This window comes from Cyclopterus lumpus, chromosome 24 (assembly GCF_009769545.1).
Source record: "Cyclopterus lumpus isolate fCycLum1 chromosome 24, fCycLum1.pri, whole genome shotgun sequence".
Lineage (NCBI taxonomy): Eukaryota > Metazoa > Chordata > Actinopteri > Perciformes > Cyclopteridae > Cyclopterus > Cyclopterus lumpus.
In genome coordinates, this window is record NC_046989.1 from 7,746,225 (window position 1) to 7,868,120 (window position 121,896).

Sequence of the window (121,896 nt, forward strand, 5' to 3'; positions counted from 1 at the left end):
AGCCCTTTAAAGCACAGTAAACAGACCTGGTTAAATCGCCTTCAGTGAGCTCTGCTGCTACTGCTGTTGCTTGTGAATTACTACTGTCCACTTCAGTTTACTTGTGCAGTTGGAAGCACTTTATGTTAAACTCCCCATCTATCTCCCTATCTCTCTCTATATATATATATATATATATATATATATATATATATATATATATATATATCCACTATATATCTATCTATATATATCTGGGGGGTCTGCCTGTGTCTGTGTTTTGCAGCGCTCCCTTGTGAATGACTGGATACCGACTGGTCCTTGATTAGCCCCTCCCATCTCAGCAATCTCTCGCCGTCATTGGCTGCTCTCAGGACAGCCTTCCTGAAACCGGCCAATGGCAGCAGCTCCATATGCGCCGAGCCACTCCCTCCTGCTCTTAAAGAGCCCCCGTGACTTCAATGGAGACTCAATCCCCTCACTGACTTGCTCAGACTGAGTGCGCTCTCGCCACTGCTGCTCTCCATCCATCTGTGTCCGTCTCTTATTCTCTCTTTCTCTATCCATCACTCCCCTGATCTTTACTCTTTCTCCTCTTCTGGACTCTTACTTCCCGTTTCCTCTCTTCATCCGCACTTCAGGTTGTCCTCCTCTTCCTGTATCAACACCACTCTCCGTCTCTCCACGCGTCCTCCCGAGCCTCCTGAGTGTGCAGCACCTGTGCAGACTGGAGTTTGTCGGGCCGAGGCAGAAGGTTTTTTTTTTTTTTAAATATATTTTGTGTGTGTGTGAGAGAGAGTTGAACAGGGGAGGGAGGGGAGGCAACACCCAGGAACACCTGACCAACAACATTTCATCAAGATATGTGGAGATTTAGGAACTGATCTCCTCCTCCAGCCCCCCCCCCCCCCCTCCTCCTCCAGCTGTTTGTTTATCAGTTTTTTTTTTGTTGCAACACCTGGAATGCTTAACGTGGACTGATGGATGTTTCCGAACTGTGCATCCCTGACCCTCTCTGCTACCACAACCAGTAGGTGCATCTTTTCCTCTCTATCTGTCATCTTCACACTTGTTTCCAAAATAGGCGAGAACTTTTATTTATTTTTATTTTTTCAACGATCACAAGGAAAAATATGTGTGTAAACCGTTTGTGAAATTAATCTCGTGCATAAAGTTAAGCCATTTTTTTAAAAATATTTTTAAACCTAGTGAGTTCCTCGCGTTATCTCAGCCCCCCCTCCCCCCACCGTGTACGGGACAGCAGAGCTCAGTGTGAGTGAGGCTGCGGTAGCGCAGCCCGCGGGGAGTCCAGGTCGGACGGTCTAGCTCTGCATCGGGATCCGGGGTTTAACCTCAGCAACAGACGAAGATTCATGCGGACGATATAACCTCTGGCAGCAGCTATTGTCCAGCGGTGTCCCATAAGACAACTGGGACTGTATGGTGTTGCCCAGTGTGTGTGTGTGTGTGTGTGTGTGTTGGGTGGGTGAGAGTGTGTGTTCTTGAGAGGAGAGTATACGAAAACTCGCCTGCTCATGTTTTGTTAAAGCTTTGATCAATTTGTATGTGGTTGGAGATTTGTTGCACTTTGCTATATGATAAAAAAGCACATCATAACCAACGTGTGCAGTTAATGTAAAAATAATAAGGCTCTAAATAAGATTAAAGTGTCATTTTGCATTCGGTTCCACGTGCAGGAATGAAGCAGCTTGTTTTAGTTTTAGTATAGTCAAAGAAAGTCTCACATATGTCAAATGGAGCACCTGCCTTTTGTATTTCATAACTCTTCTTGCCCGAAAGAAGCTCTTCTCTCCACCAACTATGACAGAGACCTTTTACTGGGATCCTCTTATGTTTAAGCTGTAGATGGGATTGCAAAGGTTTGACCCGCTTAGCACTTTCGACAGGACTATGATTATGAATATTTGCAAACTCTGCACTATAATTCCCAATGTTAATCAACAACTCATTAAAGTGAAATCACATCAGCCTGTGTTTTGGTTAGCGAGGGAAATTAGAAAACATTGTTGCATTCAAAAGTAACAGATTTTATAAGAGGTGTTGGGGGAAATGACTTTAAAGTGGATGATTTTAAACACACATTTGCAGTAATCTCGTGCCCCATTAAAATGTGCATCTCGTTGATTTTTACATTCATTTTTATGTTGTATTTTAGATATGCACTGGCACCCAAAAATGGCACTCAAGTAGAAAATAAAGTGTGAGATTGACAACATTGACAATGCAAATTGTTTCAACGGTGATGCACATATAATGTACATTATATGAAGCACATACATTTAATTTAATTACTATACAATCAAAATGATGACACTAATTCCTCAGCAGGCAGATATAAAATGCATGTGAGGGTAATGTTTAACCACCATTGTTTTGCGAATGTGTCATTTGTTTTGATAGCTCACATAAAAGTAACAGATCCGGGTTTCTTTTCTTGTTAATGTGTTTAAATATATCGGTTACATGTATTGTCTTGACATTCAATATTGTAATTCTTGTGCAGATTGCGGCGCACTTGAAAAAAAAGAAAGAAAACACACACAACCCCTGAGCTCTTATTTTTCGCACAATCATCAATTTCCAGAATCTATAAAACTGCATGTAGTAAACTTCCATTCAATTAAAACTATTATTAATTGTTTCCTTCTTGTGAAAGCATTTTAAATTGAATTTTTAAATTACAAAAAGACAAACGACACAATGTGATGCTGAAACCTAAAGTGACCCCCAGGTCTGTGTGTGTGCTTGTGTGTGTGTGTGTGTGTGTGTGTGTGTGTGCTTGTGTGTGTGTGTGTGTGTGTGTGTGCTTGTGTGCTTGTGTGTGTATGTCTGACTTTATGTGTGTGTACATTTGCATGTTTACACTTCATTTATGGACCCGCACAAATATATGTGTGGTTGGGCGCATCAGCAGATAGTCACGCATGTGCATGTGAACATGTTTGTGACTGTATGCAGCTCTCAACTTGCCCCCCCCCCCTGAAAACTGGACTGTTGGGTCACATTGGAGATCGACATCTCCCTTTGACTAATGTTGCATGTTCTGAGGGAGTTAGTTTAACTTGCTCTGTTGACTATAGTTTATTTAGGGAAAGAAAACCTTGATGGTGCTTTCAAATCAAACAGCCATCTATTTATTAACTATGAACTGTTGGTAACTTACAGTTTATAGTAACAAAAGCTTCATTGTAACAGCAGCTATGCAATATGTAATAACAGTAAATTATCCTTAAATCTGTCTTTACCTTTAAGCATTGTTAACCACACTGCATGTAATTGTAGTTGCTTCTGTATTTGCACACAGTAAATCTGTGCTTTTGGTGTCACATAAAGCTATGCTTAGTAAGGTCTGGCTGCAGGGCATGCTATTAATAATCACTTGAGGACTGACGACCAACCTTCTGGCCAGAGGTGAGAGGCCCCAAGACTGATGTGTCCAACTGTCCCACAACGTCTCTGTTGGTAGAAAACTTACCTCCTGAGCAAACTGTTATAGCGTGCAGTTATCATATTATATAAATATTTAATGAATCTATATACACATATTTAGCTGTATAGATACTAAGTACTTTTTTTCAGAGATGTTTTGTGCCACAGTGTCTCCTCTAAAACAAAAGAAAAACAATTGCTAATTTTCTTTTTGTACATAAATGTAAATACGCTCAAATGAACCAACTGGGTTGCTTCTTTATCTTCAATGTTCTGTCTGGCCTTCAGATAAAATCACATGTAAATATACTAAAATGTTTCAGTGTGGGGAATTTATAATTTCAACTTTATAAAATATGCACATGAGGTCCGCTTTGTTGTTTCTTGAACCAAGTTTTTAGAGAATTTGTGTGCAACCAAAATCCAAATAACATGCAGCTTTACAGTAAGCGTGGATTAAAGAACACAAACTGGACCAGAGTCCTTTAAACTTTGTCATCTATTTTTAAAAATCTGCGAGTGACTCTACACTTTTTCAGACAGATGAGAGAGATTAAATGTTTTTCTTTTCATAGACACTTGATATAATTAAATATCTTCATTAGGAAATAAAAGAATACAAAAATGTCCTATGTTTTTATGTTTTAAAAAGTAATTTTTGATGTTAAAACGGTCGGCCACATTATGTCCCTGCATCATTTACACTTCAAGAAAATTGTTGTTTATAATCAGTTTGCTCCAATACATTTTAATCCATTTCACTCTCGTTCTACCTGCTGTTTACATACGTCGGTGCCCTTCACAAACAAACCAACAGGAATAGGCACAAGCGGTCAAATGTATGCACACACACACACACACACACATACACACACACGTGCGTGCATATACATGTACAGATGAGACCAAAGAATCACACACTGACCTGGGATCTAATTTTAGCGGTGCCATATCATGGAAACACCTGACTGTGTCTGTTAAGAGAAACGCATCTTATTATGCGTTGAGTCTGTATTTATTACACGAGTTATACACATGGCCGTATTCTGTTTGTAACGTAACGTTTCCATGAGTCAGTGTCATTAATATAAAAAAATTAAATAAATAGATCATGTTTTGTCTTGTCTACATTCTCAACATGACCGCATAATTCCCCTTCATAAGGAAGAGATTTGAAAGTTGATATTTAATGTACAATAAACCTTTTATTTTTTTCAGTTTTTCTGAACAAATGAGAGGCACAGTCAACATAAAATTATTTTTGATATGTAGTATCGGTAAAAGTTTTGCTTAATTAAATAACAGCAGTATGTATGTATTATGTTTATTATGTATATATTTTTAATTGGAAACTGTATGATATAAAACTCAAATTGAACACATTGAAATGTCAGGTGATGGTATTTTCCAAGTGTGGAAACAGATACTGTATTTATGAGATCATATCTGATATGTTACCTATAAATGTGGGTCTTATTTCTGCTTATGTTCTTCAAAAGCATGCTAGAAATATTAAATACAATTGTAAGTCTTGGTAACATTACTGTTAATGTAGTTCTGTTTCTTGTGAGGGCCAGTGTCTTACGTTCTGCTTCATCACTCCAGTGAGTGGACACATGTGGCTGCTTCCAACACGCCTTCAGCACTGCATGGAAACGGCCATCGCTGCACTTTATGTAACACGGTCGCAGTTGTTTTATTGTACTTAAAATTACAACAACAAAAAAACATTTTGCAGTTTGACAGTTGGCTTCCCAGCTGATTCTACTGGTCCCATCAGCCAGCAGAGTCTACTGACGGTGGGATGGAGCAGGTGATGGGACAGTTTGAGGTTGTGTAATGATACTTCTCTTTTACCGCCAGCTTTTGAGTTTTCATGAAGACGGGTGACGCAAAAAAATGACAAAGGACAAAAAACAATTCAAAAATATTCAGCCTGAAGTGTTTATTAATGACGATGGCTGCTGCATACGAGGGAACAGCCCAGCTCCGCGTGACGGCACGAGTGGAGAAATAACTTCATTACGTGTCATGACCCCCTCTTGATATCGGGGTATAGATGTATCCTTTTAGGAACCTGTCAAGGACTCTGAATGCATCAGGATGTAGATGGAGGCTTCTTTTCTCTTTTTTTGTTGTTGCCACTATTCAATCAAAACACGACGTGGCTTTCATCTGAACAGGCTGTATGTGAACAGCAGAAAGGACTCCCTAGAATGAGTTTGTTTTATTGATCAAATGAAATTAACACACACACACACACACATAGGAAGAAGAAGCAGTGCAACTAATCATAGAGTGTGGGCCAGCCAGCATGTTTAATTTAATGGGCCTCATTGTAGCTTCTCGAGGTCTCACATTGTGAACTTAATTCCTCTTCACCACGTTAATTTGCATTGTGTCAATTGACCGGAGCGCTTACTGTATCAGCTCGAGTCTCACTTGAAATTCAGCCCATGGCCTAATACCATTAGGCAAATGCAAAGTTGTGTCATTTACACATTTGGAAAAAAAAGAGAGAGAGAGAGACAGACAGAGAGAGAGAGAGAGAGAAAAGCCAATTTGCAGCGGACAAGACTTGCTTGTGATTATCAGTGGATGTTATTACTGGGGAGAAGCAGACGTTTGAAGGTTATGTTACTGGGCAGTAATTGAAATGCAAAATAACATTAGGATCGATGGCCATCTCTGTTTATTTATGAAATCAATATCGTAACTGTCCCTCATGAGTCCCCGTCTGATTCCCAATGACGGCTTAAGTCTCTGCTCGTTTATTCTTTCCCCCCCCCTTCCCCCCCCCCATAGCCTCCTTCTTCTGTCTCTCTTTAAAAGGCAGTTAGGGGTGTGTTTGACTTTGCAGGGAGAGCAATTTCCTGGAGGTGGTGGACGTGTATGTAGATGGGGGTTGATACTCCAGGTAAGGAGACATCATCCATGTGGGAAATCTGTGCAATCTCTCTTCGTGGCAGTGACATTGAAGAGGCCATATGCTGGAAGTTCTGTGTACGAGAGTGTGTGTGTGTGTGTGTGTGTGTGTGTGTGTGTGTGTGTGTGTGTGTGTGTGTACAACTTACTAACTTGCTCAGGAGTGGTAACTTTGAAGTAAAGATTATGTGAGAAAGTAAACATGTTGTTCAGCCGTAAAGACAAGACAAACATCTCCATCTTTCAGTACACACATTTTTTTCGGTCAATAGGTCCACGTACTTATTTTTCATAGTTTCAACCATATCCCATGGTTGTCTTCAGTGTGTTGAGAATAATTACCGCGGAAAATTGCTAAAGTCCTTTGCAATTAGAGCATAAAACACAAACCGGAGCTTTTAATGTATTCATGCTGAAACAAATTAATTGGCAAGGTTTTTGATAATTTCAGAATGTTTTGATTATTGCAAACATCAACTGGCTTCAGCGTCTCAATTTTTAATATTTGGTGGTAACATTATTATTAAATTGAACATTTCTCAGTTTTGAACTGTTGGTTGGACAAAAAAAGACATGAAGACGTCACCTTGGTCTCCAAGAACTTGTGATGGACAATATTCAGTATTTTTCTAGCTGGCATACCAATCAATAATGAAAATAATCTTGCAGGCCTAAACTTTATTTTTCCTGTCTTGCAGCTAGTTGAAACATTTAATGCACAAAATACTTAAACATAAATATCTGAAACAGATATTGAAGACACAACCTACCCAGAAGAGGCAAGAAGAATATGAATTAGATCAGGTACACATTTTAAAAAAGAGTCCAAAATTGCCAGGTTTTATGCAACAATTCAGACTTGATTAGTAATAACCAGAACTTTCTAGTTTATGGCTGAGAGGCTGTGATTTAGACGTGTCCAATCTGAAGCTGCACGGTTTGAGCCGACAGCTAAAGACGATGAAGACATGCACCCGCGTAACGGATTTTAATAAACACGGCTGTTTCTATTATCACAAATAACCTTAAAAATGTGCTTCAAAAAAATATACTTTGACTAACGCCGGTTCCCCCGTAAACTGACTACATTATTCGCAGCGGCGCATAAATGCATTTAAATTTCCGAACGCACACATATTTTGATGACCTTCATTTGTGCCGACGCTGTGTCCCGCGCATGCTGTTGTTGCTACTTAACACTGGGGCGACACACGCTACCCCATTTTCCCACTGGCGTGACCATTCATTTCCTTGGACTAGCGGTGTAATCTATGTGTCAGGCAGGAAGGGGCACTCAGTTTAAAGCTGATAGAGTTTGCCCCAAACAGGGACAGCCTATCATAGAAAGATTAATGAACTAATTTCATGCATGGCTCCTTGCCTCTGTCCTTCTACGCTTCCATGTTTGACTGTGTGTTCAGCGCCATGATTTACGTTGTGTTCCTTGCTACGAGCTCAACCCCACGCTCCACAATAATATTTCCCCTCAGTGGGAAAATACATAGTAAAATATGGAGAGTCGGATTTTTTTAACCCTTCATTCGTCGAGGTCATTCAATCGCTTTGAATATGCTTCTTCTTTCTTTTTCTTTTTTAACTGCTGGTAAATAAATAAAAAAATATTCTGCAGAAATCCGGAAGGCTGGGAAACATGATTCATAGTTTAGAGAAGAGGTGGATAGAGTCAGGATTTATGTGGGGAAGCAGGGGATCTGCAACACTGCCACACATGAGGAGGCATGCCAAAATACACACACATGCACACATTAACATTTGAGATTTTAAGCTGCTCTGGTGGGACATTTTCACACCCGTCTCACCTCGCCTCCAGAATGAGAATAAAAACAAAAACAACTGGTCACTGAGCATGTACGGCCTTATGGACAGCCGCTCTAGTCATTGCACTGTAGCGTATGTCTCTTTCTTTCCGTGTGGTGGACACACTGAAACCGGTGTCTGTGCTGCTCCGAGGCGTCCATTGTGGGACCGTCTGGGCCTCAAAGAACAGCAGCGCAGAGAAGGCAGGTGACCTTCACGTCCGTCTGATGAGTCTTGCTTGTCTGCTTGGTTTGTACCATTTTTCTGCACGGCGGAGCAAACATTACCCCATTAGATATTAGGTGCAATGCGTTTGAGTGTGTGTGTGTGTGTGTGTGTGCGTGTGCATGTGCGTGTGTGTATGCGCACGCCACAAAGGGAGTGGGGCGGGTTGAGTAGAGTCAGGCTGCGCTTAGAAACTCTGTCTCTTTTTTTTATAATAAGCAGAAGAAACCAAAGTATGAGACTATGAAGCTATTTCTGTCTGCGCGGATTGGTGGTTCGTGCCATTATTTCATTTCGACAGATTTGAAAGGACCCATTAGAAATTTCCATTAAACCTAACAAAAAACATCTCCCCAGCGTTACTGTGTGCTAAGTGGGGAGTGAACTACTTTTTACATATGCCACAATGTACTATTCCGTAGGGAAACCCCCCCCCACCCCCCCCCCCCCCCTCGATGTGGCTGCGATGATGTATTAACTGTTGCCACGCCGCTTTCTCCAATTCCCTCCGAGGGGAGAAAATATTCCTTCAAATCGAGTATCGGTGCATGCTGATTGCTGCTGAGATTTAACGTGAGCACTGTGGATCTTTTGTAAACCACACTCGGCTCAGAATGAAGACTAACATTATGTATGGCTCCATCTCTCACTATGTTAACAGTCCTGACTGATTAAAAATGCATAAGGAATGTCTGGGACCCGTAAGAGGAGGGTTTATTTTTTTCATGCCTCATCTGGAACAGGAAGGAAGCAGAGGATCAATAGATCTGATCTCGGCCCAGGGGTAGAGGCTATCTCCTCCTCCTCCCTCCAGCCGTTAGCAGTTAAAGGAGAGGTTTCATGTTGTCGGGGCCGGATGACTTCATGGCTTTATATAAACACTTATGCACAGAGGGAAAATACTTTACCAACCACAATACCAAATTTGAAAAACGAGGCAGCCGCTTGGCAGCAAATGGGCAACAAGTTCAGAGGAATCTGGTCAGCATCAGCTTCCTGTTAGTTTCTGACATTCTTAACATGGCTTTCCACGGTTCTCACCCATTATTTACAACTCGCAAGCATGTCGGTCTCAAGTTAAGATCAGCAGCAACTCTGACAGACAGAGCCAGCGGTCCTAACGCGGATCCAGGCCTCATTTCATGCTCCTGTAATTACACAGAGGAAAGTATTATGCAACAATGTAGTAGGCCTTTTGTTGGACGATAAATATGTTGTCCCAGAAATAACTGTGATAAACAATATTATTACCATTTTAAGACATTATTATAATAGCATAATAATGCAAGTGGACCCTTTCAAATAACAATACACTTTTAACTCTTCGGAACAAAATCTTAATGGGTCCTAAATAAATTAAATAAAACCACACGACCACTGGATCAAATGGACTTGACGCATGAAAACGCAACGGGCAAAACAGGGATCAGCAGAAACGATCGAGGTCATGTCCATATATTGAACGATAAGTCTGCAACGTAATTGTCGTGACAAAAAAGTACATCACTTCTTACATAAAACTTTCCACGGCTAATAAAGAACCGTGTCCTCTTTAAAAGCTCGACAAATAGAATCTGCCATGAAAAGCGTAAAATACAACTCAAGTTGTGTGTATGTATATATATATATATATATATATATATATATAATACATGCAGCAATGCAAGAATTCCTCCAGGAACCTTTTTGTTTCTGATCGTCTGATCATATTTGGTAATTATGCTGCAACCGAAGCGCTTTCCTTTTGTCCATAAGTCTGCTTTGTGTAACATTTTATGTAACAAATGTTGTAATGAAATGTGGGACCAGGGAACTTAATCCCAGGTCAGTGCCTCTTCCTCAGCCTCTCCAACCTCTCACTTAAGTCCACCGTAACCCGGCACCACCCTTTGGCAAACTAACCGGGACTATTGATCGGGTCATGTATTACCCATGATCCTCCATATGCTGAGTGTAACACCTCTCTCTGTCCATTAACGGCCTCCTGAAGTTTCATTCATTCATTTACCGTTGGCAGCCGACCAATTGTGGGCATTGTTTGCAAGATGTATGGGGCATCTGTTGACGTGGTCGTTAGTTACCATTTCGCCTGAGAGAAATAAGCCGCTGTAGTATATCACTTGGCATTCCAGCACATAAATGGTTGTGCGTGTAACACAATCTATCATCAAACTCAGACGGAGCGGCGCGCTCCATCACAGCTGATGAATCTCTCGCAGAATGATCAGCAGATGATGGAAGAAAAGCAACGCTCTGTGCATCTTGTCAAACTTGTTAATGCTGGTAATTTCACTGATTCTGCAGTTTTCTGATGTATATTTACATTACATTACATGTCATTTAGCTGACGCTTTTATCCATAGCGACTTACAATAAGTGCATTAAACCATGAGTCCAAACTCAGAACAACAAGAATCAAGCAAGTACAATTTCTTCAATAAAGTTAAACTACAAAGTGCTATCAGTAAGAGCCATTTAAGTGCTACCAAAGTGCTACTACGGCGCTACCTTCCCTATTCAAGGTATTTACTTCCATGTCAGGTTATTTGTGTCTCAGTCTAAATAAATCAGTGCTGATTTGCACGTGAGGTAAACAGGCTTCCCTTTCCGTATCGCTGATGTTGTTTGAAAGCCCTGTTCATACTGTTTTTTTTTTACTTTAATTGAAAGATTAGCTGATCCATGGTGAGTGAAGAAAATAAGGGAATTTCTCTTGACTGAGTCCTTACAAAATTATTATAAGATTTTCAGCAGAGAAAGTTGTTTCTATTCAATTCCTGATTTGGCACAAGTGCCCCACAGTTTTCAACCATGTTTTCTGTGAATTCTGAATTCCCTCCACTGACCTCGGCTCTCCCCTTTTGTGTGTTCGTCCAGGTTGCTAACCAGAATGCCCGCTGAGGACCGACACCTATCCTCCAGCTGTGGTTCCTACGTCAAAACCGAGCCTTCCAGTCCATCCTCCTCGCTAGTAGACACCGGCAGTCACCACAGTCCCAGCGGCAACTCTGACGCCAGCGGCCATTACATTAACGGCGGCAGCAGACACTCGCACGCCTTGGACTCCCCGCCAATGTTCAACCCGGGCATGCTCGGAGGTGGCGCCGCCTGCCTACGCCGCTACGAGGAGTGCTCCGGCGTCGTGGCGGACGACTCGCCAATCAAATGCGAGTACATGCTCAATGCCATCCCCAAGAGGCTGTGCCTGGTGTGCGGTGACATTGCCTCAGGGTACCACTATGGGGTGGCGTCCTGTGAGGCCTGCAAAGCCTTTTTCAAGAGGACGATACAAGGTATTTATCACTTCTTCTCACCAGCTTCATCTCCAATGCCTGCATGCTCCCAGTTAAACCTGAGAATAATCATATTTTATGTAATTTCCCAGGTGGTTGAATATGCTGCAAAGAAAGTGTTTCGCCCTTTAACCCAGATGTACTACACCACCTGTGTGCTGTTTTTTCACGATGATTCAAAATACATTTTATTAGCTTTACCATGACAATTAGGACTGCCAGGAAAACATATTGACGTGTTCCTCAGTGCTGCTCTCCAACCGTCTGCTCTTATGGGACTAATACGAGGTCGTGATTACGAGCGTCTACAGCCGGCATTAGGCCCAGACTGTAAATCTGCTCTGGGTTGTGATTTATTTTTATGCGTTTGCATGTGAATCGTACATTTGGCATTGACTCTGCCATGTGTGGGAGCTGGTCCAGAATAATCTCTAATGTGCTGCAGAATTTAGAATTGTATCTGCAGGATTTGTTGTCTGTAGACATGGAGCTGGGCAGCAGGTTAGTGAGGCCTTGGCCACATCGAGGAGGTAAATGTCATTGACGAACCCTTTTCTGAATGACCGAGGCAATACGGAACAGTTTAACATCTTCTGCAATGCTCTTTTTATTAGTATTTGGCAAAAACCATAATAGTGCATGAAACTGCCAAACACCACCAGTTAAGGAATGAAGTTGATTTATAAACGTAGCTTACGTTACGTGGTTTTACACATTTAGCCAAACACATTTTACAGCTGTTAATATAATATAATAGTGACTTAATTAGCAGTGATAATGTTAAAAGGCTTTTTACCCAGGCTGCACAGCTGATGCCACTCTTTTGTAGAAACATAAATAAATGTCAGGGATCACAACCACGATGTGTGATCGGCCGTATGACGTACAAAATAAGCAATCGCTCATAAAAGACAACAGAAATATTCTTTACTAGATAGACGCTTATGAAAGTTTGACAAATGGACAGCATAAAACAATAACTCCAAAAGTATTTTAAAGCCACTCGCTGTCTTCTGGCTGATTTAAGCGACCTGATAACATGTTGCAGAATTAACATAAGAAGGATGCTGCAAACACAAACCCGTTGTAGGCTGTTCGAGGTGGGACGAACCTAAGAGTGCCATTCATACGTATTTATACTGTTTCAACCTACCTTTTATAAAACATTTGAGCTTTATCTGGTCATTTAAAGTCTGCATGTGTCTCAGTCTGACCAGCAACAAAGTGAAGGACTCTAAATAGTGTTTGTGCGTGACTTTGTGTTGTCTTGCAACGATCCCCCTCTTCTTCTTCTTCTTCCTCTCGCTCTCCTTCGTGGAGGACAGACCCATAATGAACCTAATCTGTCCGTCATTCGTCCTGAGCCACGGGAGTTTCAGTCAATAACAATCAGTGTTGGGTAACTGTAATTAAGAAGCAGGCATTTCATCGGGAGAAAGTCGAGAGAGGAGTTGTTGTTCTTTGCCCCCGGGCCCCTCCAGCCCACACCCAGGGGGGAGGAGATGGGGGCCCAATTAGAAGCTCAGGCACGTGTTAGCGGAGCAATAACAGAGGAAGGGGAGAGGGGAGCGCGATGCTGAGGAGTCCTCCAAATAAAATGCAGAGGGACAAGGGACAGGGGACGTGGTCACTCACTGAAAGGAGAAGCCACTTTAATGGAATGGTAATCAGGAAGGGGGGTCCCGGCCTCGGTAGAGGAGGAGGACAAGGAGAGGTCCAGCTTGAGTGGAGATGAGTGCGTGGATAATAGCATGGCATAATAATATATCAAAATTTAGAGGGAAAATAAGAGAGGTTAAGGAAGGATATTAGAGTGGCTGAAATGTCCTTTGAGAAATAAAGGTGGACGGACACAAGACCTGATTAACTAAGAGGGTATGCCGACAGTGAGCTTTTAGAGGTAGTCAATTCAAGACTATTGTGCAACCCTAATGCAACCCAACCCCCGTCCGCTCACATACACACATCATCATGGGCACACACAAAGGTTACCATTCAGGTACACAATGTTTCCATTAATAATGGACTTTGTCCATTCCATTGTGGAAGATTTTTACACAAACGGCAGACATTAGATAGTTCACCATATTTTATATCCGTAGTGATTTGGGACACATCCTTAATGTTGATATGTTGATGAACACTACTAAATAATAAAAATGAAGAATGAAGAAATTATTTTTTTATTTATGATTCTCTCTGTAAATTGATTTCCGTTAGTTGTGGCAAAATTCAACATATACAACATGTACAATGTTTTACTGTTATTGCAGTGGATTAAATTCATTTTGTCTAATATACAATAAATACTTTACCATCTTTGGAATACATGTGCCAATCAGCAGTCAAACTGCGACTATGAAGCGACGTTGCCAATAAAACTAATGGGAAATGTTTTTTGCATTGCATTGTGGGCCATTAGTGTACATCAACGGTAGCCTAAAAAGAGCGAGCGTTCTTTTACTTTTTTGTGTCCTTAATTTACATTTTGTCACTCGTTCATTTTGCTGAGAAAACACATTCACACCATGTTAAGAATCAGTTTGAATTGTGATATATGTTAACTGCACAAACTGTACAATATGATAATTAGTATTGAGTACATGTTGTATAAAATGAGTTTGTAGAATAGATAAGATAATCAGCATGTGTCGCTACACATGAGCATCGCACTCTACTGTATTCAGTGTAAAAGACTTTAACCCACCCTGAAACCAGCAGCAGCCTCTGCCAACATCCTGGCAGGGTGCCCCGTCCCCTCACTGTGCATGTGACCCCGCTGGCACCATCGATGCCAGGGATCCTGACAAATGTTGGCACCTTTTCTTTGACCAACAGCGGTGTGTGTGTGTGTGTGTGTGTGTGTGAGTGTTGTGGGGGAGGGCAGCTCTGGCAGTCCTGCTACAGATAACACCTGGTTTGCTGTTTTTAGGTACCATTAATACATCTCTGGACTTCGGGGGCATTTTTTAAACACTCAATCAAGGGATTTGGATTCTTGGGAAAGAGAATTTATCATTGGATTCTTGGGGTCACGTCCACTTTTTAATGATCCCGGAAAAGAAAACGTTAACCGGAACCTGGTGAGAAAAAACAGGCAGCGGTTACACGGCAGCAGATTCAATATGTCTGCTTTTCTGGCTTTTTTTGGACGCAAGTGATTATATTGCATAGGAAATATTTCCATAGTGAGCCAACAAATGTCAAGACGGACCTGAATAATACATCGAGCTTTGCCACTTGATATGGGATCCTTAGATTGGCGAGTCTTAACAGCCAGTCGGGCTCTTTACCGGGAAGCATTATGCAGAGCGCTCGGCTGTGCGTCCATCTCCTAGCCCTTGTGTTGTTGAGGGAGGGCAGCTTTCCCATCATGCTTTGGGTGAAGAAGGATGGGCTGTAAGGGGTCGTGGTGAGCGTTGCGGAGAGGATGCTCTGCATTAATGAAGCTAATTTATCTGAGAATCAAAATGGGGGTGGGACTCCGGGGCGGGGAGGTGCTTTTTACATGTCCCATCAAAATGCCACTAAACCCGCCTCCCCTTCAGGAGCGGCACACAGGGTCACCTTGGGACAGGTGTGTGTGTGTGTGTGTGTGTGTGTGTGTGTGTGTGGTTCTTCTTTGCTACCCAATAATTCTAAAACTCATCCTAATAGCTTATGTGCACATTCTGTGCTCACAAAATTGATGACTAAATTACCGACACCATGTTTTTGTAATCTTCTGCAGGGAATATTGAGTACAGCTGTCCGGCCACCAATGAATGTGAGATCACCAAAAGGAGACGCAAGTCGTGCCAGGCCTGCCGCTTCATGAAATGTCTTAAAGTCGGCATGTTGAAAGAAGGTGAGTACTGATTTTATTTCCTGGACATTTCTTTTGTGCGTGCGTGTTTTTTTCTTCTTATTCCTCTTCAAATATGATTTAAGAGATGATTTTAAGTCTGACACATAATTGACTGATGCGGTTATATGCAACAGATAACTGTTACGACGTTTAGGCCAAATTTATTGATTCTTCCGTCATATCAATCAAACAAGCATTTTGAACAATTCACCGTGAGCGCGGGATCCATTATTTAAAATATTGCTCATTGGTCTCAACAATTCAAGAAAATAACGATAAAAGTAGTATCAAAAAAGCAAAAGTATATTAAATATTACAAAGAAATATTACTCCCATTATTACGAATTTTGTGTTTTACTATACTTGCCTATAGATACTTTTTAAAATGTTATGATCAACCTAAAACAATTGTGTTTTTCAGCTCATGAAGAGCTGACAAAAAAAAATAAAAAATACATACTGGCTGGGGTCATACTGTTGATTGGAATCAAGAAATCAAATGTAAAAAATATTGAACATAAGCAGTTGTCTCGTGCCGGGGAATCTAACATTGTCCAACAAGCTCACTGGGGGCTGGAAGGAGGGTCAAAGATCAGATATTAAAGATGGCTGTGGTCTCCGGGAGACACCAGTGATATCACCCACGAGCCTCTCCGTCCGTTAAACAGACGGGTGGAAAAAGAGTTGGATGTTCTTACCAAGTCGGACTGAGAAGTGTAACAGTACTCTTGAAAAGCACAGGCCGTTCCCAAAAGACTTCCCTCTCCCCCGGGCTCTGGGTGTCTCTCGCCCTCAACCTCCCTCTCTCCCTCTCTGTCTGTCTGTGTCCCTTCCCCTCGCTCGCTTGGACTGTATTGATCCGCTAAATGCTTTCCGAACATCCCACCTCACTTCCTGCATGTGTTGTTTCTCCTCCATAGAGAGACCTCTGGGAGTACAGAGGGGAAATCTAGCCAATGGATTTTTCTCTCTCTTTTTGTGTTTAGAAAATATATTCCACACTGATGCATATCATCGAGCTCTTTGTTATGCTTTTGTTGAGAATATTAAAATAATTAAAAACTTTAACTTTTTTGGAAAGATTTCTATTCATTTAGAGTTAGACCAAGCAACAATAGAAGGTCCCAGTCTGATGGACGGCCAGCTGTAAACCCTACGGCAACCATTGTTATGCTAGTCATGTTTTCACTAGCAAAAATTGGTGTTATATTTTGTTATATTTTGTTTTGTTGTTTGTAACCTCACAGAAAGAACAGCAGTAATGTGTTGTATGCAAAGATGGGTAATATCACTGTTACAAAGCAACTTTAATATTTGGACATTTTATGAATACAAAGACGTTTAATGCATAAATGATTTGATGCAGAAGTCTTTATCGTAGCAGTATAACTCTTAAACAAGCAACGAATAATTATGTGTTATTTGTTGAATTCCAATTAATTTAATTTAATTGTATTTCTTTCCTTGAGTTTTAGTTACTGTCTGTCTTTGGTTATATGAGACTCAAACGTGCTTTGATGTCAAAATGATTTTCCGTTGAATTATATTGATTTTGCCTTTAATGCTGTTGTTTAGCAACCTCATTTGTAAAAAAATATATATAATTAGGTATGTAAAAGATATGCATATTTATTCATGCTTTATTTTAGTATACCTTTTCTGTTTTCGTTGAATTTGTTTTCTTCCCATAAGTCCGTAGTGGGATTCTACTTCGCCTGCATGTGTTTGATATCTATTCTCTTTTTCTCTGTCTGACCTTTCCTTTTATAAAAATCAGCAAATAAAACATAGATGTAAAAGGGAAAGGTAAATGCAGGTAGTCTGAAAACAACAGGAAGTAACTTATTATAGTTTGATTGTCAGCAGCTGCAGCTTGAGAAGTGATTAAGGTACTTCAAAACTCTTAGCGCCCCCCAATCGCTGCAATTAACATCAAAATGTCATAACTCAGTTGAATCTGAACACACTGATTACACATATAACTATATGTAACCATATTACATATATATTTTGAAATTCAATGTTGGTACAGTTGAGACATCTTAACCGAGAAAAAACTCTCATAAATATGCATAAAAATCTTAAAGAACGAAAAGACGCTCTTGATAAAGAACTTCTGCCTTGAGGGACCGATTTGGTCTGAAGGGGGGCCACAGATCCAGACTTTGAAAACTCTTCCTCTAGATCCACCAAACTAACGCTGAGGTTATAGTTTAGTTGACAAATGATAGTCTGTGTTTTTCAAGCTTTTTCAATTCGACATTAAGCATTAAACCATTAAATATATCCCAGTTTGAAGGCTGATTTAACCCGGTTGAGTTTTGGACTTCAGCCCTCTGCCATCGACACTGATAGTGTGATATATATCTCCCAATATGAAAAGTATTTTCTTAAGAATGTGTTAATAGACTGGATTTAGACCCACAACAGTCGTAAATGTCCTAGAATACACCATGGCCACACAGCGTTGTTGTGTTCTGCCAGCGCCAAACACTCATAATAGAAGTCAGCAGCAGCGAACTCCAATCTGTGGCTGTAACACAAGCTTGTATGTCAGGCTCCCGGTTCACTTCCACTCATACAGCTTCACCACGAACTGACGTAGCCGTGTCTGTTCATGGCAGAATGAAGGGTCATCCATTGTGCTGCCATCAAAACACTATTTATAAATGCGTCCACTCTTGATGTCTTCATCCCGGCCCAAATATCTCACGCCGGGGCTTTGACTCTCGGCCAGAAAAAACAAAGTTGCTTCAGAAATAAAAGCTGAAACTATTAGCGCATGCTTAGAGGGAAAAACGGTGGGGTGTTGTCTGTGACGGGTCGAGCTAAGCCGTTGATGTGGGCAGTCAGTGTGTGTGTGTGTGTGTGTGTGTGTGTGTGTGTGTGTGTGAGAGAGAAAACGAGAGGGGGAATCTGTAGCCTCCACCGCCTGCTGTTCCTGAGACGCGGCATCACAGCCACCACGGCAAGCGGCACAGTCGGTGATTCTCTGAAAGTGATGGCATTCAATTAAAAGGAAAAATGACATTTAATCGTGGCATAGTGCCGTGCCGTGGCCTCTAACAGACGTGGGGGGGCTTTGATCGTGGAATCAGTCGGGGACAGCGGCTTGCCCTACTTCATGTAATGAGATCACCATGTAACAAGTGGCCAAGGGCTGGTCATGGAAAAGGAATAATCACATAGTGTAATATGAATGCAGGCGTCATGTGAGAAGGAAACTTACCACCACATGTTTCATTGTAAAGCTCTTTTTATATTTTAAGATCTTCCATTCTACAGCTATTCGCATACACATATTGACTAAAATACAAAAAATGTTTGAGTTATTTCCTTGTGAATGCTTTGTGGCTCATATTACAGAATTCCCCTGCTCGCAACATCCCAAAGTTTCCCTTGTTTCAGTGCAGCAGTATATCTAAAGAAATGCTTCGCTCTGCAGAAGATGTTGAGAGAACTTATGCGATCAGTCGTTCTAAAAGTGTCTAATATTTCCACCAGGACCCTCTAAGCTCCGCTCTAAGCATGCCATCTTGAATTATAAAGTGCCAGCTGCTACAGTTACAGACCAACACCATTGGTGGGCAGGGGGAGCCCCTCCTCCCCGTAACACCTGCCGCTAATCAGCCGACTTCAGCTCTCAAGCTCGGTTTGGTGGCTTCAGGTGCGCTTTGAGTCCAATGTCGGCCCAAACAACTCAACACACTTGAGCAACGACCAGGGGAAGCAAAAATCGAGTCGGTAAATTAAAGTGACAGACGTTATCTCCGCTTGATGGTCTCGAGTGTTTTCCGCGTGGGTGGACATGATGCCAGTTTGGATTTGAGAGAGCAATTTTTTTTTGCGAAACGAGAAATGCATTTCACGTCTCGTATATATGAGAGCAAAAATCTCTCGGAAAAAATATAGTTGATTGCGGGCTCCTTTCCAGATCCGGCTTTACTGCTGCGCCTCAGCAGAGCGCCTGGATGAGCCGGGTGGAAGGTAACCTCCGTTTGAGAAAACCAGCCTCGCTCACTGACCCCTTAAATGTCCAGCTGAGACTGATGAAAGGTCACACGTCCAATGGAAAAATTCTCACATAATTACAACCCGCGGAAGGTATGGTGTCAGTCAGTACTGCCAGGAGTCAGTACCCGCAGCTAATAGCAGCGCTAATGACCCAATAGCATTACTGTATGCTGTTAAATGATGCAAGAATTGTCTGGACTGAATTTGTGTATATTCTGCTGAAGATGGAATTTTCGGTATTTGTTATCTGTATTTTTATTTATTTTTTCGTTTTCAACATAATCAGCGAAGTTCTTTTATCAAATAATCACGTTGGCGTGTTTAAAAAAGATGTCCTATTGAAAAAGAGGTGTACGACCCCTGAAGGCCGAATGAGTTTCTGTCGTGAATGATTATGTTTACAATTTCAATAAGAGACACTTCAGCCCGTCCTCTTCTGAAGTCGGTTTTAGGGTTAGCTTCGTGTTTCTGGGGTGTATTCTCTGCTTGTGTGGATTTTCTGACGCCGCTGTAATGTGGTGAATAAATACAAGCTGCCAGGCTATTTTGGCAACCCACACCGCTGTCTCGCCCTCGCCCGACCACAGATAGGGATCAGCAGTCTTTCCTTAGCGAACGTGGCTACCGGGATAACGTTACAGCCTTATTTTCCTCCAGCCACATACACAAAAGATTAGTAGAGCCATATCCAATATCACAGACAGTCAGGTCCCTTTCCAATCAATAGGCTTAAATCAGAAACCAATCTATACACGAAGATTACATCATCAAAATAAAGATATTGCAAAGGTATATACTGTATGGGGGGGGGCCATTGATGTCAATACATTTGAACAACATACGTTAAAAAACAGATTCAATTTTGCATTTATTTCTCTCGGAAGTTAAACTGTAAAGACAGAATGCCCCCTTTTGCCACTTGATTTTTTTTTTTCTTGTACCGCAAGCTTGTCGATCTAAGAACACATGTCGGGGACTTGTTTGCTTTTTAGGGTGTCAGAGTAGCTGGCAGACTGCAGCTGAGTGTCAGCGCCCACCCATGGGCTCCACTCCGGCCTGTCCTCGCTGCCTGGCAGGTGATAGATCAGACACGGAGGCTAACACGTGTTCCTCTGAAGAAGGGGATTTAGCGAAGTGCTGACCTCCGCTACTCATAGACCACACATTCAAGTACGAAATGTATATCACCCCACTGACAAGGGACATGGGAATCGGACCTTGAGGTCCATGTTTCCAGCGAGCACCCCTTCTCTCGCTATTTATTTTTCTCTTTGTCCACTCCAACATACAACAAATTTGTGCGAACACCCGCACACCGGGGATCCCGAATCGACCCGGACATCATTTGTGGTCAGCGCGGCTCTGTAATGCTCAGTAATACCCTTTGCGACATGCCGGCTCAGATTTATGAAAAGTGTAAAACATGATAAAGAGAGCCGTGCCAGTGTGTGCGGTTATGGGGGAACAACTCCTGCTTTGTCTTGTCAGCCCATTGGGCGTTAGAGCAGGTGGGACGCCATCCTGATACACCACCCCCACTCCCCCTCCCCCTCCCCCTCCCCTCGTCCCAGAACCCATTTTCCTCTGCCCTCCCTCTCCTTCGACAATCAAACAAAAGCTGTCCGATGTCTTTAGCTCTTTGCAGGATCGCGGGCTCGGCCCTCAGAAGTAGCGCTGGAAGGGCAAGGTCCCTGCGCCTTGTACAGGGTGAGCGACGGTGGAGGAGGGGGGCGCACGCTGCATCCCTCTGATTTTTCCCAGCTAAAATAGGGACCTCCTAATCTCCCTTTGGCAGCGTTAACCAGCCAGCCAATTCTGACACATTCTCTAGAAAGAAGCGCCTCTGACAGGTGAGCGGCTGAAAATAGTTGCGTGAGATACATACACACACGCGAGCACATGGTCATATAGTAACGTATAGTACACAGGCTTGACACACACTGTATGAGCCACACGCTGACATCATTGTGTGATGAAATCTGTTTCGCTGCAGAACGTCTTCTGCATAGTACGAATGAATAATAATAATAATGCATTTAATTTATATAGCGCTTTTCGTGATACTCAAAGACACTTTACATAACATATTTATAACAATCTTTTGTTTGGCACTCTTTTTATTATTTTATTATTATTTATTTGTCATTATTTGATGCATTATTTATTAATCACTCTTCTTACAACTTAGTTTATGTTTAATCTGTTCTGTATTGTTCAACTTATTATTATTTTTTCATACATTGAGGTACCAGAAGTCAAGCCATTCATTTATGTAGAAATGTCACATGCTATAATTTAAACAAAAACGTACACATGGTGTGTATGTCTTTGTGTAGTTTAAGTATCTTTAATCTTGATACAACAACCAAAACAATTATGACAAGTCCAAGCAGTTCCAACACTTTAGTGACTTTATGTTTGCTGTTTGTATGGAAATTAATTATACTTAAACTCCTGGCTACAAACCTGGCTGTATGCTTTTCAATTATTATTATTTAATTTTTTTATATGAATACAGAAGGAGGATTGGCAACTACGTTGTTAAAAAAAGAACAGGGATCCAAATAAATCATAAATGATAAACACATTAAAAGAATGAACTAAATCCACATGACACGTACGCACACACAGCGGCCGCCACATAAAGGAAAACACTTCAATCGGGAATGTGCTTTAAGGTTGCGCAAGTCAATAAAAATATTGAATGTGAAAGTGGAAGCCTGGGTCAGGTGGCCGTAAAGATTGTTCCTATGCAAACATGCCTCGTCGTCTTTCCACACAAATGTACACACACACACACACACACGCACACACACACAAACACGCTGAGCGAGGATGGAATGTCAACCAGTATCTTTGGGCCTCAGGTCGTCTCTTATGTTATGAGCCCACGGTCCTGTACTCTATGATCTTACTGAGCTCTCAACATTCAGCACTTCTACCACCTCCCCGTTCCCTGTAGCCTCACCCCTGCATTCATACTTTGGCTGCCACATTTTTTGAAAGGCCAGCAACAGTAAAAAAAAAATGTTTTTAAAAACTGATCTGGATGCTTTCAAGATGATATGTTGCCCCCATGTCTCACACTACAGAGACAGAATCTCTGGTTGTCTTGGAGCATGGAGGCTACTGTGGGTTTGGGTCTGAAGGGTGGAATGTGGCGCCGACGATGACACAACCACCCTCCTCCCCGGCCCTCGACAAGGGGCCTCATCCAGCTGTCTAGTTGTGGTCAGATTCTCAGTACTGTGCCGTATCACATGGGGAGGAGATAATCCCGCACTGGTTGGATCAGGCGCTGGCTGGGACAGGCATAGCTGTCAGGAAGGGAGATGTACACCCGATGCCGAAACGGCACAGAGAGAAAAAGAGACTAGACGGAAGGGAAAGTGAGAGAAAGACAAACAATACGAAAACCGATACGTTCCAAAAGCAGCAGCTTGTTCTTCCCCTCGGCTCTCCCGTTCTTCAACGTTGTCTCACCCTCTCTTTTTTCTTCTTCTTCTCCCTTTCCGTCACCGTCTCTGCCCTCCCGCCTCGGGTCTCTGGCGTTTGCAGCGCCACTTTAAGCCGTAAACTGAAACTGGTTAGCGCTGAGCTCTTACTTCTTGTCAGCGTCTATTAATTATGGGCCAGTTGGATGTTCCAGTTCAAACAGCCCCCGCCGATTTTGGAATTCTAACTCCGGCTGTTTGGTCACTTGTCGCTTGTCGCAGCAACATGACCCTGCAGCCTGCAGAGAGGAAAACTCTGTCTGTCTGTGTGTGTGTGTGTGTGTGCGTGTGTGTTTGTGTGTGTGTGTGTGTGCGTGCGTGTGTGTTTGTGTGTGAAGAAGAGATAAAAGGGACAAAAGCAGCAACAATCTGCGGTCACTCAGTCTGACACGTCTCTAGTTCATGAATTTAAGGTCTACACCTGCTTAATACGTTTCTGCATCACACAAGCGTATTGTTGTAAACGCCTCTACTCACTGCATATCCCTTTATTAAGCCTATCTGTGTCATTAGATAGAGAGAAGCTATCGGATTGATTTAATATCTGGAGTACATGCTTCCTGAAGCACAGTTTATATATTTTAATTTACCTTAACCAAGAGTAATGGTGGAAACAACTACTATAGCTCCATCCGCCGCAAACCCAGTTCCTAGCTGCCTAACCGACTAATTAAAACCACATCCACATGTGTTCAAAGAACAAGAAGTCTATTTGCAAGCCTTATTGATTACTTTAAGGCGTACAAATGGAAAGCTGTGTTAGGAGAGGGGCTCTCGATTTAGCTTCAATCTGCCAGGCATAAAATGATCTCACTGTGTTTGCTGGGAAGAATGAGCTCCCTCTGGGCACGGTGGGTAATTAGGTTAGTGGATAGTCGGTGTCAGGAAATTGAAAGACCATCCTAATCGGATTCTTTTGTTTCCAGAGGAATCAAAGGAATTTATACAAGTCACCGGGAAATCTCACACGACTCAATTCCGCTTGACCATGTAAAGTGTGTTTGCTCTCCCTCGATGCACAAACAACTTTTAATACGAGGGTGTAAATCCAGCACATCAGGTGCATCTGATGTGTCCTCTGAGGTGGCTTCCAAGATAATCCCAGATATGTCCTTTTGTATACTAACTAGGTACTTACACTCTCCCCTCTGCAACATTGAACTATTTCACTTTAAAGGGAAAAAAAAACAGTATGCATTATTACATTGGAATACAATGTATGCATTCATAATTAGTTATACAGGAGTAGATTACTACACTATTTAAAAGGCCTCCTCAACATGCTTAGTATTCCAGTCAGCAACATACCCTAAAACTAGAAACACATTTCTGGGCACAGCTTTGTATGATACTTTGGAAGTAGTCCTCAGTTTCATATTGAATGTAAAGATAATAAAAACACACAAATCCTTATTTCAAGCGTCACATACACACACAGGTACACACAAGAAATCTGATCCCTGCATCCTCAGCATTTAGGAGCAGTGGGCTGCTGTGAGGAGCGATCCTTAAGATGACTCTGCAAAATATCTGCAAACAGTCTTTTATCAATGGAAGTAGTTGGAGCTAAAGTAAATGGTGTAACGTTTTTTTCCGTCATTTATACGTGTATGTGTTGTGTTTTGTTTGCAGGCGTGCGTCTGGACAGGGTGAGAGGGGGGAGACAGAAGTACAAGCGGAGGCTGGACGCAGAGAACAGCGCCTACCTCGGCCTCGGCATCCCCCCTCCAGCCAAAAAGCCACGTGAGTTCTTTTTGTCTTTTTCTATCTCTCACAGCTGATTGTTGCAGATTTGTGTGGCGGCTCAACAATAAAGAAAGGCTTTTCCTTTCATATCGAAGCGATTCCACAACTTTGGGGCGTTTCTAGAAAGGTCAGCAATTAGAAATGTATTCATTTTAGAATACATTTTTTTGTAGATGGATTTTTAATGTCACAGGAAAAAGAAAATACTATTATCAGATTCATCACCGGGCCAACCGCTACTTTTGTGAATGAGCACTGTGTATTATGACTTGCTAGCCAAACACTATGTGGATGTATTATTTATTAATCGATGTATTCATTGTCATTTCTGTGCCACAGTATAATCCAGCCAACATAATTTAATTTTCTTTAATTTTCTGTATACGCTGTGGCCTAAAATTGTCTCATAACATGTCCTATTCTCTCTCTCTCTCTCTCTCTCTCTCTCGCTCTCTCGCTCTCTCCATTTCTGCAGTGACGAAGATCGTTTCCCATCTGTTGGTGGTGGAGCCAGAGAAGATCTATGCCATGCCTGACCCCACCATGCCCGACGGAGACATCAAGGCCCTGACCACGCTGTGCGACTTGGCCGACCGCGAACTGGTGGTCATCATCGGCTGGGCCAAACATATCCCAGGTAGAGAGACACGACTGCTAATGAATGACTGTGTTGTCCGGGATGTTGTTTTCAGATCATATTTATCTCTCTTGATTTAATCATTTCAAGCACTTATAAGATTCTTATCAAATCAATCGATGAAAACTAAATAGAAAAATTGTGTTCTTGTATTACCAATTGATAGATAAATAAATGTTTGCCAAGAAATAGAACTAGGATTAGCTGACCAGTAGTACAAGTCCAATGTGGTAATTAGTGAGATTGTATTGATCAAAGGGGAATTCATACATTATATGTTGTTGGCAAAGTAAGAAAGTAAACCCACATGTGTACTTTAATGTGCTGGAACGATACAGGATAATATTACTGAGTCACCGACTGTTTCACACACATAAACATCCCCACACACACACACACACACACACACACACACACACCGGCACACACAGGATAATTAACATCTGCTACTCATCTACACCTAAGGGAGAAGCTAGTCCCATATTCTAAAATCTAATCAATAAAGAGCAGCTGAAACCTGTGATTTGACTGGGTAGGGTGGGAGAGTCCGGGGGGGATCCGCCCCTGTGTCAATGTATTCCATTTCAATCCCAGACTTAAAGAAGGCAATCCTCTTACTTACTTAAGGAGACTACACAGTAAAATTGATTTATTTAGGGAAATACTGATGGATTTCCCCAGTCCTTGTTGACAAATACCTAAATAATACTTTGTATGCAAAATGTTCTTAGATGTTCTTTTTATCTCTCTCAGTTGAAACAGACACTTTGGGCTCCAGGTTGTTTAAAGGGAGCGCAGGTTGCACTCAAATTAGATACAACTCATTGATCCAATCAACTATGTACAAAATTGCGCATGTTGCCAATTCAAAAATTTTTAATGCAATGTAGCGCTGCAAGCAAGTTTCCTTATCAATTAACTGCAAATTGTTTTCTCAATTAATAGATTAAATGCACATTAGAATTTCCCAGAGCACAAGATAACGTCTTCCTTTGCTTGTTTTATACCACCAAGAGCATAAAACCCAAATATATTCAATTTATACTGAAAATCCTCGCAATAAACAAATCTGGAACCAAAGAGCTGAAACGATTATTCAAAATAAAATAAACTATAATGCAATGTCACGTAGTGAATGAATCTATTCTCAAAAACCAGACCACTAAATATAACAACTTGAGATTTTTTTTCCGACCTGTGGATTTATCACTCATTCCCCAGCTGGCACGACACTAATCAGCTCCTTAGCTCTCTGCTCTGTCCACGGTTAGCCCTAATCACTGATTCGTCATCAGATTTATGTTGAATGAATGCAGTCTGGAGGGTTGAAGATGGGCTCTGGGTGAGAGGATTGACTCTACGAAGACACAGGGGAGCTGCGTGGTCTGAGATCTGGCTTTGGAGGGTCGCTGGTGTCCGAAGCCAGGGAAGATCTCCCTGACCTCTTTTTCATCAAACATCTTGTTTTTTGACAACTTAAAAGAAATATATATAATTCAGGTTTATTTTTCAGACTGTAATCCACAATGTAAGTCTTCATTGTATTCATACAGTAGCAGAAAGGTGGAGAAATTAATTCAACCGTCATATTATATTATCTGTGTATAACTATTGATCTCGTATGCTATGTAGATCTAAATCCAGACCTGACAGAGTTATTTAAGGGGTTTGCGACACTCTGGGGACGTTTTACCCGGGGCCACCGGGTCAGGGTGTCACCAAGTAACGATTAAGACAAAAGGGGTCCCTACAGTTTAACAGTCCACTCCCACCATTACACTCATAGCCCACTGCGCAAATGGCCTTAACGATGAGGTAATAAGAGTCATTACTGCAAATCGCTCCATTAATGTAAAAGTCTTTCAACATCCAGATGTGGAGACCCGAGAGGAAAACATGTAAAAGAAAACATAATTCAGCATTGCATGTTGTCATTTTAAAGAGAATTATTTGTTGGGCTCACGGCAACTCACTTTATTATGCACAAGTAAATATTGACACCAAATATAAATTAGAAGCTTCAGAAAAGAATCCCACATAAAACCAAAACAAACTCTTGGGAGTTGTGGGTTTCCCCTGCGTTTTCGAAGCAGAAGCCCAAGTTCAACATGTTTTGAAAGGAAAAGGCTGTAACTCATCACCAGGCTGCCAGTGGCTGGATGTTACACAAATGGAAACAGAACCGCAGCACGGTTGCCCGGGAGGTCAGGGGTGGCCACTCATTTGTGCAGCTGTTAACACACACACTTACCCACACACACACACCATCTCAGACGTTTAAGTGCACACAACATGGATAGATTTATATTCCAGGCAACAGCGTTCAGCGCCCTCTGGTATTTAATGTTCAGTCAGTTCCGCATCGCTTTCTTCTTCTTTACTCTCTTTCACTCTGCCACTCACACACACAGACTCTGACTACTATCATATCTTTCACACACACTCTCTGGCTTCCTTGTTCTCTAGTTCCCCAGGCTCTCCCCCTCCTACTCCTCCAGCTCACATAGGGCCCTCTAGTCTCATTATTACCTCTGTCTTTTTATTAGGCCCATTAGGGCTCTTAGGAGGCCTGTAATGATACTAAATGAATAGAGAGTGAACTGCTGTCTCTTTTAGACCTAGCTCTCAATGACAGCTTCAAGCTTCACTGCCAACCACTCAGTCTCTTCATTGCACTGAATAGGGATTCAATTACTTATCTGATCTGTACCACTACTGTACTGTTGGAGAGCCAGAGCACTCTTCCTTTCTGCAAACAATCACTAACATGCCATGGTATGTATGTATGAGTGATGCCTTTATGGAAATAGGCACATGGTATACTGTTAAATCATATGATACAGTGGTTCAGTTATGCCCTGTAACATTTCAGGGCGTTACATGCTAAACACTTTGGTTAAGGTCAAATGTTTACTCAACGGGGATTAAAATATTTCCCTTCATGTACACAAGAGCTATGCGTGCCTAAACATAATGATAATAAGAATATTTTAAATAAGAATAATCATCATAAAACACGTATCTATAATGCTATAAATTACCATTGTAATAATGATAATGCATCCATATTAATTATTATAACATAACGTTTCTTTTCAAATGTATTTGCTGTTGCAAATTACGTTTGTAAAAACCGCATGTCAAGTCTTCAATAACCACAAAATTGAGCTAAAAACCAAACCACAGTACACAAACTCTGGCTAGTGTGTACTTGTTAATGCAAGACAGCTATATATGCTAATGGTTTGGAACCAATTTTTGGGTTATTCAGTTATTCAGACAGCTAATCTAAGCTAGTTTGGGCTAACTAGCCTAGCTCAGCAGAGTGTCTGCCATCTCAGCGTCTTTCTCTACTGAATTCATACAATTTGGTGTGTCTACGTTGCCTTTAATCCACATAATTAAATGTATTAAACTGTAGATTGTTTTTTTTTATTTCGCTTTCCATCCAAAGGCAGAGTGCAGTATCTGCATTTTTAGGTATCCTGTGTATAGTCTAGTTTGCCTGTAAACTTTAAAATGTTTTTCCTTCATTTCTCTTTTACTGCTCTTTGCCTTTGTCGGGCAGCATAGTAGATGATACTTCACATAGTGCAGTGGAAGCCTGTGGTACCTTTGTCTCTTTTTTTGTCATCACAAGGGGAAAAAACTGCAGAGATGAAAGTGTCGACGTTCCCTAGTTTGCTCAATATTGTGTCATGTTTGGTCAAACGGCAGCAAATCAGTCGGGTGAAATATTGATATTTCATCAGGGGGAATCACCCTCCACAGCGACACTTAACTCAGCCACCTCCGGGCGACACACCTGAAGCTCCGGGGCGACCCCAGGGGAGCCAGGAAGTCACTCCATCGCTTCAGTAAATTGAGTGGAAAGAAAAAAACACACACGGGCTGGGATGATAAAGAAAAGGAGGAGACAGCTTGATAGCTTGATATTTTACAAAATGCATAAAGAAGTGTAGGAAAAAAAAGCTGAGTAAAATAGAGGGTGCCACAAAGGATGGTATAAAAAACGACTCATGAGTGCTCTTTTCAGTGGAGGTTTGATTCGTTAAACACTGACTTTTTATCTGAATCATTGCTCTATTTTTCTTCGTCACTTTGTCCACACATGTAATATGTTTTAGTCATTGGTCCGCCCTCATTATTCTGAATACACCTGATGGGAATAAAGCCATTAATGTTCTTGTCTTTTGGGGATGGAGAGTACCTTCCTGAATCCCTGATGCAGTGTCTCTACATTCAGTGATCCCGTAGTCCCCCCCCCCCCCCCCCCCCCCTCCTCTTGCTAAACGTGTACCGGATGTCCTCCATCAACTGTCTGAGGCTTGGATCGATTCCCCTTTCGCATTTGGTGGACTGATTACAATCTACTAATCAATGACACCCCCAGCACTCTTTTCTCTCTCTGTCCCTCTCTCTGCCCGTCGTTTCTCTATTTGCTTGATAAGAACCATCGGGAGGACCTCTTTTAAGTCAACCTGCCCCATTTCCCTCCATACAACCTCAGACTTAAGTAAGCAGCGGGGTGGGTTCAAGCCCCTGGGTCAATACCCCCAATCACCTTCCTATTAACTATAGAGGAGTGAAAGGTATTGTGTCACTTGTGGTCCTTTCAGATATCTGTCTGTTTGATGTGGCGGGTGTGAATGTTAGGAGAAGAGACTTGATGGGTCGACCTCGAGATCCCGGATGGATTTTTACCTCGAGTGCATACGGTTGAACACAAGAGACAAACGGATCAAGAAGGTGTCTATCAGGTGGAATATCTTTCTACTTTGTCTCACCTTTCTGGGTGGAAAATCTTTCACTTCACAAAACCGTTATGTTACTCTGTAATAATAATAACGCAGTTTATTATAGAGAAGTCCTGCAATTAAAAGTCTATGACTGACATAACTTCATGTTATAAAGCGCACACTCGAGATGCAAATCAATGTGGACCTAAAACCAAACACAACTCTTCTTAAATACACTGTGCTTTATTCCCCAAATGTTGTCTGCCATCTTTGCTTCGTCAGGGTGGTATTTGAGGTTACTTTCTATGAAGGTCATCAATTAGTCATGTGACTTTACAAGATAAATTATCACAAATGGAGTTATAGGTAACGTTACAACCAATACATCCTTCAAGGCAACTGAGCAAACTCTGCGCGGTAACATGCAGTGTGACGCTTAAGAAGCCGAGTAATTTGAAGTTACGATTTATTTAATTTTTGTAATTATAAAAAAAATTCTACATATATCTTTTAGCAAAATACGCTATTCTGTTACTCTAAAATGGATAAATACAAGTTAAATCGTCATCCGTGCTTTAACTGAAATGTGTTTTCTTAAGATTTCTTGTTTTTTGAGAACAATTGTAATCCCCTAAACTCCTTGTTTAATCCTTTCTTGCTTAAAGTGCCTTATTATATACCCAGATTGCCTTTATTTGCCTTGTATGTGAAAATATACACTACTAACTACTACTAATATGTTAACTTCATATAAAGAAACAACCCTGATTAAGGCATTATAGCCAAATGATGTTTGAGATCAGAATCTATATCGGAGAAGAGTATTTATTATTTGATGGATAACTTCATATTATGACAGATGCTGACATAAACCAGAGATAATGATCAAGTGACAGAGGCCGCTTATTTTTTCCAGCCCATTCATTTGAATCCATTTAAAAATCCAGAATTCATGTTTTTTTTGTTTTGAAGAAGAATTAATTTCGTCTTCTCCTCCTCTGTACCATGACGTGAATAAGAAATGGTTTGGGTTTAAGACTGGATTTGTCCTCACTACGCGGTGTCTCATGTGCTTATGTGGTGGCTTGCAGAGAGCTCTCAGTCGACGGCTGACGGTTGAAGCACCCTTGGCTCATGTTTCAAAGGCCTCCATACTTGACTGATTTATATTCTTCCCTTAAGCCACCGCATACAGTCATCGGCCTCTGTTTCAAGTTGGACTTCCCCGAGGATTATATCGGGTTGTATACACAGCCCATAAAACATCCTGAGGACCCAGATGTCACAGTGCAGTGAGGTTAATGGGTTTATCTCGTGATTCGTCATGTAGTTAAACAGTGTGAGCGCAGCAAATACCAAGAAAAAGAAAAAGAAAATCTCTCCAAAAAAAAGAACACATTTTCTTTTCAACCCCTGCAGGTTTTTCCACCCTCTCGCTGGCGGACCAGATGAGTCTGCTGCAGAGCGCCTGGATGGAGATCCTGGTGCTGAGCATCGTGTTCCGCTCGCTGCCCTGCGAGGACGAGATCGTCTACGCGGAGGACTACGTGGTGGACGAGGAGCAGGCGAGGATCTCGGGCCTGCTGGACCTGCACGTCGCCATCCTGCCGCTGGTCCGACGCTACAAGAAGCTGCGCATGGAGAAGGAGGAGTTTGTCACGCTCAAAGCCATCGCCCTCGCCAACTCAGGTACAGAGGATGTGTCTCGTGAGATAATGGTCTCATGCACTGGAGCCAAACATTGTTCAAACACACTGAACTGTATCTTACATCGTAGTGGAGACACCAACGTTTCCAAATATACCAAATATTTCAGGATGAATTTCGGGGAAAAATCTGGGACAGACATCGAGAATACTGTTATTTGATGGAGTCTTGATTTAAATTTAAATTTAAAGTCAGTGAAAACCTGGAATATGATGAATATGAGATTTTTCAACACGTGAACATTTAAAAAATATATTATAAAAAATATTTCAGAGCTTACTCTTTCAAACAAAGTGTTTACATTAATTACTTTGTGTTTAGGTTACTTGACTTTTGGTTAAAAGGTCTGCAGCCAGTTTGCCCAAACATCCTTTATTTTGGTGTCACGCGCTTGGCAGGAAGGGATATCTCTATATTAAATCTTAAATAAATCTAGATAGTTGGCATTCAATTAAAGCAAACAAAAAAATAAAAGAAATAATGGCAAGTGATTGTCTATATCTGGCGAACCGATCACTTCCATGCTGAAGGATTCCTGATAAGAGGGGACAAAAAGGTCAGGAGCACGGTTGTTTAATTCAACACTCTGTGTGTGTGAGAGTGTGTGTGTGCATCTATATTTTAACTGTGTGCACATACGTGTGTATGTGTGTGTGTGCGTGTGTGTGTGTGTGTGTGTGTGTGTGTGTGTGTGTGGGGAAGAGACTGTCACATTGCGCTCTCATTCTCTCCATCTCCATAACAGCGGCTGCCAGCGCGCCACAGCCGAGGGAGATATATTTAGCATTTCATTAGGAAAACAGGGGCTGTCAATAAAATGTGTTAAGTGGAGTGGAATGAGCGTTGGGGAGCGACGGGCCTCGTTTGTTCCAATGTGAAGACGCTGCGCCCGTATCGACAGTTTGCTTTTCATGAGGCCCGGCTGTCCCCCACTAATCAATGCCTGTTAGGAGTCTTTTCTCCTGCCTGACTGAAAAATGAAAAATGCTGAGCCCAGAGCTTTAGTCTTCTGATGACAAACTCTCCATGGGAGATTGGAGAGAGGGGAGGGTAAATGGGAAGGGGAGAGCCGGAGGGAAAGGGTGTGGGGGGGTGTGTGTGGGGGGGGGGGGGGGTTGATGGAAAGACAGGGATGTAAAGGTAAGGGAGAAGTGTGAGAGAGGAAGGCAGGGGTTGAGAGGGGAGGCTCAGGGAGGGCGAAAGGGCAGCTTCGGCTCGTTTGAACACAGTCTCGGAGCGCTTCGGCTCCAGGGGTCCTGTGGGTGTGACAGCTGTGGAAATTCATGGCCATTGATTTTGTAATTAGCGGAGTATCGATGGGATTGAAGCCAGGCTGCTGACGGATTACATGGAAATTGTTTCTTCAAAGTTAGTTTTGCATTCCGCCCCTAACAGCCTTCAACACACACACACACACACACACACACACACACACACACACACACTTATGAAAACGCTCTCCCTGAGCATTTACACACACTGACACACATTTAAAAAAACATGTTCTTTTGACTCCCCCCCCCCCCCCCCCCCCCCTCTCTGCTTCACACTCACACACATATGCTCACACAGCCAAACGAGGATCAGATCGGTATTAACATGAAGGTTTCAAACGAAGAGAGCTGGAACACATGTGCGGTCCACATAGCCTAGTTAATTTCCCAAGATAGAAACGCAATTTACACAGAAGGCGACTGGTAAAAGAGACTTAATCAGTCAGTTAGGAACATAATTAGCCTTGTACTTTCCTTTTTTTCCTGCCTCATTTACATGTTTATGCACGGTCTTACTTCACTCCACAACTTTCATGACACATTGCGGAGCTGTTTTAATTCACTCGCACTCTTCAATCAGCGGCCACGTTTGGATTAATGTCAGCAATACACCGTTTTTAAGGGTGAGACGAGTCGCTCTCATTCTGTTAGATATAACGAGATGAATCGTTTCGATTCAATTAAAATACTGAATTGACTTCACATTGTGTTGTGCACAATTGTATCAATCAGTTCATGAATTGTGGATATGATACACAGACAGATTAGACCCGACACTGTTGGTCTGTGCCGTGAAAGCGGCTGAAAGCAAACCACTGCTTGTCCATTAAAACGCTCTCTGTCAGCGTGTCCTTTGGAGGACAAGCCTGATTTTTTTCCCCCTGACTTGTAGACTTATACATCGAGAGCAGTTTTTAATAAGTCTCAACTGGTTTTATTTTAGAGCCTATACATAAGGGGGCCAACTGCTCTTTCTTATGGAAATGAAGGCCATCTGCCGCCATCATTCAGCTGAACGATATCCCAGTAATGCAGCCATCTGAATTCATTAGCAGGGGGATGGATGTATGTGGTCCATGATACCAGAAGAAATGAATCTTTTTCCTGTCCCACCGTATATTTATACAGACCTACCTACTGTGCCTCTCCCTTTCTCTCCCTAGAGCCTCGGCCACGCATAGGCATTTATTTAAGGAGCGTCATTAACTACTACCAAGAGAAAACCTCTCTCCAAAATTGAATGTTTGCAAAGACTGAATTTAAAGGCAGCCGATGCTGCTGCAAAACACCACCTTGTTGTTGTAGATCTTTTGTCATACTGGAGAGCCAATAGAAAATGTTTGCTTTCATTCAATACATTTGTCATTTAATATGAAGCTTTAACTGAAGGATAATATAAATATTTTTCCTTCTTCCTTCCATCCCTCCCCACCACCCTTCTTGCTTCAGACTCCATGCATATAGAGAACATCGAGGCTGTCCAAAGGCTGCAGGATTCTCTCCACGAGGCTCTGCAGGACTTTGAGGGACCCCAGCACCCAGAGGACCCTCGACGGGCAGGCAAGTTGCTAATGACCCTGCCTCTGCTCCGTCAGACCGCCACCAAGGCCGTCCAGCACTTCTACGGCATCAAAATGCAGGGCAAAGTCCCCATGCACAAACTATTCCTCGAGATGTTGGAGGCCAAGGCTTGACACCTGGGCCAGATGTTTGACAGACAGCTGCATCACTCAATGGGAGGAGAGGGACAGCCCATAAAAAAATAAAAGGTGGTGTGCCAATTGACAGTGAAAGGATGAAGCTTGGACTACTGAGTCATTTTAACACTTGTAAATGGTTATAAACATAAAAGAAAAGGGGACTTGAAATGGTTTTAAAAAGGGTGAATATCAACCTGATTGACATGGGATCATGATGATGTATATAAAGATGTTGTGTACAGAAATCAGGCAACCAAGGTCTTGTTATAACCAGAGACCCATTGCTCTATATCACCTGAAGCTTCTGTGAATTTGTTTCTTATCTTATTTTCATCTCAAAATGGAGGTGTGTTAATATAAATGTCCTGAAAGAACTGTACGGCCACGTAGCCACGATATGTGCTTTTGTTTGTTTCTTTCGTATTTTCTAATCTCAGTTGTTAAAGCAATAGTCTCTAACTGGTCTGCATATAATATGTGTACTGTATATTGTGTGAAATTGCACTGGGCGGGTAGGGGGGAGAATTGTTCGACATATTCTTATATTCGTCATCAAAGAAAGCGACCAGGAGGTCTGTGAGATTCTCGATTTCCTCGTAATATATTTACCTCGTAGTAGCTTCATCGACTCAGCGGTTGTAGTCAACTTGGTGCTGACAGAAGGACACTGGTTGGCTGGGGATCATAGTTCACAAAGAGTTTGCACTAAGCATCTATGAAAAACGTGGCAATAATGGGTATTGTATTAAGTCTCAGACAGTGTTTTTTTTCTTTTATTATAGACACAAAACTCACTCATCACTTCTCTCTGTTTTTGGTGTTACACACAAATATGGGCAACTTAGTTAAAAAAAAAAAGAAGGTTTATTTCATTTAAATACATATACAACAACAGCAACATCTATGCAATTGAATGCAATCTAAAATCGCTCTGTAATGCAACCTGATAGCCCTGCAATAAATACTACTTTGTGAAGTTTATAATGTTCAGTTTGTGTCACGCAGCTGCTGATTCAACAGTTTGTGATGGCGCGGTGTTAGATTGCAATATATTGTACAGGTTTTGCTTTTTCTCGCATCCATCCCTCTTCGTTTAGGTCGTATGTTCAAACAAGTGTCACTATAGTCATAGCGATAGCTCCGCAGCTAATCACAATAGTCTTTTGTTAGTTTTTGGTCAAAGTCTTGTGTTATTCCAACATCTGCATGCTAGTCTCATGCATCTAATCTAATAATCTGATACACGTTAAATATAGAGAGTAAACTTTGAAATATAACTCTAAGAGAACATTTTACATTGTGCTTTCCAAATAACAAAGCGTAATTTCTCCCCCTTTTATGACTTTTCCAACTTTTAAACTTTTATTGTTGTGATCTATTAGGGTGGCAAATTCAAATAAAAGAAACGTTCCCTTTGTCTCATTGATCAGTACAAATCTGAAATGGCAGACTTTTACCAGATTGCTGCAGGTTTAAATGTTAGTGTGCAAAAATATAATGACACTTGTGTTTCTGAGCTTAACTTGATTTCCTCTCTGATTTGAACCTCGACAATAATGACAGAATATCTCAAACCACAGATTACGGCTCACTGATGTTCTGTATCCTTGACAATTATTTTGCTAATCTTTAACGCCGGTGCTAATCATTCAGACGGGCACTGTTTACAAAACACTGATGCAAACTAAGGTAATAAATCTGTATATTACAGAAATTATAGACTTCTTTTTAATGCAAACTTTATCAGTTGTAAACTTATTTTAAGAAAGCAATCAGAATAATGTGATAGAACTATAAATATGGTATCATACGATCAAAATAATACAATAATCAGCTGCTCTTCGGATTTTAATGAGGCAAATATTGTCATTTCTGAACACTCTCACGCAGCAGTGTCTTCAGAGGGTTTTAAAGTGCCCAACAAGAAGAAAACACAAAGCCAAGCGACCAGTAACTACTGATGTAGGCCAGTTTATACACTTAAAAAGATCCCCACAGGAACGGACGCTATTGATTCACTGTAATGTAATGCATAGATAATTATACCCCAATACAGTAGAGAATACAATTCCCATGATGCACTTCCCCAACTGTGTAACCAGCTGATCCGTCCCCAATTGAAGTGAGGGGCCGCTGTACAGTAGCAAACCAAAGCGTTGTGTCTTCAAATACTTAAAATTGAAAAACTGATAATACTGCTTTTTGAGCCAGCCTGTGAACACGGATGTTATTTACAGGAGAATATTAATGGTTGTACTTTTACTCTGCTAATCATCCAGCTGTGCGTCCTTTCATTTTGAGCATCCTCCAATCTTACGATGATAGTGATAACAGCTAAACATCTTCTTTTTTTTTGTTCTCTCAATATATGCATTGATTAAAGCTCAGTCTCTTTGTCAGTATGAGACGCTGCGTTAAGTCTCGCCCCTGAAGTCTCACTGAGAGATGAAACTATCATAAAAACAGTCGTGTTTTTCATATTACCGTGGTTATAGCAGAGTCCTTCAAGCTCTCCAAACCTTCTCTCTTCTTCCTCACGTACCTCCTCTCTGCACTTGGAAGAGCGGTGCCAGATAATTGTTTCCCAACTTTCCCGTCTTCCCAAATTAATATAAGAAAATAAAAGAGAAATGCTTCATTTATTTTCAGAGTTCTAAAACGGTTTTACTACATCCAATTAATTCTAATTGTCTCCTAAGCTGAAATTCTCAATAGAAATGGAGCAATTAAATTTCTGCTTTGGCTCTACCTTGGGGACGAGAGACGTTTTATTTCGGTTGACGGTGGGGAGGGATTGTCTAAACCTTTACAAAGGCGATTTCATGCGTGTCTGTAATAGTTTCATAACAGAGCGATCACTGGGCTATGCAAGCCAAATATGGCCACCTATGTTCCTTGTGTTGTGGAGCATCAGACTGACATTTAGCTGTGCTTTGTTAACAACGTGGACATACTGTAAAGTGCTGTACGCCGCAAATGTATTGTGCATATTTCATCATACTATACTCTAGCTGCTGTGCATTGATCTTACTGTGATCGTTTGTTTAATCTGCCTGTATGATTAATTGTTCATGGTGGATCAGCAACTTGAACACACATTTGGAGCCCACCTTAATAGCTGTATAATATAAATCACTGTATTGAGTCATGTGAGTCTGTTATGTTTGGTGGGATATTCTCTTTTTCTTTTCTGTGTCCCTCAAGGCTGAAACACACACCCTGTGTTATCATAGATTTTGGCCATCAGCACAGCGGGATGTATAGCGAGTGAAGTAGTCTAGACCCTATACCTCAATTCATATTTTGAAAATTACACTGGGTTTGGAAACGGGCCATGGGTTTCCTCGTGGGAATCGGTGGCACAGAAATAAAGTGACATCACTGACTGGGTATTAAAAAAAATGAAGATGAACCTGCTGCAATTGGGGATCACATTCCTCGGAGGAGAAAGCTGCTTATTCGCTGTTCCATTTGTGGAGTTATCTTATCTCCATGCACTCTGAGATGACGAGATTTACATAAAACATGGAGGAACCTCCCCGGCCGCTCTGGTCCGCGGTGTATAAAGGACCCTGCTAGGTGTGTGTACCGTAGACATGTGATTACCCGAGAGGTTTACTCCCCTCAAAAGCAATATGTTAGCAATTGTGATATATGAATCAAGTTAAAAGGGAGCTTTGGTTAATTTTAATTATAAACGTACCGTACGCTTGGAAGAGGACGGGGTAGCTATGCATACTCAGTCCAGGGGAGACAAAAGGGCAAAATATGTGAAATATTGGGATGAAGAAGCAAAACGCCAACAACAGCTGGATTTCACTGTAGTATTGTGTGGCATTTTCTTGTGTTTTGTTTGTTGTGTTCATCGCCTGATGTACTCATGTGTAAATATATGCTTTTTTTGGAGTGAGTCAGATCTAACAATGCACTGAATGTACAGTGACAATAAAATCACATAATTTATGTAATCACTGCAAATTATTTCTTTAAATAACCATGAACATGGTAAGGGATCAATCTTCAAAAATGTTTAATTTGTCCCATATTTGCAGACATGCTTCACTTATTATATCAATTACAAGGTCCTTTATGGCTACAAAAAACACACACTGCTGTTTATTATACATGAACGTGGCAATGTTTGGACCACAGTGGTCTTTGTCAGATGTTCACCCTCAGTCATTGTGGGTTTTTTCCTTTAGCTTAATGAACTTTGTTTTTATTATCGCAGACATACATGAAATTTGCCCTCTGCATTTAACCCGTCCTAAACGTTAGGAGCAGCGGGCTGCTGTGAAGCAACAGGGGAGCAACATGGGGTTCAGTGTCTCGCTCAAGGACACTTGAACATGCAGACGGGAGGAGTCGGGGATCGAACCACCAACCTTGTGATTAAAGCCCCCCCGCTCTAGTCCTGTGCCTCTTGATGATTGCCCCCATGGATTCCCTCCACAACACTGTATCCTTGAGTTTATGCTGCGGTTTGAGCATCAGTATGATAAACTCTTTGATCAACATGTGAGGACACGGAATAAAACAACTGGTTTTAGCTTTTGCCCTCGATGGACTGGCGGCCTGTCCAGGGTGTCCCCTGCCTTCGCCCTATGTCAGCTGGGATAGGCTCCAGCGCCCCCGCGACCCTAATGAGGATAAGCGGTATTGAAAATGGATGGATGGTTTTAGCTTTTAACACGCAGATGAAAATGCAGGTTAGAATGTTTTCGCCCAGCAATGTTATAAAATATGTGTTTTATTGGAATTCGCCCCTAACATAAAGAAAAATATCGAGTGTTTTGACATTTCAGCAGATGAAAGAAGAGAAAGTCTGCAGTTAGACACACTCACCTCCAAAAAAACAGTTTTCAGGTTAGCTTTAAAATTATGAAAGGTTTAATAAACCTTCAAAGGTCTTGTCTTTCCCATTGAACATAAGTAATTCAATTCAAAGCAAAACTGTCTATTTGATGGATACCAAATATCGAATATTAAAAACTTCCCTTCGCTGGTATTGCAGTAGAGCCTTGGCGTACAGTCAAACAGTGCCGAGCATGACCGATCATGGATGTATGCGTCTGTCTGTGTGCACTTGTACGTTGAGCAAGGCGGTGCCTTGGGGTGTAGCGGCATCCTCCCGTCAGTTGGTTAGCTGTCTACACAGTGTCCCGTTTGACCTTGTGTTGGCTACAACGCTGGCTGAATGCACATCTGACACACTCCCTTCCTTTGTGGTGCAATCCTGTGGAAGTCATTTCATTTACTGGGCTTTCAACTTCAGCCAATATGGGGGATGGGGGACTAAGTCTGTGTTTAATCAGCCTGCCACAAACCATTCCCTTAAACAAAATCAACTGTGATGTCCAGCGAAAAGATCTCTCAACAGAAGATTGAATTAAACAAATAAATGGGCTTGTCACTTTTTCATTTTTTATTTATTCTCTTGGCACGGCTACGCCCGCCACTCCATGTTATTGCTATAAATAACCAATGTATTAACTTGTGGATTGTTCTGCACGGTACGCCAGCAACCCCAGGATGTTAGTGTGGTGGATGTTTAGGTGACCCCCACTGGCACTTAAGGATTGCTGAGAAATAACTGAAGAAAGAAGAAGAAATAAAAATGCAAGGGGAATAAAAAAACACTTAATCACTTGTCTCGTGAACTTCTCATCGTTGCAGCTCTTTGCTCGTAGGATTGCAGGTTATTTTGTTCTCTTTTTTCAGTCCTGCCGGAGGAATCAGGGCACGGTCCACTGTCCTCAGAGTGACTTTCCATCTTGTCAACCATGTTTTATTCTCCTTAAATCGTCACCAGTCGTCCGGCCCGCCTGCGCTTAAGAAGGGGCATTGACACTGTCACACTGCGGTCTGTTAATCAGGCAACCTTGTCGGCTTCCTCTTTCAGGAAATCTATGATCACACTGTTAGTGCAACCTTCACCACTGCCGTACACTCGCAATCCTTTCTTTTGCCCCACGTGAGGATTATACAGCGGAGAGTCCACTGAGAATATGGCTGTAAAGTGTCAGTCATGGTTACCCAGAGAGGTGTTGTCTTCGACAATGTAACCAGGTGAAAGTGAGTGAAGGAGATAGGAAACCATCAATATGCTCCCTGTGTAAATTGAAGAAGGTCATGATTTATGGCTCCCGGCTACAGCGTACATACATGCTGAATCTACTCTTCTTTTCTTTTTTTCTCTCTCACTCTGTCGCCTGGCTCAAGGACAGGTAAGGGTGCCTTTCTCCGCAGCTCATCCCCGCCGCCACCATGAAGTCTGTGGCTCTTTTGTGACGGACAGCCCTTAGAAAAGCCAGTGTTCTTCAAAATGAATTGAGCGCCATCTATAGGCAGCCACAGTACCTCTGGTGTCCAGAAAGAAGCAGCTAAGCATCACCATCGTGCACATATTCTACCTGTGATACACGTGCCTCTTTGGGTTGTTCATCACCTCATCAGTCACGTCTGTCTTTCACTCTCCTTTCACTCGGGGACGGAGAGGGGGACAGCTGTGGGTTTTCTGAGGCCTCGCAACAGCTGCAAACCCCGCATGGCATTGCATCTGTTCAAGTCTCGCAGCGTTATGGCTTGTATCTCAAACTAAAGCAAGTTACATTATAGTTCATAGAGGGGTTCTTTCTGGCATCACCCTATTAACCAGTGAGCAGATGGAAATTATATGGTGGGGTGTTAGGCCTCAAAATGGACTTGCAAGCAGCTTGCTGTCTCAAGCACGCAGCTTAAAATGGGACAATTTAAATAGGGTCACATGAGAGAAATCAGGACTTGGTTGTAAATTCATTCGAGGCGGCACAATGAATACCATCAAGTCTTCTCTGAATCTTAAAGTTTATTATTTATTGGCATGATTTATTATGTCTGGGCGCCTCTGACGTTGTTACTTTGCCTTTGGAGGGAGCCAGACGTAACAAATGGAGCTCTCATTAGCATTTGACCTCCACATTGTGCTTTGTTTACCTGCCTCTCTTCACCTCTATATCTCCTCAGAAGAAAAAAAAAAATCAGGGCTTTCACAGAAGGCTGTGAGTGTGACACAGTTTTGTTACTGGGCGGTAAGAGGTAAGTACCACATTTGCATTGCAAGATTTCTCAAACAATTTGAGCATGCAGAAACAAGGGGGTGGATGGTGGGGGGGGGGGGGGGGGGGGTGCTCTGCTCCTCTGGGACGTAGCCACTCCCAGACGCTGTCGCCGAAGCTCTGGAGCCCTGACAGCTGATGAAATCCCCGGGGATGATCGAAAGAAGTATGAACTAAAGTTACAGTAAAGAGTCACGGGCACATCCAGTTGTGTATGGATAGGAAGTTTTCCCCCACTAATTGCTTTTGGTAAGAAATCTCATGAATGAAGTCTACAGTGTAAAATAGGTTTTAGTCGTGTGTATGTTCATGCTTTTCTTTACCTCTGGCAGTGGCGATCACATAGTACGATTGCAGAGCCATTAGAAAAAACACACAAAGTAGTTCACACTTTTTTATTTTTTTTATTGCATAAATGGCATTTGAGTTAATGGAACTATTTGTCATTTCTGATGTTTATTCATACAGAACAACCTTACCAGAATTTTTTTTTTTTTTAAACACTTGATATGAGCTACAATATCAAATAAAAATAAAAAAATAAATGTAGCTGAAAAACTTTCTCTATGAAAGATAAAGAAAAACATAATTACAATTGTAATTATATGCTCTGTGCAATATTAACATTTCCACGTTTCATGGGTAAGCAGGTCATGCATACAGTACGTGTATAGAAAATCATAGGACAACAAGTAATGCCAAACCTCCACAAAAATACACACTCACACACACTCTCACACACACACACACACACACATGATATCACCAGACCGCGGGGTGTGGCAGGTAGCCGTGTGTGTGCTGTAGTTAATTGCGCAACGAGAAACTGTTCTCTAATTTATTTCTCGGCTGTCCATACAAGAGTGATCATGAAAACCCATTCATTTCACAGAACACAATTTTCATATTTAATGAGCATGACTCCAATACAATTACAGTAATTAGTCAAATCTCACTCATGGCCAATGGAGCTCGCCACCATTATTAGTGGATCTTATTAATGATGTTGCACATGTGGCGCTCATAGGGTAATTGAGGCATGTGTGGGTATGGGAACAGGGGGTACTGGGGATTGGAAAGCAGTGGTGGTGGCAGTCGGTTTTCTGTCTCTAACGGGACTTTTGTTACATGGAGGTCTGCTTGATATTACTTTGACATGTTTTAACATGGTGGCAGGCAGTGCTATTGATTGACAACAACTGTAGTTTTGCTTATATCCTTAACTAACTTGAACTCTACATTAAATACATCTACTGATCTATTAGGTTGTTGTTTCATCAGCTAACCAGAAAGTTTCTATTTTACAAGCGGCTTTAAATAATTGCACTCAGTTCACAGCATCGCCACCGTGCACCGGACCCAGGAGGATCACAACAAGGAAGAGAAAAGGGGAGACGCTGGAAGGAGAAGCCCATTTACTGTAGAGTGATGATACTGCAGTGTCTGACATTTTGGAGGTTTTCACCAGCTTCTCTTTTCAGTCTGACCCTTATTAAACCTATAGAGCGGTGTGTCCGTATCTGCAACCAGAGTATGCGCAGGAAGTGGCACATCTCACCCCCCCCCAGAATTCACTGTGTGCACCTTTTTTCTTGTATTGTTAGTGCAGCTGTGATGACAATATGTTATTAATGTGGACTTTGTGACACTATATAGTAGAAATGTGTTGATGACATTTTGCTGACATCTTCAGAGAGGTAAACATACAACACTTTATAAACACATCGTTGTAAAAGTTACAATCTTGTGTTGTTTCATGGCTTTGAGCCAGTTACAGTAAGGGTTGATTGTTTGATGTTTATAAAGAAGCAATAATTTTAATCAAAGAAAAGTGACTTTATGGCCTCTTATCCAATTAAGGTCAGTGTCACCGCTAAGTTAATGAGTGTGACGCCGTAACAGAAAAACCTCAATTAACACAACATAATTAGCGGAACATGGTGGAATTAGACAGCAGCGAAGACAGTGCTCTGGTCTTTTTTTATAATTAAACACAGGGAAAAGACAACAATTAATCCAGATCTTAAAACCCCAGTCTCATTTAAGCCAGAGAGGACATGCATTGTTTTTGGGAAAGCTCCTGAGACGAAGCTGCTGTTGTGTGAAGTTTGAATTACAGTTCAAAGACAAGAGCTGAAAGAGAGGGAGGTCATGATAACAATGTGACAGATTCATGGAGGCCAGATGACTCTCACACAGCGACTTAGCAGGAGGTGCCATGTTTGTTATAGAGAACTAAATGACATCCTTTAAAAATTTCACAGCACTATTTCTGCCTTTGGTGCTCAAGAGAAAACATAAGGACTTGGCTCTTGTGAGTTTACTGGGAACACATTTCCAGCACAGATTAGTATTCAATATGGTGGCCTATTGCTGCCACCGTGACAATAAGCAAACACAAAAACTCTATTCTTAAAATCTATTCTTGTTTAGCAAAAAAAAAAAGACCCGTTGCGTTGTGTTGTCAATTTCAGAACCAATAGTCTATCAGTCTATAAGCCTCTGGGGGCAAGGGGTTATATTTCTGGGGTTCTGGAGTAGCCGGTGGATATCCCGGCCAAGACTTCCTTTTCCGTGCGCTGATCATTGTTTGCAGTGTCATTAGGAACCTGAGATGCCAGACTGGAGTTTGAGTAGCGAGATGACGTCTACGACCGCATAACTTCATCATCATGGTCAGATGATAGTTGTTGGGCCTTTGCTCTCCACACAGACTGTTTATCTGCAGTCAACCAAAGCCTGCTCTAACGGGATTGGTCAATATTACTCTACAAATGGAAACCAGAACGCATTTGCCTGCATATGAATGCAGAATCTGTTTACAGAGATTAGTATGTTTTGGTGAGGAGAATAACTTATCGCCTTCTCGGTTTACGAGCAAATACCTGCAAAACTCTAATCAGCCTGAGCTATCATTGTGTTTAGTACTAATCAGCTAATGTTAACACATTAAACTGATGTTGGAAAAGGTGACCATGGTAAACCCACTGTGACAAAGTTGGTGCATTTAGCAGCTTAAGAGAGCGATAATTCCCTCAGCAGTTGGTAGCGACCAAAATCAGAGCGAAAAGGGAGTTAAATATCGTCCTTATATTCGCCAAGTGGCAAGACACACAAGTGCAATACAATGTTGTTGCATATCGTCATATCAGCTTCATGAGGTGATAATATGTCAGTGTTATGATAGCTTGTTGCGCTGCCCTCAAGAGGTAAAAGAATATCAATTATTACAGGTTTACATAATAAGAAAAAAGGTGGAAATGACTTCTGCCAACACAGCCTTGCTCAGGACTCAGCATCAGCGCTAACAGTGATGGGTTATTGGGATGCATATCAGTCTGAACTAACCGATTATTCTCACCGCAGCATACTGGAGGCCAGGCCTTATTAGTGGTGTGCTAATGTGACATTAATTGCTTTTACTTTTTCACTCCATTAAGAGGCTGCTATCTGTTTCAGGAGCGTGGCCAGATGGTTTATCGGCTCTGTGCTCTGGCAGCGGTGTTGCTAATGGACTGGAGCGCGGAGCAGTAAAATAACGACAGCAACAGGCGACCACAAGAAATGGCCATAAATGAATGGCGAGTGTGGAGGTAGAGAGAACCTGTGAACGGTGAACAACTGATTAGGAAACTGTCAAATATTGACCTGACGAAAGGAATTTGGAGGGTAAAAATGAAACCTTTGACCTCAAATGCATCAAGTGTGTTTGTTTAGAGTATTTTTAAGCTTTTGTTGAAGATCAGTGACAAGTCTTCATTCAAAATATTGGCAGCCATTGACTATATGCTGAAAATAAGGCCGCTGCATTGAGCAGTAAAGCCAAGAGCAGGGTCAAATGCTAAATAAGAAGAAACTGGCACGAGAGACACCCAGGGGAATCCCCCTCCTCTGTGTCCTTATTCTCCTCCTTCTCCGTCCTTACTCTTCCTTCCACCACCCCTCCACCTCTCCCTACCTTGATGCCAAACCTCCATGACCTAGGCCAAGATCAATAGCACAGTTTAAAGAGGATGGACTGTGTAAACAGAGACGATAGATCCTGCCGATGAGGATGGCTTGACCACTGATGGCCTCTGACTGGTGCGGTAGCATTTGATCAAGTCGAACATTGATGGCTGTCAATACATCTGGCAACAGAGATGTTTGGACCCTGTCAGCGGGACATCAGGATAGTGAAATGTATAGGGGTTTGGTCCAAAGATGAGTGGTCAGTCGAGGATGAGCGAGGCCATTAGGGATCTGGAGTTGCAGGCAGGTATTGGCAAATGGGCATCCAATAACAGCATCCTGTGGGTGTCCAGTGTGCAGATTCACCTTGTCCAGTTCAGAGTGGCTAAACAACACGTGCATTCTGTTAATACACGTATTCATTTTAAGAAGAGTTAACATTAAACACAACTGTTGCACCAATTTGATTGATTTATCAATTAGTTGATCAACAGAAAATTGGTGAAAATAAGTTTATTTGGTCCTTCATGTCAAGGCCAACGTAGCAGAAAAGTGTCCAATCCAGTTTAGATGCAGATTATTGGTTTCAATGGGTGGATAAATTAGTATCACGGAGTTGTTAAGTGATTGCAAACACTTTTTAATGTATGACCATTATAAGAAATCAGTCTGAAATGTGTGCCCACGGTTCATGGAGATTAAATTAGCTGCATCCATTTTCCACAATAATGTTATGTATAGGCTGTCGGGTTGGAATTTCCCAAATAAAACCTGGATGGCATGCATTTTCAAAAGTGATCATCATCATGATCTTCAAAAGTTATTATAAATAAAACATTTGACTGCATCTTTGAAGAGTTTCTTCTCCATAGATCAGGCGTCAGCTTTTTTTGTGCAATATTCCTCTTTGCAGCAGTTTTAATGTGTAAGATTGTTGATATTTACAGATTCTAAATTAGATTTCATAACAGTGTCCAGGCCCTGTGAGGCAAATAGCCTTTAAATCTCTAGGTGCACGTGTAACTGGCATGCAGAGGTGCAAAACTTGACTTTCAAATGGAAACATTTTGGAAGTTCGCAACTAGCTTTTTGTTTAAGGACTGTCACCCAGGAGAGGGTGCAGCAGAACATTTAGTGTGCATTCGATGCATATTCAAAAGTTGTAATTCATTTCTGCAAATATGAGTTATACATTACCTTACGCCTGTACAAAATCCTAAAGTATTCTAATATTTGCTTCTGCAGTCTAGTTCAATATTTAAAAAAATCTCCCAACAAGTTATGAATGTGAACGTCTTTGTAAAAACCTTGCACCTACATTACCCACAATGCAATATTAGTAGCTGCCAATGCTACTAAATTGCAGTCTTTAATGTGTGAAAGTGATGGAGTTCCCCTTTTGTTTCACTGGTAAGAATTCCCTTCATATGAAGGAATAGGCTGAATATAATAATAACGTACTTGTGTAAAAGGAATGCTGACACAATAAGCTGATTGAATGGGTTAGGTCCAGGTGTAATCCATTCCTGCAGCATAACTATGAGCAAGATGTATATGTTTTTTAAAAGGTGGAAACCAACCTATTTTACACGTTTGTATCGACCACATGAGCAGATATCATCTCGCCATCTAAATATTTCTGAAGTGAAAACAAAAACATTACTCACCTACATTTACACGTGCATATCAAACCTTATACTTTGTAAATGCAGAGTGTGCTAGTCATCATTCTGCTTATCTCACATGTGTGACAGCTCACATTTGAGTGTATAAACCGGCCCATTACCGCCTCTGTAAGTTATATGCAACAACACAATCTGTTGAACCTGGAGCCAGCCAGCTGCTCATATTAATCAAACAGCCCACTTCCCTTTAGGACACAGAGAAAATAGTCATAAATGCTCTTATCTGCCTTTCTAATAGTGTGGATGTTACAATCAGATTCATTGTGGCATTAACTATTACGTTTCATCTTTATCATAACGAACAATCACTCCTTTCTCATGAGCATCGTTTATAACTGCCGGACAGCTTGTTTTGCGTAATGAAATTCAAAGCAGTCTATCGGCGTGAGGGATCTCGGGCTCCGGGTTACTTATATTTACATATATTTATATGGATTTTGTTTTTCCACAACAGGCATGATGAATCTATGGCTGTGGTCCCACTGGGACATGTGGCTCCCTGCAGAACTGGTCTGTGGTCAGGCAACTTCCAGTTTTACTGTAGTCTGGAGAGCTTTGGTTTCTTTTTGGAGTCTCTTTATCATTTCAACATGCTGTACTGACAAATAAAGACTCAATCTTTTCTTTACAGTAATGCGAGGTCGACATTATTGCACCAATTTATTGTCAAAATATAGGAATATGTTAGTATATATTAGTTTTATTCATAATTTACTGAAAGAAAATGATATGAATGATATCAACAGCAAACTTCTATCGCATAATTCACAAATATTTCAGTCAACGGGGAAATTATACAACAGCTGTATAGTCAGATGTCAGTAGACAGTCAATCAGGTATGTTTGCATGCTGTAAAAGACATCGCAGCATTCTTCACAATTAAATGTGAGAGATTTTCAGTCCTCTGCTTTGTGTACTCCCCCTTAATTTGAAGCACTTTGATTAATCAATTAATATTCCTTTCTCAAGGTCTTTTTATAAACCTCATCATTAATAAAGGCAGACATTCAATTAGCAGCCTAATCTTGATTGCCAATTCTGTCATAACAGTCTCCCTTTCTATGCTTTTTTCCCCTTCTGGTTTGTTATAGTTGGGAGTATCGTGGTGTGGGTAGGAAGAATTAACTAATTTCATTAATCTAATTGTCATCGCTTTCAACCATCCCACTAATAAGTACAAATTAATATGATTAATCAATCTGATGACATAAACTCATTCAATTACAGTTTTTCAAAGGCAAGTGGGTGTGTTGGGGTGATAGGGAGGAGCGGCGAGTGAAGGGAGGTGGGCCGCTGAGCAGCTTGCTCTGTGAGGAGCCCGGCCCACAAAATTGAAGTTAAGTCAGGCAATTAGTCATTCTGAATGATAAATACATGGTGAATTGTGGTGGGCAGATAACTGCAAGTCTTTCATTTAGTGAAATTTGGTACCAAGTAGAAAAACCACAAGACCATATGCACCACAGATTATTGACTGTTTTAGTATTTGGGGACAGATTATGTCCATCTTCTTTTACCCCAAATTTATTTATAGCAGAAATGTCTAACTCTATTTACAATACACAGCTAACAACAGAGCAACTTTAACGAGATTACGCTTTCACATTTTCACAAGCTGCATAATATACATTAAACTGTAAGAAATATTATAGCTGTAAACAGTGTTGTTATTCTGCATGTTAAGGTTTACTTGTCTCTGATAGTTAATTGTGCTGAATGCAGTGTATTATACTGTATTGTTTTACTTGTATTACAGGTAGTAATTTAAGTTAAGTACTAATGTCCACTTCAGATATGGATGATATTGTATATGACATATTATAATCTGATATTGTGATATCATATAATACTTTTTTTCCTCAATATTCCGATCAATAAACATGTAAAGCATTTGTGCTCTTTGCAACATTTCTGTGTTCAAATGCAACTAGAGAAATTAATAGATACCACAGCATAATCACTATGGAAAATATTGTCATGAAGCCCAAACCTGCGTTTAATGTAATCAGCCTTTTTCACAGCCCACATTTTGTCATTTTACTAAAGATGTTGCTTATAACAATAACAATAACAATGGCTCTGCTCCATTCAAGTGTCCCAGTAAGCTTCGACACTGACAGTGAGCCTGCATGCACAAGACCACGACCCTGAGAGTGAAATCAGCCATCATCATTATTGTCATATTTAGTAAAGCCATGTGCTTTTTTTCTTTTTGATTGTGACTCGTCTATTATAAAGAGGTTTGTTGGCTATCGTCCAAGCAACAATGTTGCTCATAGAAAAACAAACATACATTTAAATATAAAATCTTTAATGAAAATCGGATAAAACATGCATACCCAGCGTTTTCAAGGTCATTCATAGATGGTTTTCTCTTTGTGTTCCTCACCGTAGTTGTTCTAATTCATATCTCATAACTAAGATTCAAATAGTATGAACAGCTAACGAGAAGCGGCTGCTTGGATTTGATTTGTATTTTTCAGATCTCCTGTGCTGCGAGGAAGATGTGCTGGCGCAGCAGTTTGGGGTGATGCCCTTTAATGCGCTCTATCTTATCAGGCAAGCATCACCCCTATTCAAACCACTGTCTGATTGAACAGTGTGGTGTTGTTTGGGTCTTACATTGGGAAGAGTTTATAGAAGCACTGTCTCTAATTTGTGAAGTGGGGTATTATAGAGGAGACAATTAGACCGGAGTTCGATTGGCGTATAGAGGCTTGGATGCTGACAGTCAAGAGAAGGCTTTCAAATGTCATACCAATTAATCTATCCAGCCATCAAACAATATTCTGGAAACAAAGTCAGGGGGGGCGATCAATCCGCATCACTTTTCTCCTCACCGGGTTATGGGAAAATTGATTTGTCAAACAAAGCATTTTGGAAGCAGTGCATGGACTTGTTTGGGATCCATTAGCTTCCATTGAGCATTTTGTTTAACATAGGATTTTCATCACAGAGAAAATGCAGTGTCCTCAATACTGTGAGCTACACCTTTACGATTTCTGATTTCTTTGTTCTTTGCTTAGAAAGCCTCAGAAAGTGCTGATGAAGATTAAAAAGGGCCAACTTCTAATGCATTAAAAAAACGCTTAACATGGTATTGTTATTAATACAATACACAAATGACCAGTACAACAATCCGTCCCCTCCCTTATAAAAAGCACAAGGCATTAGTCCCCAGTATGATATTATTGTATAGGCCACCCTGGGCTATCCTGCCATCCTATACAGCGTGGCTGTCCTAAGCTGTATCATGAATTCCCTGCACAGTGTATTGTTCTAAGACAGAACTGTATCACATTGTGCCCGTCATGCTGTTTTAGAGGGGAGAGAGCTTCCTCTATGGGATTTCTCCCAGTCCCATCCCTTGATAATGTATCTCTCCCTAAAGGCTAGGCCTCCGTGACCTTGTCTTATTCATCGAGGGCGTCTTAAGCGAAAGAACTGAATCCTGAATGGGCCATTTCCCCTCTTTTAACACCCCTTTAATGTCATCAGTGAAATATGAAGTCATTAGGCGATATTAAAACACTGCTGACAAACTAATTAACGGGAGACATTAAACAGGACGGGCTTGATTAATCCGCTTTAACGATTCTTTTTAAGTGGTTCTGGTCAAAATTAATACAGATTTACTGGTGATCTTAAGAAAAAAATACTCTTATGTGTATTAGACCTCAAGGGCAACCTAAAGTCACTGGTCTTTTACCCCCCACTGGTCTCCCTCCCACCCCTTATTGTTGCTAAACACAGTCTGAACTCACACAGTTGGTCTTTGACAACAAACTACTGAAGACTGTAGAGACACGCATGCTGTAGGCCTAATCCTTAAAGATTTTTTCTGGCTACATTTAATTTATTGTTTCATAAAGGATATATTGTACGCTAAGTAGTTGCATATAGTTGCGTTGTTAACTTAAATCATGGTATGATAATTCAATGAGGCACCTGACACATTTGCATTGACATGAAATATTTTAAGAGCTGAACATTTGTTGGAATGGATCATTTTAATTGTAATATCAATTCTTTGGGTATGACGCAAAGACCTTTACTGAGTTATATTTAATTAATTAATTTGTTTTGTTTTGTTTTTTACAGACAAAGGTTCGTAGTTGAGTAGACATGTCTTAGTAAATGTCTCCCTCTTGTGGTAAAAGTACAGACCCGGGGTCAGCTGCTCAGAATCATATATTTTCAGTCGCAGCCTTGAAACCTCAAGAGAGCATTAAAGTAGGCTACTTAGGAATTACCTGTGAACATGTTTTGACATACAGTATATGTATGTAATAACAATCATTATAACAATGTAATACACCAATAATATCAATAAAACTAGTATTAACTAATAGTTAATATGTAATAGTATTATTGTTACTAGTATTATTGTTATGATTAATATATATCCTATTCTTTAAGATAAAATGCATTTCTAAATAAGGCATTTTCATCGCCACCGGAAGTGGTCACCGGATGACTTGTGATGCGTTTCCGTCAGCATTGAGCTCGTCGAGCTGTAGCATCGACCACACGTTCAACGATATCGCCGTCTCGAAACGTTTTGGTAGCTCATTTTCACAACACTAGTTCTCGTTATACATTCATGGGCTAGACGTGCACATTTAATTATCCAACGGATAACAGTTTGCTGCTACGGAGTTGGTGTTTATGCTCTTTGCTTCATGCGATCTGTACAGTCGGGACATGAACATGTAACGTTAGCTGTCTGTTACATACGAGGTAGGTTAACGTTAGCTTCTAGCTACTCGGGCCCGGCTGTATGTGAGCACAAAGGCCGTGGACACCGCCTCCCTTTTTAACTATGTATCCTTCCTGGGGTAATTACGGGGCATCCCAGTCACAAAACTTTGGAGGGGCCGGAGCCCACAGGCCGCCCAGTGGCGGCCAGGCACCTGGGTTCGGCGGCTTCGACGCCCCTTCGGGCGGCTCGATGTTCTCCAGTCTCCAGGAGCAGCACCGACAGCAGATGCAGCAGCTGCAGATGCTGCACCAGAAGCAGCTCCAGTCCGTGTTACACCACGGGAATAGTGCGAATGCGTACGGGGGCGGACAGTCGGGTGGATATCAAGGATCAACGTGGCATTCAGACGGAGCAGGACATCCAGACAGCGGTGCTGGTTCTCAGTCGTACTTTCAAAAAGACGAGACTCCTACCCAGTCGGCAAGAGGTCCATCTGCTCCTCAGCAGGGTCACTCACAGCCTCCTCCCCCTCCAACTCAACCGCACCCCAACGACCCCCAACCTGTTCCTCCTCCGGAGCCACCGTCATCCAAACCACCAGAGAACATCGGTGCTCTCAAATCCCAAGAGGCCAACAAGCAAGATGCATCCAAGGCAGAGGAAGACAAGTCCTTACCTTTGCAGGTATTGTATCCGTTTGTGCTCTGGGTAGTCAGGTGTTATATATATTTAATACATAAATATTGATTGGATTTAGTTTAGGTCTTTCTCAAGAAAAGACTAACAGCAGATGGTTTCAAAATCAAAGAGCCGATGAGAATATATTTAGTATATATAGTATATAGTGCTTAACTAAATGAAGACTTTGAAAGAATGGGGGGCGTGCTTGGATTCCACAAGACGTCTGTCGAATGTGGTCAATATGAAATTAGGGTACAGCTGTATAATGTGAAATGTCAAGTACGTGCACAAAAACAAAGTCATATTTTTTTGTTATGTTATCAGAAAAGTTATTTATGAGCTGGTAAAATAACATGTTTATCACTGGCATGTTTAAGTTATGCTTCAAGGATTCAGGGTTTAATTTACAATACATATGAAGCCACTGTTTGTTGCAGGTCATTAACATAACATGTGTAATTGTAATCTTATTATTGTGTCAAATTAAACTAGAAATGGGCAGGTGATTATAGGGAAAGCAAGATTTTCTCAAACACTTGCATTGTGAAAGTGAGGACAACATTCCTTGTGCGCTTTGTCTGATAGAAGTCCTTGTTATTGTTTCACACAGGAGCAACAGCAACGATGGTATAAACAACATCTTCAAAATCTACAAAAGTTGAAGCAAGAGAAAGCCAAACTTAGTCAGAAAGAGGGTGATGGTCCTTTGCCACCACCACCCTCTGGCCCAGCGGTTCCTTTGCCTCCATCAGAACAACAAAAAGGCGCACCTCCCCCACCCCCTCCAAAAGAGGAGCCCCCAGCACCACCTCCACCACCTGACGAGACAACAGTAAGCATTACTACTATGTTACAGAGGTTTGAATGTAAGAATTCAGTCTTTTCTTGGGGAGTACTACTGCATAGGCAAAATAAGTTGTATAAAGTATTTTGAGACTACAGAGGGAGCTGTGCAAAATCTGCTCTGTTGCCTCAAGTGATGTCACTTGATGGGGGTTGACGAAGTATCGGCCTGGCATAGACGTACGCATTTGCCGACTATAGCTGCTCCCGTGAGCGAGCATAGCTGTCTCAAAGGCGGCAGATACTGCTGACGTTGCATTAAACATCGCCATCCTCTACGTCGAAGTTGCAAAAACAGTGTTTCCGCTGGTAACGTCCCTTGTTCCTTCTTTCTCTCTCTCTCTCTCTCTCTCTCTTCCCCTTTCTCTGAAAGGCATTTAAACAACGTTTTATGTTCAACTTTGCGTTCTTCTCCATTGTAACACAGAATAGTTGTGCTGTGAATGTATATCTGTTCCGAATATTGGTTATTGTTCTCCTTGGTTAAAGAAAATATATGTTGAAGATATTAGTCAACCCCTATCAAATGAATCGCGTTGCTTGAGGCTGAAAACAACAAGTTTAAAAATTGAAAAACATGCAGGCTTGTGACAAATATTCTGTATTGGGCTGCGGTTCTTGTGATGAGTGATTTGTAATTAAAAAATATCATCAGATGTGTTCACTGTTTAAACTACAACAACCGGTTAACCCTGTCGTGTGATTAGTTGAGCTAGTTGTGGACTACGGGTGACTTGTTTTCATTAAACAGTTGTGACTATAATGTTTTCTGTAATACTCTAAACTAAATGGTGCTACAGATAATTATTGTAAAACTGTAAAGAACAATAGATCATTCTCATATTTTATATTCCATTATAGATAATTAACCCACATTTCTGTGTATTTTATGTGTGAAATTCATAGAAGCATATTCATTGTAATTGTCCTATATGCACAGTGTCCGTTACAGAGGTGAAAATAATCCACTTGCATACATATATGTTCACTCTACAATTTAGCTATTTACATTAAACGTTTGTAATATGTTATCAGTTAGTACAACCTACCCCCAGTCATGTAAAAAATATTGTTGAGTTTCAAAGATGTGGTTTGCTCTAATCTTGTTTATGTTTTAAAGCCTGATGTCCCACAAGACCCAGAGGAGGCTGCCCGCTACAGCAGTTACAGGCTGCAGCAGCGCAGTGGCAAAAGGTGCAGCAACAGAGAGCAGGCTTACAATACCAGGCTCTCATGCAACAACACGAAAAGCTTCAGCAGATCCTGGAAAAATACCAACAGCTAATTCAGCAACCTACAAATCTTCAGGTAGGTAAAGGGGAGTTTCTTTGACAGCTACTCTCTGGCTGGTTATGTTCCCTGTCCTTAGGTGATCGATATATACAATGAAAGGTGAAAAGCAACCATAATATGTTTAGTGGAACAGCGGGCAGTAGAGTATGTTTGAGCTGAAACTACTCTGATCTGCAACACCAGCAGCAGCTTGGAGGCCAATATGTTTTTATTTTCGCATGCCACTTCTCATGTGATTTCTTTGTTCTGCATGTACTTGTATGATAATTAGCCAAATAAACCTTTTTTTGCAGACAATGTCTGCTGAATGCAGCTGAGGCACTATGAAATGCAACAGCAGCAGTTCACCCCTTTGTTTCCAAGACTGGGATCACTCTTTCGTCCTGTGGTATGAGGCAGTTCAAGACCTATCCCCACAAAGACCAATTGCAGGACTATGAGCGTCAATGGAAGCAAGTGGCAGGAGCAGATGAATGCCACCAATGCCCACCTTCAAGAAAGGGTGGCCACTCTCACTGCCATGGTACCATTAGCCTCAAGCCAGTATAATAGTGGTATGATGGGACAATTTGGCCAGTACCCTGGACAAGACATGCAGCAGCAGCCAGCAAAGCCAGCTATGCAGCATTCCCCACTTGGTGTTGGACCCAACGTTCAAGGTCCACGGCCCGCTGGCTTTGGGACACATTCGGAATCACCTGCTGGACCCCCTTTGAGAGGAGCGGCCCCTGCTAGCATAGGAGTCAGACCCCAAGGTCCCCCCACCAGTCAGCTACCAAGCATCAACAGCGTCGGAGGTCCACGGTCAGTAGGCTGTTCATGTACTATGATTGGGATTTTATTTAAAGTTACTACAAGGAACATTTTAAATTGGTTATCAATACCTCAACATAACCTACACAATTCAGCAAGAATATTGGCTATGTCTATATAGTTATTCTTTATACAAATAAAGAATTAGAGGTTTCCGTAAGGGTATCTAGGGCATGGAAACGCTACAGCCTTTTAGTACCTTAATCAAATTAAAATAAAAAAGTTTAAATTTAAGAGTGTTTCATAAAATCAGTTCAGTATTTTGAATTATATGACCTCATGTTTACAATTCATGTTTTATATTGATAGCCTATCACTGGAATACTAAAATAAATCTTTATTATTAATAATAGTATTCATAATTATGTTTTTGGTTTCTTTTTTTTACAATTTCTGTAGTCATGTTGGTCCCAGCGGAAGCAACCCTAGATTTGACCAGCCACAGCAGCGCTTCGATGGTCCTCCAAGATTTGACCAGCCACAGCAGCGCTTCGATGGTCCTCCAAGATTTGAACAGCCACAGCAGCGCTTCGATGGTCCTCCAAGGTTCGACAAACCACAGCAGCGTTTCGATGGTCCCCCAAGGTTCGACAAACCACAGCAGCGCTTCGATGGTCCCCCGAGGTTTGACCAACCACAACAGCGCTTTGCCGGTCCCCAAAGGTTCGACAAACCACAGCAGCGCTTTGAGGCCCCCCCTCGATTTGACCAACCGAGGCAGCGCTTTGATGGTCCCCCTCGATTTGACCAACCAAGGCAGCGCTTTGATGGTCCCCCTCGATTTGACCATCCAAGGCAGCGCTTTGATGGTCCTCCCAGATTTGACCAACCTCGATTTGGACAGCAGCCTAGATTTGAGCAGGCCCAAGGCTCTCTGGCCCCCCACCTCTTTTGAACGTCCAGTTGTACCTCAGCAAAAACAGCAGCAATGTACCCAAGCTAAGGCCCAAACAGCTACTAACAACCAGCCAGTATGGATTGCAAGACTTCTGGAAAGTCGACTGGGCCACAGTCAGAAAAAGAAAAAGTTGAATCAAAACCAGCTAATAAGGCCAATGCTGATGATTTGACAGATGACAGTTTGCTTGCAACAGAGGGCTTTTTTGTCCAAAATGACCCCATTCCTCAGACATTACAAACAAACTCAAACCCTGAGAAATCAGATGACAATAATGCTTCAAACAATGACCACAAAATAAAACCTGGAAGTAGTAACCTTTCTGTAACTGCTCCTTCTAATGTGGCTTCAAAAAGTACTGCTATACAAAATCCACTTAAACCAGATGGGCCAATGACAAACAATAAACCCCCACTTGTTCCAAAGCCCCCTGGAATCCAACAGGAGCCGCAAGCTTCTGGCCATATGCAGTCAAGACCAGATCCTCCAAGGCTTTCCCCAGGGAGGGGACGTGGTCAGCCCCCAGTACCTGTCCAAGTGCATGGACGAGGACGTGGGCAGAGAGGCCCTGGAGAGTTCAGGGGACCGAACACTGTACCACTTGGGGATAATATGGGAGAAACGTCTTATGACTACATGCCATCTGAAGAGAATGTGGAGGTACCTGAAGAGCAAGAAGAATATCACTGGCAAGATCCTTCATACGGGCAGTGTGATGGTGAGGAATTGGAGGAGCCCCTTGAAGAAATGTGGATGTCAGGCGGACATCACTTCTCAACAGATGAAGAGTATTATGAAGAGCAAATAGGAGGACTCCACATGGGCAGAGGAGGCCCAACTATGGGCAGAGGAGGGCCTCATATGGGCAGAGGAGGCCCGTCTATGGGCAGAGGAGGCCCGTCTATGGGCAGAGGGGGACCGCCAATGGGCAGAGGGGGACCGCCGATGGGCAGAGGGGGACCGCCGATGGGCAGAGGGGGACCGCCGATGGGGAGAGGGGGACCGCCAATGGGGAGAGGGGGACCGCCAATGGGGAGAGGGGGACCATCCATGGGGAGAGGGGGACCATCCATGGGAAGAGGAGGACCAATGGACAGGCACTGGGAAGAACCTGAGTCAGCAGAGTACTCAGAGGAAGGGGATCCTTACTGGGGAGAAATGAGACCTCCAATGAGAGGCATGCGACCCCCGTTTCCACCTGGCCGGGGTCGTCCCCCACGTGGTCATCCTGGCTTTATGCACCAAGGACGAGGGCGCCCACCTCACCCAACACATGGGCCAATGGATCATGAACCATTAGGCCATAGAATGGAAATTGATGATACTGAAATGGATTCAATGCACCATGGACATGATCCTCAAAGCCATCCGATGCATTCTGACGTAGGTAGAGGCAGACGTCATGGGCCAACACCTCACGAAAGGATGGATCCTATGGAAGACCCATTGTACAATGAAGGCATTGAGTTAGGGTGGCAACAGCCACATGGCAGAGGCCCTCCTATGCCTCCGCATGAGATGATCGATTCAGGAGGAATGAGGAGGAGACCTATGGGTCGAGGAATGGCAGGAAGAGGCATGTGGCGGCCAGGTGCAACACATGAGGAATATGAAGAGCGACATAAAGAGGGTTTTGTGGAGGATTACGGTCATGGGGAACATGGTTATCAATGGCGGCCACCACAGAACTATCCTTCCAATGACTATGGGCATGAATCCAAGTACCATGAGTCGGAATGGGATGGAGACCGTGCTCCTCCTGAGAGGGACTATCCCCCTCGCATGCCACCTCCAGAGCCTTACAGAGATGGCCATTGGCCAGAGGAAAGAGAAAGAGGGAAGCCATATCCATATGGTGAACATGATAGGGGAAGAGGAGAAGTTAGAATTCGTGAGTATGGGGCTGAGCCACCGTACCGGCAGGAAGAAACATCATACCCACCAGCCACAGCGCCTTCAGAATGGGATAGGCCTTCAAGGCTTCCTCCACCAACTGAGAGAGGGTATCCTGCTGACTATGAGGATCGCAGAGGTCGTTATGAAGAGCACAGGGAAGAACCTCATTTGGATTTACGTCCACCTTCATCTCCTGCTTCAGCTGTCACAAACTTGCCAGAGAGCTCAGTTGATCCGGCGTCACAAGGAACAAGTGGAGCAAATGTACTTGCTCTCTCCCAACGTCAGCATGAGATCATCTTGAAAGCTGCTCAGGAGCTTAAACTTATTAGGTAATTTCTTGACTTTCATCATTGATTAATACATCATTATGTTCGGTTCACAGATTCTGACTTATCTATAGTGGAATCTAGCCATGCAGAGTGCAGTGTTGTAATGAATTGCTCAGGTGTGGAAATATCCACCTATAGAAATAGAATAGGAGTAGAACTGACGTTCCCATTTAAATTAACATAGTAATATGGTAAGAGCTACGTCCATTTTTATGTATACCGTTGCCATTGCTACGGTTGTAGCAGCCTAAATTATATATAAACTGAATTGATTTATGTAAGTCTTGGACTCATGGAGGTGAGGTTTTACGGAAACAACTTAAACCTGCTGTGGAGTAGTATATAGAGAGACAGAGTAAATTAGTAAAAGTTAACAACTTGATGCTTCATCTCCATACTCTTGTCAGTGTTCAACTTCTTTTCTGTAACTGGTGTAGCATTAAAGTATGGTGGAATTTCAAAGCTATATGGCTAAATAGCTGGTTAGCGTGCTAATTCCACCATGCTTAAATGTTACACTGGTTATAGAAAATGAGCTGAACAATGGACTGGTGCCCAGTGGCCTCTGCCTCACCAGCTATTCTTCCTGGCAAGATGCAACAACACTGTACGTCGCTGGGATGTGTATTGTCACCATAAACACAAACAACAATTGATCAAACAGATTTCTCTTTATCCCCCCCCTGAGATTTCTGCCACCACACGAAAACCGTGAAGGTGAATGGAATACTATTTGTGGTGCTCAAATCATTCATAGATGTTAACATGCTTGGCCAGCCGGGCTTTGCACACCGTGACTGAAGCAGAAGGCTGTTTTATTTTAGTTGCAGCTTTGCCATTTTGCTAGCATATTACCTCCTTTACGGCCAAATGGATTTTGGGAAACTATTTGGTGAACTTAACTTCCATTCTTTTGGGTCTACAGGGAGTTGCAGGAGGGCAAGACACCTGGTACTGAACCTCAGCCTGTATCAACTGACATCCTGTCTGAGCTTCCTGCTGGTCTTCTTGGTTTGGAGATCCCACCAGACGTCAGGAATGTTCTCAAGGTAATATTTACTAACATTATTTAAGCCCAATTAAATATAGTGCATTGCTGTAAGAACGGCAAAATTGCTGGTTATGTTAGAGGACAACACGGAGACTTTTACACATTTAATTCTTTCATACATTTTCACAAATTAATTTGTTAAAATTTATATTTTTTATTTGCATTTTGTATGTAAATATTTATCAATATATAACATTTGTCATCTTTAGGGCATGACTGCAGCAGCACAGACATCTGTAACTAAACCTGTTTCTTGGGATACAAAGCCTGCTGCCACAGATTACCAGACATCTCTCTCCAAACCTTCGATGATTCCAAAGACTGTGGATTATGGGCATGGGCACGGTATGTGCAGCAGAGATGGACGTATTTGATCATTTTAACAGATAGCACAGGTTACGTTTCAGGACCTTGTTGGTGACATTAACGCTTGATGTTTCAGAGCCTGGAGCCACTGTTGAGCGGATCGCTTATGGTGAGAGAATTGTGTTGAGGCCTGACCCAGTACTATTAGACAGGGGCTATGAAAAAGGTGAGTCTCAGTACTTTTAAAGCTTAGCTTTGTCTTCTCAAACAGAACTTGCTTTTGCAATTTTCTAACTATTGTTCATTGAACTATTTCATTGTCCTAGAACCTCTTGGTCCCAGAGATCCTTACAGTCGAGACCCATATTTTGATAGACGATCGGACCCTTATATGGATCGTCGCGACTACAGCCGAGAGCGGGAATCATATAGAGAAAAGCTGCCATCTGAATATGAAAGAGACCGATATGAGAGGGAGCGATATCCCCCACGAGAGAGAGATGACAGGTATGCTGTTTCCTCAGTAGCTCTGACACCCTTTTTTCCTAACTGGGGAAGCAGGCTGCTTCCGTACATATGTAATGTTGTTTTCTATTTGTCTGTTTTTGATTCAAGCACACAGTCCATGATTGAAGAAAGGTACAATATCACATTGTGTCAATACATTGTGATCAGTCGTCAGTGTGTGCGCGTTTGAATCAAAGAACTGTGTCGACAAAGCAAATCTTGACAATGCTCCTCCTCCTCTGTGTAGATCTCCACTGGCGCCTCCTCCACGATCGGCATACAGGGAGAGAGAGCGGGATCTTCGAGACCGGGAGAGAAGTGACAGTCGTGATCGAGAAGAACATTACGGAAGGCCGGGCTATGACAGACCTCCATACGAGCGCACCGGGCTCGATCGCAGTGGGCCTGAGCGTTACGGCCATGGCTCCTCACCTTACGGTATGTTCAATCCCACATCTGTTTACAGACGTGTACTCGCACACCTAAGCTGTGTTTGGTAGACTTTAACTTCACACTTAAATCACAAGTTCATTTTCTAATTACTTAAAGTAAATCTACAACAGGATAAAAAATAATGCCATTTAGAGAAATGTTTGAATCGCAATGAATATCATACAGTAGAAAGAAGAAGTTATCCAGAAGACAGAGGACCTCCGACTGCACCGCCCCTCCCACCTCCACCTCAGCCACCCCCACGAGTCGAGAGGAAGCCGGAAATCAAGAATATTGACGATATCCTCAAACCACCTGGCAGATCATCTCGCCCTGAAAGGGTACTTATTACTGCTGCGATGTTTCTTAATGTAACAATATCACATTTTCAGTTGTATAATATTAAGTGCTGATGTATGTGATACATTTTCACAGATTGTCATCATAATGAGAGGGCTTCCAGGAAGCGGAAAAAGTCATGTTGCAAAGCTCATACGGGTGAGTGGCGTCTTACCAGCAAATCATAGTGTAATTATAATGTAATGTGATTGAACGTCAAAAACAACAATACTTGTAGTTTATATATCATTTTCTGATTTAACAAATATTATTACCTTTGGAATAAATCAAAATCGAAACATAAAAATGTTTTAATCTTGTTGGCGTTATCAAGGATAAGGAAGTCGATTGTGGCGGTGCACCTCCAAGAGTTCTTGTTTTGGACGATTATTTCATGACAGAGGTTGAGAAAGTACAAAAAGATCCAGACACGGGGAGAAGGGTCAAGAACAAGGTGAGTCTGACATGCAACAACAACAAAGTCAGCCGTAACTGGCAGATGTATTCCAATTATTGAACGTTATCAACGATGTAATGCAATACAAAAATCTGTCTTGCAGATTCTTGAGTACGAGTATGAGCCAGAGATGGAAGATACTTACCGGAACAGCATGCTTAAAACATTTAAGAAAACTCTGGATGACGGCTTTTTCCCCTTCATCATTTTAGACACTATTAATGATAGGGTTAAACATTTTGATCAGTTCTGGAGCGCAGCCAAAACGAAAGGCTTTGAGGTGAGTTGTGTACAGAATGTCTTTTTCATCCAATTTAACCAATCGGCCCTGTGCTAAAGAGGTTTTTTTTTCTTTCTTATTTAAGGTGTATCTGGCTGAAATCACTGCAGACACTCAGACATGTTCAAAGAGAAATGTCCATGGGCGCACTCTTAAGGATATATTGAAGGTCTGTAATATCTAATTACTGTCTCAGATACATTTAGTAGAAATGTAAAAGCTCATGCATGTCCAATGCACTTCTTAATGGAGCATTCTGTACACAGATGTCCAACAACTGGGAGTCTTCACCACGTCATATGGTGCGCTTGGATGTCCGGTCCCTGCTTCAGGATGCTGCTATAGAAGAGGTGAGGTCTTCAAGACTTAATGGTTCTTATAATATTATAGTGTTTCTTTTAGTAACGGAGCTGAACAAATATGTGCTTGTGTTATCAGGTTGAAATGGAAGACTTCAACCCTGATGACGAGCCCAAGGAGCTGAAGAGGGAGGAGGAAGAAGAGGGTGATCTGGTAGGACATGAAAAGCTTACATTTACAGTCACATAGCTTCAAGAATCATTTCCACTTATTTGTATTCCCATCTTAGATCATAAGGAGTATCCAGGAATTTCATTTATTACGTAGTAAATATCAGATTCACGAGGAAGACCAGAGCAGAACAGAGAAATTATAAAAATAAGAAATATAAGGAAGTGAGATAGAGACTGTTAAAATACGGTAGTAATCTGTCCTAAAATTAATTGATAGTCCATTAACAAAAGGGGCAGTTTCAAAGCTTCCTAGTTTAGTAGATTTTGTTGTTGAAAAGTTTAATTTTCATCTACACATTTAAATTCCCATTCTTGTTAAAGTACCACCATCACGCAAAGTGTTCCAAAACTTTATCCTCTATCATTGCGGATGAATCTGGACCATTCTGCTGAGTTTGGATTTTCATTTAAAGAAAGACAAAACTTTTTTTTCAAAAGACATACATTTAATTTGAATCCAAAAAATCAAGGAGAAGAAATAAAACGCGTCTATTAAATCATGTGTGAAACATACTGATCGGTAATAGATTAAGTTTGATAAATAAAAATGTCCTAGAATTTCCAAATTCTAGGATTTTAAAGAACAAAATGAATTCTATTTGCAACATTAATAATAAAAAATAAAGAAAAGGTAAATATTGCCTTTGACATAAAGGAAAATGTTTACAGATGCATTTATAATAAGACAGTGTTTTGGGGCTTGAATTTTAAACATTTTCCAAGCAAATAATATGATTATGTAACCAACTTAATGCTGTTGTACAACTACTCTGGTTAAAAAGTTCAAAAGAATCAAAATGATGGACTTTCTAATATTAAGTTTCAGTGAAAGATTTTCTTCAGTTGTGTCGACATTTTTGATGAAATCTTTAAAGCTGAACAAATTTAAAGGTTTCCTATGATACACCTTCAGGGGGATTGTCTCCAGATGGAGTTTAACAAGCTTGGGACCAAACTTGGGGGGTGGGGGGTGGCTGCGGGGCAAAAGTGAATTAATTTGTGACCATTAAAATTATTTTATTAGGAAGAAAAAAGATCTGCAGAAACAATATGTAACTGGCCTCGATGGCACAATTGCCTAATAATCGCCGAACAACAAATCTGCTTCACCTTGAAGTAGCTATTATCAATTATATAGTAACAATGTATGAAATGTCAATGGAAAATTATGTGAAAGGAGTCTCTTGTCATGATCAAACAAATCTGCAGTTCCCCATCAGTTTATGGCAAGTTTCAGCTCATGTTAAGCCGTCCGACCTGCAGCGTCACTGTTGTTCACTCACTGCTCTCGTAACTACCTTCTCAGCAGCAAACATCACACACAAGCTGGTGAACATAGTGGATAATATAGCAGCTAAAGAGACATATCATTTGTATTCAGGAGTTGGTAGAGACAAAGAACTAGAAGAAATATGAAAAACAAGAGATTCGTCCCATTAAGGTTCAAACTGCCATGAGGCCCCATCTGTTCGTATGGTACGGTAGCAAGAAAATGCTCTATTGAGAGATTGCTTTGGAGGCCATTCTTGCTTGAAAATCATTTACTCAAGCTCTGCCCTGACTTTATTAATATGCTTTATTATTTACAAGCCAAAAAAAACACTTTCTTTAAACATGACCAGATTTCACAAGTTGACTTTTACAGGACTGTAGTTTGTGTAAACACAATCTTTATAAAAGTCCACTGTGAATTTTTATACATCATTTGTTGTATAACAAAGTCTAGGTCATGTCAATGAACGCAACAAAGTTTAAAACGTCTGATGTTTTAGAGACATGGTCGGTTAATTGTTGGTTGTTAATTGAAATATGATACTATGATAATGATTTAACTGTGAACATCTTTCATCTATCAAATTTAAGGATGACAATGTTTTTTTTGCACAAAAGTCAAAATAGTGATGAAATCTTTGAAGATATATGCATTAAACTCCAGGGGTGAAATATATTGTTTCCAGGGCCTATGAATTAAAATGTAAAGCTGCTGTAAAAGCAATAAGCAGTGGACGCAATTTTCTTGACCTTATCAAAGATCAAGAAAAAGTAAACAAATATAAATAAATAATAAATAAATCAGTGATCATAGCTTGTTTTAAACTGTATAAAACGTTTAGATTTCTTTTGTTGTAAATCAAGAGAATAAACAAATAGACATTAGACTGATTTACAAATAGTCTTCAAATTTCACATCAAGTGTCTCCGTACTGAACCCAAACCCAGTCCCCCAGTGGACTTCTCCGCAGTTAAGTTAGTAATGTGTAAATACAAAAGCCATATTTTTTTATTTTTGCAGAAAGACAACATTTATATTGACGCTTTATATGAGCAAAATCTAATCTTCTAAAATATGGCTCATTTCAGTCGCAACAAGAAAGTCAGGTTACATTTGAAAGCTTCACTGACATCTCCAAAACAACTTTATCCAGCGGCACTAAACACTTCACCTCATTGGGCAGAAGAAGAGTCCCAAATATGGTACTTGTTTGGTTTTTAAGTACTTTACGGCATTGTCCCATTTTTAAAAATCACTGTATCCCCACAAATATTGCCCCTATATTGCAAAACGTTAAAAAGATGTGTCATTCATTCATGTCTGTCCCGTGCATGTCTAGACCTGCTGTCAGAAGTGTTTTTTACTCGTCTACAGATGTGCTGCCAGCTGTCTGTCCAGCTGTTTTTGAAAATACGTGCGTTCCTGCAGGGTTGATGCCCGATAAAAAGGCACTGAATAACATGTTTATCCACATTCTGTAACCGTCGGAGCAGAGTGTGCTGTAGTGATGGTCAGAATACAAGCACACAGTCGCCCGTGATGAGAACTCGACCCGCAAACTGCCAACTTTATGCTGCTGCTGGGAGCAGGACAGTAGTGGGAAGAGAGTGGCTAAATAAACAGTGAATTGTAACAATATGCTAGCCTTATGTATATAGATTTATACTGTATACTGTATTCAGTGCTGGACTTCATATTAATTAGTGTTAATGCTTTTTTATTCTCCAAAATGCAATTTCCTATTGAAGTTTAGTTCCTGTTCAGAACATTGTGGTTTATGTTGGTAATTGTCATTTTTAGGCGGGTTTTTAACTATTTGTGAGGTCACGGTTACTTCAGACCAGCTGCGTAACAATCAATTAGGAAATCCGATTATTGTGTATTGATAAACATACATTTTAAATGGTCTCCCTGTGGTGCTGCACCAGCTTACCCTGCTTTAGCACCACCGTTTAACGTGTGTAACATTCAGAAAATCAATAAATTGTTATCAACGGCACCGGTGACCATTAAGTGAACAGCAGTCAGCATCCTGTTGCTCTCTGTATGCACGAGCATCGGCGAAATCTGAATTGAATGACCTGCAGAATTTTTAGAAAATATAAGAAAATTCTTAGAATTATCATAATGTTACTTTATATAATGTTCCTAATATTTTATTTATACCCACCACAACAGAGTGCACACATATGAAATATATTGTCATATTGGGGTTTTAGCTGGCTAATGTTAGCTAACGTTAGCTTGCTTGCTAGCTAACACGGACAAATCTGCTAGCTAGCTAACGAAGCAGAAATACTGTCTTGAGTCGATAGCGTCAGGTAACTCATCTACAGGCTGGCCTGGTTGGTGCGTTAACTAGCTTGCTATTTGAAAATCACGTTCACGTTATGAAACAACACATTGCTTTCATTAAAATCACTCCACAGGCTGCCGTAGCTGTCATTGTTATGTTCACATTTGCCCCGTTGGCAATAAATACAAACCTCAATTAATGCACGTAATAAATACACACGGAACCTTTGAATATACACTACATTTTAGCTACTATTTTAATTACCTCACCCGACATCGCAGTTGGATGTTGTCAGATCTTGTTTGTTGCACCTACGACCAAATCCAACGGTGAAGTGATGTATACTCTGTGTATCCACACAGAGTTTAATCTTCAAAGTCTATCGAGAGACAATGTGTCATCTATGTGAAACAAATATTAATGAATAATCTGAACAGACAAAGTGAGTCTTGGTTTCCTTCTTTTTATCAGCTTTTATCATCGAGCTTCGGTTTGTACATTAAACTCTGGAATCCAGAAAAGTTTGACATTTTCTGCATATATTTTTATCATCCGTGTTTTGTTTTTTTGTTTGTCGTCCCATGTGTACATACTTGTAACAAATGGACCAAAACAGGTATACTGACCATAATTTTACACACTTTCAATATTGTTCCCAAAAGAAATAATATAATAAGCACCTTTAAATATGAAAAACCAATGAAATGATCGACTCCCCAAAGCTGCTACCCACCAAATGTCCACCCACATAGGTGTTTTCACTCACTGGTCCTGATGAGATTTAAGTCAAGACTGAGTGGGCGTGTCTTGCAAATGTCCTGGTAAAGCATATCGCCCATCTTAAACCTGAGCAGAGGTCTAATCAGAAAATATAATGGAAAACATCTGTGTTAAGTTTAAAAGGGGAACAAAAATGCATATTCATGGCGATGTAAATAAATTACATCCTGAAGAATAGAGAAAACCAAACCATGAAATAAACACAGCACAAAAACAAATGTCAAAAATATTTTAAAAAACAAATTAATGCATACAAATGATTTATTTTGTGGAATGCAACAACTTCTAAAAGTGATTTTTAGATCAAATGTTCCTTTTTATAAACAAGGAAAATAGCAGGTATGTAAGGACAAAAACTATATCGATGAAAAATCGAAACTTGTAAATCATAACATTTTGACAGACAGACATAACGTGTTGCAGCGACCTGTCTATCCGTCGTATTACTCTAGGTAATGGTTTTGGCCGAGTTTTGTTAAGCACCTTAAATTAACGTCATCTCAGCTGGAGTGAAAATGTGTCATCTCTTTAAATGATGTACAGTACCAGACGCTCGCATGCTGGTCATAGGTTTTGACTGTTGTGTTGCTTAGCTCTCAACACTGGAGCACGTAGCTGTCGGAGACGGCTTCTTCCAAAATGAACAAATCATCCTGCAAGGTTTAATTGCATTTTGAATGTATTGTAAGTTCCAAATCAAATAATTTGTTTGACAATTTTTACCTATCAACTAACCCTTTGCAGCTTCAATTAGGTGGTCCTAAGAGTGTGAAAAGAATACACGGGTGTGTCTTTACTTAGGAACTGGCTAGTGCTGGCCAGCCAAATAGCATCAGTATAATTTAACAGGTTATTGGTTATGTCAGAAAAGTACACTATGCTTTTTGACCAGGAACATTTACATGCTCAGTTCACACTAATATTCAGCAGCACTGCAAACTCGTCCTCAGGTGTATTGTTGTAACATAAACTGTCGATCACATGATCATTAGCTCACACAGACAAAAGTACTTGATTGGAGATCTGAGTGCGAGTTTTGCTTCTTTTTTTGTAATCTTCTGAGAGCAGATAGCGGTTGGCTTGACAACAATCTTTTTATAAAGGAAAGCACTTTGGCACAGAAATGGTGTTCTCCAAAGCAGAGCACACCTACTATCCATTCTTTCTTTTCTTTTGCATGTCGCCAAGAACAAAGACTGAGTCTCGACACATTAGTTTCCCTCAACTTGCAAGATCAAAACATTTGCATGCCACTGTTGCATAATGTCTTAACCAGATAAGTCCTCACGCAGCCTCATCCCTCAGTAGTCTGTGTTGTCTTTCATCGTCTGATAAACCAGTCTGCTCTCTTTTCAGCCACCCCCTGTTTTCTCTCTCCCTCTCCCTGTGTCACCCAGATGTTTAACCACTGCAGTGTTTCTTTATAAAATATAGGGCTACATTCCAAAAAGCAAATGGGAGATGGACACGTCCGAGGCGAAACTTGGTAGGTATTCCTCTTTGTTAGTCATCATATTATGACGACCCAATCTTTTACCCTGATGAAGGAAAAAAAAGGCTGATATTGTTTTTATTCAGCATGACAACAACCTAAACTAATATTTGAATGATTGACTGATGATTTAAATAAAGCCCACTTTTCCTCTGGAGGAAACATGTCTGTTATAGACGGGTGAATGTACAAAGAGAAGGAAAAGATGAGGAACTGTAAACCGAAACATGCAAAGTGTGCCTCCTTCGACATATAGATGTTTTCCCACTCAAAATCCATGTGAATGTAAACATGGTGATAACTTCTACAGATCCCAAGCCAGGCAAATGAGAGGGGAAAATGAATAAGACACCCACCTGTCGTAGTGTTGATGTGATTGCACTGCGTTATTGTTATGTGATTTGTGAACGAGGACATTGCTAAAAAAAAAAAAAAAACGATGATGCCGATTGACTCGCAGGCTTTTCATGGACAAATTAATGTTCGGAGGATGAAGTTAAAGTTTTCACGGGAGAGGAGAACTGATCGCTACAGTGATCTTCCATTTATACAGACAAGTTGGATGGTCTGGGGAGCGGTGGGAAGAGGAAACGTGAAGACACGGAGCACATGGAGGACTACCTTCAGCTGCCAGACGACTATGCCACGCGCATGTCGGAACCCGGAAAGAAACGGGTAAATTGCCTCTGCTGTAGAAACTATTGCTTTGGTCATCTTGAAATTTAATTTCTAAAATATTGAAGGCAAAGATCCAGATAGTCACAGGGTTGTTTTCAATTTGTAAACACCATTTTTAATTTTTATGACAACAAATGTTAAATAATGTAACTGATGTATCTGAAGTGATGCTCGGTCATCCACTTCCCGGTCATAACACCCCGCCGTGGTTGCTTTGTCAAGGTCCGTTGGGCTGATCTCGAAGAGCAGAAGGAAGCCGATCGAAAGCGTGCGATCGGCTTCGTGGTGGGTCAAACGGACTGGGAGAGAATAACGGATGAGAGCGGACAGCTGGCGCAAAGAGCTCTCAACCGGACCAAGTATTTCTAAGAAGATAATCGTATCCCTCTTTTGCCCCTTCATTGAAAGGTATGTACGTTCCTCTTTTGTATGTTGTTGTTTAAGATGGCTGTAGATGCTAAAAGTACGAAATCATCGTATCGGTCATTTGAAAATACAAAAGTAACATTTAATGACTTGATGGGGACATGTTTAAGGCATTTTCTTATTACATGTCCTGTAGTGAAAATGTACTTTATGGATAAATAGTTCCTTTAATGCAAGTGAATGTAACGATTTATTTCAGCTTTTTTTTCCCCAGCAAGTTGTTTCTTGAAAAAGGCTTTTCTTTACATTTCTGAGCTTAATCGCAATAAATAGTGAATAAAATGCCATTGCCGGCATACATTTCTTACAGCTGTATTGCCTTTTATATTGTTGCAAATACAGTTGTAACTTTGTTCGGCATAAAGTAAGTGTTATTAAGATGTCGTAATATGACTGAATTTACAAAATTTTAATTTATTAGGAAAGTATTTTCCTAATTAAACACATAAAAGTGTAACTTGATCACAAAAAAATATATCAATGATCTCTTTTTCTTTCCGCAGGTTTCCAGAATGTGAAAACACTGTCGCTTACTTGTGGTGAAACAAGAGACTCATCCATATCACCAATGGTTATCAAATTCGTAGTTATTTTATTACGGATGCAGTATAGTTTTTTTTTCTTCTCATTTTTAAACCGGCACGCAGATCAATTTGTAGTTTATAACTCTGTGCTTCTTCTGGTCATGTATTCTGTATTCAGACCTGATTTTTGCTGTTTTATACTTGTCGTGCTTTCTGTACCGTTTACCTGTAGCAATGTTTTTTTGATCTGTGTATACTTGAAAAAAACACAATAAAACTTTCACCAAATCACCAACCTGGGGGAGTCTTTCTTGAGGAACACAAGGTCCGAAAAGGCAGAATGTGCTCAAACTGAATCAGTAGAGCTTATGAATAACTATTTTTTATCCGCCTGACATCACTTGTTTACCCCCTGTGACATTTGTTTAGACTCGCTGTTATCAGGTTGATCACTATGGTTACTTAAGGAGAATAGAGGTAAGATTAAATGGTTTGGTTTTACACCTCTGTCTGTTGCCTCCCAGTCTCATGATGGTGGTGTATTTGCCATTCTCTAGATTTTGTATTTAAATCTTGGAACATAAATATAAATACTGTGAGGTAATTGCACAGACTTGTAGGCTTGAATGGGTTTGCGTGTGTCAGAAGATGAAGTGTGATGCGAGTGCATGGTTGTGGGACTGAAAAACACCTCGCTGTGTTTTTAAACTTGAAGTACAATTTATTTTTCTGATTTTTAAGTTTAATTTATTATATTTATATAAAACCTTACGGTTGTTAACTGAGAAAGAGCTTTGGGGTTTAAGTGGTTAAATCCTGGTTTCTTCAATGACAAATTCAGCCCACAGTGGATTCTCATGACCATAATAGTATTTTATTTGTAGGTCTCATTCGAGTTCAGTTTTTTGCCATTGTTTTAACACATGTTTACATTCAAAGACAAGATATACATATGTTACCTGTAACACAATTCAGCTGAACTATATTCAGCTATAACTATGTGATCACCACTAATGCACATTATCAAAGCTCACAATTAACCATAACATCTGGTTAAGTGAGAAAGAACGATGCAAATTAATTGCTTTTATTTTTGTGTCCGTCTCAAAAGTCGGTTAAACGTAAAACAAGCAACAATGGTTGCAAATTATGTTTTATACAAAATATCAAATGTGTTTGTTGCTTTATGGACTCATTAGTCTGGAATAAAAGAAATATATAATCTGCTCTGACGGCTACGCTCAATAATGACAGTGGCACATTTAATATGTTGAAGAATGTTCCTGTTTGTTCTCGCTCACTGTTGACAGCAAGTTAATTACAAAGAGAATATTACACAGAGGTGTAGTTATATTGTATTGCTGATGAGTTTTCAAATGCCTTTGTGCACACGTCATATCGGTATTCAAAGAAAACCAAATTCAGTCTCAGTGAGTGAGATTATCATGGTGAAGCTGTGTTCAGTTTTTAAGATACATTTTAGCAAACCCTCCAGAATTTTCACCCATGAGAATTTTTACATGGATTACAAACGCTGTTACGGGAGTTATTGAAGACCAAACAAGGATCCTCAATTATGACCGAACACACAGATCCACTGAAGAAGACGTTTGATTTTCCCGTGGACAGCGAATGATTTGGAAAGTGGATGAATGGATCGTCATGGTAAGCATGGAAGAGCTATTTTAACAGGAGTGGATGAGATACATAATTTACTGTCATAATACTGAATACATGTCATTTTCATTTGATCCTGTACACACATACAATGAGCTCTGCTGAATATTAAATATGTTTTTCTTCTCCTGCTGTTGTGTCGACCCTTCTTTTTTTATTTTTGCAAAATAAAGAATGCTTCTCAAAAATCAGAAAAAGTGTTGCACTTGAAGATAATCACAGAATAAATAGTTTCACAATTGGTACAATACAAACTGTTATTGCTATACAATATGGGTGATATTGAAAAAACACAAATGTCAAACGACCTCATGCTGCAACAAGCCAGTAAAGCATTTAATAAACTCCGACATCAGTCCGGCATATGTGTTGAGATTGGATATGTGCGGGCATGCTCGTCACTATTCTATTTTACAATATGTCCTGTGCTTCATTGGAGACTAAATAGTTTGCTGTTCGAGGCACGAGTAAGTCCACATTGTGACAGTGACCACTGTGGCACGTGATGTCGTCTGGTTGGGTCTCATCCTGAGGGATGGCTTTTGAATTCAGCTGGTACGTCACTGTCCAGTTTACAGATCACTTTGTAAATTGCTTTCTTCCAAGATGGATCACGATCTTTTCCCATCGAAATGGCAACGTAAAATTCTCTCAATGTAATCTCGGCAACCTCCACGAATCCGTCAGGGACCTGTGAATCCACAGGAGAAGATTTTAAAACGTTCAGGCCTTTTACACAAACCTGTTTATATTTCACAGACGATAAAATACAGAATCGGGGGTTGGAAAAAAATCAAGGTGAGTAACAAGTCGAGACGTGGCAAAGGAACTATATTAAATTATATTGATTATCAACACACATCAGCCGATACCTGAATCTTTTTCTAATACTTTTTAATGTAAAGCGTCAGTCTTTTTTCTGTGTTTTTCATATTTCTGAATACCTTTCCAAATGTATGTTTGAACTGTCACATTGTTGAATTGTGGTGATACTGGAGCTTGTAAGGAGTATTATGTTGCCAGGTATAAAAAAAAAATCAAAAAATTCAGTCCATCGTCAACGACGGTAAGAACAAGAGGAGAGTGTGGCATCGGTGTGGTTCGGAACAGTTTTACTCTTAGAAAAGCAAATCTAAAATAGCGGTTTATTTTCTTAATGTTTTATGATTAATGGAAATTCTGAAAATATCCCTGTTTTATTAATTTGCACATTTTTGTTCCTCAATTAGAGTTTCATAGCAATATATCTACAATGAGCTAATTTGGGTTGATATCCTCTATATTCACTATATAGTGACACGTCTGGAATTTTCGGTTCCTAAATGATAATAATCAAATGTTATTTCAAATTTCAAAATATGAATGCAATATGTTATTTAATTTAGCCGCTGGGTCCCAAATTAAATAAAAGTGGGACAATCAATTTACACTTTTAAATACCTTGAGGGATATTCCCTGACAATTTGAAGATAAAAATGTGGCATTATGAAGCGTAGTTGGTTTCTGGAAAATGAATTTTCAAATTGCTTTGCCATCTTTGCATAACTATTGTCAGTAAATGAGCAGATCTACTAATGATAATAAAAAATCAAATGTTGTGAGATTGCATTTTCATTTTAATTTAGACCGCTAAATGCTTCCATATAAAAAGACTGTGTGACCTCTTTACTCACTTGTACAAAGATCAGTTTATAATATACGTAAATCTGTCGTGAAATCTTGTGTGCACATCTGTGCTCCCCAGAGGATGAACCCTTTTTATTTTTGGATATTCAATGTGCTCAGCTTTGCACACAGACTTAGTCAGAATCTAGAAGACAAATAAATACCCCACAGTTTGCTGAGGCCTTCTCTTTAACTCGAGGCGAATCCTCTCGACTGTCTGATGTGTTGGAATATATTACATCTACAAGGAATGCTCTGACTCAACATCACTGTGTTCACCTGTGTCATCGGTTTTGACTTGAGAGCAAACCGTGAAACAACACTGCAACAAGAAAAAAGCACATCAAAACCGTTCGACGTGACTTTACAACTCCGCTAACATCGTCGGTTGTGTTTCATGAGAAGAAAGCACAACTCTTGACTCGAAGGTTCGGTGTCTCTGCCACTCTGTTTTGGCTTATTGCTTTTGAATGTTTGAAATCTCGTGTAGATTTTTTTTCTTTCTTTTTACCTGAATATGTGACGCTTCAGGCTCTGTAATCACATAATTATTTATTTTTTAAATCTTGTCCAAAATCCTTTAACAGGGGTCTGCCGGGATCGCACAGTCCTAAAAAAAACACTGAATTCAGTTTGATCAGGAAAAATAATTTAATTTAATTGACGAAAACTTAAATATTCGTGAAACTGGTATTAAATTGCTTTCTAAGTGGTATTAAAAATATCTTAAATTTAACCTGGGGGACCCTGCAGAAACCCAGCTTTCAAGCTGTGTTGAAGTGAATCCTCACTAAAAGTGCAGTAAAGTTTTTGCATTATTGTACTTTGAAAAAAAGGGGGAGGAAATCCCATATAAATTCAAACTTTTGCACCAGAAAAAAAGACAACATATGCATTGTAACAAAGACTTCCCAGAATGCTTCTTTAGTTAATAGGCTGGGTTTTGCATTATAGTCTGCAAGTCTTATAACGTGATAATCAGCCGTTTTCATCATGACAGCATTCACTCTTATACATTATGAAATTCATAAATGTTCATTAGCTGTTCATTTTTGCAGCAAATCTTTATTTAAGATATTAAGTGTTTAGTTCACTTTAATTCTACAACAAAAACTTCTAAAACTCATCTTCAGACACACTGTACTTAGATATTTCTCACTGCTGGGTTATTATGGTATTGTGGTTGTACTAGTCAAATTAGTATTAAAGCTATATTACTGCATATTAAATATGTGGCACTCTGGAGGAGTACACATGTAGGTTGATTAGTATGTGATTCATGTCCTTGATCTGGGAATGTTTATACAGCAACACTGTTTATAAGTGTTATACATTCCCAGATTAAGGAGAAAATGAAAATCCCAGTGACTCATAATTATTTTTATTACAGCATATAAATACATTGACTATATGATTCATGCCTTTTTCTTTATGATCCATTTGTTTGAATATCTGTGTCCATCTGTGCATCATCTTGGAATTATCATGCATTAACACATCTATTATAGCATGTGTTACACATGCAGGAGCATTTTTATTACCTCTATCCTTAATAAATAATAAAGAAGATATAGAGTTATAAACTATAGTTATAAACTACAAATTGATCAACGAATAAGCAAACATTTCTGGAGCAATTCACAATTTCTACATGTGCATATTATATAACCTGCAAATTATTCGGAACCGTTGTATTGAATTAATCTCGTAAAGCCACTATAACCTTTACCAGTAACAAATATACAGATGCAGCAAATCTGCCCAATTTTGAAAATTAAGCTTTGAGACTATTGAGAAATATAAAGTGTCACACACACACACACACACACACATCTAACAAAAGTAAATTGTGTGTTAGACTGAACGTGATCAAACAGGATGAAATAACCTCACTGGAGGCTCCAAAAGCAAACAAACAAAACTATCAATTATAGTGTAGCATCAGTTTACCTGAAGGACAAAAATAGATATTTAACTATTTTTTGAGATGTGTTTGTACGTGGATAATATCTCAGATAAAAACAATCTAAAAGTAGCGAGCAGGAGGCTGTTTAATCTTTTTTTTGATCACATGATGACAGTAAAATACCACCAGTATGAATTATCGTGGAGCGTCAGTTTACCTGGAAGTCGTTGGTTTTGTTGTAGTGCATGTTGAGCGCCCTGAAAAGGTCTGATTCTCTCCCCACAGTCAGACTCCTCACGTCAGCCACCGCTGTGAGAGCGTGCCGGGCAAACTTCTCCATCTGGATGTAGTAGAACTCCCTGAAGTTGCTGAACCACTTGATCAGCTGGGAGGTGATGCAGCGCGTGAACTGAGGACGAGACGGAGAGACGGGTAAGTGAGCCGGTCGGCTCGTAATTTGATGTATTGTAATGAATGTCTTTATGTGACAGAAGCTGCTCAGCATGTGTTTCACGGTATTAAAAACATAAAGCAAATCAAATATGAATAAACTATTTTACTACATCTCTGTGTTGCCGTGTTTGATACATGTTTACAGGAATGGAATCATGATGTAAAGTTATTAATCCTGTTCTTGTTGCTTGATTATGATGAGAAATAAAATACAAAACCTATTAACTTGCCTGGGACTGATTCTTTATTCTGTGGTGACAAAGATGCATTTTGAAAGGATAAACTGGTTTGAGATCATAAAAAATTAACGACAGACAGATTTAGGTTTCAGATTTTCTCTCAGAAACGGCATGAAATGTGTCTGCTTAAATGCAAACGACAGGGACCTCTCCAAGAATGTTATAATTGATATACATTATACATCTGTATTTTGTTTTGACAGGAAAATTAATGAATGTTTTGTTCATATAATCTATTTATATGGCACATGTGTGGTACTTTCTCACCTGCACATCATAGAAACACATCTTCAGGACCAGTGAGCTTGGGTAGCGGCTGTAGAAGAACATGTGCTTTGCTTTCTTCAGATGATTTGTGGTCAGACCTTCCTAAACACACCGACGTTAAGGCGTAAAACACACAACCGAGACATAAGAAACGGTCCGACTTTTCTTTGTTAATGAGGATAGATCCATCTTCTCTCAGAAGTCATTACAGCTCAACGTAATGAGAGAATGGTATTTTCAGCCCGTTTGGAAGATCAAAGTCGGTATTTATTAGATTCTGTAAAGTGCCAAGTTGCTGCCCTCTTTAAAATGTTTTTTGTTAATGAGCAAACTTATTTTATGGCACATACCTGTGAGGGGGGAAAAGGTTTGTGGCAACGGGTCGTAATTCTGACCTCAAATGAGCAAAGGAAGAGTTATTGTCGTTATGTTAAGGGCAGCTGCTTCAGCAGCCGCAATGAGGAAATAAATAGTTTCTCTCACTTTTGACAAAGAATAAAAGATCAATTATTAGACTACACAAATTCAAAAACGTGTCAAGGATACATTCAGCATGTAGAGGTTATTCTTCCTCAGGCCTTCCGACTCCATCTTGACACGAGGCAGAGACGGGCTTTCCAACAGCATGTTACCCACCAACACAGCGTGAGTCTGGGGGCTTCTGACAGATCTGGAGTTGACCTTCGATCTCACTTTGACCGAATTCCAATGTGCGCCATACGTCTCAAACTTTGCTCTGCTATCTTCAGAGCATTCATGCCGCAGGCACCTGAGGGCATGCTCAGTGCCGTGATACGGATCTGACGGCATATCGCCGCGCAGAGCCGAGTCGTGGCTGAAGGGGACTGGAGGTTCGGGGCTATGGGGAGCTCTCGATCTGGACTGGAGGACGAACTGGTCGGCTCTTTCCAGTCGAGGCTTTTGTACAACCAGGGACAGAGCTTCGGTTTGAACACCTGGGACTCCTCGGGTCTCTGAGTTCCCGCAACAGGAAAGTTTGTCTTTATCATCTTTAGCACCTGGAGGCTGAAGAGACGCATCAGTCTCTGCGTTCCCGTCATTTGGAGATGCCTGTAGAAGTGGCACGCTTTTAAAAATCGAGTCCACGCTCCTACTGACGGCTCTGCTCAGTTCGTACTTTAAAACATCTGCCATCAGCTTTATCCTCTCAGGCTTCGACTGGAAGTAGTTCATCAGCTTCACCTTCTTCCATCCTTGGTATTTTCTACTCGGGCTGCTCTGGAACTCACTGTATGAATCCTTGAATGCGTCCCTTGTAGATGTTTCGGGAGAATTGCTCCAGGTGGGATATTTACTGTCTGCAATGTCAGTTACTCCACCCACATGGTTTAACCTTGTTCTGAGCTGTCTGAGGTGCTGATGCTGACTCTCAAGCTGCTTCCCCGCCGTCCGGCTGCCAGATCCACTCCTGTCCGCGAGCTCCTGGTCTTGAATGCTTTCATTTTCCAGCATGCCGCCTGACTCCTCGTGCTGACTTGTCATCCCTTCTGTGCAGTGCACAGCTGGGGAGCTGGTCATGCCTTTGACGATGTGTTCTACTCTGGCACGCTTTGCTTGATGGCCACTGTTCAAGTTCCACTCGTGGTAACCACATGAACTGGATGCAGGAGGCGAGTGCTTTCTCGTGGGTAAATGTCCCGTGGTGTTGTCTCTTGATGGATTGAGCTCCAGCTGGCTTGAACAGATCAAACTTGAACCAGCATCATCGCTGCTGTAATAAGCCCTCTCCGGTGGCATTGTTATGTCCTCGCTGTCTTTGTGTAAGGACACAGAAACACCTGAAACTTCTGAATTTAACAGCACAGGGTCCAGTTGGAATGAGGAGACGTGCTCCGCGGGGTAGCCGTCAAAGAAAAGGCTGCTGGAAGAATACATACTTTTGCTCCAAACACTTGGATTCATGCTTATTGGGTGAAAAAGAAAAACAGATACAAATAAAAAAACATTATAAAGACAATTACATTTGGTTGTTGCACAAACATCGGACAGTCAAATACTTATCCTGGCTATTTATTTCATTCAAGTGAACTGTACAACTTTAAATAATGAAACAACAATAATACATAATGTCCAGATAAGAAAGATACTTTTAAAATAAACTTATTTTTGTATATTGGCAAGCCATTTTTCAAATATTGTAAATATGTTGCATTTTTGTTTGTTTGGAATAGATACAAATGTTAGCCTTAATCAAATGTTGAGATAAACAACGTACATACTAGTTGTATATGAAAGTAAAAACTAAAACGTGTAGCTCAGAAAACAAGAAACACATCTACATACAGAAACCTTTTATATGACCCACCTGTTGCCTGTCGAAAAGGAGCCGATGAGGCTGCAGGTCTGTGGCTGGCAGGAGGAGGACTGACTCAAGTATTTGTAGTGGTCCAGCTGAGAGACCCTCCAAAAAACAGGAGGTGCGGTCAAATATGCCAAGCTATCCAATCCTACCTGTACATAATAACATGTGATTTAAATCGGACAACCCACTCTTAATATGGGGAATATATTATAATAGTATTTAATTATAATTTGCGTATCCTTTTCTGAACTAGTGTGGCTGTGCTGTGGATGTTTATTGTGAAATTCATTCTAAAGAATTTTAACGTGTGGATTACCACCTGATACAGGCAGTGGTACAGTCCTGTTTCCTATACATACTTGTAATTATTTTGTTATCTGAAAACAAACTTTTATTGCGATGTTTCGAAAATTTCGAAATTCTAGATGTTTGTCGGTTTTTAGTTCATGGTGTTCAGAATGATTTTTCTTCACAGTCCCCCCCAAAACTCTCCCCCCTTCACCCCCCTCCGCGGACAGCCGCAGTGGTTCCTCCCACCTGCACCGCCCTCGCGCTTTGGAGCTCGCTTCCGTCCCGCTCCTCCAGCTGCTGTCAACCCGAGCTAAAGGAACACACGGCTACCGGCTAACGTCATGTTATCGCGGTCCAGATGCGCGTACCGGACGCTTGGTCGTTCTCTGTCCGCGGTGAGCCAGGTTGGTTGGAATCTTAACCGAATTGACTGTGAAACGATTTGTTTCCGGTTAAACCAGTTAAAACGTTAGCGGTCAGCAGACGTTAGCTAGCTCGTGAAGCAGGGCCTTGCCTAGGTTACCAAGGGCAGACAGTCAAACACCGACAGTCAAGTTTGAGAAGAAGATGAGAACAGGATCGAAAATAACTACCCTACTATTAATAAAGGGGGTCTTAATCTCGTGCCCCAACGAAGCTGTATTATGTTGTTTCTATAACTGGTTTGACACTGCAGTAAACTAGCAGTTGCTAATGTCAGCGAGTGGGTCGTGTGTGTAGGACGCTCACGTGACAGAAATAGAACATGTCATGTTTGACATAACGTATGTGCACGAGCTCCAGCTGTCTGGTGCTTTAAGCAGGTAACGGAGCGGAAACAACCCCGACGGTAGTTCCGTACTTCAAGGAGGCGTTTGCGCTCGTCTTTCTAATGGATTAACGTTATGTACCGCAGTGGGGTGTTTACAGTGTATTAGGTACAATCGTCTAAAACAACAGCGCTGCAAGGTACAACTTTCATGTTTGTGTTATGAGTCACGGAGAGAGGTGCTTACTCAGTCATATTTAGGCATTTGGTGCTGTTGAATATCAGAATCAGAACTGTTTATTACTTGGTGAAAGGTGCATAACAATAAACAAAACCCCAAAACACAGTGCAATAAGACATAATTTAAAGAAAATCTTGCAAATTATAATTCTGGAGTTTTTTTGCCAAGAAAATGACTCTAATAGAACAGATTTTAAAAAGGGAATGCAAGAAGACGAAAGCCAGGATTAAACTAAATGTGTAGGAGAAACCCAAACTCAAGAAACTAGATGTCTGCATGCCTGTACATGCATTGATATGCTGTAGAAGATTAATTTCTGACTACTCCACCCTCCTCCGGCAGCAGGTTTAGGTTTGAGTAACAACTCAACATCAATGGAAAAGCAGCCATAACTAGCTAGGCTTCTTTAAGAGAGGCCCTGCCCTCTAAATACCCAGAGACGTGACTCACAACATACAACCATGCACTTAACCTCACAGTCAGCGGTGGAAAATCCAGTAGTTTGACTGAAAGTTAAAGCTATGGAGGTTCCTCATTTACTGGTGAACCTGTTTAGAGGACTTAGTGTCTTTTTGTAGTCTTTAATGTCTTTTTTCATATGTATCTTGTTTATTTGTATATCATATATACATATGTCTGACGAGAGCAATGTGTAACCGGAGTCAACTTACATGTATGTTTACCCACACATGGCCAATAAAGCTGATTCTGATTGTTTCCACAGTGTTGTAGCAGATTAAGTAGGCTCATTAATTGTTTACTTCTGTGTTGTCTTACTTTCCCCCCCCAAATCTATGGATTGATGCAGATGTGATGTTTTTAATCACATGGGGACCTAATCAAAATCACACATGGAATCTTAAAAGCTGCCAGTTTAAGGGGCTGTCTGAACCATTATAAATCCACAAACAACATATATAAATAGATGCATATTAAACAAATTGTTCCTTATTATCCTTTCAGGCAAATAATGTGCTGGTCCGACAAAGTGTTGCAGGTGAGTGTCCTTCTGACTAAGTAGACTTGACCTTCAGCTTGGTTTGAGAACCTCATTACTAATGTGAAATCTAAAACTGCACTCTTAATTTGATTTCTCATGAATCAACAAGCTTTCTCAGTGGATCATCCAAATCAGAATACATGATGCTTGTTGACATCTGAGATGCCTCAGAGAGAGCTCACAAGTGGTTAATTTTAGCTCTTAGAAAAACTCCTCATGTTACAGCCTCGGGTGATGCAATAGGTTTGTTGATTTTCTTTCTTGCTTTCTCTTCTTTTTTCCTCTTAAGGCCTCCATGTCTGCAGCCAGCTAGTTTACAGGAATGCTCGTCCGTAAGTGCTCGCTCCCATTCTGTTGTCTGTCTTTAAATCCCCCTCGGTAACCACTTCAGGTTTAAAAACTCTTCAGCACAATGATGCATTGTCAGTGTTAGATCCATCTATGTAATTCTTGAATCATAAACTGAGCTCTACAGCTGTGCAGCAAATTATTATCTTAAAGAGGGTTTACGTGCAATAGAATATTTATCAGTATTGTGTGCATTTGAACGCCACAATTTGGTTTGAATAGTTGCATTTTGACGAAAAATATAAGTAATTGTTTTGTTTTTTTCTTGACATTTAGATGCGAATTTCAACCCTCAGCAAATGTCTTCCACATCAGATATTTCAAGACATCTGCGGTTCACAGTATGTATTGCAACAATTCTCAACATTATGTATTGAAGACAACTGTTCTGTGTGTCAGTTGAAGCAACGTTTTTTTTTTTTTGTTTGGTCCAGGGGACGAGGTTGTTACAGTTAAAACGCCTGCGTTCGCAGAATCAGTTTCAGAGGGGGATGTGAGGTGGGAGAAAGGTTAGTCAACATATCTTAAATGTAATGTTGTTGGTATTTCACAGGTGTGTCCCACATTGTATTACCAATGGGCCAAATGTTTAAAGTAATCACATGTCTGCACATTAAATCCATGCTCTTTCATTGATTATGCTTTAGCTGTGGGCGATTCAGTGAATGAAGATGAAGTGGTGTGTGAAATTGAGACTGACAAGGTATGAACAAGAAAGCTAATCAACCCTATAATCATCTCAGATGCTTTTTTTTCTCTCTAGGTTGAAAAAAAACAAACCCTAAGAAACGTCCGTATTTTGTACTTTCAGACCTCGGTACAAGTCCCCGCTCCAGCAGCTGGTGTAATTGAGGAACTGTTGGTGCCTGATGGAGGAAAGGTAGAAACAGGGATGCCCCTCTTCAAACTCCGGAAAGGAGGTGAGCTTAGTTGACTATCAGTTATCATGTTATCACTGAAGTAAACAAAAAAAATATTTTAATAGGCAGTGTGATACCCGAGTTTCAACACCATTACCAAAACAATATATTTGATACTTTACTTTTTTGAGTAGAAAGGTGTTTTTGTCTTAACACAAACTGTCTTTCCTTGATTAATTTACAGTAAAATGTGTGTGTTGTGAATCATTAGACCCATATGACAGTTCTTTACTTGTTCCCACAGCTGTTCCTGCCAAAGCTGCTCCCTCACCAGCAGTAGAGGCACCGGCTGCAGCCCCACCCTCTCCACCTCCACCCTCAGCACCCACTGCAATGCCTCCAGTGCCCGCAGTGCCACCAAAGGCTGCGCAATCCAAACCTGGTGTGTTTCCTTCTCTATCGTCTAAATCTACATTCTGCAGAAAGCATTTATTTAATATTAATGTGCTGGATGTATCCAAGCTTGGCTCTTATTGTCACATTCTGTCTTTCCACCTTCAAGTTTCTGCCATCAAGCCCACAGCTCCAGCACCAGTTCCTCTAACATCAGCAGGGAGAGGAGAAAACAGGGTAACACACCCGTTGAAGACACGCTTGTTGTGTTGCATTTACATGTTTGAAAAATGATTACATTAATATTGGAAATAGTGAAGTTTGTTCTCCTTCTGTCCAGGTGAAGATGAACCGTATGCGGTTGAGGATTGCCCAGAGGCTAAAGGAGGCTCAAACCACCTGCGCCATGTTGACCACCTTCAATGAGGTGGACATGGGGTGAGCTGCAGCAGCTCCTGAACAGATTATTTCAACTTTCTTCATAGTATTTACATTGGTCTGAACCTGAGCCAGTTCGGACTACAAGCCTCGGCACAAAACCACCTGGCTCACAGTTGAAGTGTGCACTTTCACGACAATGTCTCATTTTTATTTGTTTCACTCTACAGACTTCTTTCTTATTTTAACTTTCCTCACAAAACACATTCTCTAATGCTTCCTCATTTATGCTTCAGCAACATTCAGGACATGAGGAAAATCCATAAGGATGCTTTCTTAAAGAAGCACAACATCAAACTGGGATTTATGTCCGCTTTCGTGAAGGCTGCAGCTTACGCTCTGACTGACCAACCCGCTGTCAACGCCGGTAAGACGCCCACTATTTTCTCTTTTAAAATGAAACTTTCCCCAAAGCAGCATAGCCAAGTCTTATAGTTTGTGTCTTTTTCTTACCAAACTTTATTCCCAAAATGTTTTTACTGCAGTTATTGATGATGCAACCAAAGAGATTGTCTACAGGGATTATGTAGACATTAGCGTCGCTGTGTCAACTCCGAAGGTATGACTTTTGCTCTATACAACTTTACATTTTAGTGTTAAAAACTGTTGCTGCTAAATGCTGGTTAACATTGAATACACCTGACAAACATGTGCTTGTTTAGGGGCTTGTTGTACCGGTGATCCGCAACGTTGAGACCATGAACTTTGCTGACATTGAGAAAACCATTAATGCATTGGGAGAAAAGGTAAAAAAAAACTTGAGGCAATAGGTTTCCCAGATATTTGTCCTTTTAGACTGGAATGCAATTTTAAACCAATCGCTATTTAATTTGTCACGGAAATGAGAACCCATTTGTGTCGTGTGCCTCAGGCTCGTAACAATCAGATTGCTGTTGAAGATATGGATGGAGGCACCTTCACCATCAGCAACGGTGGCGTGTTTGGCTCCATGTTCGGCACGCCCATCATCAACCCCCCACAGTCTGCCATCCTGGGCATGCACGGCATCTTCGACCGACCTGTGGCCATCAATGGCAAGGTGAGAGTTGTGTGTCCATAGATGCAGATGGTGTGCGTTTCAAAAGAAACGGTTCAATGAGCTTTAACCAGATCACTAATAAAACAGTGAAGAGGGACTTTAGTTGATCGACTGGGTTTACTGATTCTAAAAGCTCAAATGGAGTGAGAAAGTTTTTGTTTTAATTATTAAACGCCACATGACAAACGCCAAAAAGTTGTGTGGGACAAATTAGCAAGAAGAAGCATTATAGAGGCGTGTCTCCAACTGACCTGATCTCCTGGACATGATCATACACACTTCTATGGATCTACTGGTTTTCCAAATTCCAAACTTCTCTTTTGCTCTGGCAGGTTGAGATCCGGTCCATGATGTATGTGGCACTGACATACGACCACCGACTCGTCGACGGCAGAGAAGCGGTCACTTTCCTTCGCAAGATCAAAGCGGTGGTGGAAGATCCACGCGTGCTGCTTCTGGACATGTGATGTTTCTAACACTACATTACTCTAATTTTATGCTGCATAAAATTACCTCCACGTGACAAAACACGCACAAGTCGTACAAAATCTTTTGCTGTCCTTTTTTAAACGTTCGGTCAGACTTCTTGGGGATAAAGAGGTTGACTTCACACACTCAAGCTTAAATAGATGGTATTATCTGTAGAGACTGCTCTTAAAATGGGCTTTGGCTACGTTAACAAAGCAAAAGGTTTGCTTCCCATCTTTCAACGTTTAATGTTTCTACTAGTTTAGCAAAGAGACAAGTCACATTTACATTACACATCCTGGGACAGAAAATTGGCACACAAAGGCTGAAAAGGTTGAAGATAACTCGCACATGGGTGTGTTATTATACCGATGAGCTCTTCAGATGAAAATATGAGGCAGTAGATAAACACTCACTGCATCCTTGTCACGTTTGTGTAATCATGAAACTAAATGGCTTTTCAAGGCAGCATTTGGCCGCCTGACTTTCTCCCCCGTTTGTTAGTCGGTGCCCCCAAACCACTTTTTCCACGGCCGGGCGGAGCGCACACAAATGAGTTCAAGATGTTTTAATGTGAACACAGAATTTCTTGCTTTTCCGCCAGTAATTGTGACTAGCAACAGGGAACGCGTGCCACTTTTGGAGCTAACTCCAATTATATTCATATATTTCCTGTATCCTTTTGATTTTGCTTTAAAACTGCGTGCCGATTCTTTGACCATTAAAGTCTCAAAATGTTGATCAAACTGCTACAAGCTTTGAGTAAAACACACTCGAAACACCAAATACTATTAGTTTGTTTTCCATATGCCGGGAGTCGTGTTTAAAAACGCAAAATTTGGCAGCAGGATTTTATGTTGAGATTTTCATTGTGCTATCCTATCTATATATATATATATATATATATATAAAATACTTGTATCTATTTAAAGAAACAATTTTGAACATTAAACATCAAGAGTTTTCTGTACTGAAAGTTGTCTTGCACATTTACTTTGTACATGCTGTATTTCCTCGAGTCCAAACAATGATTTGACTAATTCATTTTCTAACAATTTAGATCATCAATGTTGTTCCAGTTTCCCAAAAGTGAGGTTTCCTGCTTTAGTTTGGCTGACATAATTTTTTAATTGAATCGCACAACACAAGCCATTTGAACATGTGAGGGGCATTTTAAAGTATTTCCTGAAAATGGCATGAGAGGAACTGTTTACTGAACATTTCACCTTAAGTCTCACCCTCCTTAAGAACGGACTCTGCATCATGACAACGTCGTAATGAAAGCACGAGGCTGAGGCGGCCCCGGTCTTCATAGCCGGTCTTGCCCGAAGTATTTCATCTCGTGCCAAATCTATTTTGTCTCCCGAATTCTCTGCTGCAGATGAATTCTGTGCCCAAGACCGATCTTCAAAGCCTCATTAGCCGGCCTGGCGCTCGGCTCTCGAGAAGCTCCAAATAATGGGATCATCTCAGACAAAGTCTTAAGGGTTGCTTGGCCTTTTCTCCCACTTCACAAACACAGGCTCAAGTGTGTGCAGCTGTGTATGATGCCCCTTCAGTATTTCTGTTTACTTTAATAATCACGGGGGGGACAAAGGGTGCTAATGTACGTCTTTGTTTCTCTGCCAGAACCTACACAAATGTCTGAACAACACCGTTTGGAGGAAAAACACAGAATTCATTATGAGAACACAAAAAAACCCAAACATTAGATTACCATGATAATACTGGAGGTCCTAATGGGCCTGAATAAAGCAAACAATGATACAAGGGGTTCCTTTTTAATTTAATTATTTACTTTATTACAGCTCAAGATTCCATTAGCGCTTTCGAGATCATGTTAATTGGCAGCCTGTGCCAGTGGGTGCATAGATATCTGAAGGGTTCGCTGGCAGGTTTTTGTTTCGTCTTCAAAATTTGGCCAAATTTGTGAATTTCCAATTGCACTGCTCAATAAGATGTGGGTTTTAAGTCTTTGTGTCCATTCAGATGAAAGATGGCCCATTAGAAATTGGCAGCTAGCTGTTTGTTTTCATTAAGCCACATCAGAGGGATAATTTACCTAAATTATGCTGTTATTTTTTTTCTGCCTTTTTTAAATAGCTGATTATATCAATTTTAAACAAAGAATTGTATTTTAGTCCAATTTGGAAAAAGTAGGCTTTGAGTTTAAGGTGACCCTAATATTAATGTGCAAAAATGTCCGTTTACATTTTACATTTAAACTTATTATTGCCATGACTCACATTTCATACCTTATGCTGGTAATGAGAGGGATCCACTACATAATAGGATTACACAATCTGACAAAGAGTTTACAGTCCTGAATAATCTACGGTATCCAAATAACTTTGTTGTGGTTAAAGTATTGAAACACTGTGACAGAGTTGACTTTTCCACACTTCTCCCTGAGCCTGACAACAAATGCTCCACTAATATTTGGTGTTAATATCTTGTGCACATGACATGTTAAAACTTTTGGTTGTTCGCTCTTCAGTTTATGAAGAGGCCAATAATCAACACTATCTGAAGACCACAAAGTGGTTACTGTGTTTTAACTGTTCAGTTTATTATCTTTGTTGCTGTTTTTATATTCTTCAAATTATCGTAACCGGTATTCCTGCTGTTAATCCACAACTACTGTAATTCACGGTGTGATTTAAAAATATATATTTTCAGTAAGTGAATGAAGGGATGAGGAGACAAGAGGAGAAGGACAAACATGGAGGAAATGATTGCGGTGGGTTTGATTTAAAGTAAAAGATGATGAGGAAAGGAGACGGAAAGTGAATGAGAAGCAGCTCGTAAATCAGATGATGTCATACTTATTTGTGAAATTTAAACAAATGAATTCCACTTCAGCCCGTTGTCTTGTTCTGTTATATACCAAACATTTGATCTATAATGATTTTGACGTTGAGACCTTTTTCATCATCGAGGCCATGGTGAGTTAAGAAAGGATTTGCCCTCCCTTTTATTTTACAAAAGACCACTGAGTTTGAAAAAAGTGCATTAAGAATTAATTAATTAACTTTAAAAGCCTAATAGTTCAGAGGGACTTCTGTTGAGGTAGTTTATGGGGAAAAAATGCTTTTTAAAATTTGAATTACAACTAATTTTGTGCACTTTAGTCAAAAAAACTCCTGTTTCACTTGTTTCTGTGCCTCCATCTTTTTTATTGAGCTGCAGGAACAAGTAGACAGCCACGCTCGCATCAGGTTAAGCGGTTGTTTAACACAAACAGACACGTCTTCACAAAATCCCTCTCATATCTAATCCTATATAATTGAAACGGGGTGTTAGTTGTCCCGCGTCCTCGTGACCCACAACATTAGGTGTCAAGCCGTTTACACAGGATTCAACAAAGGGGTGCGGGTGAGGCGGTGCGTTACCACTGGAGCCACCAGACGGAAACAAATTGCACTGTGGGATATGACACCTTGAGACAATTCCCCCTTAATAAACCCACTCTGCAGGGCCTGCTTAAGTAATGCATATTCATAACGGGGCCGTTTCCTTTACAGGCCGTTTCATTCAAAGCTATCCAGTGTGGCGAAAACAACTAGATTGCATCTGGCCCTATTCTTGTTCTCCTCTCGCTCCTTTGATATGGATGCCAGCTCTCTTTTTCTTCCCCCTCTGTTCTGTTGTCATACCAGAAGATTATTTTTGGATGGAGAGAATGAGGCAGAGGACCCTGCGGCCCATCCGCAGACACAGCTGGCGGTGCTCAGGTGGGTGCAGCTGGTTGGTGTCAGAGGTTCAAGTATTCATGCCGGACAGAATTGGGTTGATCTAAGGACCCCTGTGGAAGGAGAGGAGATGTTATTAGGATACACCTGTCAGTGGTGCACATTGCCATCGGGTTTGTGATGTCAGTTAATCCTCCTTTTCAGTAACTCAAATGTTGCAAAGAAAATTAGTGTGAGTTGTGTGGTGAAAAAAACAGAATTTACAAAGAGACACTGCTAGTATATAGAGAACAAAATCAAGTTTTATTTGAAGATGTCCAATCCTCATCTGAGCCGTACGCCTCTGCATCTAAGACAGCTCCGCAAACTGACTGCAACACAGAGAGACAAGTGTGTTCACAAGATCCACCCAAACTACACTTAAAGTGTACTTTCACCCAAATAAAACAATATCTCCATGACAACTGAGCAAACTCCATGCACTGATGAACGTGAGCTCTGTTTAAAAGGTCTAAAAAAAAGCTTGTAAGTTTGATGAAGAGGGCTGCATGGTCAATAATGGACGACTAAAATGGCGCTCCATACAGCGGTTCACAGACTCACCTGTAGATGATGCTGAATTTGCAGTTCTCATCGAACTTCTTGATCAACCACTCGAGCTGCCGCTGATCCAGAGGTGCGTTCGCTTCCTGCATGCACGACAACATCTGCTCCAGTAAATTAAGTTCTATTTCTGTGACAAATTTGTCGTACTCATTCATAATAAATATATATATATATATATATATATATATATACACGTTATATACGCATATAAATATGTATATATACACATATATATGTGTATATATATATATATATATATTCATATACAGTATATATGAATATATGTTTTCAGTGCGTGTGAGAAGTTGTTAGTCTGACCTTTACAGCCTTCCTGAAGGCAGCGGTGGGGACTTTCATGGTTCCTTCTTCATCCAAAGCTTGGAAGAAGTCCACGATGCTCTCATTTCGCTCTTTGAGGAATTTCTATGAAACAAACCAGATCAGAGAATTGTTGCGAGCTCTTGTGCATCTTGTTAGAATCCCAGTTATAACCGTATCTGTCACCGGATGTCTTTGTCTTCCTGACGTCTCACCTGAAACACACGGAGGGCCGATATGTTCCTGGTAACGGAGCTCATGACGCTGTGCCGAACAGCCAGACCAGGACGCCTCTGACGGGCTTTATCCAACAGCTCCACAAAGGTCTCACAAACAAAAACTGTCTGCACGACACACACACACACACACACACACACACACACACACACACACACACACACACACACACACACACACACATGGTCAGAGTGTATAAATAGTACTCCAGTCAGGTATAATCATCACATATTCAGATACAGAAAAAAGTCATATTTATACTTAAATTCATATGCTGAGGGGTAAATAGTTTTTCTGCACTTACAGAAATATCCATCTCCTCCACGGCTGAATTTGTGTTTTGTGTAACCGTTTTGAGCAGCGACAGAGCTCCAATATTTGTCAGGGGGTTATGGGAGAGCTGGATAGAAAGACCAACCCGTACATATATAACATTGACGAGTTTACACATTGCAATAATGCCGATGAAACACAACTCGACGGAGCCAGAGCTTCAGGACTCACCTTGAGCACCCTGAGGGCCTCGTTGGTGGCCAGGCCCTGGCAGAGGAGGGCCGCAGCCTCGTTGTCTATGAGGTTCCTGCTGAGGTCCAGCAGCACCAGCGTGCTGTTTAGTTTCAGCGCTTGACCCAGAGACTTCGCCTCGATGTGGCCGAAACCGTTGCGCGACAGCAGGAGCTGCTTCAGGGTGGAGTTCGCCTGAGGAAAGAAACATATGAGTGACGAACAGCCGTTCCATAAACGCTGAAGGCTCGTGGCCGAGCGTGTTATGTGCGTCACCTTCAGTCCGTCACTCAAAGCCGCCGCGCTGCCCATGCAAAGATGGTTCCAGCTCAAATTTAGGACTTCTAGACCTGTGTTTGTGGCTTTGAGAAAGGGCAAAGAAATGTAACAAGGTCACAATACATTTTAAATTGAAACCCACAAACGTCTTTTTAAAGTCAAACTGGATTTAAAATTGATTTTTGATATACAATCGGCATATGCAGGATATATCCTTAGTGTTCGTTTTGACTGCTAAATATTTTTTTAAACTTTGGGGATTTCTGGGACAGACCAATTACAATACGTGATGTCATTTAATTGGTGCAGTAATTGCACGGGAAACACAAACTCCTGTCACGGTACCGAGTGACCCGCTGACGGGCCCGATGGCATTCGTGGTCGCGCAGCACACCGTACGGTGAAAACAAATATGCACAATAGCTTTATTAGCAATTTTTGTTACAGAAAAAGAATAAATCATGAAAATCTCAGTTGGACTTTAAGTGTATGAGCTTTGTGAGATAAATACTTTACACAGTCAGAGATGAACTACTGCACCTAACATGTGACCCAGGTGTTGTCCTCCTGTATCACCGATCATGTTGTGACTGAGGTCCAGCTCTTTGATGATATAGTTTCCCTAAGAATAAAAACATTATGAAGCTTAATGCACATTTTCAGTAGACAAGATGTGTTCATGAGCTCAAATGTTCTTTTGCACGGATTCAACAGATAATTATTTGTACGAACCTCCAAAGCATCGGCAAGGTATTCAGCTGCAGAATCATCAAAACCATTTCCTACGTGAAGAAGTGGAAATTAATTGAATTACTAGTAAAAAATCAATAATAATAACTCACTTATTTCTATTGTGCTACAGTGACTTCGCTGATCACCTGAGACCTTGATGGATCTGATGTAGAAGTTGCCTGATATGATTTTGGAGACGAAGTCGGCTCCTTTGAGGTGCAGCTGGTTGTCGGAAAGGTTCTGACATGAAGACATTTTGAGATGAAATAAGCAAAAACAGAATCAGTCAAATAAACATAATTGTTCCTCTTGCAGTTCAGGGCAAGATGAGGACCAGGCACACTTTTCAGAGCCTATATGTATTCGTAGTTTGAGAATAGTTACGAGACTCTGGATGCTCATGTTTATCTGAAGCATTTCCATCAGATGGCGCGTCCCCTCAGCCTGAAGTGCGTTGTCCTCCAGCTCCAGGTCGGTAATGGTCAGGTCGTTCTGAAACATGAGAACTAACTAAATGGGCGTTCTCTGTCTACATCTTTAATGTGATGAATGTTTTTAAAACATGTACAAAGGGAACTAATTCTGTATTTTTAAATGCAGTTCCCTACCCTGACCTGAAGCCATCCATAACTTCATACAAATGATGGTCATTTTTGGTGATCATTGTACTAATTCTGTCGTTATAGAGAATATAGATGATGGGATTTAGGCCCCGCCTACTTGCAGAACTACGGCCAGAGCTTTGGCTCCCAGAGGTCCCACCCCATAGTGGCTCAGGTCGAGATCGGCTCCACCCAGGTGACGGAGGAAGGAGGACACGGGGACGCAGCCCGTAGACTGGCAGGCCTGCAGGTACAGCTCCGCACCGGACCAACACTGTTTCTGATGGGTGCCAACTAAAGGCAACAACACTGGGTGAAGAAGAGGAGGAGGAGGAGGAATACAGCAGAAAGAGGATTGGAGACCATGCATCCATCGTTAATGAATGTACGGCCATGTTGACCTACTGTCTGTCTCCAGATCAGTGTCCCACTCATCTCCACTATCGACCTCTTGACCCTGGGTTGGCTCCTCCACCCGATCCGGGCTTCCGGTGGACAGGATGGTCTGATCAGGTGACTGCTTCTCCTCCTCACGGTGATCCATGACGTCACAGGACGTAGAGAAGCTCACCTGCGCAATTCCGAGGAGAGAGAGAGAGAGAGAGAGAGAGAGAGAGAGAGAGAGAGAGAGAGAGAGAGAGAGAATACAGTGTGAAACCGTTGAAACTCAGTTTAAACCCGAGTTAAAAAAGTTAATCGCAGTTGACACGAGGTTTGGTGACGTCTTAGTTGTGCGACTATGAAGAAAGAAAGTGAGACTTTCGGGTCGCGTCCGTAAAGTAGAGAGCAACGTCTAAAGAGACATCGGATCCGCATTAAACTGTTTTTGTTGTTCCGAAAAGAGAAACCAGCAGCCTACCTGAGCGCGTCGTGTCACTTTCTGGAGTTTAACGGCCTTAACGACAGGAAACCAACGGTTGTCTTTATAGTATCTGACCACGTGTCGATCAGTATTGTGAAGTCAAATTGATGGATCGAGCAATACATTACAGCATGCAGTTCACATAAAGTTCCCCTAGATGGCGGTGTTGACCGCAGAGTGTCTTGATGCAGGTCAAACCACTCGAGAAAATGTTTATTTTTTTGTTATGTTATAGCTCCATCCAAGTAACAAGTATGAATGTGATTAAGCCCAAATTATTGGACATGACACATATAAATGGGGAACTTTTTCCTGCTGTCCAAAATAAAATCACAGAGTGGGTGCTGTTGTCCTCCTCCCGCAGTAATTTGACTCGTAAATTTCATTACAGTAATGATTAATATATAATACAACCAAAAGCACTGCTAGCAAGTGTTCTTTAAATAACTAAGATCAACGCATTGTAAGAGTTTAAAGAAGCTGGAATACTAATCAAATTCAATAATTATAACAATTAGAGAAAGATCTTTCGTATCTTTTGTATTGTAATGTATTGTCAATAATGCAGCGATAATCAAGCCTTGAAGAAATAAACGCGTTGCGAGTTTCGCAGATGAAAGTAAAGTCCCACTTTTGGCAACGTGCCTCAGCTGAAGAAACATTGATTGCACAACATTTGTCACTTGATAGTTCTCGTGTTATGACTGTGAGGAGCGAGCACAAGGACTTTGACTTATGCCACTGAGAAAACACTTGATATTGTCCACATCTGTTTTTGTAATAAAAAAATAATAAAACATGCACTTTCTTGTAGTTAGAAAATAAAATTTAATCTATTCATGGTAACAGTCATACATAGCAAATACAGGTCCAGGACAGACACTGAAATACTGCTCATCTGAAAAGACTTCAGCTTGTTTTCACAGCTGTTTGACAGCACAACATGACAGACACGGACTGGAAAGATTGAAAAAGACAAATCACATCAAGTGATTAACAAGCATTTCATATATGTTTATGTATACAAAGCAGTATAAAACAAGTACAATAATGGACAGACAACAAGTCCAAAAGACACGGGTGTAAACATTTTGTGTATATGTGCTTTTCATGACGCCAGCGTCACCACAAATCGGATCAACCGGTTACTGCCATCGTCTGGGCAGAGTGTATAAATCAACATTACAAAAACAAAATAAACTCTACTCCGTATGGTGTACTTGTATTGAGTATTGTATCCTAAAATCTCTACACCTGTATATGGCGGCTAGCATACAAAAAAAAGAAGCTGCAGAACACTAAGCTTCTGCATTGAAACAATGCCACACAATCTATTCAGGGCTTTTGTAACAGAGCACCATATTGATATTAGTGTGTTTCCTCAGCGTTGTTTCCTCAGCGTTGTTTCCTCAGCGTTGTTTCCAGGCGTACTCTACTGTTTCCATTGGTCCCTTTTATGTAGAGATGGTTGAAGTAACAACAAGGCACAGCGGGTGTCAACAACAACACTTAATGCGGAGATGAAACTGGGTCTTGCCAGTCTTCCAATGGACAGAGCCAGCTCATGTAGCAGTACTGAGGAAGCTGTACAACCTCAGGTCTTCGGGCAGAGTCTCCAAAAGTCTTCAGCTTGGAGCTCAAGTGCTTGTCTAGAAATGTATCGCCAGTTAGGTTTTCATTCAAAAGGCTGGCACTTTGCCGGCAGTTTGGGCGTCAGGGACTCGGCGTCCCCCGGTCTCCTGGTTTCACTTGGCGTCGGCGGACAGCTGCTCCAACAAGGGGTTGACCTCGCTCTCCGGCGTCTTGACGCTGTCGGTCCGCACGATGCAGGTGGGCCGGTGGAGATTCAGCATCACCATCAGCTGCTGCCTCTCCAGACGGAGCTCCTCGATCTGGGCCTTCAGGTCGGAGTTCACCATCTCCAGACGCTCCGATTCCTGGACGGAGATGTTGAATTATTAGAAACTACGAGACGAATACATCATGCAGAGCGCTGCTCAGTGGTTAATCGCGTATCTATAAAACATCTGAAAACTCTAATTATTTTTGGTGACCACACCTAGCTGCTCTGCTTCTGCTTATCAATAAGTTTTTGCCGTGTCATGAACTCACCCTTTGAAGGAAGTCGGTCCGTTCCTTCTTTTTGTTTCGGCATCGTGCTGCCGCTACCTTGTTTTTCTCTCGTCTCCGTTTCCTCCTATCGTCGTCTTCGTCCATCTGCAAACACAATGTATTGTTAATGTGACAAACGAGCGTGAACATTATTTTCTAAATGACATAAACCTATAACTAATAGTAGAAATCACCTAGATCAGTCATTCCCAAAGACTAGGGCGGGACCCACAGGAGATTTAATTGGGGTCGCCAAATAAATCAGCAGAATTTCTTCCCTTTCTTCTTTTATTTGATTTATATATATTTTTTTTATTTATACCGTTGAGCCATGTGAAGGAGCCTAAATGTTCATATTGTTCTGATAATTGTAGCCTTCTTATAACATTGAATCTAGTATGGAAGGCTAGTGTACGCTTGAAAAACATTTCCGAAATGCATTTATTTTGTCTCGTATATAAATTATTTTAAATGTGTATATGTTTTCAATAGCACATACACAAAACAAAATTTTTAACGTTTATTTCTTCAAAATAGCTGATTTACTTCTTCAAGATAATATAATGTGGAAATGCAAGTAAAAATGTAACAATGTTCATTTGGGCACAAATTTGCCCGTCTCACGATTTATATATAAGACCTTCTGTGAAGTGGGATTGTGATGGTTTGTCATTTTAAAATAGTGGGGGAAGAAAATACTGACCTAAAAAATTAAACTATTTTGTGCAACTAGTTGTGAGCACTAGAGGGGGCAACATTTCATTTACAAAATGAACATTCCTATATTGTATCATCACATAATTTTATCATGGCCACATACTGTATTTATGTATTCTTATCAGATTTGATCTACTTAAAATAAATTGACAGGGTCCCATAACCAGCTCAGACCAAAGCGTCTACTCCTTTCAATAATACTTATATAGATGGAGATTATATTTTATAGACACCAATCCCGCTAGAATATAAAATCCTCTCAATAATAAAGCCTGCCTTGATAGAAGGTTTTGAAACATCCAGAATCAAATACGCTCCTCCTTCTTCCTCCCCTCTGACCCCTCTGACCTTGTACCTCCTTCACACACCTTACTGCCTCACACTTCCCCTTTCCTCCTCCCTCCTCACCTCAGTCTTGATGGCCAGCGGCCTCTTCCCTAGCCTCCCCAGGAAATGCAGCGGGGACAGCATGGTACCCAGCTGGCGGAAGTCAGCCAGCTTGAGCTGATCGGTGAGCGTGGTGGCCGAGATGCCCGCCAGCGGGCCCAGGCAGGGCAGGGAGCCCGCCGCCAGCGAAGGGTCAGGTATCTGTCCCGGCATCATGTCCGACCCGGCCACCACCGCTGCTGTGGGGGAGAGGAAAAAAAGAGGAAGGGAACGATTAGCGCTGGAGGATCGAGCATTTAGAGAAGTCACTGACGCAGAAAATGTAATGCAACCTTCTACGAGCATACAGTGGAAAGCAAAGTGTACACCCACATTTAAATAATCTCATTTTTATTGCGTGTAGTTCAAAGTATAGATCTCTCTTTTTTTTTGTATTTCGGGTGAATGTTTGTGTCTATTTACTTCTCATTCTCTGGTCGTAACGTGAGCTGCACATTTATAACATTCCTTATCATATTGCCGTCATCCGACTGTATCTTTTTATGTGATTATTATGATCTCACAGTGATGGCATTCCATCCACAAGAAGATGAATTTACTGCCTTCTGTCCTTGTCATCAAACATCTTTTTAAATACAGGTTGGCGTTTCCAAGAATGCGTTCAAATGTTGACGGCTTTGACAGCTGTGTTATCTTCTTAGTCAGCAGCCGGTGAAAAAACAAACTTCTCCCTGTCAGCAGCAACAAGCTCATCTCTGTACTTTCACATGCAAAAGGGAAGCAATAAAACCCGTCGGCGTGATCACAGAAACTGAAGACTCGCTGCACTGGCGCGTCTTCAATTTATCGAGTGGTTTTCGTAAAGAGTATTCACAGGATACCAAAAAGAGCTCTGAAAACTTAGAGGGTAACGCTGGTGCATTCCACTGCCACCCTCTTTTGGGTCGTTTTAAAAGGGGTTTACCGCAGCACTTTTTTTAATGCAATCAGGGAGGAATGTGGTACAGAGCGGAGAAAACAGAGAACTAAAAAGGAAGTGGCTGAAGAATTAAGACGTCCCTCTAATTACTGTTCGACCGAGAGTTGGAAAACTTCTGATGGCCAAATAAAAAACAAATGTTACAGATGGGAACAGTGAAACATGAGCCGACTGGACCCTGCCCATCCCTGCAATCTCTGAGGAGAGGCAGCGTGAGACCATTGAATTAAAAAGAAGAAAATCTGAAATTGTTTCTTTTACTGTTTAGTATTTATGTAAAAATAAATACCTACAATCAATACAGTGGTGTAACATGTCCAGTTAGGTGGAAGACGGGTAGTAGAGAAAAACATTCAGCAGCCATTACACATGTTCTGCTAAAGAAATGTTTCACTGAATAGAAACAGAAACTCTTTGTGGATCAAATGTTGTTTTTGACAAAACCCCGGCATGACTGAGACAACTGAATAACTGATACTTCAATAACGTTGGCACGCTGACAGAATGTCGGCTAGGATTACCCGAATAACCCAAAGCTACGAGAGCTTTTTTAAAAACATTGATGATATCAGAGTGACCTGTACATTAACATCTTGAATCACATTTGCCTCGTGAGTATTGGGTTGAAGCTGAACCTCCACAGGTCGGGCACAAGCCGAACAAAGCCCCTCTCATATGGAACCAACAAAGACGAGTATTGTGAGGTGGTTCGGAAACAGCTGACGATGCTGCTGGGTGACTAGCTGACAGGCACGACCATATTGTAAGTTAAACCAGGTTTTTCTTTCTTTGCTACTTTTCCTGCGGGGCTAAAAAAGTCAAAGAGGAGGTAATGAAAAAAAAAAACACGGTTATGTAACTCTATTCTGATGTACTCCACCCTGGTTATGGGCTGGTCTCAAAGTGTTTTTACAGTTGGACGTTTACTGTCGAGCGTGGTGGAAAACAAATCAGCCCCGTTTTATCGAGAGGGACTGGATTCTGATGCACAATAATCTTTCTTCTCTATATAGCTATATCTGTCACATAATACTTTAATGTTAGTGTTATAACCGTCTTTGTCTGCATTATAACTCGTGTAAGTTTCACTCTTAAGTTTAACAATCTGTAGGCACTAAATGATGGGCGGGTTTTTTCTGGGGGGGGGGGGGGGGGGGGTACTGTGGCATCTAGATATTAATCACCACAAACATTTAAGTATTACAGTGCATTGACTGTCAAGTCTGTCACACCGCCACACTACTTTTGACCTGTTCCTTACCACCTCCAGTCTGCATGATTTATTCGCTCCAAGGACAAGTTGGTGTGTGGAGCCAGTGTCCAATGAGGCATTTTATTATTTAAATCCCGACTGCCCCCTCCCTCCCTTTTTCTCTCTCTCCCACTGTATGTATACTCCCATTTACACTGCACTTGGCAGCAGCCTGTTGTTTTTGCTGGAGAGGAAAAGAACAAGACAGCTCTGGTAAAAATCTCTCTCAGACAAAATTCCCTCTCTCTCAAACTCCTGGGAGAGGTGGAGGAATGGAAGCTGCCAGGGCCTTTTCTCTCTCTGCAGAGAGGCTGTCTAATCCAGGGGTGACTGAGAAGGAGAGCTCTGAAAACAGCTCATGGCCAAACCAAAGGTCGTTGGGCTGAAGTGACTGAACCACTACAAAGTTTCACATCGGATCTGATGGCTTGGGACAAAAGAGTATGCCGTGTAATTGTCTTACATTGTTCATTGCTGACCAATAACTGTGCAGGAATTCAAAGGATGCAATGCAAACTAACCCCTGGGCTGAGAGAACAGCCACAGGAAACTGAAGCACCCATTAGGAATGACTGAGCGAATCGCTTTCCGAGCCAAGATGGAGTCCAATATCCAAGTTGGCCAGACACTCAGGACTCGTTTACAGACTCAGATTAGGCCCTGTTCTGGACAAACATTTTTTTCTTTTTTTTTTCAATGGAAATTGACCACAAAAAAAAAAAGTCAGTCCAGGAATAATTGTATTTTATGCCTATCAGACTGGCTTGTGTGCAGTACTTTGTAATGCAAGCCTTCAGACATTCAGACATTGCAAGTAAAGCTCCCATTCCATACAATGGCTTGTCGAAGCATGCAGCCGAGACCAGACCTCAACACACAGCAATGCTTCAGCACATAAACATGCGTAAACCTCATATTTCTCTACATGAAATCAGATCACACAAATCCAGAACCCGCCTTGAAGTAGTTTTTCTAGCGGCCTGCAAACAAAACGGTGAAATGATGTCTGATGCAAGACGCCTTCAATTATATTTCACACCATTCAAGTTATAGTACTGCTGTAAACTCAAACACAATAGTTAGTGTGACTTTTAAGATGAGGAGAACGTGGGTTTAATGTCCCAGCTGTTCCGTCTCTTTCAACCTGCCACACACCACACACACACACACACGTGTCTTGAAACACCCCCTTTGCAATTTCAAAACCCAGCCATGAGACATGAAAGCCTGAAGAAGTATCATCTGTACAAGACGGGGAAAGTTTGCGGACGCATGTCTCGCTCTTTGTAATTGTACCCAAAAAGCATGAGTCAAAGTGATTTTTTACATTTTTCAAAAGGAGGGGTATTTTTCTCCTCTCTTTTTCTTTTTCTTTTTTTTCTGTCAGCAGCAGCCTGCAGCCGAGGATTAGTGGTCAGCGTTTGATGATGCAACGTGGTTACTGTGCTTTTGCAGTGGAGCAGAAAAGCCAGTGCCACAGCTTTTTGGCCCACACTGGCCTCAAACAAAGACACCTACACAGCCCGGCACTGCTGCCTCTCAGGGAGAACTGAGAGCAGACGAGCTGAAGCCAAAAGGCGGGGAGCGGAAATGTCATTTATTAGTTATGAAATATAGGACCGTACTCAGGTTCTGGCTTCAGCCCAACACTAATCGAACTGCATGTGAGCAGCAGATAGCTGCAGAGCTACGTGCATGTGAGGGGTTCCTATATGTAATGTGTTGGCAGTCAGTGTGTCTGATTCTCCATACATCTACAATCGGCTGCTTTCTTTGCTCACATACTCGATCTGTGTCCGTTTCCTGAGTCATTCCTGAGACCAATTAACAGTGTTGAGGAATTCAGCCCCTTACCAATAGCTTGCAGCACGACTGGAGGCCCTATTATCCTCATCCCCTATAGAGACGGTGAAAGGGAGGGGGGGGGGAGGGTGTTACAGGGGTTTTTCAAAGGCCACTCATTACCTTCATATACTGCTGCTTTTTTTTTAAAAAGGAGCCCACTAACATTTAACCTCGACCAGCGCAGTGTTTTTGGTGGCAGCCAAGCCGGATTTAAAAGTATATATGCTCGCTAATTTATCTTTGCTTGATTATAGAAAGTGAAATATTTGTGCTGCCAGACCTCTTGACTTTAAAATCCCTGGATCGAGGCTTTATGGGAAAGACGCGCACACGTTCCAAGATTCTGTTTGACCACTTTTTGTCAGTGTTACTTTATCAAAGTCTAATTTTGAACTAATAATGCATCGCACGGCCCACACACACACACACACATACACACACACAGCAGCATCTTGCAAAACTCTTTTTAAAGCGGCGTCTACAGCTCCAACCCCACACAAGTGCTGAAAATGAACAATGAGCGCAAGGGCTCAGGCCAAGGCATGCGCTCTCAATCTCCGGCCAAGGTCTCAGCGATCATCATTACCGTCTGCACTCAGTCAGGCTGTGTGTTGAGTTACAGCATTTTCACAATCCTCTGAGGAAACCAGGGAATTTGGCACCGGCTTTCCTTCGAGGACGGGACAGTCCAAATATACAGCATCAACATTCCTCAAACCCCTCATTATATTTTCATTGGAAGGGACAAGACACAGGCGTGAGAGGGGGAAGATACTGTAATAATGGCTGTTGTTCTGATCGTACTGCGGTCATCTCTGGCCATTAAACTCCGGGGTGACAGTGTGTGGGAGTGGAAGTGATTATCACAACACAAAATGGGATCTCTTTTCATTTGGGCTTTCAGTTCTCTTTTGGGATGTTCTCAACGGCTAAACAGCTGCCGCAGATATAAGGAACCTTTTACGATGCCTCTGGTGAACATAACTAAACCTTCCCAAAGCAGTTCAACGCAATAACAAACATTTAACCTTGCAATGTTGTCGATGATGATGAGACCCTCAGCTGCGGTGGTAAAGAGCGAGCTTTAATTTCCCCTCACAATAACAGTTTGGATGTCTCAGCAGTGAGCGAACTGAAGCGCAATGCCTGCAGAGCTCACCAATGAAGTGAGTAGTTTAACTATTGCATTTTATTGTGGACTTCAGCCGAAGAATGAAAAACTGTTCAGGCAAATCAAAACACAAAGCACCTGCAGATATGCACCAGGCATGAGGACTGTGGCTGCCTTCATTCAAACATCACTATGTGATCATTGGCTGGATTCCTGCTCGGCCTGCAGCGTGCCATTCAAACAGTCACACATCTATATTCTGCATCTGGGTGGTCCCGGTTGAATTATTATATCGTTACTGTTTTTCTTTGCGTTGTAAATCAGGATCAGACTTTTTCTAGCTCTGAGCTCCAGCTTGGCTCAGACGTGAAATAAACAAATCCATACGAATCAAAATACAAATTGCAGACGGAAGACATTTCAAATGCAAGGACGTCACGTGACGTCTGACAAATCCAAGGCAAGATATGTGCAATCCTTGCCAATGAGATATTGGCCAACCGAGTCCAGAGAAATCGGATATAATGCCGCCTGTTGCAGCAATCGTCGTTATTATGTAACGCGTGGCTGTCGCTTTAATGCCGTTCCATACTTTGTCCTCTGATATTTCCTCATCTGCCCCACGTCGAGCACACGCCTGCTCTGATTAAACAAGCCCAGTGTCTGCACTGAGCTATGTGCTCAGTCCTGTTGTTCACTTCAGGCTGCCAGCTAAACGTCAATGCTGAGGTCGACATTTAGTGACAATTTAGTGCAAATGGAGAAAACTGCCCTCAAGTAGAAACAACATTCAGGAAATCTGGAAATCATAACTATGTAAAAGGAGCTTTTATTGTGTGCTTTTCTTTCACACACACACACACACACACACACAGGAAAAAGCCCACTGGATTTAATGTCTCGTCTCTCAGTTACACCTTTGGACATGTGGGTGTTTGCTTCCACAGTGCACGTCTAGTCCGTCCACACACTGTTTAAAAAAAAAAAACCATGTGGAAAGGCTTATGGGGGGCTACGATGTGATACACAGAGCAGTGAATAGCTGCTCCCCCAGCATTAGTATTAGTATCATTGAGCCTAGCTGTTGCATAGTTGGCTCGCTCGCCTGCAATGCGTCTGCCGTCTATTCAGTGTACACGGGTGCAGCTTGGCAATTCCAGCTCTCCAGAGACACACTGGAAGGCATTTCTACTTAAAATAAACCCTGTGCGCCCACGTCCAGCCTCTCAGCCCTGTCGGCCCTGTGCTGCTTGCTTGTCGGCTCGCCAGCCCTTCCCCATTAATCCACTGCAGCGTTCTATTTATGCAGAAAACCATCCTATGGATGTGCCCGTGCAGGAGCTGGGGCATTTAAACCCTTCTGCAACACACGCTTGTTCACTTGACGCAAACACAAATGAAGAAACGCGTATATAAAGAACACACACATAGTTTCCCCCCGGCTGCCTTGCATGTAGTCGTACGAGCAAGCGCTGCACCAGCTGAGGAGCATGCACTCAAGTAGGAAAACACTGAACCTATGAACATGCAAGTCACAAATCCACAAACATGAGCCCACCCTCCCCATCATATTTCCCATTCCATGATTGGCCTTTAACCTTCAGGCCAACAAGGGCAGAAAACTAAAGCTATACCTCGGGTGCAGACGAGGCTCCTGTTACACAGTTAAATGTAAATCTTTTAAAAGATCCTCATGTGGACCAAGTGATGCTATTTACCGGCTCATCATAACAACACAGGGAAAGCAAAATATGTCTGTGGTAATCGAGAAGAAGTTTAGTATTGGAGTGCAGTAAAACATACAGAGCATGTGCACAAAGCAAAGATTACAAGTGTGAGTAAATCTGAGTGCACATTATTTGTTGTCCTCACATGCAGCCAAATAAACTTCACGCTTCATTTACATCACTTATGTTTCAAGGTTATACTAAAGTTATACTAAATAAATAAATAAATCATGCAGCAGAAGGTGATATACTCAAGAGAGCATCTCTGATTATTTCAATGTAAAACTCATTTAAATGCACATATACTTACTCAGAGAAAACTTGTCAGTCGTCTTCTGTCAATGATGCAACTGTGTTGGGACGCTGTGGAGAAGTATAAGGATATGTATTACTATTCATCGTCCTAGTGTTGTGATGAGAGCTGAAACAAATCATTGTCATAATTGATTAATTGTAAGTGAAAGTGCATTTTTGAACAAAAGTAGTAAACGTTCTCCAGTTACTGTTTTCTCAAATGTGATGATAGTATTTTTTTTTTCCTTCTATTTTATGCCATCGTGTCTTTGACCTCTGAACAACTGCGATGGGCAGTGTTTAGTGTAAAGCCTGAATAATGTATTCATGAATCAAGAAGTAATGATACATGCATCAATTAATTAATAATACAGTAATAAGAATCGGCCGCAGCCCTTGTTATCATCTCACCGGCAGAGAAGTCCGCTCCTGTCTTACAGTCATTTTGCAAATGTGGTGTCAATAAAGAGGCAAAACAAATCCATAATAATGTCACAACAGTCTGCACAGCCGCGTGCTGACTGAGAGTCGGCGCAGTAACGCTGAAGCCCCGCCGCGTTACATAACCCGACTCTTCTCCTCCCGGTAAGCAGCGCTGGAAACGACAACACCTCCCGGTTTAATGGAGCGACAGTTGCTACAACACCGCGACCGATCGGTTGTAGCAACACATTGCCTTTTCTGCCGTAAAGAGCACGGGGGGGAAGGGGCGGGGCGGGGGGAACTTTGCAACTATTTTTTTTAAAACCTTCAGACTTTTCCACTTGCGATTTAGTGCAAATACGTCTTCGTATATTAATATTACAAGTGGTGCAAAAAAAAAATACAAAAAAAATCCAGCGTGTCAAATCCTCTCTGACGTTAAACGTTACAACGTGGTGAAAGAAGGGCAACACAAAAAAATATGCAAATAAGCTTGTAACTAGCAACATTTAGCGAGCACAGAAACACACAAGGGAGGAATAACAATAGCGGCTCCTGCGGGTCACGCGCAGTCTTTACCTGTTGTGCGTCCGAAAATCCGCAGTAATAATGGGACGGTGCGGGAGTGGATGCGGGCTTTGGGACTAACTGGAGCCGTTGCATCAGCCCGTTTAAGTACTGATCTTGTCTGCGAGGGCTCAGGAATGCGGAACTGCTGTCCCAGACGTAAGCATGGATGAAAATAATGCGAGAGGAGGGCTGAAGATGTTTGCTCCGCCCCTAGCAACCGAATAACATACACAGACTGGAGGAGAGGAAAGTTTCAGTCGGAGGGAGGGGGGGAGAGAGAGAGGGAGAGAGAGAATGAACGCAAAGCCTCCAGCCATAACTAAAGTGATGACTATAAACACACACACTCTCGTCTTAGCTGTGTTGTTATTTGACAGTTGGCATGGCGGATGAGGGAATTGAGCTCTTTAAAAATACATCACTTCATCAGTCCGCATGTTTTTTTATTTAGGACCTATAATCAGTGGTGGAAGAGGTCAGATCCCCAAGTACAAGGAGAAGTCTCCAGATACCCCGTTAGCACAAGTAAAAGTCCTGCATTCGCATATAAATAAGTATTATTGTGACCCCTGAAACAAATCAGTGTCTCCTTGTAACCTGATGGGGAGGGCACTTAATGTCTCATATTGTTTCATTTGAAATATTGAAGCAGTATTGGCTATTTTAAGAGACATGAGCAACACAATTAAAGTAAAAATATCTTCGGAATGATGTATTTTCCTCTCTCGTATACCTTTGATCATATTGTGACCCCTCCGATTGATCCTGTGATCTCTTGTGAGGTCCGTAGCCCAGGTTGGGAACCTCTGGTGTGGTGGATTGACCATAGGACACTTTACCCCGCACACAGCACATTCTATTATTAGTCTTTATTAGATTTAAATGGCATTTAAATCCCTCAGAACACACTACTCGTGATAATTTATGGGGAAGGATGTGGCTTCAAGCCTGATTGCTCTCAGAAGATGTTTAATAAATGACTGCAAAACCTAAGAATACGGAAATTAGCAATTCAGGGGATTTGGTTTGTCAACAGCTCATAATGGTTCAAGAAATCAAATGACTCTTTTAAGGTTCTAATAAAATTCACCAGCCCAATAAAATTTGCAGTCTCAAAGTGACAAAAAACAACTAATTTAACATCTCGTATAGTTCCAAATTAAACATTTAGGGTTTGTTTTCCAGTACAAAGAAGAGCCACCCCTTCCTGTTTAATCGGGTTATTTACCTTTCAAAAAAGACTGTAACTTTGTTTATCTATGCAAAGACAACAAATTAAAGTACAGAACTGCTTTATTTCGACAACTGTTATGAAATGGTTTCATTAGGTTTATTTCACTGTACCCCAAAGTCCTTTAGCCTTCAAACTTGCATACATATTTATTCCAAATGTGCCTATTACACACATACTAAGACTGAAAGAGAAAAATACTGCATAGCTTTCTCAGACAAACTCACAGAGAGTGGAAATGGTATTATTCCAGGTGGCAGAGGAAGTTTAATGCCTCAGTAATTCAGTAAATCCTGCAGGGTATTCGCACATGTAGCTTTAGCTGCTGCGAAACCCAATTTTATTTGCTCTTCTTAATAAAGCTGTGACTTAATTAATAACACATAATGAGGAAAAAAACATGTACAAAATCACGTATTTCTGATGGAGGTTCCAGAAAGTTCCAGAAGATGTCTCCTCTTGCTGCTTCCCTCTAGCGTGAGCAGTTGCAACTACTTCCCCCAGTTCTGCTCTTAAACAACTGAAATGTGTCTGAAGCCGTCTTTAAGTTGTCATTTAAAATGTATATTTTAGTGATAACAATGGCATCGGGCTCAGAGTTTAGTTTAAGTTTTCAGAATTGTGTGCAAAAAATAGAGAAAACCCTTAATAGACTATTTTTACTCTAGAAGTGTCACCACAGAGAGTTTTTCTGAGTTAATATATGAATATTGCAATATTTGACTGAACTGACATTTATTTAAATGAAAATCTTGGCGTTTGCCACTTTAAAGCACATTATAGGAACATGAAGTTATCCTTTGAATGAACTGAAAACTGAAATATAATGCTGAATAGCTTCTCACTCGATCTCTCTTCCATTTTTTTTATTTCAATGCTTAGTTCAAGTTGTGCACAGCTATAATGTAAGGTTTGATTTAGCCATATATCATTTTAATCAAGAATAACCTATTCATCCTGTGCATCTTTTATTATATCTCAGATTATTATTATTATTATTACCTTTAATCTGAGGCTCAGTTGGGTTTTACACAATGAGCTCTCAACTGTTCCACCTCGAACAAGCAGACGAGTTATTCGAGGCTCGCTAAAATACCCCACTCGGTTCCTTTTTTTAGACTCTAATTTGGTTCTGCTGTGATTTATGTCTCGCATCTGAAGGGAGGCCTGGGGGGGGGGGGGGGGGGGGACTGTGCGTCAGAGTCGCTCTTAACATAGATGACAAATTTTAGGGGATGCTTTTGGGGTTAATAAAGCAGAAGTGAGCCAACGAGCAGACATATTTCATGAACAGAGGTTTTCCCCTTTGCAGGTGTGGACTTTCAGCTGAATCCCCTCTGTGCCTGCAGGAAGGCATCCGGAGATGTCACTCAGTGCATGAACACACATGGTGCAGGCCCTTCTGGCACTTTACGCCTTGAAGTGGGGAATTGTCCCTGCCAAGAACAATAAGCTTTGGTGATGACACTGTGAAAAAGTATATACCAGTCTGGATATGCAGCCCAAGTATGCAGAGCATGTTCATTTGTATAGGTGTGAACACGTATGAATACACCAAAGCCCCGCTGTTGTGTTTCATGAGGAGTTTGAAGCATGTTGTTTGTTTAAAAGTTCAGAATCTTTGCATTGATGAATAATCTTCGGTGCACTTTTCACCAGATGCCTGAATGATGAATGGAGACGGAGAGAATTTGAGGTTTTGCAGCGTTGCCAAACTCGTGCAGACTTCTTGTTGTTTGGGCGTCAGAAGTCGAGGTAAAAACAACGAATCAACAACAAAGTTTTTTCTGTCTCTTTATTTATTCTTTTTCTTTTTTTAAAGAGAGTTACACAAGGATTTGTAATTATATTTACTTATTTACTTATTAATACTTTGCATTCCTGTTGACTTCTTCAAAAGGATCAACACGTTATATTTTCTCTCTTATTCACCATGATTAAGAACTGTCTGTTAGGTTTAAGTGTTTTGTCGTAGTATTATCCAATACCACGTCTTTGGGAAATACCCACAAAACCAGACACCTCCAGACACAATCCTGACTCATCGTCCAACGCACTGAATACAGAAGAGACCAACTTTATTTTTATTACTACTCTATTATGTTTTCTTCCCTCCTTCCTTTTTTCTTCTTTCAAAATAATCCCAGACAGTTGTAGAACACGTCAAAGTGATGTGTAAAGATGCAGGTTTTTTTTTTTTTTAAAGGAAGAAAAAGGACAGATGTCCTGCAGTTTGCCAGTTGGTGCATTACTACAGAAAGATATTTCTCCTTTTCTGACAACAAATGGTCCAAGAGTAAATCTGAGTTTATTTAGTGGATATCAAATGTTGCAAGCAGTAACATTCAATAAAACACTGAACGTAATGAATGCAACAGTGTCTACATCAAAGTCTTTAAATAACACATTATTAAATACAAAGATGTCTTCTTCTTTTTTTGCAGTTTTACACACTTTTTTTTTTTCTTCTTCAAAATAAAGTCAAATCAGACCATTTTTCTCTTCTATTGTATAATTGAATCTGCCATCTACAGATGGAATATGACAGTATTGTTTGAGTCCATGTGTGCTCTCTCAGAGCGTTACTCATGTCAGGTGATCCAGTCTTCCCAAACTCGTATGACATTGATTTATTCCTGTAAATATAGCACTTCCTTGGGAATATCGCAGCAAGCAGGAAAGCAAGTGGTCAGGAGGTGCATGAGGATGAGATAACAGAGGTGGAAACAGCGAGCACACAACAAATAATAGAAAGACAGAGATCTGTAACCAGGCAATGTGAGACATATTACAGAGGGCTGATGTTGCCGGGAACATGACATGCAGTAAGCACCCCGTGTTTTTGAGTCTTATTAATTAGAAAGGGCAAGCCAATGCTTTACAATGCACACTTAATATTTGTTCAACATGAAAACATACACACAATCAACAATAGGCTATGTTTTCATAGACTATAGGGAAATAAGAAGAACAAAAAAAGTACGGAGGCTCAGACTAAGCTTTACCAAAAGCAAACAACTAACAAGCCTAATGTTGTGCAGTCCGTGCATATTGATTAGTGTGTGATAAGTGTCCATTTTGGATGAGGCCATCATATTTAGCAGCCTTATACGCTGGTATTGTATTTCACCTTGTCAGTCTGTGTCTGACTCATCGAGGCAAGATGTGGTCCTGGAGTACTTCAGGCTTGTATATGTCTGTGGATGGATTTCATCACCGCGATTGCACTATAACTGTGCAACATGTACTCCCAAAACTTTGCAGGTGTGTAGATTCAAATGACACACACACACCCTTGTTACACCCCTGGCCTGATTTTGCTTTGTGGCTGGTGTTATCCCATCGCAAGATGGTCTACTATTAGTAAACCATTATATGGTTATATCCACTACTAACTCCACTTATAAAGGTAAAGTGTAACCAACAGGTATATTCTATGAGAGTCATTTTTACATGTCACAGTAGGAAAAGCACACTGTTCCATTTTCAGGGTGGTGGTATTTGGGCATGCTGCTCCGTGTCACAGTGTGACTGACAAAATGTGTCTCGGTTTCAAGGACAGGTTTTGCACGAATGTATAATAAAGGGGAAAGTTGTCCCATCCCCACAGATACAACCATTGTAACAGGAGTTGTGAGAGAGATGCCAATCAAGCAGTTTGAACACGCCCACACAATCCCGACAAGAGCTGCAATCAGCTAAAGTATTGCAAACACCTGCTTGTATGTGAGTATTTTCCATTGTATAAAACTATGTTACTGCTACCTTTTCTGAGTGAAATATTGCACTTTTTTATTTTGCTACATTTAATTTTAAGTTATTACTAAATACAGTGGAAATGATCAGTCTATTAAATGCAATTGATGTATTTTACCCAACCGCAATTAACTAAAATGGTTCAGCTTAAAGGAGCTACAACATTTGATAGAAGCTTAGAAAACATTGCCTCATTAGTGATTATCTAACAATGTAATAATAAAACCATAATAACATTTATCTGCATGCAGTGTGTGTTTACTTGTTCTATTCAGTGCGTTTTTGCTGGTAAGACTCCTGTTCTTTTACTTGTGTATAATTCTGAATGTATGAGTTATACATTGTGATAGTGTTACTAAAAAATCTGAATTCCTCAACCACCGCTGCCACATTCTCCAAAATCCAACCCTTAGAATAAACCTCCACCCAGCTCACAGTCAGGTTTGTGGCTTGATGGTTGGTTGTGATCTATGTGATATTCTGCAACTCTGAAACGGGCTGTGGGGTTCATCACACTGCTGGACACACACACACACACACACACACACACACACACACACGTCGATGGAACAAGTGGACAAACAGTGAGTCAGTAGACTTCAGATCTGACGGCCATCAAGACATAAAATGAAAGAGTAACTCAGTTTGGGTCTGGACGCTGCTCACGCTGTAGCTCCCCCTGCTGGCGAAAGAGAAACACTGCCCTTCTCACATCCTCCTGTCACTCCTCCTACGATGATGGGAACATGGCAGATGTTGCAAACCGTCCAGCAGCAAATGCTCGCTGCCATTCGTACATGAATACATTGTACTTGTTTGCGCTGAATGTGGTTAACGTTACATGAAGTGCACCCACTGACCGCTGCCGTGTTATCGCTGCCGTGAGAACCGAAAACCAACAGGCTGTGGTCGTTAAATGCCCCGTTTGCTGTTCCGAGAAAGGCTTTGGCTCCGTTAAACTACTAATTAGACCACTTATCACCGCGCACGTGACACCCGCTCTGTAATTTATGAGAACGTGTTCGTCTGTTTTCGATCAGCGGCGCTCCTGGCCGCTGCTCTGCTTCGAGCTTTTCCGGGAACGTCCTCCCGGCCTACGAAATATGACACCCCGTTGCCGTGGAAACAAAACAACTGCAATTACCCAAACATGGTCAACGGAAGTGATACGAATACGGCTATCGCGTGGTGACGTAGCACGCACGCACGCGCTGCTGTGGAGCCGGATTCCCTTGACCGTGACAATAGCGGAGAACGAGAACGAGCCATGAATAAATAATTAACCTGCTGTTTCTGCAGCTCCCACTCATTTTAAACACGTTTCAGTCCCCGGTGGTTGCACTTTATGTAATCCGGAATCCAAAAATAGGCGCACTGACATCTTTATGGACTCAGCTGAAAATATTAATATATTCCCGAGTTCACTCTTGGCCCTCTTCTTGACGCAAATTAGTTCGTTTTATGAAGCTGTCATGGGATATTACGTCATCTTTAGCAGAGGTTAAACAGTTGTCATTGATGTTCGGATTTCAATTCTTTAAGCCCTTCTCGTCCATGTCGGTTTATAAACTGACGTGCTTGACCTTGGAAATGGCAGTTGAGGAAACAATCTCACAAGGTGTATTGCTTTTGATCATATCTCATAATCTGTTTTAGGCATGTGAAGTTTGCTCAAATGTAGTTGATGATCAAATTTCGTTTTTATTCCTGAAGCATGAACCTTGGAAAACACATTCCAGAAAACCACAAGGTCCATTTAGTCAGCTGTTTGGAGCTTTCAATCTTATTACATGATCTTCCTCAGTAAATGAAAAGACCATTGAAACACTTATACGAAGATAAGAAGCCTTAAAAAATGCTCCGACAATGAGGAAACTGCAATTCCATCACTGAGCAAACTCCATCTGCTGATGAAGATGATAGAAGGCTCCAGAACAGATATAACAAGAGAAAGAAAACTTGCGTTGACAATGTTCTTTCACATTTATATTCCTGAATACTGAATGATGACAACAGCTTGCTTGCTTGTGGTTGTCTTATTTTATTTCCAGCGTTATACAATTTTTGCATCAGATCATTTTTCATAAGTAAAAAAATAAACTATGTCATAAAATACATCTTGATAAAATACATGACGTGATCTTTTTTTCTTTCTTTTTTTGAATGGAAAAAACTTGAAAGGAAATGTTAGGGGACACCTTACAGCAAGATGTGACACCATACACTACACTTTAGTAACCCTGCTATTTTCACTTGTTACAACACAACTTTGTCAACAGTAGTACGCATACGTTAGGCTATTGAGCATGATCTAACTTCACATCACATCAAAAACACAAGATGCCACCTCTTCTTGGAATACAGATGACTTGTATTTGCATGCATTTTTGTTACCAGGGCAACGTCTCCGCTCAGAGAATTGCACCGGCAATAAGGAAGAAGTCAAACCCTGTTACAGTCACAGAAAACATGTCATGTACACAACCTTTGATGTCAAGATTTATACAACATCAAAACTCACACTACAAAACATTGTTTTTAAGAGAGAGAGGGAGAGATCATATAGCTTGCTGGCGGTTTAAGAATACAATATTAACAGTATTGTTGCATAACTTCCTTGCATTCACAAGGCCAGAAGTGTTGGAGAGTTAAGACTATCTTTCATTAACTCAGACGCACTAAGACTGCCTTTGAGGCTCTCAAAGCCCTCCGCCAAGGAATCAATCTCGGAGTAATTAAAGGAAAACACTGTGCGGTAATTGCTACAAGTGGGACTGGAGGACATGACTGGTGTGCTCAAAGACTCAAGGTCGTTTGCCACAGACTTGTAAAGGGTGTCCCAGTCTGAGAGGCAGAAGGGGCCGCTCAGGTCTATGTCAGGGACGGATGAAGCCATGTCTGGAGTCACTGCCATCTCTAGGCTGGGCACCAAGTCGTCCAGGTCGTCTCCTTTTAGGTCCTCCAGAGCCTCCTCTTCTGCACTCGAACACAGGAGGATGTTGGAGTTCCCCAGAATGGCTGCAGCGGGGATGATGGGGACACTCTCCATGTCTTGACCGATGGAGGCTTCTCCGATGGCTGTGTTGCTCTCCGGGGGTTTTCCATCCTCAAAGATGGACAGCAGCTGCGGGGAGGCCGGAGGATCCTGCAGCATGGTGTCAACATCATCTTCTTTATCCTCCTCCTCCTCCTCCTCCTCCTCCTCCTCCTCCTCCTCCTCCTCCTCCTCCTCCTCGTCACCGTCATTTGCAGGGAGTTTGCAGGATGGTTTGTGGGAGACTAAAACCTGCTCCAGTCTCTCCTTCTCCTTCAGCAGGTCGGCTATCTCCACCTGGAGGGCAGACTTCTCGTCTTCGAGCTGGTCCGTTTCCTGAGGTGAGGCGGGACAGAATCAGATAAAAGACTTGGCATGAGGGAGGCATGAACACATTGCCAGGTGTGCTCCTGTTATTTTTAATGACCATGGTGACATGTCACCCATACCCTCAGCTCCAGAGGAATGCGTGCTGTGTGGATGTTATAGATTAAATAAAACAGCATACTTACAGCTTGCAGAGTGTCTATCAGCTCCCTCCGTCTGTTACGACACTTTGCTGCAGCAATTTTGTTCCTCTCCCTCCTGATCCTCCTCCTTTCCTCCTCCTCTTTGGAAGGCTAAAATCAATCAGAAAAAAATACCTTTTAAATGCGCTTCCTGCTGAGTTTCGCCATATCAGCAGTTGACTTTTCGGCACCATTTCACTTGCCAAAAGAAGAAGAAGAAGAAAAATCGTCCTTGCAGTGCATGCTGGGAATACTGATCGGTGCAGACTCTATTCCAGTTCAGGCGTTAAAATGCTGCACCACTGGCACGGTCTAGTCGACCACGTGAACGCGCACTTTAATGCAATTTCACATTCATAAACAGCGCTGTGCTCGTTACTCCAAAAGTAATTACTCGCTGCACCAATTAGACGTAATCAAATCACCTGATGTGCAACTCCCTGCAGTCATTTATTTGGTCTAGTCGCGACGTTAATTTTCCTTTACCGTCAAAAACAATTGCATCCTCTTTCACGTCGTGTTGAAAATATCGCGATAATTGCATTTTCATATTAACCTCTGGAAATGAGTCGTGGTGAGGAAGATGATATAGGGGATTGTCGAAGAACAATACGGCCTCATTGATTGATTGATTGATTGATTGATTGATTGATTGGCTACCTGTAACGTTATCTCCAAACTGACATTTCATTACCCCGCCCGCCCCGCCCCCATCCTCTTTTCTTTGCTTACCTTGTCTTTCAGCCCTTTCCTGTTGGAGGGCTTTGCCTTGTTTGCACCTGCCGGGCAAGACAACTGGGTCGAGCCGCGACTTTTAGTCTTTGCACGGCCGGACGACGGAGAGACAGATGTGATGACTGTCGGCTGCACCATCCACCTTAGATCCGGCGAGGTTGAGATTGCAGTCACAGTCGGAACAAAGGAGTCCGCTGCACTGGTCTCAGCATCCTGAAAAAACACACACACCACAGAGACATGCAAGTGCATGCAGGCAAACACTAATTTAGCTTATCTGATTAGTGAGAAATCACGTTCGTGGCTGACCTTTTTAGATGTGCTTAAATGGTACATCAATCATTTGGCTGAGGAATGCCCCCCAAAAAAAGACCAAATCAATACGGTCTAGGAATCTATCAAAATCAAACGCATGCCTGATCATCACGTCCTTATCAGTCATTGTCATCATCTCTATCATCATCACTCTATAATGAAAGGTCGCGACCAAGACAGGTCTGTGTTAATTAAAGTATATGACAAACAATTTATCTGAAATAACACTGAACAGTATGGCGCTCTTTTTGCGGATTCCATGGATGCATGGCGCCTATATAGATTGCCTATGTGTTTGCATAGAATCGTTTCCAGCTCTGGACAGTATTCATGTTAAAGGAAATGCGTTCTGTGAGATGATGTGTGAACATGTGCCATAGTCCTCTTTTCCGACCTGTAAAACGTGTCCGTGAATGATCCTGCAAAATGTGTGAGGATTATTTTAGTGGGATGATCAGATCCGCTTCTACCTTGGTGCTGTCCACTGATGATGAAAGCGAGTCAGGAGGATGCTGGCTGCACCCAGGGGTGTCCCCGCCAGGCGATGCTGTGCTACAGCTGGACGATGAGTCGAACTCAGTGCTGGAGTCTGGATGCATGTTCTCGTCTAAAAGCATTGCATAAAAAGATACAACAGTCTCTCAAACCTAAGTAGAAAACTCACACCTAAACCACTACTTATATTCCATTTGCCGGGTTCATAAATGGTAACTGTGCAGATAGTGGAGAGGCCCGCCTTTTATAGTGAGCTGGAATTTTATGAATGAAATCTGTTTGGTAAGACCGAACCATCGCACGGAGGGAAAGTCAAGAGGGGGAAAAAGGGGGCGGATGTTTTCCAAATTCAACTTATACATCCGTGTAATGTTTGAACAACAATATTAGCAACCATTTCCACGTTACTTGTTTTATAAACTCGCATATTAAAAAATATCGCGCGTAGCCTTTATGAAGTGACACCCCCGCCTGCTTGAGGTGCCCATCGTCATGAATGAACTAAGCTACGTCATTTCATGTATGCAGCATCTGCATCATATACATGATGTTCCATATACGTCCGCATATGTTCACGAGACATATCTTAATTATATTGTGGGCGCATTCAAGGAAACAGAATGTTCTTGCAGGAATATGGAAGGAGGTGATGACAATGCAAGATATACAAGGTCTGCACCCTCCGAAAAGCCCAGATTGGAACGCTGCTGATGCACTAAAGCTATACAATGCAATAAAACAGCTGCGCCATCACATCATTTGGACCAATATTGTGAAACCCAGCATGATGTAATTAATCCACACAGCTTCCAGCACACCGGCTGATTATTCATGAGCTGGTAAAAGAAGTGTCATCCATATATCACACTGCCTTTTTTTCACCTGTCTCTGCATATGAATAGAGCTCCAGCAACAGATTTGTCGCTGTAAAGCAGCCAATCGCCGAATGGACCGAGCGAGCCATATATGGCGTTTCCGGTGAGACAGGGGCGCGCTGTGGTGCACAGAGAGCGCGCAGACGGACGTGTGGCTGTGTGTGGCCCACTCACTCACAGTCACACAAGAAAGTGAAACATGCGCTGATCGTCATGCATTGTACCTGATGACAGCGTCATTGTGCTACGTTTAGGACGAGAAGACGAGAGCAAACCCCTGCACTCAAACAGGCAGACAGGAATGTGCCCACTGCCTCCAGATATAAGTCAATAAATGCAATCATTAATCATAGTAACATCTATTGGTTTATTGCAGAGGGTTAAACATGCTGGGTCTCTACGTATATGCTATTATTGATTAATTTGGTGGCAGACTTTGTTTTGTTTTGTTGTTGCAATGATCATTTCTGTTCTTTCACTTCGACAGCGATATTGTTGTGTTCAGGCGTTTTGTTGACACCGGTTATGTGAGCGTTATTCCCGCACGGCCTACATCCAGGTCCTAAAGAGATTGTATTGGCTGGATATGATATGTAGGCTTCAGATGACGTGACGGATCACTGAAGTGAAAGCGGTAGTTGGTGAACAGAGGGGGCCTCTCCCCGCTCCGAGGGGCTGCGCTCTCGTCTGTTTCCCGGCAGGCACTGCCCCCCTTTGGGTTCATTTACTGGCACATCATTAGGTGGTCGGCTTGAGCCCATTCAGTCGCCGGCGGCTCAAGCCCAGACGGGTTCAAAGGTCGGGCATAACAGCAGACACCCCTCACTATAGCTCAAAGACTTGTTTTCATCAAAGCAACTTGAGCGTGAACGTGCACAGACCGGAGTTTATTTTTAGACTCAGTGACATTAGTTCATGCAAATTAAGGTAATATATAATGGCTCCTGGGAATTATTCACAGAGATATTTTTTTGCCCCTTTTTACCCATCCGTTATAATATAAATACATTAATACAGTAGGCTATGCCTATAGGCCAAATTAGTGCGTGTAAGTCATTACATTTCCAATTGCTTTCACAAAAAAATACGTTTTTCTAAATAGGATATCTCAGCATTAACCATTCTCTGTGTTTTAATAAATGTACGTTAGGTTATTAATATCGTGGTCAGTAATTAGGCCTAAATTAGTATGTTCGTGTTATGTGCCAAGTAACGCTAATCTTCAAAACATCTTTTATTTATGGGCTATACTCTTCTTCCCTCTAAAGAACTAAACACATTGTTCTAAACTGATAGTCTAGGTCATTGCTGCTTTGGAAGCTGCTGCTCCTGCCAACCAGTCAAACAAAAATACTCAAACAATCCACAAGGTAAACGGGTTGTTTGGTGTCGTTCATTCCGCTGCTCCGCAGACACCGAGGGGAGGTTTCTGTCTGAGAGCCACGATACAGACAGAGCTCTCACTCTGACGCCGTTTCCTTGAACCGGAAAACGTCATTACGTTTTGTAATGTGGCTCCTCGCGGAGTCGGTTTTTTATTTTATGTGTAGGGTGATTCGTCATCACAACATAGGCGATCGTTGTTGCTATGCAAAACGAGGACGTCACTGACGTAAAGGGGTGGCGCGTTGCTATGACAACCATGCATGTTCAACAAAACACGAGCGCGGGAAACGAAACATAATTGCTTTAACCTAAATCCATGCACTCTGACAAAAATAACAATTGAATCAACACTTGGAGCTTGTTTAACGTCATGGTGATAATATCCCTATACTTTATTTTTTGTAAACAGCCAGCCTGTTTGATAAAGAAGGGCATTCCCTGAACGACCCATGCAGGAATGCAAAGGAAAAGAGGAAAATGTAACGTAACTTTTGTGAATTGTGGCCAGAGTTTATATTTTCTACTCATTCGTAACTTTTTTAAATGCTTAGTCAACATAAAACTGAAGATGCTGACACATAAAACTGTGTTATATATGCCTTATTTGCTTCTAAGGCTCGTTATCATAACTGCATGCATGAAAATATATTATAAAGCAATCATTAAGTTAAACACTTGATTTGAAGATCCACATAAAAACTGAATGTTGTCTTTGTGTGAAAGTTGCATTTTAGGGATTCATAGCTTGTTATACAAATCATGAGGATTCCCTGTGCCTTAAGGGAAGACCTTTATAATCTCCTCGACACACCTGAGAAAAACCAAACTGCTGTTGTGCAATACCAAAACCAGTTATCAGCTTGCTCTAAACACACCCATGGATTGTATACAAAAGGTACAAGCACTGCCTCGGGGAAATAAGTCACGCTGCTCTAACATGTATTAATGATGCTCTTATAGCGCAACATTCGTAATACAAATTGTTTTAACACAGTTTTAAAAACATAGTTTTCACTTACAGAACTTACTTTCAACATTTCAAAACTAAAACAATATAAATCAAACATCTGAATTCAAACTGAATCCAAAATAATTGCTTCCCTTTTAATGTTTGCAGCGTTTTCATGGTATCAAATCTATGTCTTCAGTTCAGCAGGGTTTTACCTTGCTTTCCAGAAACCTATTGTAGAATCATGTCGTGGCTTTGAGCATGCAGCAGTCAGTGACATATGAGGGTGTACCATTATATTCAATGAAGACACGTGTTAGTTATGACAAACTCTAAACTCTGCTGAGTTGCATAGGACCATGAGAGTAGGTGGCGTTTGAGGAGGTAGCTGAGTTGAGTTGGTGGAGCTCAAGTCGAACACAACCACTTATACCTGATTGATGCAAGAGTTCCTCCAACCACTTGTTAATGAAAGTATTTTGGGTTTCCACATGCTAGGTATAAAATACATTAAAGTTTATTTTGGTAAGAGATGTAAAAAATAAAAAATAAACTCAAATAAGCCTGCTTATAGCATATACATGTCCTTGATATATAAGATACTTTATTAACTATTCAAATGTAAAGTTGTGTGTTTTGTTGTGTTTGCATACTCTCAGTTCAGAACAGACGGATCTGCATCTTCAAATGTTTGACTTATTTAGCTGTGTATGTACTTTGTCATTATCCAACTTATTCAGTTTTCACAACAGCCGTGGTGTTTGTTGTCTTACATAACGTCATGTCGCTGTCCGCCAATCTCAGATGGCGTGTTTCCCAGCAAGGTCCGCCCCTTTTACAGGATGCACCATATAAGGAGAATTACGTTTCGGGGATCCCGTTTCTGGAATATTCCATTTCTCGAGGTGAGTTTAAAAAATATTTCTAAATGTTAGTTTAAATTTTAATCAGCACACATTTGTATTGTGTAATCAACTGTTTGTGTGTTAAAACGACGTACAAGCAGAATTTGCCACTGCCGCCGCGTTGTTATGTGAGTGTTTTGATGTGTTTCCCCTCCCAGTGCCCTGCGAGGAGCGCTCCCCTTTTACCCACGTCATTTGGCCCGTCCTTTCTCAGGCTATAAAAGCACACCGAGATCTCAGAGTCCGCACTCAAACTTTAAGTAGCTAAGCGACTACAAGAGAAAAATATATCGGGAGTTGCATTCGATAGTTTCTCCCAAAACCTACGAACAATTCTCCTCAAGTTTTTAATTTGTCTGGATCTCCCGACTTGTTCTTTTGGGGGAAAGATGATGTTTACCACTTTCAACAAGGAGTGCGATTCCTCCTCTCGCTGCAGCACCGCTTCTCCGTCCGGGGACAATCTGGGATACTACCCTTCTCCACCGGGATCTTACTCCAGCATGGGATCTCCCCAGTCTCAGGTATGTCCAGTCAACTATAATATATATGTTTTAATAAGTGTCAATATTGTGTTTGTTTGAACTTGGAAATATACCGCTCACGTTAGCCCTGACTAAATTATTCTCATAAAGCTCAAACATACGATTTAAAATAACGATTCTAAGCTGACTGAACAATTGCAATAGCCAATGGCCAGTTGTGCTTCAAATAGCCTATTGATCGGCGCTGCACACACCTCGAGGCGCGCTTCATTCATATACCTGGAAATCCCATAGAGCGACTGCAACGTCATAGTTGACATCACATGGATATTTTTAAACCACCCGGCTTTTTATAGACCACCCCGCAGTGCTGCATCCTGAAAGTATACCAAATGTGCTCATGATCCCTTTGCTTCATTGCCTACAGGATTTCACCGACCTGACAGCATCAAGTGCCTCCTTCATCCCCACCGTGACAGCTATTTCGTCAAGTCCCGATCTGCAGTGGCTGGTCCATCCTTTGATCTCCTCAGTGGCCCCTTCTCACCGAGCTTCCCCTTACATCTCCACCCCAAGCCCTGCATATTCTCTACCAGGCATGAGGTCTTTATCCAGGGGGCATAACTCCAACAAGAGGGGCAGAATGGAACAGGTAATTATCATCTTCCCGGGTGTTGCATAACTTTTTAATAACTACCATGTGGCAGTGTATGAATTATCACAGAGCTGGAGGCCTAACTTTTTCTTGTGTTATGTGCAGGTGACACCTATGGAGGAAGAGAAGAAAAAAGTTCGCCGAGAGCGAAACAAGCAGGCAGCAGCAAAATGCCGCAACAGGAGGAGAGAGCTTACAGACACTCTGCAAGCTGTAAGTGTGCCACAGATTTACGACCATTCATCCAAATGTATTTCTCGCCTCAGCTAATAGTATTATTATCCAACAGCCAAGCCTAATGCCACTTTCCTCTATTTTTCTCCCCCCTTGCAGGAAACTGATCAGCTAGAGGATGACAAGTCCAGCTTGCAGAACGATATTTCTAATCTTCTGAAGGAGAAGGAAAGGCTTGAGTTCATTCTGGCTGCCCATCAACCCATCTGCAAAATTCCCTCAGAGCTGGACACCGACTTCTCCGTGATCTCCATGTCTCCTGCCCACCCCTGCCTCTCCACTGCGGTGTCCTCCCAGCCACAGATCATCATCCCAAAGGCAACTACTATCGCTTCTAGCCAGCCAACCTTCACCTCAACCTCCAACTCCATCTTCTCCAGCAGCGCGATCAAGATTTCAGACCTGGATTCCTCCGTCCTGGAGGAGTCTCTGGATCTGCTGGCAAAGACGGAGATGGAGACGGCGCGGTCAGTGCCGGAGGTAGACCTGTCCAACTCCCTCTACACAACTCAGGACTGGGAGAACCTTCACGCCTCAGCCAATAACAGTGACTTTGAGTCCCTGTGCACACCTGTGGTCACCTGCACACCAGCATGCACCACCTACACATCATCTTTTGTGTTTACCTTCCCAGAGGCAGAGACCTTCCCCACCTGTGGCATCGCCCACAGGAGAGGAAGCGGCAGCAACGACCAGTCCTCTGATTCCCTCAGCTCCCCAACCCTGCTGGCCCTTTAAAGACCCTCCCAACAACAAGAGTACTTAACAAGCACACGTGTATGAGATAAATGTGCAGAGCACAGGACTATTGAATGGACTTTTACCAGGAAGCAAATTATTTATGATTTTATTTGCCTTAATCTATACTTGCCTATAACACCGATGTAGCAAGTTTTAAAAAGCATGTTTCAACTAATACCACCTAGTCGTATTGAGTTCATATCTGATTTAATGGTGCTAGATAACAAAATGTGTTGTAGTGTTGTGTTCAGAGCAATAGTTATTATTGATCCAGTTTGTTTTCTGGTTGATGGAATGTGAGAGTAATTGTGAACTGTTTGTGGAAAAAAAAATGAAAAAAAACTTAAAACTGATGTGTTTTGTCTGAACCATGATGGTCTGAGTGGTCTATGAAGTTTTCTGTGAAAACATTAGTGGTTATAATTTATGAAATTTAAATTTTATTTTTTTACAGAGAGAGTAAAGAAGAATGTTGTAAAGACATGTAAATAAAATATAGTGATATTTAAATTCAATTTCCTGTGTGGTTAAAGCTATGGCACTTTCCTTATTATATGTACATGCATACAAATTTTCTCTGGGGGTGAGATAAGACAGCGGTGTTATTCAACAGACCATTAAAAATAATGCCTAAATTTAGCCTCCATAAGGGATCGCAGTCTTTTTCCTGCATCTCCACTGGCTCTATTTATTGTTCCGTCTGTTGCCAAGGTTAACCACGCGTCAGGGCTCCTACGTCAGTGCGTTCTTTCCATTTTTTTCAAATGTGCAAACCATAGCGCGATGACGTTGTACTTCCGTGCCCAAATATAGAACCCTGCTGAGATTCGCTGCTGCTTCTGTGGCAGCAGAATGCAGACGGGCTTTTTCCACTAAAAACACATACATGTAAGCGTCTGTCTCTGGAATTTTCCTTCGGAGAAATCTCATTTGCATATTGGATAATAGGAGGAAAACGCCCGGCATTACTTCCCTAAACGATACGATGTGGTGTTCTTTCGTGCTCAGCTCGTTGCAAGACACTCGCTGCACGCGGTTACACAAGACAACTCGCCATAGAATCCAAAAGCAACGTTTGAACCACGATCTACATCGGTTTACGTCGTTCTGTTCTCTCGGAGGGCCGTGAGTTACAGCACAATGCAAGAAACGAGTCCACAGAAATCATTTATAAAGACACAGACAGCAGTTGACTGACCCCGATTTAGCTGTGTGTGTGTGTGTGTGTGTGTGTGTGTGTGTGTGTGTGTGTGTGTGTGTGTGTGTGTGTGTGTGTGTGTGTGTGTGTGTGTGTGTGTGTGTGTGTGTGTGTGTGTGTGTGTGTGTGTGTGTGTGTGTGTGTGTGTGTGTGTGTGTGTGTGTGTGTGTGTGTGTGTGTGTGTGTGTGTGTGTGTGTGTGTGTGTGTGTGTGTGTGTGTGTGTGTGTGTGTGTGTGTGTGTGTGTGTGTGTGTGTGTGTGTATTTTTGTGCAAATGGACCGGGGCATGCAGACAGCTCGACAGGAAGTGCAAATGTGTGCGTTTATTCAGCCTGTTCCTACGTTTTATTCCCACGAAACGGACTCTAAATGCT

The 121,896-nt window shown here is 41.4% G+C and overlaps 8 protein-coding genes across 13 annotated transcripts; 4 read left to right on the forward strand and 4 right to left on the reverse strand.

Moving 5' to 3' along the window:
- Window positions 1–939: 939 nt before the first annotated feature.
- On the forward strand, window positions 940–34,842 carry esrrgb (estrogen-related receptor gamma b). The gene is made up of 7 exons (XM_034527664.1): window positions 940–1,009; window positions 11,275–11,690; window positions 15,421–15,537; window positions 24,678–24,788; window positions 25,267–25,428; window positions 31,587–31,856; window positions 34,598–34,842. Exons 1-7 carry the CDS (start codon window positions 960–962, stop codon window positions 34,840–34,842), a joined length of 1,371 nt encoding a protein of 456 aa, XP_034383555.1. The 5' UTR covers window positions 940–959.
- A 17,233-nt stretch (window positions 34,843–52,075) lies between these two features.
- ylpm1 (YLP motif containing 1) lies at window positions 52,076–70,709 on the forward strand. The gene is given in 28 exon segments (XM_034527906.1): window positions 52,076–52,968; window positions 53,576–53,797; window positions 54,929–54,962; window positions 54,965–55,116; window positions 55,395–55,404; window positions 55,407–55,456; window positions 55,458–55,496; window positions 55,498–55,557; window positions 55,559–55,905; window positions 56,314–56,775; window positions 56,777–56,871; window positions 56,874–59,040; window positions 59,966–60,089; window positions 60,301–60,436; window positions 60,534–60,623; window positions 60,724–60,904; window positions 61,152–61,342; window positions 61,523–61,677; window positions 61,772–61,834; window positions 62,010–62,129; window positions 62,236–62,412; window positions 62,498–62,581; window positions 62,679–62,762; window positions 62,851–62,925; window positions 68,729–68,780; window positions 69,340–69,461; window positions 69,687–69,872; window positions 70,394–70,709. Coding segments are annotated over 27 exon segments (6,003 nt in total). The 5' UTR covers window positions 52,076–52,404; the 3' UTR covers window positions 69,834–69,872; window positions 70,394–70,709.
- A 1,664-nt stretch (window positions 70,710–72,373) lies between these two features.
- On the reverse strand, window positions 72,374–78,544 carry LOC117727541 (prospero homeobox protein 2-like). The gene is made up of 4 exons (XM_034527907.1): window positions 77,168–78,544; window positions 76,622–76,723; window positions 75,880–76,071; window positions 72,374–72,782 (listed from the first exon to the last, which is right to left on the reverse strand). Exons 1-4 carry the CDS (start codon window positions 78,542–78,544, stop codon window positions 72,615–72,617), a joined length of 1,839 nt encoding a protein of 612 aa, XP_034383798.1. The 3' UTR covers window positions 72,374–72,614.
- A 916-nt stretch (window positions 78,545–79,460) lies between these two features.
- Window positions 79,461–85,509, forward strand: LOC117727542 (dihydrolipoyllysine-residue succinyltransferase component of 2-oxoglutarate dehydrogenase complex, mitochondrial-like). 2 transcript variants are annotated; one of them, XM_034527908.1, is made up of 15 exons: window positions 79,461–79,639; window positions 81,188–81,221; window positions 81,514–81,556; window positions 81,849–81,913; window positions 82,007–82,081; window positions 82,220–82,275; window positions 82,384–82,492; window positions 82,737–82,874; window positions 82,995–83,062; window positions 83,166–83,263; window positions 83,500–83,630; window positions 83,749–83,822; window positions 83,926–84,009; window positions 84,135–84,302; window positions 84,635–85,509. In XM_034527908.1, the coding sequence occupies exons 1-15, from the start codon at window positions 79,577–79,579 to the stop codon at window positions 84,767–84,769; spliced, it is 1,341 nt and encodes a 446-aa protein (XP_034383799.1). In that variant the 5' UTR covers window positions 79,461–79,576; the 3' UTR covers window positions 84,770–85,509. The 2 variants fall into 2 exon arrangements, with proteins under 2 accessions (XP_034383799.1, XP_034383800.1); XM_034527909.1 differs by having other exon boundaries at window positions 79,489–79,630.
- Window positions 85,510–87,978: 2,469 nt separating this feature from the next.
- Window positions 87,979–92,701, reverse strand: LOC117727490 (leucine-rich repeat-containing protein 74A-like). Its single transcript, XM_034527830.1, has 15 exons — window positions 92,600–92,701; window positions 92,146–92,311; window positions 91,859–92,034; window positions 91,523–91,630; window positions 91,285–91,378; window positions 91,139–91,188; window positions 90,947–91,028; window positions 90,404–90,489; window positions 90,128–90,322; window positions 89,928–90,023; window positions 89,602–89,730; window positions 89,387–89,491; window positions 89,066–89,151; window positions 88,802–88,833; window positions 87,979–88,575 (listed from the first exon to the last, which is right to left on the reverse strand). The coding sequence occupies exons 2-14, from the start codon at window positions 92,282–92,284 to the stop codon at window positions 88,812–88,814; spliced, it is 1,368 nt and encodes a 455-aa protein (XP_034383721.1). The 5' UTR covers window positions 92,285–92,311; window positions 92,600–92,701; the 3' UTR covers window positions 87,979–88,575; window positions 88,802–88,811.
- A 1,368-nt stretch (window positions 92,702–94,069) lies between these two features.
- LOC117727518 (jun dimerization protein 2-like) lies at window positions 94,070–104,183 on the reverse strand. 5 transcript variants are annotated; one of them, XM_034527880.1, is made up of 5 exons: window positions 104,029–104,183; window positions 103,043–103,095; window positions 95,840–96,054; window positions 94,715–94,819; window positions 94,070–94,539 (listed from the first exon to the last, which is right to left on the reverse strand). In XM_034527880.1, exons 3-5 carry the CDS (start codon window positions 96,032–96,034, stop codon window positions 94,348–94,350), a joined length of 492 nt encoding a protein of 163 aa, XP_034383771.1. In that variant the 5' UTR covers window positions 96,035–96,054; window positions 103,043–103,095; window positions 104,029–104,183; the 3' UTR covers window positions 94,070–94,347. The 5 variants fall into 5 exon arrangements, with proteins under 5 accessions (XP_034383771.1, XP_034383770.1, XP_034383767.1 ...); XM_034527879.1 differs by having other exon boundaries at window positions 95,840–96,057; window positions 103,043–103,153; window positions 104,029–104,182; XM_034527876.1 differs by having other exon boundaries at window positions 95,840–96,057; window positions 104,029–104,181.
- A 6,897-nt stretch (window positions 104,184–111,080) lies between these two features.
- Window positions 111,081–114,497, reverse strand: LOC117727586 (proto-oncogene c-Fos-like). Its single transcript, XM_034527968.1, has 4 exons — window positions 114,070–114,497; window positions 113,282–113,497; window positions 112,553–112,660; window positions 111,081–112,376 (listed from the first exon to the last, which is right to left on the reverse strand). The coding sequence occupies exons 1-4, from the start codon at window positions 114,214–114,216 to the stop codon at window positions 111,630–111,632; spliced, it is 1,218 nt and encodes a 405-aa protein (XP_034383859.1). The 5' UTR covers window positions 114,217–114,497; the 3' UTR covers window positions 111,081–111,629.
- Window positions 114,498–118,444: 3,947 nt separating this feature from the next.
- fosab (v-fos FBJ murine osteosarcoma viral oncogene homolog Ab) lies at window positions 118,445–120,834 on the forward strand. The gene is made up of 4 exons (XM_034527969.1): window positions 118,445–118,733; window positions 119,122–119,346; window positions 119,455–119,562; window positions 119,683–120,834. The coding sequence occupies exons 1-4, from the start codon at window positions 118,599–118,601 to the stop codon at window positions 120,319–120,321; spliced, it is 1,107 nt and encodes a 368-aa protein (XP_034383860.1). The 5' UTR covers window positions 118,445–118,598; the 3' UTR covers window positions 120,322–120,834.
- Window positions 120,835–121,896: the final 1,062 nt, after the last annotated feature.

Coding starts and splice junctions, on each gene's coding strand:
- esrrgb (XM_034527664.1), top strand. CDS start 960: ATGGATGTTTCCGAACTGTGCATCCCTGACCCTCTCTGCTACCACAAC. Junction 25,429..31,586: donor CTGGGCCAAACATATCCCAG/GTAGAGAGACAC, acceptor CAACCCCTGCAG/GTTTTTCCACCCTCTCGCTG. Junction 31,857..34,597: donor CATCGCCCTCGCCAACTCAG/GTACAGAGGATG, acceptor TTCTTGCTTCAG/ACTCCATGCATATAGAGAAC.
- LOC117727541 (XM_034527907.1), bottom strand. CDS start 78,544: ATGAATCCAAGTGTTTGGAGCAAAAGTATGTATTCTTCCAGCAGCCTT. Junction 76,072..76,621: donor TGTGTTTCTATGATGTGCAG/GTGAGAAAGTAC, acceptor TCTCGTCCTCAG/TTCACGCGCTGCATCACCTC. Junction 72,783..75,879: donor ACAAAACCAACGACTTCCAG/GTAAACTGACGC, acceptor GTGGATTCACAG/GTCCCTGACGGATTCGTGGA.
- LOC117727542 (XM_034527908.1), top strand. CDS start 79,577: ATGTTATCGCGGTCCAGATGCGCGTACCGGACGCTTGGTCGTTCTCTG. Junction 79,640..81,187: donor CTCTGTCCGCGGTGAGCCAG/GTTGGTTGGAAT, acceptor TTATCCTTTCAG/GCAAATAATGTGCTGGTCCG. Junction 81,222..81,513: donor GGTCCGACAAAGTGTTGCAG/GTGAGTGTCCTT, acceptor TTTCCTCTTAAG/GCCTCCATGTCTGCAGCCAG.
- LOC117727490 (XM_034527830.1), bottom strand. CDS start 92,284: ATGGATCACCGTGAGGAGGAGAAGCAGTCACCTGATCAGACCATCCTG. Junction 91,189..91,284: donor CAGATCCATCAAGGTCTCAG/GTGATCAGCGAA, acceptor TTCTTCACGTAG/GAAATGGTTTTGATGATTCT. Junction 90,024..90,127: donor AGGCCCTCAGGGTGCTCAAG/GTGAGTCCTGAA, acceptor CTTTCTATCCAG/CTCTCCCATAACCCCCTGAC.
- LOC117727518 (XM_034527880.1), bottom strand. CDS start 96,034: ATGATGCCGGGACAGATACCTGACCCTTCGCTGGCGGCGGGCTCCCTG. Junction 94,820..95,839: donor CGCTGGCCATCAAGACTGAG/GTGAGGAGGGAG, acceptor TTGTGTTTGCAG/ATGGACGAAGACGACGATAG. Junction 94,540..94,714: donor GGACCGACTTCCTTCAAAGG/GTGAGTTCATGA, acceptor ATCTCCGTCCAG/GAATCGGAGCGTCTGGAGAT.
- LOC117727586 (XM_034527968.1), bottom strand. CDS start 114,216: ATGCTTTTAGACGAGAACATGCATCCAGACTCCAGCACTGAGTTCGAC. Junction 112,661..113,281: donor GGAAAGGGCTGAAAGACAAG/GTAAGCAAAGAA, acceptor GATTGATTTTAG/CCTTCCAAAGAGGAGGAGGA. Junction 112,377..112,552: donor TGATAGACACTCTGCAAGCT/GTAAGTATGCTG, acceptor GCCTCACCTCAG/GAAACGGACCAGCTCGAAGA.
- fosab (XM_034527969.1), top strand. CDS start 118,599: ATGATGTTTACCACTTTCAACAAGGAGTGCGATTCCTCCTCTCGCTGC. Junction 118,734..119,121: donor TGGGATCTCCCCAGTCTCAG/GTATGTCCAGTC, acceptor CATTGCCTACAG/GATTTCACCGACCTGACAGC. Junction 119,347..119,454: donor AGAGGGGCAGAATGGAACAG/GTAATTATCATC, acceptor TGTTATGTGCAG/GTGACACCTATGGAGGAAGA.